The 120,038-nt window shown below is 47.6% G+C and overlaps 2 protein-coding genes across 9 annotated transcripts; both read right to left on the minus strand.

The window, feature by feature from the left end:
- Positions 1-4,780: 4,780 nt before the first annotated feature.
- On the minus strand, positions 4,781-71,462 carry si:dkey-166d12.2 (rap1 GTPase-activating protein 1). Of its 8 annotated transcripts, XM_035387956.1 has the most exons (25): positions 58,790-59,518; positions 58,583-58,695; positions 34,568-34,603; positions 28,253-28,346; positions 21,932-21,979; positions 21,422-21,460; positions 20,960-21,145; positions 20,012-20,115; positions 19,131-19,209; positions 18,101-18,154; positions 17,623-17,706; positions 16,709-16,809; positions 15,971-16,100; positions 15,327-15,482; positions 13,726-13,797; positions 13,209-13,295; positions 12,566-12,703; positions 11,446-11,577; positions 10,571-10,680; positions 9,846-9,959; positions 8,466-8,598; positions 8,132-8,222; positions 7,064-7,113; positions 6,706-6,753; positions 4,781-5,619 (listed from the first exon to the last, which is right to left on the minus strand). In XM_035387956.1, the coding sequence occupies exons 5-24, from the start codon at positions 21,968-21,970 to the stop codon at positions 6,745-6,747; spliced, it is 1,908 nt and encodes a 635-aa protein (XP_035243847.1). In that variant the 5' UTR covers positions 21,971-21,979; positions 28,253-28,346; positions 34,568-34,603; positions 58,583-58,695; positions 58,790-59,518; the 3' UTR covers positions 4,781-5,619; positions 6,706-6,744. The 8 variants fall into 8 exon arrangements, 6 of the variants coding, with proteins under 6 accessions (XP_035243847.1, XP_035243849.1, XP_035243845.1 ...); XR_004761960.1 differs by lacking the exons at positions 6,706-6,753; positions 58,583-58,695; positions 58,790-59,518 and adding exons at positions 6,797-6,858; positions 38,739-38,828; XR_004761959.1 differs by lacking the exons at positions 58,583-58,695; positions 58,790-59,518 and adding an exon at positions 38,739-38,827 and having other exon boundaries at positions 6,683-6,753.
- Positions 71,463-76,715: 5,253 nt separating this feature from the next.
- On the minus strand, positions 76,716-96,867 carry LOC118211113 (solute carrier family 2, facilitated glucose transporter member 1-like). Its single transcript, XM_035387972.1, has 10 exons — positions 96,582-96,867; positions 86,935-87,030; positions 85,002-85,162; positions 84,274-84,514; positions 82,147-82,309; positions 80,980-81,167; positions 79,957-80,061; positions 79,699-79,800; positions 79,290-79,493; positions 76,716-77,202 (listed from the first exon to the last, which is right to left on the minus strand). Exons 1-10 carry the CDS (start codon positions 96,597-96,599, stop codon positions 77,017-77,019), a joined length of 1,464 nt encoding a protein of 487 aa, XP_035243863.1. The 5' UTR covers positions 96,600-96,867; the 3' UTR covers positions 76,716-77,016.
- Positions 96,868-120,038: the final 23,171 nt, after the last annotated feature.

The raw sequence follows: 120,038 nt of genomic DNA on the forward strand, positions 1-120,038 counted from the left end.
TGACAATGTCAAAAAAAACACTTGGGGCCAATGTATATAACCGTTCTTTGACATGTACACACACTATTAATTGTCAGATATGCAGAAATGATTCCATATCTTAATTGGATTTACATTCAAACTGGGTGGCAGATCTTAGTCTTATATGTCTTTTCTCTAAGACTGATCTCTTATAGACAACAGGTTGAATAAACAGCTATAAAGGAAACTCATTCACTGTCATACCACTGGTATGTATGTCCCACAGTAAGTAAGTTATTATTCTGTGATTATTTCTGTGATTATTGCCTGCACAGAGTACTGTTTGCTTTTCTCCTGACGATTTCATTTAATGCTATTTTTAAAGATCTAAGATCTTCTGCTTCCCTATTAATACAAATAATTAGTACATTCAGCAATGATTATTTTCTTTTTTGAACACAATGATCCTATAAAAGAATTCAAATCAATGTTTTCCAAAAATATGTCTATCACAACTGTTGCATTTTCACAAATATGAGGACTTTGTTTTCAGAACATGAGGAAGAGCTGGGGCTGGCTTTGCTGTCTGGTAGAGCCCACTGCTCAGTCTGTCATCCCCTCTTTCTCTCTCCCCCTCTTCTCTCAATTCCTTTCTTTCTGTCCTCTCTGTGTGCCCCTCTTTCTCTCTCTACCCCCTCGTACTGTTCCTATCACTGTTTCTTTCTCCATCACCCTCTTGTCGGTCTATCCCTCTCTCTCCTGACTTTCTTCCCATCTTCCTCTTTCTTTCTATTCCCCTCTTTCTCACTCCCCCCTCTCTATACTCCTCTTTCTCTCCATCCCTCGCGCTTTCTCTCGCCTGCTTCTACTTCTGTCCATCTCACAAATAAAATGTCCATTGTGGATAATATGTTCATCCACAAAGAAAAAGCACACAAGGTAGTGTTCTCTTTCAGAAAGCTGAGAGGGTCCAGCACACAACACAGAGAAGTTCCCCATACAGCACAGTGAGGTTCCCCATACAGTACAGTGAGGTTCCCCATACAGCACAGTGAGGTTCCCCACACAGCACAGAGAAGTTCCCCACACAGCACAGTGAGGGTCCCCACACAGCACAGAGAAGTTCCCCACACAGCACAGTGAGGGTCCCCACACAGCACAGAGAAGTTCCCCACACAGCACAGTGAGGGTCCAGCACACAACACAGTGAGGGTCCCCACACAGCACAGAGAAGTTCCCCATACAGCACAGAGAGGTTCCCCATACAGCACAGTGAGGTTCCCCACACAGCACAGAGAAGTTCCCCACACAGCACAGAGAAGTTCCCCACACAGCACAGAGAGGTTCCCCATACAGTACAGTGAGGTTCCCCACACAGCACAGAGAGGTTCCCCACACAGCACAGAGGGGTTCCCCACACAGCACAGAGGGGTTCCCCACACAGCACAGAGGGGTTCCCCACACAGCACAGAGAGGTTCCCCACACAGCACAGAGGGGTTCCCCACACAGCACAGTGAGGTTCCCCACACAGCACAGAGGGGTTCCCCACACAGCACAGAGAGGTTCCCCACACAGCACAGAGGGGTTCCCCACACAGCACAGAGGGGTTCTGGCCATGCCGGTTCTTTAGTGTGCAGGGTTCGACCTTTGACCCACTCCCAAGCCCTGTCTTTTCAGACTCAGACTCTACCAGCCGCTAGTCAGACCCTACCAGCCGCTAGTCAGACTCTACCAGCCGCTAGTCAGACTCTACCAGCCGCTAGTCAGACTCTACCAGCCGCTAGTCAGACTCTACCAGCCGCTAGTCAGACTCTACCAGCCGCTAGTTCAGTCTCCAGAGCTCACAGAACAGCAGCTCATCTCCATATGTACATCACAAGGTTCAGTCAACAATAAGCAATAAATAGAAATGAAAAGAACACACGATACAGTACCTGCACAGTATTACTGTTTAAAGGATGCAGTGTGCAGATTCACCACAGGGGGGAGCACTGGCATCACAGTGTGTCTGCAGTACAGTTTCTCATGGGGGGGGGGGGGGGGGGGGGCGTCTGTACTAACCCTTTCACACAAAACAAAAGACCGTCATTAAAAAAGAATCTTATTTTTCATGTTTGGTGGAATAAAAAGGTCGGGTGAAACATGGTTTCAATGTTCATACAGCAGCTCTGTTTCATAAGCGTCTCTTTGCGCCCCAGCCACACATTTAGAACAGAGCGTTGCATTCTGTCATAATCCATTGCTTTCAGTGAAGAACTTCCTCGTGATATTAAAAACAATATTAATGAATTCTTGTACTAAACCTTTCTCCAAATGCCCCCAAATATCACAGACTGTACTGACTGAGGTTGAGCTTGGTAGTTTAGCTGCAGAGAACCACGTTTGGTTTAGCAAGCGTTCTGACATTGCATATCACTCAACAGTAGCTTACAAATGGTGTCTATCCACACACTACCTGCATAAACACTAACACTCCACAATGATCCATATTCAACATTAATCACTTAGAACTGAGACGTTTAACAAACACAGAGAGTCATATGACTGATGACACCGGACCTGCACAGGATGCATATAATGGTTTAGGGTCTCTAATGCCTAGCATACGCTACAGGATCTTTAGTCAAGTTTTCGCAGTTATCAAGATCCTAAGAAAACCCCCAGTATTTGCACAATCGCTGTGCACACCCGCCTCGGACGGCCCTTTAACATGACTCAATCGCAGCTCTCCCCATCCAGTCTTATGCTAGTGTGCGACTCCTGCACGAATATCAAACTGATTTAACTTCATCACAAGTCTTCAGGCATGGCTTGTGCAGTGTGTGACTCCCTGTGACCACAGGCTGTGACTATGTCTTTCCTACAATGGCAATACTAGAAATGTTTATAAATGTGAGATGCTCTCTATTATTAGGATTTTGAAAGCTTTATAGAGTACACAAGGCATAATTTAGTGAATCTGGGTTCTGTAATGTGCTAGGTTCTGTAATGTGCTGGGTTTAGCTTCTGTAATGCACTGGGTTCTGCAATGTGCTGGGTTTAGGTTCTGTGATGCACTGGGTTCTGCAATGTGCTGGGTTTAGGTTCTGTGATGCACTGGGTTCTGCAATGTGCTGGGTTTAGGTTCTGTGATGCACTGGGTTCTGAAATGTGCTGGGTTCAGGTTCTGTAATGTGCTGGGTTTGGGTTCTGTAATGTGCTAGGTTCTGTAATATGCTGGGTTAAGGTTCTGTAATGCACTGGGTTCTGAAATGTGCTGGTTTCAGGTTCTGTAATGCACTGGGTTTGGGTTCTGTAATGTGCTGGGTTCTGCAATATGCTGGGTTTGGGTTCTGTAATGTGCTGGGTTCTACAATATGCTGGCTTTGGGTTCTGTAATGTGCTGGGTTTAGGTTCTGTAATGCACTGGGTTCTGAATTGTTCTGGGTTCAGGTTCTGTAATGTGCTGGGCTTAGGTTCTGTAATGCACTGTGTTCTGTAATGTGCTGGGGTTGGGTTCTGTAATGTGCTGGGTTTAGGTTCTGTAATGCACTGGGTTCTGTAATGTGCTGGGTTTGGGTTCTGCAATGTGCTGGGTTTAGGTTCTGTAATGTGCTGGGTTTGGGTTCTGTGATGTGCTGGGTTTAGGTTCTGTAATATGCTGGGTTTGGGTTCTGTAATGTGCTGGGTTTAGCTTCTGTAATGCACTGGGTTCTGCAATGTGCTGGGTTTTGGTTCTGTGATGCACTGGGTTCTGCAATGTGCTGGGTTTAGGTTCTGTGATGCACTGGGTTCTGAAATGTGCTGGGTTCAGGTTCTGTAATGTGCTGGGTTTGGGTTCTGTAATGTGCTAGGTTCTGTAATATGCTGGGTTACGGTTCTGTAATGCACTGGGTTCTGAAATGTGCTGGTTTCAGGTTCTGTAATGCACTGGGTTTGGGTTCTGTAATATGCTGGGTTCTGCAATATGCTGGGTTTGGGTTCTGTAATGTGCTGGGTTCTACAATATGCTGGCTTTGGGTTCTGTAATGTGCTGGGTTTAGGTTCTGTAATGCACTGGGTTCTGAATTGTGCTGGGTTCAGGTTCTGTAATGTGCTGGGCTTAGGTTCTGTAATGCACTATGTTCTGTAATGTGCTGGGTTTAGGTTCTGTAATGTGCTGGGTTTAGGTTCTGTAATGTGCTGGGTTCAGGTTCTGTAATGTGCTGGGTTCAGGTTCTGTAATGTGCTGGGTTCTGAAATGTGCTGGTTTCAGGTTCTGTAATGCACTGGGTTTGGGTTCTGTAATGTGCTGGGTTCTGCAATATGCTGGGTTTTGGTTCTGTAATGTGCTGGGTTCTACAATATGCTGGCTTTGGGTTCTGTAATGTGCTGGGTTTAGGTTCTGTAATGCACTGGGTTCTGAATTGTGCTGGGTTCAGGTTCTGTAATGTGCTGGGCTTAGGTTCTGTAATGCACTATGTTCTGTAATGTGCTGGGTTTAGGTTCTGTAATGTGCTGGGTTTAGGTTCTGTAATGTGCTGGGTTCAGGTTCTGTAATGTGCTGGGTTCAGGTTCTGTAATGTGCTGGGTTTGGGTTCTGTAATGTGCTGGGTTTGGGATCTGTAATGTGCTGGGTTTAGGTTCTGTAATGTGCTGTGTTTAGGTTCTGTAATGTGCTGGGTTTGGGTTCTGTAATGTGCTGGGTTTAAGTTCTGTAATGTGCTGGGTTTGGGTTCTGTAATGTGCTGGGTTTGGGTTCTGTAATGTGCTGGGTTTAGGTTCTGTAATGTGCTGGGTTTAGGTTCTGTAATGTGCTGGGTTCAGGTTCTGTAATGTGCTGGGTTCAGGTTCTGTAATGTGCTGGGTTTGGGTTCTGTAATGTGCTGGGTTTAGGTTCTGTAATGTGCTGGGTTTGGGTACGGTAATGTGCTGGGTTCTGTTATGTGCTGCGTTTGGGTTTTGTTGTTCCCTCAGCTTGTCTCCCTTGCTCAGATCCCACTGAACACTGCACATCGCTGAACACTGCACATCGCTGAGCACTGCACATCACTGAACATCACTGAACACTGCCCATCGCTGAACACTGCACATCACTGAACACTGCCCATCGCTGAACACTGCACATCGCTGAGCACTGCACATCACTGAACACTGCCCATCGCTGAACACTGCACATCACTGAACACTGCACATCGCTGAGCACTGCACATCACTGAACACTGCCCATCGCTGAACACTGCACATCACTGAACACTGCACATCACTGAACACTGCCCATCGCTGAACACTGCACATCACTGAGCACTGCACATCGCTGAACACTGCCCAGCGTTGCTGCAGGATCTATAGTGGCGTTCTGCAGCTCCCAAAGGCCGTGCCCTGACTCCTGTGAGAACGCTGACACCTGCAGCTCGGGACGGGCCCGGGGAAAGAGGTTACCACACAAAAATGACAGGAAGAAAGGAGGAGTGTGGCGTGGTGAGGAGGAACACAGGAAGCCCCGCCCTGACGCAGGGCAGAGGTAAACGGACTGGCACAGCGAGGGTCGCAAGGGGGCCCATAGTCTCAGGGCTCACTCCTGCCTGACAAACTGCCCCTCATCCTCCTCATCTTCATCTTCATCCTCAATGGTGCCCAAAAACCCAGGAGCATCTGTTCTCTGAGAGGGAATGCTGTCGGGAATGCATATGGGAATGCTGTGGGGATAGAAGGAAAACGAGGTCACTGACAGAAGGATTGTGGGGGGGTTTACACTGGGGTAGCTGTGGATGGGGGGGGGTTATACTGGGGTGGCTGTGGGGGGGTTTATACTGGGCTGGCTGTGGGGGGGGTTTATACTGGGGTAGCTGTGGGGGGGTTTATACTGGGCTGGCTGTGGTGGGGGGTTTATACTGGGCTGGCTGGGGGGGGGTTATACCAGGGTGGCTGTGGGGGGGTTTATACCGGGGTGGCTGTGGATGGGGGGGGGGGGGGGTTATACTGGGGTGGCTGTGGGGGGGGTTTATACTGGGCTGGCTGTGGGGGGGTTTATACTGGGGTAGCTGTGGGGGGGTTTATACTGGGCTGGCTGTGGTGGGGGGTTTATACTGGGCTGGCTGTGGGGGGGTTTATACCAGGGTGGCTGTGGGGGGATTTATACTGGGGTGGCTGTGGGGGGGGGGTTATACTGGGGTGGCTGTGGGGGGGTTTATACTGGGGTAGCTGTGGGGGGGTTTATACTGGGGTAGCTGTGGGGGGGTTTATACTGGGCTGGCTGTGGTGGGGGGTTTATACTGGGCTGGCTGTGGGGGGGTTTATACCAGGGTGGCTGTGGGGGGATTTATACTGGGGTGGCTGTGGGGGGGGGGTTATACTGGGGTGGCAGTGTTATTTTATAAACCATAAGGGCTGTGCGCTACTACACAATATAGCGCATTTTTCTACAGCACATTAATTGGAGGCCGGTACAGCACACACACATGCAGGTACACAGCAACTTACATCCACCCACCGGCTTAACCCCGCCCATGACCTTAACCATACCCACCGTCTTAACCCCGCCCATGACCTTAACCATACCCACCGGCTTAACCCCGCCCATTACCTTAACCATACCCACTACCCAAAACACACCCAGCACCATAACCCTGCCCACCAACATAACCATACCCATGACCTTAATCCCACTCACCACCTGGACACCACCCTACACCCTAACCCCACCAATGACCCTAATCATAACAATACCCCCACAACAATAACCCCACCCACCACACTAACCCTGGAAACACAGGACAGCTGACCTGTTGATGGGCATCCATGAAGCAGTCTGGTGAGAGGGGCTAGCAGTTCTACATAAAACAGACAGACCGGTTAAGAAAGAGAGTACCTTACCGTACTGTACATATTCTGTGTATCATTCACCTGTAGAATGCCTTAATTACCCACTCCGCTCACTGTGTAAAGACACAAATTTGGAGCCAATTTAATCATCTTCAGTCATCTATGATACCTGCGCTTTCTGTTTTACTTAAAAATGTGAAAGAAGGAATTATCCTCAAAGAATGCACTTCCTTTCAAAAAGATGTGCACGCACACACACACAGTATAAACACAGACACACACACCCTCAGACAGACAGAAACACACACACAAACACACCAGTGGCTGGTCCGGCTTGGTGCAGGCCTCAGGTTGTGCGGTCCTCGTCACTGTGGGGGGACAGACAATATTCCAATGATGAAACCCCCTCCCACAGAGTGTGTTTTAATATCCTATCTAATGCCTACTGTACAGCACCTAAATCTGACAATTACAAATAATACAATGACTCAGGTGCACAAAGTTATTCATTTCGAATGAGAAAAAGTTCCATATCAGACACCAAAATAAAGCAATAAATTCCAAGTAATGGTGGACATGGCTGGGTCAGTGGACTGATCATTATTCACACTGAGTGTAGTCTGGGATTAGAGGGGGGAAGGTGAGAGTAGTCTGGGATTAGAGGTGGGGAAGGTGAGTGTAGTCAGGGATTAGAGGTGGGGAGGCTGAACACACAGGGATTAGAGGTGGGGAAGGTGAGTGTAGTCTGTGATTAGAGGTGGGGAAGGTGAGTGTAGTCTGGGATTAGAGGTGGGGCGGCTGAACACACAGGGATTAGAGGTGGGGAAGGTGAGTGTAGTCTGGGATTAGAGGTGGGGCGGCTGAACACACAGGGATTAGAGGTGGGGAAGGTGAGTGTAGTCTGGGATTAGAGGTGGGGAAGGTGAGTGTAGTCTGGAATTAGAGGGGGGAAGGTGAGTGTAGTCTGGGATTAGAGGTGGGGAAGATGAGTGTAGTCTGGATTAGAGGTGGGGAGGCTGAACACACAGGGATTAGAGGGGGAAAGGTGAGTAGTCTGGGATTAGAGGTGGGGAGGCTGAACACACAGGGATTGGAGGTAGGGAAGGTGAGTGTAGTCTTGGATTAGAGGTGGGGAAGGTAAGTGTAGTCTGGGATTAGAGGGGGGAAGGTGAGTGTAGTCTTGGATTAGAGGTGGGGAAGGTAAGTGTAGTCTAGGATTAGAGGTGGAAGGTGAGTGTAGTCTGGGATTAGAGGTGGGGAAGGTGAGTATAGTCTGGGATTAGAGGTGGGGAAGGTAAGTGTAGTCTGGGATTAGAGGTGGGGAAGGTGAGTATAGTCTGGGATTAGAGGGGCGGAGGCTGATCCTGGACCAGTAGCTGTTCTGACCTGCAGGGCTGCTGCTGCCACTGTGTGCCGCCCATGAGCCGTAGATAAACGCATCCTGCTTGTGTGGAGTCCCCATAGAAGAGAGACTCTCCTGTAACACACACACCAGTGAGACACACACACGCATGCACACACAAGCACACACACACACGCATGCACACACAAGCACACACACACACCAGTGAGACACACACACGCATGCACACACAAGCACACACACACACCAATGAGACACACACACACCACACACACACACACCAATGAGACACACACACACATACCAATGAGATGCGCACACACACACACACACACGCATACACACACACACACGCACCAGTGCAGTGTCGTACTCCTCCCCAGGCTCGTTCAGGTTCTCCTCCACCACGCTCCCGAAGCTGCTGCCACTGGAGGAGTGGGAGAGGTCAGCAGCCTCTGGGATAGAAGCAGCCCTGCAACAGAGAACAGTGCTGCACACCTGCGTCACCCAGGCAACCTGCATAGTGCATGTGTACCCACATATTACATCCTTTACAGAATACACACACACATATTACACCCCCTACAGACTACACCTGTACCCACATATTACACCCTCTACAGAGTACACCTGTACCCACATATTACACCCTCTACAGAGTACACCTGTACCCACATATTACACCCTCTACAGAGTACACCTGTACCCACATATTACACCCTCTACAGAGTACACCTGTACCCACATATTACACCCTCTACAGAGTACACCTGTACCCACATATTACACCCTCTACAGAGCACACCTGTACCCACATATTACACCCTCTACAGAGTACACCTGTACCCACATATTACACCCTCTACAGAGCACACCTGTACCCACATATTACATCCTTTACAGAATACACACACACATATTACACCCCCTACAGAGTACACCTGTACCCACATATTATACCCTCTACAGAGCACACCTGTACCCACATATTACATCCTTTACAGAATACACACACACATATTACACCCCCTACAGAGTACACCTGTACCCACATATTATACCCTCTACAGAGTACACCTGTACACACATATTATACCCTCTACAGAGTACACACACATATTACACCCTCTACAGAGTACACCTGTACACACATATTACACCCTCTACAGAGTACACCTGAACACACATATTACACCCTCTACAGAGTACACACACATATATTACACCCTCTACAGAGTACACAAACACATTACACCCTCTACAGAGTACACTTGTACCCACACATTATACACTCTACAGAGTACACACACATATATTACACCCTCTACAGAGTACACTTTTACCCACACATTATACACTCTACAGAGTACACACACATATATTAAACCCTCTACAGAGTACACACACACATTACACCCTCTACAGAGTACACTTGTACCCACACATTATACACTCTACAGAGTACACACACATATATTACACCCTCTACAGAGTACACTTGTACCCACACATTATACCCTCTACAGAGTACACACACATATATTACACCCTCTACAGCGTACACACACACACATAGTACACCCTCTACAGAGTACACTTGTACCCACATATTATACCCTCTACAGAGTACGCACACATTACACCCTCTACAGAGTACACCTGTACACACACATATTACACCCTCTACAGGGTACACCTGTATACACACACATATTACACCCTCTACAGAGTACTCACCTGTTCTTTGTGGTGGGCATCTCAGGCGAGCTCTGATTGGACGAGTTCTCAGACTTAGGGTCCTGCGACACGTGGCCACTGTCTGGAGTCTTCTGCATGCTGGGGGAGCACTCCCTGCGGGGAGGGGGGGGAGCAGTAGAACAGAATGTGAGGTGCAGGGCACAGATACTAATGAGACAGCCCACCAGCTAGAGCACAGCTGGCTTCTCGTCCCCAGCAAGAATCCCCACAGCCTTTACACATCCCCACAAGCAGGTCCTACATGGAACTGCAATGGATGTTCTGCCCATAAGATTGCCACTCGAATATTCATCTACTGCCCTACAGTGTAAAAACTGCCCTAACTTCCCCAAAACACAGAAACCTACCCTAATTGCCCCCACAGCACAGAAAACTGTCTTAAACTCTGCCCCAGAGAGAATAAAACTGCCCTAACGGTAGGTGCCTGCAGTAAGGAGGCACTGTGACCATTTTATTGCTGAACAATCTGTGGATTCCGCACTATCCATTTCCTGTGTTCTACCTCCTCTCTCCCTAATGGTCACCTCCTGCCCCACACCTCCTCTCACTGTCTGCAGCACTCACCTCCTCTCCTGCACCTCCTGTAGCACTCACCTCTTCTCACCGTCTGCAACACTCACCTCCTCTCCTGCACCTCCTGTAGCACTCACCTCCTCTCAAGCACCTCCTGCCCCACACCACCTCTCCCCATCAGCAGCACTCACCTCCTCTCCTGCACCTCCTGAATGTTCTCAATGCCAATAGCACTGCTCCTCCGGGAGTTATAGGCTCCAGATTTCTTCCGTGTTGGACTTTTCCCGGGGATGATTACAGACTGAAAACACACACACAGACATCAGCCTGAGGCATTATGAGAGGAACACCATCAGAAAATATCAGAAACATCATTTCAAAAGTCATTTCAAAACTCCCTGAATGTTGCTTTCAAAAACTTGACCTACTTGTCAGAAATAGGGTCTTTATCGGTTTATTTAGGTAAACTTTATAGACCGGCGGAATACTTCCCTTTAAACCGATACTGGTCTCAGCCCGTTTTAAATAATTTTTCTTCATTAACAAGTGCGCCAAAAATCTAAATAATAATTGCGGATATCGCTCTCTGCTCACAGGTAACAGTCTGATATAACTCTCTGCTCACAGGTAATAGGCTGATATCACTCTCTGCTCACAGGTAACAGGCGGATATCACTCTCTGCTCACAGGTAATAGGCTGATATCACTCTCTGCTCACAGGTAATAGGCTGATATCATCACTCTCTGCTCACAGGTAACAGGCTGATATCACTCTCTGCTCACAGGTAACAGGTTGATATCACCCTCTGCTCACAGGTAACAGGTTGATATCACTCTCTGCTCACAGGTAACAGGCTGACATCGCTCTCTGCTCACAGGTAACAGGTTGATATCACTCTCTGCTCACAGGTAACAGGTTGATATCACTCTCTGCTCACTGATATCGCTCTCTGCTCACAGGTAACAGGCTGATATCACTCTCTGCTCACAGGTAGCAGACTGATATCGCTCTCTGCTCACAGGTAACAGGTTGATATCATTGCTCTTTGCTCACAGGGTTACTTACAATGCCAGGAGTTCGGTGGGCCTCTGAAGGATTGTGGGTAAAGCTGCCACTGAGGCTGGTGGAGACCACGTTTGGCTTCCTGTTACTGAGGCCCATAGCGTCCATGGACTGGCTCCGGCTGCGAATCACACGCTGCAGAGAGAGGCCCAAACACACTGAGCTCGCACTGCTGAACTCCACCACCAGAAGGCAGTGTGCAGCAGGGACAGAGCCCAGATAGAGGGAAATAGAAGAAAAATGGAGAGAAAAAGAATGATATAAACTGGCAAAAATGAAGAAGAATGAGGAGTGTGTTAAGGCTGAATTAGAGGGTGAAATCTGAGAAAGGGTTTACGAAGGTCTTCATTCACACATATACACACACACACGCTTACACACACACACACACACACACACACACGCACACGCACATGCACACACACACGCTTACACACACACACACTTACACACACACACACACACACACACACACACACACACACACGCTTACACACACACACACACACACACGCGCACACAAACGCTTACACACACACACACACACATGCTTACACACACACACACACACACATGCTTACACACACACACACACACACACACGCTTAAACACGCACACAAACGCTTACACACACACACACACACATGCGCTTACACACACACACACACACACACACACACACGCTTACACACACACACACACACACACACACTTGTAAACTGGTACATTTTTAAATTGACTGTCAGTCTGCACCCATCAGAGCTCACAGCACTGGACCTCCTAATGGATACCTGAAAGTTTGGATCAACAATGGGATGCAATTTATATAGCACTTTTTCCAGCTATTACGGCTACACAAAGCACCACCCAGCTCATCAGGAGCCATTAAGGGTTAGGTGTCCTGCTGAAGGAAACTCCCCCAGAGGGCCGGGGATCGACCCCCCTTGCAGCTCTCTGACTGCCAGACGCCCGCCGCAGGTTAACGCTCCCGAGGGAAGGTCCTCACACGAGCGCCGTGCCAGGGTCAGCCGAATGTCATTACGCTCAGACGTCACTCAAAAGGCACACTGCACAGCTCACACTGCGAATAGTGGCAGTTGCACAGGCCCCGCCCCTGATTACCTTGAAAGACTCGAAGAAGCCGCCGCCCCCGCCGGCCCCGTTCTCCAGCCTGTCCTCGTCACCCAGGCCCATCATGGACTGGCTGTGCAGATGAAGCTCCTCATACAGAGTCTCCAGCAGGGCAGTCCGAGTGCGCTCCTAACACACACACACACACCATATACACACGCACACACCAAACACACACACGCGTGCACACACACAAACGCGCACACACACACACACCAAACACGCACACCACACACACACACCAAACAAGCACACACACACCAAAGACACGGACACACACACCAAACACGCACACACACACCATATACACATGCACACACACCAAACACGCACACGCGTGCACACACACACACCAAACACGTACACCACACACACACACACACCAAACAAGCACACGCACACAAACACACCAAAGACAAGGACACACACACACAAACGTACGCACGCACACACGCACAAACACAATAAGATAACTTAGAATACAGGCTTTTGTGCACTCAGAATAGAGATGTTTGAGCCACACACTCCTCTCACCTAACTCTAACCCTAACCCCCTAACCTAACCCTAACACTAATCCTGATCCTAACTCTAACCTTAACCCCCTAACCCTAACCCTAGCCCTAACCCTCTCACCTCCAGTTTGGCGAATTTCTCTGCTTTGTAACAGGCACACTCTGCATTGATGAGCTTCGTCAGCAAGAACTCATGGAACTCTGCTCCCTGAAAGCAGAGCAGAGAGGAGGTTCAGTGAGGGAGGTGAAGGAGCTGCAGGGGAGGGACGAAGGGAGGTTCAGGGGACCGAGGTAGGGAGGTGATGGTGGGGGATGTAGGGAGGAGCAGGGGATGGATGCAGGGAAGTATAGGGGAGGATGTAGGGAGATGTAGGGGAGGGATGTAGGGAGGTGCAGGGGAGGGAAAAATAAAGAGAAGTGAAACCAGACTTGAACTCCTTTTCTCCTGTGGACTGGAAGATAATCCAACTTTTCATTTATACACTTATCTGCTCATCCTGGCCCATTGTGAATCAAACTGGTGATGTGTGAACATCAATTGCTCTTGTGTGGTGACATTAGGGTGAAATTCTCAGTAGCAGACACTAGAGGGTCTGGTTCTTAATGAGTGCAGGTGAAAGTGAATGGCACTGGCTCACCTTTCTGAAGATGGCGGGATCTGGAAGAGCTGGCCTGAAGAAAGGCACGTCATCGCGCGCAGTCACAGACACCTGGGGGGGGGGGGGGGGGGCAGCGTCACAGTCAGCGTGTGAAGTGCAGCTATTACAGCCTGCTACACACAGCTCATACAGACAGCTACTACAGCCTGATACACACAGCTCATACAGACAGCTACTACAGCCTGATACACACAGCTCATACAGACAGCTGATGCAGCTACTACAGCCTGCTACACACAGCTCATACAGACAGCTACTACAGCCTGCTACACACAGCTCATACAGACAGCTACTACAGCCTGCTACACACAGCTCATACAGACAGCTACTACAGCCTGATACACACAGCTCATACAGACAGCTGATGCAGCTCTACAGCCTGCTACACACAGCTCATACAGACAGCTGATGCAGCTACTACAGCCTGCTACACACAGCTCATACAGACAGCTAATGCAGCTACTACAGCCTGCTACACACCGCTCATACAGACAGCTACTACAGCCTGCTACACACAGCTCATACAGACAGCTAATGCAGCTACTACAGCCTGCTACACACAGCTCATACAGACAGCTAATGCAGCTACTACAGCCTGCTACACACCGCTCATACAGACAGCTACTACAGCCTGCTACACACAGCTCACACAGACAGCTACTACAGCCTGCTACACACAGCTCACACAGACAGCTACTACAGCCTGCTACACACAGCTCATACACACAGCTAATGCAGCTACTACAGCCTGCTACACACAGCTCATGCAGACAGCTAATGCAGCTACTGCAGCCTGCTACACACAGCTCACACAGACAGCTACTACAGCCTGCTACACACAGCTCATACAGACAGCTAATGCAGCTACTACAGCCTGCTACACACCGCTCATACAGACAGCTAATGCAGCTACTACAGCCTGCTACACACAGCTCACACAGACAGCTACTACAGCCTGCTACACACAGCTCACACAGACAGCTACTACAGCCTGCTACACACCGCTCATACAGACAGCTAATGCAGCTACTACAGCCTGCTACACACAGCTGACATATAGCTAATGCAGCTACTGCAGCCTGCTACACACAGCTCATACAGACAGCTAATGCAGCTACTACAGCCTGCTACACACAGCTCATACAGACAGCTAATGCAGCTACTACAGCCTGCTACACACCACTCATACAGACAGCTACTACAGCCTGCTACACACAGCTCACAGATAGCTAATGCAGCTACTACAGCCTGCTACACTCAGCTCATACAGACAGCTAATGCAGCTACTGCAGCCTGCTACACACCGCTCATACAGAAAGCTAATGCAGGCGTTGCACTAAAGGACAGCGCGGTGGACATTTAAGAGGGGTAGAACAGTAAACGATTCTGTAGAAAGCTACAGAAGATTCTGCAGAAAGCATGGTACTGAGTATTGTGTCCAGACAGCGCTGGTTTATAGGATGTTAGATGGACAGTATGGTACAGGACGCTGTAGAGAATGGGACATTACAGGGCAGTGATAAGGGTGTATGAGCACACCGTACCGAGCCTGTGCTCCAGGCCCGGTCAGGAGGCATTACCTTATACAGCGCACTGCCAGAGCAGCCCTGCTCCACCTGCACCACCACGTACGCGTGCAGGAAGTTGGACGCGATCATGTCGGGCACGAAGGGCGTGTTCTCCTCCTGGAACACGATGGCCACGATGTCATTTCCTATATGGCGTTTCCTCTGCAGCTGCAACAGATGGCCAGACGTGTGTTACCATGGTGACAGACGAGCACGGCACCCCCCACACCTCATCGCTCTGTCCTCTGAGGACTGCGAACACAGCCCTTCACACGGTCGTCTCCCGGGAAACGGGCTGCAGATATCAGCCTCTCACGGTAAACATAACTATGACCTCACAGTCAACAGAACTATGACCTCACGGGACGCTCTGCTCTAAACCCACATGGGAAATGGCAAAGCCCTTTATCACATGTCGTAAACCCCACTGATAGAATGCACAGCACCTGCAGTTTGCACCAATTTATTAATGCTAATATTTGCCTTCAGGGCTGAACTCCCATGTCTCTTCATTATTTGCTGATTTAGGAGCTTTATAGCGCACTGCCTTGGAAAATGTTCCCCAGAATAATTAAGCAGCCGTTTAAAAGCTGGAGGGTGAAAGTACTGAATGAAGACGAGGGTGGTTCTGTAAGAGGAAGTAGGGAGGTGTGCACCTGTTGGGCGTCCCCCTCAGTGTACGGCAGCTTGGTGGACACGTGGAACATAATCTCCTTGTCGTGGAAGAGGGTGTAGACCGACTCGGTGCCTGTCTGTCCGTGAGTCACGTCCAGCCCGCCGCGGAATCTGGAGAACAGACTCATGGCGTAAGTCTATCGAGCACCACATCCCACAATCCTCCTGGGCACTGAGATTCACCCTTCACACAGCAGCCAAAGGCAGGCTTCATTTCCCCCCGCACCCCATAATGCCCGCTGCAGAGGCCCAGGCCCAGGGGTGCTGCCAGCGTTCTCAGGCCCCATGAGGAGATCCCGCCCCCCGCCCAGGCCACCCCCTCCCAGGCATTCAGATCGCTTTGAATCATCCCCTGCTCATTGGGTGTTGATATGACAACCAATCAGAAGCAAGGCCATATAACAACCATGTGATAAGAAAAAAACATGGCCAAGCCGCATGGCCAACCTGCTGATTGGCTGTCACAACACCCAACAGACACAGTAGTCTTAGATGTTTTTCAAATGGCCTCTGGAGTTTTGAGGTTCAGTATCAGTTTTTATTATTACAGGAAAAAAGACAATAATTCCAACACCCCACATGGCAGCAATGACTGCTATTGCACTCAAATATATTATATATTACACATATCATTTAGTAAATATGATGGTGGTTTATGGGCCAGCCCTACCTGTGAGCCTCAGGCTTACCACAGCCCTACCTGTGAGCCTCATGCTTACCCTTTGAAGTCATGCAACTGGATCTTCTGTCCCAGGAACTCCAGGAACTCCACAAAGGCGGGGCTCTCCTCACTGTTCCCAAACAGCTCCTCTTCGGTAGTCTGGCAACAAGCACAAACACATTCACAAACAGGAAGTTCAACAGGAAGTAAACCCTTAGAGGTTTAGAAAGACCACAAGACTGACTCATTGTGATATAATCATCATTATTACAATTAGCATGCTTTCCATAAAAAACCCAAATTATGCATTACTAGCCACAGAATCCATAAGATTATGATTGTACTCTCAGCAAATGGTAGAAGCTTGTAGCTTGACCCTAGGGATGAGTCCCAAATTGCCATAGAAACACAATGAAGAGCCTGCTCCTCCAAACATTGAATCATGTGGCTGAAACTCAGTATATAAAGCATGTAGAGGTTTAGTTGTTCAACCAAATATTAGAATGGGTGATCTAAGCATGATCTAAGTGACTTTGTGCTTGGAGTCAGACGTGGTGAAACAGCTGCCCTCCTGGGATTTTCATGCACCCCAGTCTCTAGAGTTTACAGACAGTGGTGCAATAAACAAAAAAACACCCAGTGAGCAGCTGTTCATTCTGTGAGCAAAAACACCTTGTTAACAAAGCCAACCCGAGGCAGGGATAAACATGGACAGAAATGCAGTCACACTGTCATCAGCTGCTGAAGCGTTTGGGCTAAAAAACAAAAAAATAAATCAGGCTTTTTACCCGTCACATGGCCTGGGAATATAGCAAATTTGGATATTAGCTATTAGAAACAAACGCATGTCTAGTCAAGCTCACATTAACGTTAATTGCCACACACGTGGTTAAAATTCCAGCATGCCCAATTTTGTACAGCAGGGAGTCAAATTCTTAATCCAGAAATCACTGCCATTCATGATGACCTCACCTGCCCAAACTTCTGATAGATGACCCCAAACTTGAAGTTGTTGCTGATAACGTGCTCGTCAAAGGTAACAATGAGCCTGGAGGCCTGAAATAGAGAACAGGTTACTCAGGGGGGAGGAGCAACTTATCCAGGGGGAGTGGCAACTGATCCAGGATCAGGGCTGTCAATCACCAAACCTGGGGAACCCCAGCAAAGCAGGAATAAAGGCTGCTTCCCCTTGACCAATCAGATAAGCTCATTTGACCCTACTGAAAGAACATTAAGTTATATTTATATTACATGCGCGTGTTTTATGTGTGAAGACTGCACTGCTCAGGTCATGAGGGTTCCAGTGGAGAAGGCCCCGCCCTCTGCTTGTGCATGGCCTACACCAGGGCTGATGCCACTGCTTTTCCTGTAGCCCTTACTGTAGCCACGCCCACATCACTGAGAGTGACAGCTTCATTACTACAACACATCAGGCCCAGTTCATACCTACCTTTGGGTACAGGACAGGGTAGAATCGGTCCACATTCACCTCCTCACACACCAGCTGGGGAAAAGAAAAAAGCTTTTAAACCGAAAGAATATTTGTAAATTTATTCAATAAATTGGCAATGTGGTTGTCTTTAACTTTCAGTAGGTAAGACATTAAGAAACTGTTACCATCTTCCATCTCCTAAAAATGAGCTCACTGGCTGCTGAGGACAAAGAAGCTGTGTGTGTGAGTGTGAGTGTGGGTGTGTGTGTGTGTGTGAGTGTGAGTGTGTGTACGCGTGTGCGTGTGTGCATCTGTGTGAGTGCGGGTGTGTGTGAATGTATATGTGTGTGAGAGAGTGTGTGTGTGTTTGCGTGTGACATGGAGTGAGTGAGTGACAGCAGTATGAGTGACTGGACAGGAGTGTGAGTGAGTGACAAGGAGTGAGTGAGTGAGAGGAGTGTGAGTGAGTGACAAGGAGTGAGTGAGTGACAGGAGTGTGAGTGAGTGAGAGGGAGTGAGTGAGTGAGAGGAGTGTGAGTGAGTGACAGGGAGTGTGAGTGAGTGAGTAACAAGAGTGTGAGTGACTGACAGGAGTGTGAGTGAGTGACAGGGAGTGTGAGTGAGTGAGTAACAAGAGTGTGAGTGAGTGACAAGGAGTGAGTGAGTGAGAGGAGTGTGAGTGAGTGACAGGGAGTGTGAGTGAGTAACAGGGGTGTGAGTGAGTGACAGGGAGTGTGAGTGAGTGACAGGGAGTGTGAGTGAGTGAGTAACAAGAGTGTGAGTGAGTGAGTGAGAGGAGTGTGAGTGAGTGACAGGGAGTGTGAGTGAGTGACAGGAGTGTGAGCGAGTGACAGGAGTGTGAGCGAGTGACAGGGAGTGAGTGAGTGACAGGAGTGTGAGCGAGTGACAGGGAGTGAGTGAGTGACAGGAGTGTGAGTGACTGACAGGGAGTGAGTGAGTGACAGGAGTGTGAGCGAGTGACAGCAGTATCTGGGTGCAGGTGCCCCATGAAGCCCCTCCCCATGCGGAGCAGCACAGTGGTCCCCACCTTGGCCATCTGCACCACGTTGGGGAATTCCGTCAGGCAGGATATGGGGATCACGTCCTGATAGGTTTTCAACTTCGACCTGAAAAAACAAAAACGCAAAAATGATGCTTCATATAAAAACTGGGAAAAATTACAACTAAATAATTTCTTGCTAAACTTAATCCTTCTAGCTTTCTTTTTTTCAGCTACAGATCAAATTCAGAAGAGAAATGGAGGGGCTATTCAGTTTCAGGAGAAACGTACAGCCAGTTTTACTGAAAGGACAGAATGAGGGGAGGGAGGGGCTCTCTGGAGTGATCTGCGTTTACACGGACGGACCCTGTGGGCAATGCACATCGGTCCCTGTGGGCATGGCGTTTGATAAATCAGTTCACAGAGCACCCCTTTTCCCGCTGCTGTTTGAGGGGTGACCCCACAGACCCACACCGCCACCCTCTGGGGTCCTATTAAAGGGCCTCTCTTTGGCAGTTCCCAAAAAAATCCAACGTCCAAATGCAAACGCAATATCCAATGAAATATCAGCATGAAAACATTTCACTGAAACCTGGGGGAACTCAGACACAAGGTGTCTGGGGGGAGACAGAATTACTGAAATAATCCCGTTTTATATCCACTCCTAACTGCGCTCATATAGAGTCCAATAAGGATCATATTAATCACTGTAACGGAGTACTTTACTATAGTTAAATCAGGCTATCAGAGTACTGTACTAGTGTTAAAAGCACTCTAACAAGTACTCATAGAGTTGAAACCAATAAGATTACTCCCAGTTAAAATGGCTCTAATATAGTACTAAAGCATTGCCCTGAAGGAGAAGGGGTAAAAGATGGACAGAAAAGCAAGGGATAGAGGTGAAAGAGTGGAGTGGAGGAGTGAGATACCTCAGGATCAGCCGGAGGTGCTCCTGGTCCCCAATGACATCATACCGCACGGAGAAGACCAGATGCCCCAGCACACTGTCCATGGAGTAGAAGTTAAAGTGTTCCTAAAGAGACCAGCAGACTCATCACTGAGAACCCGTCCCCTCCACACACGTCTGTTATCCCTGAGAACCCTAAAGTAGGCAGTATATTTCGTAAGAAGTAGAACTTTTTGAGCAAAACGAAGCAATGAGAACAATTGAAGAATAAATAGATGCGGTGTTGTGTGTTCGTATGGTGCAGTGTGCGACGGCCTCCAGGGAGAACTTTTGGAAAACTTCTTTCTTGTTCTCCGACCTCCCCCTCTCAGCTATTGGTCCAAATATCAAATGGTTGGTTACGTCACAGTTGAGAGTTCAGAGGGCAGACTTCACATGCTAATGTACGGAGAGTCAACGCCAATCTCTCTTCTGTAGAGATGGGGATTCTGAGTTCCCGCATGTTTGATGAATGGTGCTACTCGTTTCAGCAATGCTCTGGTGAATGAGAGGCATCAATTGTAAATGCAGTCCATTTACTATTTACCAGCAAGTCATTAAAACGCCTAGCACACATTCGGAAATAAGAGAAAGTGGCCCCCCTCGTCTAAACTCTGCATTTGCCGAATGTACAGACAAAACTCTCCATTCTCCGTCCTACTCTGATTTAGAGGGTGAACGTACCATCTCCTTCGCCTTTTTTTCAAGTTCTTCTTTCCCAAGTTCTACATGGACTAGCATCAGTAATACTCATAATTACACTGAGAGCACGCAAGTAAACAATGAAGGTGTTTCATTGCACGCTTTCTCTGAAGCAAAGAGAGATGTGGAAGGTGTCTGGGCTGGGTAAACTTGGCCATGCCTGGTGAGGAGAGGCTCACAGCTGAAGGATCAAGTAGGAGGTGTGTAAGAATATGACAGAGGTACTCACCTTGCCAAGGAAGTTCTTCCTGTAGATCATGGAAGTGGTGTTGGTTTCCAGCTGAACGCGAGATGGGGTTGAGGGCATGTGCTCAGGATTGGGGGCTTCCCCTAGCTCATGATTGGTCCCCTCAATCCAGTAGCCCCCAAACTGGGGCAGCAGGATCAGAGGGAAGGGGCTTTTACGACCCAACACCTGGTAACCACAGCAACAACAGAGGAAGTCAATAGGTTCCACCAAAACTGACACACGCACACGCACGCACGTGCACGCACGCACATGCATGCACGCTCACACACGCACACACACGTACACACGCACGCTCACACATGCGCACACTTCTCATTAGGGCATTAGAGCAGGTAGTCCCCTTGTGACAGAACACAACTATAAACAAACATGCTCTTATTCTCTCTGTAATGTGAGTGAACAGATGGATACTCATTTCAGATGCTGAAGAGGCTGCAGTACCTCATGTACACTGGGGTACGGAATGTAGTCTTCCTCAGTCTGCGGAGAAGAGAACACAGAGCTATCACTGTGTAATAATGACCCACAGAAGTCCAACATGGTTTAAGACGGTCGCTACAAGCTTTAAACGCCCAGGTGAGCGAGAGAGAGAGAAGGGGCCACTATGAGCTTTAAATACCCGGGCGAGTGAGAGAGAGAGGGTCGCTACGAGCTTTAAATACCCGGGCGAGTGAGAGAGAGAGAGAGGGTCGCTACGAGCTTTAAATACCCGGGCGAGTGAGAGAGAGAGAGAGGGTCGCTACGAGCTTTAAATACCCGGGCGAGTGAGAGAGAGAGAGAGGGTCGCTACGAGCTTTAAATACCCGGGCGAGTGAGAGAGAGAGAGAGGGTCGCTACGAGCTTTAAATACCCGGGCGAGTGAGAGAGAGAGAGGGTCGCTACGAGCTTTAAACGCCCTGACTTGGAGCCATTTGCAGACAGAGAACCAGCTGCTGGATAATAGGGACGTACTTTGAGAGGAGGTGGAAGGCTGCTTCTGTCTCCATCCATTCTGCAGCCCTGCAAATGAGGAAGCATTACATACAATTACAGTACTACATTTACATTACATATACATTACAGTACTACATTTACATTACATATACATTACAGTACTACATTTACATTACATACACATTACAGCACTACATTTACATTACATATACATTACAGTACTACATTTACATTACATATACATTACAGCAGCGTTTCCCAACCGGTGTGCCGTGGCACTCTGGTGTTACGTCAGGTGTGCCGTGTAAAAAAAATTTTTTATGTTCAAATGAATTTAAAAAACTTAAATGAACAAATCCCATTCACAAAAACCAAAATAAATGTCATTAAAATGTATAGCTTAATTAAAACCCCAAAAGAACATTTAGGCCTACGTGCGTGCGTATGTGGATGGGGGCTGCAGGGTGTTTATTTTTTATGCTTTTGAGAGTGGTGTGCCATGAGATTCTGTAAATTTGAAAAGTGTGCTGCGGAAGGAAAAAGGTTGGGAAATGCTGCATTACAGTACTACATCTATATTACAGTACTACATTCACATAAGATTTACATTACAGTACTATGTTTACATTACTTTTACATTGCATTTTCATTACAGCATCACATTTACATTACAGAACTACATTTACATTACATTAATATTACAGCATTACATCTACATTAAAATGACATTTTTAGAATATTCAAATGTGGCTATTCAAAGGGAGACCTGAGCAGTTTTTCAGGAAGTGTTGAATGAATGAACCCTGCTGTGCTCAGCATGGGCAGAGTTAAAATGGCAGTTCCCCTTTATCAGAGTAACCAGCAGCGCTGTTCCCTCCCTGATACACGAGGATACTCAGATCTGGGGGTGATCAGTGCCCCTGTGGTGATCTGGGGGTGATCAGTGGCCCTGGCTGATCTGGGGGTGATCAGTGCCCCTGTGGTGATCTGGGGGTGATCAGTGGCCCTGGCTGATCTGGGGGTGATCAGTGGCCCCGGCTGATCTGAGGGTGATCAGTGGCCCCGGCTGATCTGAGGGTGATCAGTGGCCCTTGCTGATCTAGGGGTGATCAGTGGCCCTGGCTGATCTGAGGGTGATCAGTGGCCCCAGCTAATCTGAGGGTGATCAGTGGCCCGGCTGATCTGGGGGTGATCAGTGGCCCAGGCCGATCTGGGGGTGATCAGTGGCCCTGTGCTGGGCAGCTTCAGACACAGGGTTCATCACTATGTGTGCAGATATATGACCTGAGATCTGAGTCTCTATCAGTGCAAGTTGCATTAGATTAATGCCATAAAGCAGAATTTTTGCTAAATTTCCCGGGGGGTGGGGGGTGGGGGGTAGAGAGAAGAGGAAAGAGCATTTAAACACAAGAGCATTCTCCTCCCTGCACCAGGACAGGAGACCTTCTGCATACAGACTCATAAAATCGATAGCGTGCTACCAGCCCCTGGCTATGAGAGCTTCTGTACCAGACCATACCAGAACACCTCAGTGCCCCAGAGGACCAATCTGTGGCTCTTAACTTCCACACATCACACTGCCAAAGCAAAACACAGACTTCTCTGGGAAGCCATTCTATTTAACACACTTCCCAAAAACTGCTCTCACAAAACAAACTTGCCCACATACAAAGCTCTTTTCATGGGAGAACAACAGGCAGACATAACAAGTGAATATCGCGGAGTGACCGGAATGCTTTTCAGAAATCAGTTTCGAGAAGTATCGAGGCCACTCTTTATCAAAGACTGATATTTATCTTCCTGCGCACCTGAAAGCACCTTCAAAAACATGCAGACAAAAGGACAGTGGATAAAACAAACAAAGGAGCAGAGTTTAAATGAAACAGGCTGCAGTGTTCTGTTCTGAACACGTACAAATGCAAACAAGCGAGTGGGCTGACCTGTGTGTGTGTGTGAGTGTGTGTGAGTGTGTGTGTGTGTGCGTGTGAGCGTGTGTGTGTGTGTGTGAGCGTGTGTGAGCGTGTGTGTGAGCGTGTGTGAGCGTGTGTGTGTGTGAGCGTGTGTGTGAGCGTGTGTGTGTGTGTGTGTGTGAGCGTGTGTGTGTGTGTGTCAGCGTGTGTGTGTGTGTGTGTGTGTGTGTGTGTGTGTGTCAGCGTGTGTGTGTGTGTATTTAAACAGGCTGACCTGTGTGTGTGTATGTGTGAGCGTGTGTGTGTGTCTGTGTGTAAGAGGGAGTGCATGTGATCATGCATGCATGCATAAATGCACAGCAGTTCTTACAGTACATATCTACTGCAGTAATTATACACACTGCACAGTTAACACTGTGATAAGTGCACTTATCGCTCAAGCAAACTACTTTACAGCTCTTTCAAACAGAGCGACATTTGCACAGGCAGACCCTGGTGGCCAGCTTGCCTCACAGTGCATGGGCACTAAGGGTCGCCCCGCGGTCTGAAGGGAAGGCCTGCGCTTACAGGAGCTGTGGGCACTAAGGGTCGCCCCGCGGTCTGAAGGAAGGCCTGCGCTTACAGGAGCTGTGGGCACTAAGGGTCGCCCCGCGGTCTGAAGGGAAGGCCTGCGCTTACAGGAGCTGTGGGCACTAAGGGTCGCCCCGCGGTCTGAAGGGAAGGCCTGCTCTTACAGGAGCTGTGGGCACTAAGGGTCGCCCCGCGGTCTGAAGGGAAGGCCTGCGCTTACAGGAGCTGTGGGCACTAAGGGTCGCCCCGCGGTCTGAAGGGAAGGCCTGCGCTTACAGGAGCTGTGGGCACTAAGGGTCGCCCCGCGGTCTGAAGGGAAGGCCTGCTCTTACAGGAGCTGTGGGCACTAAGGGTCGCCCCGCGGTCTGAAGGGAAGGCCCGCGGTCTGAAGGGAAGGCCTGCTCTTACAGGAGCTGTGACCGTCTCCAGCCTCCCCGCATTTCGCCTTAAACGCCCAGGCGTGCGTGAGAGGGAGAGAGAGTATCTGTGTTTTTTTATTATTATGTAATGCTTTGGCAATATTTACTGTATGTATTTCATGCCAATAAAGCAAATTGAATTGAATTGACGGAGGGAGAGAGAGAGAGGGAGAGGGAGAGGGACAGAGAGAGAGAGAGAGAGGGCGGGGGAGAGAGACAGAGAGGGAGTGGGAGAGAGGGGGAGAAAGAGAGGGAGAGGGAGAGGGAGAGAGAGAGCGAGAGAAAGAGAGAGAGGGAGAGAGGGGGAGAAAGAGAGGGAGTGGGAGAGAGAGAGAGAGAGAGGGAGAGGGAGAGGGAGAGGGCCGCTACAAGCTTTAAACGCTCTACAGCAAGCATCCAGAACATTCCACACCGGAGAGAAGGAAGCCTGTTTTCCGCCTTAAAGCAGGCAAATAAATCAACCTCTCCACACCATGCAGGGCACACAAAGGCCTTATAACATAACAAGCACAGCAAACACAGGGCACAGAACAACAAGGTCCATGTCCGCAATAAAACAAACGAAAATCAACAGTCTGGAGCAAGTTCTTGACCTACATAAATGAGCTATGTAAACCCAGACTTGCTTCAGAATGACTGAAAAATCAATTAGAAGCAGGAAAGAGGCTCAAAGCAGCTCCTAGCACACATACACACTACACTGCAGGAATATTGTCCAAAAAAAGAATCCAAAACACACCACGTGACAAAAGGTAATGGCTGTTTTTCATGGCTTGGGTTAGGTCCCTTAGTTCCAGTGAAGGAAAATCTTAATGCTACAGCATACAGTCACATTCTAGATGATTTTGTGCTTCCCCAACAGTTTGGGGAAGGCCCTTTCCTTTTTTCAGCTAGGCAGTACCCGCGGGCACACAGCGAGATCCATATAGAAATGGTTTTGTTGAGAACAGTGTGGAAGAACTTGACTGGCCAACACAGAGCCCTGACCTCAACCCCATCCAACAACTTTGGGATCAACTGGAAAGCCAACTTCGAGCCAGGCCTAATCACCCAATCAGTGCCCAACCTCACTAATGGTTGAATGGAAGCAAGTCCCTGCAGCAATGCTCCAACATCTAGTATAAAGCCTTTCCACAAGAGTGGAGGTTGTTATAGCAGGGTTGGTGGATGAGATGTTGGATGTCAGGTGTCTAAATTTTTTTGGCCATGTAGTGTATGTGTAGTATTAAATATGTTAATTTTTGCACTATTTTATCAATATTTAATTGTGTGTTCATCAAAAAAATATTATTTCAACTGTACAATTACAACAAGTCTGTTGTCCTCCATAAAGATTGATTTACAACCTAAAACTGTATATTTGTTTATAATTTTTAATAAACACAGTAAAATTAATCTTTTCATATCTAAAACCTCTGGAAACACAAATTAGCCATCCAATCGACTTTGGAGTTACCTGAAGTATATTTTCTTTACTTTAAACCACCGCAAAGCCAGAAAATGGGCATCAACACAAAAAACTTGAATCAATAATATGAAAATGAAATAAACTCAAAAACTCCAGAGTGAGCTATCTGTGTAAAATGCTCAGAAAGGAGAAGTCTGGCTTTTCTCGTAGCATAGCAGCTCACAAATATGAACAACTGCACAGGAGCAATTTAGCTTTACATTCATGTATTCTAACCCACAGCAGTGTGTAATTTACTCTGGATAATGAGAGCTTCTCGAAGGGGGAGGGGTGAGTGAATAAACGCTGCACTCAGTAAACAGCTGGGTCATGTGACCCTTTTCTCTCACTCAGCCCTCACTGCACTCAGGAACATTCAAACCTCAACTTCTCCCATTTCTGTAAGAGTCCTGTACGAAAGGGTTGGGAAAATGGGCCAGTCCTCTGGCCAAAGGCACTGCATTTCTGTACATAACATCATGTATATGTGTGCATTATGTATATGACAGTATGTATATAAGTACATTATGTATATAACAGTATGTATATGTGTGCATTATGTATATAACAGTATGTATATAAGTACATTATGTATATAACAGTATGTGTACATTATGTATATAACAGTATGTATACATGTACATTATGTATATAACAGTATGTATATGTGTGCATTATGTATATAACAGTATGTATACATGTACATTATGTATATAACAGTATGTGTATATGTGTGCATTATGTATATGACAGTATGTATACATGTACATTATGTATATAACAGTATGTATATGTGTGCATTATGTATATAACAGTATGTATATAAGTACATTATGTATATAACAGTATGTATATGTGTGCATTATGTATATAACAGTATGTATACATGTACATTATGTATATAACAGTATGTATACATGTACATTATGTATATAACAGTATGTATCCATGTACATTATGTATATAACAGTATGTGTATATGTGTGCATTATGTATATAACAGTATGTATATAAGTACATTATGTATATAACAGTATGTATATGTGTGCATTATGTATATAACAGTATGTATACATGTACATTATGTATATAACAGTATGTGTATATGTGTGCATTATGTATATGACAGTATGTATACATGTACATTATGTATATAACAGTATGTATATATGTACATTATGTATATAACAGTATGTATATATGTACATTATGTATATAACAGTATGTGTACATTATGTATATAACAGTATGTATACATGTACATTATGTATATAACAGTATGTATATATGTACATTATGTATATAACAGTATGTGTACATTATGTATATAACAGTATGTATACATGTACATTATGTATATAACAGTATGTATATAAGTACATTATGTATATAACAGTATGTGTATATGTACATTATGTATATAGCAGTATGTATACATGTACATTATGTATATAACAGTACGTGTATATGTACATTATGTATATAACAGTATGTATACATGTACATTATGTATATAACAGTATGTATACATGTACATTAGGTATATAACAGTATGTATATGTGTACATTATGTATATAACAGTATGTATACATGTACATTATGTATATAACAGTATGTATATATGTACATTATGTATATAACAGTATGTATACGGGCCCCAGGGTGTATGGGGCCTGGGGTTACAGGGCCTGGGGTGTGGTCACCCTTCACCGATCTCAGGACTGACCAATCAGGCTGCTGGACAAGTGGGATGCAGCCAATGGGAATGGAGAGATGAAGGAGAGATGCAGAGATGGAGGAGAGATGAATGAGAGACGGAGAGATGCAGGGTTGAAGGAGAGATGCAGAGATAAAGGAGAGATGGAGATATGAAGGAGAGATGGAGAGAGGGAGAGATGAATGAGAGATAGAGAAATGGAGAAACAGGTGAGACAGAGGGGTGAGTTCTCAGAGGGGAAGCCTGAACACAGGGGGAAGTGAGCGGTTTCTCACCTTCAGGAGGGGGGGGGTGGTGCAGAAGGCTGATGGCGGGAACGGTGGGGGTTCTAGCTGCTCAGACAGGCGGGGGATCCTTCCATCCTGCTTCCTACAAACAGCAAAAACAGCAGGAGCATTCAGCAGCACATCAAAGGCCTCCCTGCCATCAATCATTCTGTCCACCACCATGGTGACAGTTAGACTCAGCTCGGAGGAAGCTTGTGCAGCTCGCTGGCTGCCAGGGTGACAATGGGGCCAGAAGAGCAGGTTCATGGGTGTAACCGTAGGAACGCCTGCTGCACTGATGCCAACAAAGCCTCAGGATTCTCCCCAGATCAGCTGTTCAGCCTGATACTGATCCTTTATTGGATCTGCGACACACGACATCTCAAACTGGACTACCGGAGGGAAAGGTTGCCGAGCGCCTCCAAACAATTTTCATTGTACCTGGTGCAAGACCATGTACAGAAAGCTCCCACATTAGCCACCTCCGGCAGTGCCACCTCGGGCAGTGCCACCTCGGGCAGTGCCACCTCCGGCAGTGCCACCTCGGGCAGTGGTTCTCAGACTGGCTCCTGGGGACCCCGTGCATGCTGATTTTTGTTAGTCAGTCTGTTTAAGTTTTATAATTTCCCCCTTAAACTCATCAGCACAATGCAGGCCAGCTGGTTCTCATTTTCTCTGCTGCCCAGCTCTTCGTTATCTAGCAGACGGTGGGCTTTAGGGCTCAGGTCTGCACCTATCCACCAGTTAGGAGCCTAAAGATGCACCTCAGTCTAATGTGATCGGCAAAAAAAACGGCCCTCATTTAAACAAAAACATTTGCAGTACATCTGCAGATCACCTGCTGATCACCTGCCAATCACCTGCTGATTACCTGCCAAACACCAGCTGATCATCTGCGTTACACCTGCTGATCACCTGTATTACACATGCTGATCACCTGCCGATCACCAGCTGATCACCTGCTGATCACCTGCATTACACCTGTTGTTCACCTGCATTTAGAATGCTCCATCTCCTCTCTCACTCTCTCTCTTCACCTCCCTATCTCACTCCATTTCTCTTTCTCCTCCGAGGCACAGCCGGCCAATCTGTAGTCTGACTGTTTGATGGTGTAATTCGGTTTGCTTTCATCACCTCTCTCGGTCGATCCACTAAACCTCCAGACCATCGTGCGTGTGCTCAGACGAGCTGGTACGGCGGAGCGGAGGAAGAGGAAGGCAAAAAGGAAAGGAAGCCACCAGGCTCTACATTTCCATCAAGTTCCAAAACCCATGAACAGACAGATCTTAATGCTCACTGAAAATCACTGCTGCTCTTCAGAGTCAGCTGCCCCCACCATTAAAGCCAGAACTGTTTAAACTGCACACGTATGATGGTGTACCGCCTGTTTCTTCAAAGTCTCTACAAAAGCAGGCCATTCATTCACACCCTATTTACACAGCCCCCCCCCCCCCCAGATTAGACCATCTTCTCACATTTCAAACACTGCAGATACAGCTGGTCTGACTGAACCTGGGGACATGCTTGTCCAAGCAATAACAGGAAGGATGCAGTTTCAAATTCCAGGAAGAAGTTTGCTATTGTCCCCTTTAGGACTAACGTGTTAAAACTGAACTGCCACAGTAAATATATAAACATATAAATAGAAAACAAATTTTGAATTATATTGCAAATTATGAACTTAAGTCACCCCATATAAGGGAGTGTGCCAGGCACACGTATGTAATAAAATGTTCAGCCTGTTACTGATCCTTTATTGGATCTGCAACACACAACATCCCAAACTGGACTACCGGAGGGAAAGTCTGCATTCATAAGCAGGCGAGCACCTCCATTTGACAGTTACTGCTGGGAATTCATTTTCATTGTATCTGGTGCAAGACCAGATACAGAAAGCTCCCACATTAGCCACCTCCAGCAGTGCCACCTTGAGCAGTGCCAGGTGTAATAAGGGAGTGTGCCAGGCACAGGTGTGTAATGCTTTTAAACCATAAAATGTGGTTTCACACAGTTACCGGTTGAAATATGCAAACACACCCACTTCCCAATGGCACAACACACCCTGGACTCTTTTCCTAATCTGACAAGTCTTTCTAAACGGGTTTAAGCAGAAGAGGAAGAGCTTGATTTTAAGCCTGAAAGTTAGCTCTCAGTGCAGATCCCAGTTTGGAGATCACTGCCCACATTCCTGCATCTACATTTGCACACTTCAGCCCTTTCACAGACGCCAGCACAGAAGCAATTAACACAAATTACATTCAGCACATTTACAAACTGGACGTTTACTGCACATTTCAGGCTCTGTCCCAGCAGAGCCTCACCAGGGCACTGAACCTACAGCCCAGCACCCCAAACCACTCCTGCACTGTTCCCACACTGTCCCAGCACTGTTCCTGCACTGTTCCAGCCCTATTCCTGCACCCGTTCCAGCCCTATTCCCGCATTGTTCCCACACTGTTCCAGCCCTATTCCAGCCCTGCTCCTGCACTTTTCCACACTGTTCCAGCCCTGTTCCCGCACTGTTCCAGCCCTATTCCCGCACTGTTCCAGCCCTATTCCCGCACTGTTCCAGCCCTATTCCCACACCGTTCCAGCCCTATTCCCGCACTGTTCCAGCCCTATTCCCGCACTGTTCCAGCCCTATTCCAGCACTGTTCCCACACTGTTCCAGCACTTTTCCACACTGTTCCAGCCCTGTTCCCGCACTGTTCCAGCCCTATTCCCACACTGTTCCAGCCCTATTCCCGCACTGTTCCAGCCCTGTTCCAGCCCTATTCCCGCACTGTTCCCGCACTGTTCCAGCATGATTTCCACACTGTTCCTGCACTGGCCATTTCACACCCTGTGATCCCCATTCAGACACCTTTCCAAACCACACTCACATACCGCAGCATGTGCACTGTCCCCAGGTCGACCGCACTGTCGACACACACACCCCCGCCCCCCTTCCCCCACCCACCCCCCCCCCCGATCGGGCCTACCGCAGCGAATGCACTGTTCCCAGGATGATGTCACCCAGGCTCTTTCTTCGGGCGCTGGGCCCCGTCCCATTGCTCCCGATTCGGCTCATGAGCGCATCCCAATCTACGTCCCACTCTGCTCTGTGTCCTGCTCTGTGTTCTGCTCTGTGCTCTACTCTGTGCTCTGCTCTGTGCTCTGCTCTGTGTTCTGCTCTGTGTTCTGCTCTGTGCTCTGCTTTATGTCCTGCTCTGTGCTCTGCTCTATGTCCTGCTCTGTGCTCTGCTCTATGTCCTGCTCTGTGCTCTGCTCTATGTCCTGCTCTGTGCTCTGCTCTGTGTTCTGCGCTGTGCTCTGCTCTGTGCTCTACATCGGTGTCCTGCTCCTCCAGATGCACAGCTCAACTAGCGAGGGAAGTCCCGTCCTGTGAGCCAACTCAACAGGAGGAGGCTGCAAACAAAACGCTCCCCCCCGCCCCGCTGATTCGCAGACACTCTCTGCCCACCCACACCCAAAGCCACGCCCGGTGTAGCCTTACCTGCCAGTCAGCAAAGCCCGGCAGCTATTGTTTACAGAATGTTCTGTCTGCCACACCCTCTTTAAAGACACAAAACCAGTTCCAAACAGCTCAACCACCTGCTGCAGCAGGTCTGTTCCCTAACCTGCACAGGTGTGTGCTCTACGAGGACCCCCACAGGTAGCCTTCCTAATCTGCACAGGTGTGTGCTCTACGGGGACCCCCACAGGTAGCTTTCCTAACCTGCACAGGTGTGTGCTCTACAGGGACTTCCACAGGTAGCTTTCCTAACCTGCACAGGTGTGTGCTCTACGGGGACCCCCACAGGCAGCTTTACTAACCTGCACAGGTGTGTGTTCTACAGGGACTCCCACAGGTAGCCTTCCTAATCTGCACAGTCCCATAGCCTGTTTTTATAGGCTAGACACAGCAGGCATTCAACAGGCAGTTATATTTAATTGCTTCAGCCGGTGAGATGACAGGAAGGTTTCTGAATTTTTAAGGTGACTGTGGAAACAGGACTGATCAATGCACTACAGGGGCTGTTAGCAGCTGGGATTCCAATCAACAGTAGACGCAGATTGGATTGGCAGTAGATCTGATTCTGAGGTGAGGTCCTCCTGATGCCTTTTTTGCAAAGTAATTATGCTGAAATGGTTCTACAAACAGCTCCTGCCAAAACTATTCACACCCTTAAGAGTGCCATATGATATCAACAATACAGGTAATCAGCTACATTTAGTCAAAAAGGGATAATTCTTCATAATTCAATCGCACATAAAAATGATTTTATTTAACAATATATTTAAACTGCATATTACAATTATTTACACCCTGTGAGTCATTTATGAGTGTTTTATGAGATTTGCCAGGAGGGGGGAAGGGCTTTAAAAACTCGAGCGATGTGTCTTCATCAGGCTTAACAGCTGCATTAGCATTCACCACAGACAGTCTAACACCTAAAAGGACACAGGCAATGACACATGATTCAGTCTTAATTAAAGCAGAGCTTCAGGTCTCTTTTTTCTCTTTATTAAAATGGTCTGGCAGAAATGTCCTCTCATCTTGTCTGTCATGGTATTACAGTGATACAGCAGACTGTCCAATAGGAATAGAAACAGATGAACCTCTGAAATAGAGTTTGCCACTATGGTTGTGGCTGATTTAAATGACCAGCCCATGTGACATCACAGCCCATGTGACATCAGCTTCCTGGTTCTGTGCACCTCTTCGCTTACACGTCTCACTCCTGTACCACCAGCAAGAAGAGATGGGGCTCTGTGCTCCAGGGCACAGGTGGGGATGGGGCTCTGTGCTCCAGAGCACAGGTGGGGATGGATTCAGGGCTCTGTGCTCCAGGGCACAGGTGAAGATGGGCCTCTGTGCTCCAGGGCACAGGTGGAGATGAGCTCAGGGCTCTGTGCGCCAGGGCACAGGTGGAGATGAGCTCAGGGCTCTGTGCGCCAGGGCACAGGTGGAGATGGGGCTCTGTGCTCCAGGGCACAGGCAGAGATGAGCTCAAGGCTCTGTGCTCCAGGGTGTATGAAACAGCACACAGGTGCACAGGTAAGAAGCAGCACACAGGTATGAAACAGCACACAGGTGCACAGGTATGAAGCAGCACACAGGTGCACAGGTGTTCCTGTTCCAGCTGCCACAGAATGGGACAACCCTGTGTACCTGCTTCCAGGCACCCTCACTCACTTGCTGTTACCATGGCAATGGAACAGTCCCTAGCGCTCTCTCTCCTCCGAGATGGCTTACATAACTCTGCCCCCCCACAGCCTCCCAACAGCCATAACTGCGCTAAAGCTGTTCAGCTCAAGTACCCCATAATCAGCCACATAACAGCACTGCTGCAATCTCCACCCATAATCAGCCACATAACAGCACTGCTGCAATCTCCACCCATAATCAGCCACATAACAGCACTGCTGCAATCTCCACCCATAATCAGCCACATAACAGCACTGCTGCAATCTCCACCCATAATCAGTCACATAACAGCACTGCTGCAATCCCCTCCCATAATCAGCCACATAACAGCACTGCTGCAATCTCCACCCATAATCAGCCACATAACAGCACTGCTGCAATCTCCACCCATAATCAGCCACATAACAGCACTGCTGCAATCCCCACCCATAATCAGCCACATAACAGCACTGCTGCAATCTCCACCCATAATTAGCATGTTCACAGGACAGAAGCTCATAATTACCATTAATATACACAATATTTTCATTAAAAATTAGCTCTATTAGCTCTATTCAGCAAGCATGCTCTAACACTGGGTTCAGTTCATGACTGAAAAGTACTGTGAAAATGAACAGGCAAACATGCAGAGCAGATGCAAACTCGGATGAATAAATAAATAATATTAAGTATATTATTTATTACTTAATATTTAAATAAATATTAAGTAATACATAAATATTACACCCCTGAGGGAAGTGGTAATGTAATTATAAGCAATCGCCATGACAGCAGCATCACATTCCATTAGACATTAAGTGTTGCATTACTGCAATGTGTTAAACATGACTGAGTCGATATAAAGATGAGTTATGCATGACTGAGTCCGTATAAAGAGGAGTTAAACATGACTGAGTCGATATAATGATGAGTTAAACATGACTGAGTCGGTATAAAGAGGAGTTAAACATGACTGAGTCGATATAATGATGAGTTAAACATGACTGAGTCCGTATAAAGAGGAGTTAAACATGACTGAGTCAGGATAAAAATGAGTTAAACATGACTGAGTCGGTATAAAGATATGTTATACATGACTGAGTTGGTATAAAGATCCCCAATCGCAGGTCTTCCAGCGCAAACTGGCCACTCACCATATACTCCTGGCCAGGGAGAAGGTCTTGTCGACTCTGAAAAGACAGAAACAATGAATCTCATTAAAGACATGGCTTCCATAAACAGGACCGGACAATTAATACAGGGACACCATCACAAGCAACTATCACACACTTACACAATATTCAAACACCAGCACCACCATTTAGCACCACCCACCAGGGAGTGCTAAATACCTCTATGCTCATCCAGATTTACCACATAACAAACCCCCGATACTGATGAACAGTCTTCGCAAATGAACACATAAACTCATATTTCAGATGTGCACCACCGAGACAAGCCCATCTGAAGCACCTGGAAACACTGAATGCTTTACTAAAGAGGCTTTGAGCCAAGCAGCCAATCAGAGCAGCTCTGCAGCAGAGGGTGGGAGGAGTTTGGGAGGGCAGGGGAGGGTTTTAATGCTGCATGAGGTTACTATAAACAGCTGTCTGCTGGACACAGGGTCTCAATGTTTGTGTTCATCAGAGTTCATTATCATAATGAAACTTATCTGTGTTCAACAGTCACTCATCACTGAACTGCGTTGAGTTCATTCTCAGCAAAGTTTTCATGGGTCTCAGATCGAAGTTCACCCATGGTTCTGCGAGGTGGTCTATTAGTTAGTCCAGAATCAGCACCATCTGCCTGCAGTACGTCCACACAACATGACAATCTCACCTCCTGCAGCCTGTGTGTCTGTGCATGTGTGTTGCTATATATTTCTGCATGTGTTCATTAAAAACACTGCAGTATTTCAGGAAGAGTAACTGTGCCACTGTTAAAGAGCACAACACAAAAGGCTTTTATATGATGCGCACTGATATGATCAGCAAGTGCTACACGTTGTCTCAGCCAAACACCCTCATCTGCCCCAGTACTGCAGAAGGACCAGTGCTGTTTTCAAATGTGGAGCACAAGAAATGACTGCTAAATCAATATTTAGTAAAAGCACTAGGTGGCGCTGCTCAGTTTGTTTAAACACATTTGGCAGCCGGTTTATCAGTTCATCACTCACGAGGATGAGAAACACTCTGGCAGCGTTGTATAGATGCAAGTATGATACACTTGCAATGTTTGGAAAGCCAGTTTGGATGTTTAAAGATAAATATGCCAAATTTAGAAAACAAATCTCATGTTAACTGCGTTAGTGGAGCAAACGTGACTCAGATGCAGTTCCCTTTAATTTGGCATCGACAGCCGGCACAGAGAAATAAACACAGCAGCCAGACAGAGACAGTCGTCCATCAGAGCTGAGGGCTGGGTGTGGAGAGCAGGCTGTCACCGGCCGGAAGAGACAGAGTTTTCCATCAGTAACTCCATTTAAACAGGGGGACGGATTACACAGGGGGACAGTTTAAACAGGGGGACGGACTACACAGGGGGACGGATTACACAGGGGGACAGTTTAAACAGGGGGACGGATTAAACAGGGGGACAGTTTAAACAGGGGGACGGATTAAACAGGGGGACAGTTTAAACAGGGGGACGGATTACACAGGGGGACGGTTTAAACAGGGGGACGGATTACACAGGGGGACGGTTTAAACAGGGGGACGGATTACACAGGGGGACAGTTTAAACAGGGGGACGGATTACACAGGGGGACAGTTTAAACAGGGGGACAGTTTAAACAGGGGGACGGATTACACAGGGGGATGGTTTAAACAGGGGGACGGACTACACAGGGGGACAGTTTAAACAGGGGGACGGACTACACAGGGGGACAGTTTAAACAGGGGGACGGATTACACAGGGGGACGGTTTAAACAGGGGGACGGATTACACAGGGGGACAGTTTAAACAGGGGGACGGATTACACAGGGGGACAGTTTAAACAGGGGGACGGATTACACAAGGGGACGGTTTAAACAGGGGGACGGATTACACAGGGGGACAGTTTAAACAGGGGGACGGATTACACAGGGGGACAGTTTAAACAGGGGGACGGATTACACAGGGGGACAGTTTAAACTGGGGGACGGATTACACAGGGGGATGGTTTAAACAGGGGGACGGACTACACAGGGGGACAGTTTAAACTGGGGGACAGACTACACAGGGGGACGGATAACACAGGGGGACAGTTTAAACAGGAGGACGGATTACACAGGGGGACGGCTTAAACAGGGGGACAGTTTAAACAGTGGGATGGATTACACAGTAGAATCAGAACACTGATTCAGGAATGTGATTCAGAACGCTGCTGCCAGACTTGTTGATTCAGAACGTTGCTGCCAGACTCATCTACAACCTTCCCAAGTTCTCCCACATCACTCCTCTGCTGAGGTCACTCCACTGGCTACCGTTCCCCACCAGGATCAGGTTCAAAGTCCTGCCCCTCCCCTACACTGCAGCCAACAGGACACCTCCGCCTACTTACCGTACATGATTCACTCCTATATGCCAGCGCGACCCTGCCAGCAGGGCGACTTGCACCCCTTCCCATCCGGGTGAAGGGTTTGCACTCGTCCCTACCGTGGAGCTTCTCCGCCCTAGCTCCCCAGCGGTGGAATGAACTCCCCGTTCCTCAATGAACCACTCGGTCCCTGTCCATTTTATGCTGGACCTGTGTTTTGTAATTGTCCAATGACCTTCGGTATGCACTTACTGTACTTCGCTTTGGATAAAAGCATCTGCCAAATAAATCAAATGTAATGAAAATAAAACACCACAGTTATGACAAGTCAAGCAAATACAAAATCATAACTCACTAGATACTGTGGTTAATTATTGTTGTATCAGATTTGATTCTGACCGCCCCCCCCCCCCCCCACCCACCTACCCACCCACCCACCGCAGTCCGCGATTGGAGGGCCGGTCAACACACATGACCATGTGACAACATACACTTTTCTACACAAATACATTGTTACACAATCACTCCCTGTAGCCAGGGCGCTGGCCCATTCCTAAGCCTGTTTAGATGGTACTGTGAGTCACTATGGTGGAGACTAAGAGCAGTATTTACAGCAGGACTGCTTGTGCCTCTAATCTCCACACTGGTGATGTTTTATAAACATGACACCCCTCATCCCGCACGGTTTCCCTGTAAAAGGCACACAGTGGGAATGTGAGGAGTCAGCAGAATCCGTGTGGTGAAAAAACTGCAAAAAGGGCATAGACTCCCATAAACAACACACTGGCTAAAGGACAGATTCAATCTAATCACAGAGAGCTCTGACCTTAAATGTCAACACAGACCTAGCACACATACCCAGAACACAGACCCAGCACACTGACCCAAAACACTGTTGGGTCCCTCCACACTGAACACTGTTGGGTCCCTCCACACTGGACACTGTTGGGTCTCTCCACACTGGACACTGTTGGGTCCCTCCACAATGAACACTGTGGGGTCCCCCCACACTGGACACTGTTGCGTCCCCCCACACTGGACACTGTTGGGTCTCACCCCAGCAAGGCCATTAACATGCCCCTCCTGAGTGTGGCTACTCCCAAACTGTCCGCCAGAGCCACTCAAACCCAGATCCACGGCTTCTCCAGAGATCACACACACACACACACACACACAGAGAAAAACATACGCACATGCACACACACACACGCACACACACGCGCAAACACAAAAACACACACACACACAAAAACATGCACACACGCGCAAACACATGCACACACGTGCAAACACATGCACACACACGTGCAAACACACGCACACACAGTGTGAAAGTCACTGCAAACTAAGTGGAGTGGAGTGATAAATCGAAATTAACCCACTCAGCTGCCAATTAACCCACTCAGCTGCCAATTAAACCACTCAGCTGCCAATTAACCCTAAGCTTCAGTCTGACTGTCATATCCACCCCCACTTGGGGGGACTTTTACTCTTTTACACTTTTGCTTTGGGTTTGAAGTTGTAAATTATCCATCCAGATGAGCAGTCAATGCAGTCATTACAAAGTGCATAAACCATTCAACCAGCTCATAAACCCCCACATTCTGTCATACTGCTAGCAGATCACAGCCAGAAAGAGCAATTCAACAGGTACCATGTGATCAAGCGCTCCACTACAGATCAGCTGGCCGCGTGATCAGTGACAAGCAGGCTGACTGATCAGAGACAGAGAGAGAAGTCCACAATACTACAGGCCAACAAGGAGAAAATTACAGAGAAGATAAAAATCATAAATAATGCTTCCTTACCCCCCATATGCACCGAAAGTGAAGCTTCTCTTTCTCCGGGACATGGCCAGAGAGCCACCACAACAGCACAGAGGAAGATATTCAGACTGAAGAGCTTACTGAGCGTTAACCACCTTCCTGCTACACTCACTTCCTCTGACCCACACTTTCCCTCTCTCTCTGTCTCTCTCGCTCTCGTACATCCCCAAAGCAAGTGTGTGTGTTAGAGAGCGACCGTGTGTGTGTGTGTGTGTGTTTTTGTGTCCGTCATGCGTGTGTGTGTGTACATGCATGTGTGTTCATGACATCTTTAATGCATAATCATTGTTGAAGACTTGTTGGTTCCACACCAGTTCCTGCATCAAATGATGAAAAAAATTATATGTCAAAATGATTAAAGACTTTTGTCTAAAAATAAATACTTTTAAAAGAAGTTCAGCTAAGTGACATTCATCAGTCAGTTTCATTGCAAACCTGAAAATCTTTAACTCGTGATGAGTAAACAGTTATATTTATATGCACACATGCAGGAATTTACACTTAAAGCACCATTAATCCCCAGCAGAGGAGAGCCTCAGATAGTGTGGCCCACATGGAAAAGAGCCGCGTGTTTCCAGACAAACATCCACTGAGCAGAGTGCCTGCTACCTGCCCCACAGCTAAAACTCTCTTACCCTACCTGCCCCACAGCTAAAACTCTCTTACCCTACCTGCCCCACAGCTAAAACTCTCTTACCCTACCTGCCCCACAGATAAAACTCTCTAATCCTACCTGCCCCACAGCTAAAACTCTCTTACCCTACCTGCCCCACAGCTAAAACTCTCTTACCCTACCTGCCCCAAATGAGCATGCATGAAATTCACAGAGCCAGTTTGGTCAGGAAATTCTTGATGCAGGCAGCCAATCGTCAGCCGCAGCAATCACACACATCTACATAATAAATCAATCACATAAACACAACACATTTTCTCATACCCATCCAACCACTTGCACACATCACCAATGGCGCACTTTGTAAAAGCAGCAGTCAGATCTCTGCATGCTTCGCTAGCTTCAGCAGAACTGCGCTCTCTCCTCAGCACCACCTGTTTGGATCTGCTTCTACATACTGGGGGTGTTTCTGCTATTCCTCCTGTTTAGCAGGGGAGGTGTATCATGCTCCCTGTTAGATAGAGTTGTGCACGCTGGTACATGCACTGTAGTACCTGAACCAAATCCATTCAGCGCCAAACCAAAAAATTTACTTACATATTCATTAAAATATCTCATCTAAATACGTGAGTTGCCCTGGCTGAACAGCACTTATCCTGTGCACCATTTAGGAGTAATAAGACAGAATGGATAAAGAGAAGATATTTCAGCAACGACATCATTAATCAGCCATTACACAACGGTTTTGTCACTTAGTGAAAAAAATCCAGCTTTATTCCATCTCATTAATATTCATTAATACAGAACCAAGGACACCTATTTAAAATAACATAATTACCGTAATTGATATTCATTGTGAATTCATCCAGTAGCCAATTGTTGGTTTTTCTATATCTTTTTTAACAATGGCACTACAGATTTGAATATCAAATTACTTAAAATGCATATCCACAATACCATTACGAAACATAACATTGTTTAATTTACAGTAATTCTAATCAGGCAAACTTAGCATTTATCATCACCACAGAGTGCTTGTGCAGATAGAGGGACATGAAGCCATAGCACAGGCTAAAAGCAGCTCAGTGCTGTCTGTAGCACAGGCTAACAGAAGTTCAGTGCTGTCTGTAGCATAGGCTAACAGGAGCTCAGTGCTGTGTGTAGCACAGGCTAACAGGAGCTCAGTGCGGTCTGTAGCGCAGGCTAACAGGAGCTCAGTGCTGTGTGTAGCACAGGCTAACAAGAGCCCAGCGCACTGTGTAGCACAGGCTAACAGGAGCTCAGTGCTGTCTAACACAGGCTCACAGGAGCTGAGTGTGGTCTGTAGCACAGGCTAGCTGGAGATCAGTGCTGTGTGTAGCACAGGCTAACAGGAAGCCAGTGCTGTATGTAGCACAGGCTAGCAGGAGCTCAGTGCTGTCTGTAGCACAGACTAACAGGCACTCAGTGTTGTCTGTAGCACAGGCTAGCAGGAGCTCAGTGTTGTCTGTAGCACAGGCTAGCAGGAGCTCAGTGCTGTCTGTAGCACAGGCTAGCAGGAGCTCAGTGGTGACTGTAGCATAGGCTAACAGGAGCTCAGTGGTGTCTGTAGCACAGGCTAACAGAAGCTCAGCGGTGTCTGTAGCACAGGCCAACAGAAGCTCAGTTCTGTCTGTAGCACAGGCTCACAGGAGCTTAGTGATGTCTGTAGCACAGGCTCACAGGAGCTTAGTGATGTGTGCAGCATAGACTTAATGTGTTCGTGTGAAATCACTTTAATCAACAAGCAACTTAAACTCAAGCTGCTTAGACCACAGGTAGTCCAGCACTGTAAGCTCATAGAATGCATTCAATCAGGGGCTCATGCCTAAACTGCTGCAGATACTGCACACACAGGGCCTACATACATACACACACACACACACGCATGCGCACACACACACGCACACATGCACACACACACACGCACACACGCATGCGCACACACACACGCACACATGCACACACACACACACGCATGCGCACACACACACATGCACACAGCCTGATTGACTCTGTGGGGACACACTGAATCAGCCGGCAAACTGGAAATTTTCAACATGACATCTCTGACCACAGGCGCTTTCTATTATATATTCCAATTCTATTTCAGTCTGTAGAGTAAAGGGAGGTGTGGGCACTGCCAGTCAGACTCAATGTGAGGGAGGAAAAAAGCCCTGATAACCCACACAGAGTGAGCAAACCAGGAGGCGCAAAGTCAGGAGGAGACACAGCCAGGGGGAGGCGCACAGTCAGGAGGAGACACAGCCAGGGGGAGGCGCACAGTCAGGAGGAGACACAGCCAGGGGGAGGCGCACAGTCAGGAGGAGACACAGCCAGGGGGAGGCGCACAGTCAGGAGGAGACACAGCCAGGGGGAGGTGCACAGTCAGGAGGAGACACAGTCAGGAGGAGACACAGCCAGGGGGAGGCGCACAGTCAGGAGGAGAAGCACAGCCAGGGGGAGGCGCAATCAGGAGGAGACACAGCGAGGGGGAGGCGCAGTCAGGAGGAGAAGCACAGCCACGGGGGGGCGGGCACGGTGGCATAATGGTTAGCACCGTCGCCTCACAGCAAGAAGGACGTGGGTTCGAATCTCAGCTTGGGGCCTTTCTGTGCGGAGTTTGCATGTTCTCCCTGTGTTCGCGTGGGTTTACTCCGGGTACTCCGGTTTCCTCCCACACTCAAAGACATGCATGTTAGGTGCGCTCCTGCTGGTGCCCTTGACCAAGGCACTTGCCATCTTACAGCCAGGAGGAGAAGCACAGCCAGGAGGAGTGCATGTGTGTGTGTGTGCGTGTACGTGTGCGTGTGCGTGTGTGTGTGTGTGCATGTGGGTGTGGGTGTGCGTGTGTGGGTGTGTGTGCGTGCGTGTGCCTGCACAGTGATGAGTCACAGAAGACAGCTCTTCAGGGAGGGACTACTCCGGTCCTCCAGAGGGGGCGGAACACGTCTGTGAGTGTCGCCTTGGCAAGGGCACACGGCTAACGGCTAACGGCTAGCACAGCTCCTGTTCAGAGCATAGACACATATGGAAGCTGACAGCAAGCCCCCCCCCCCAATGCTCATTTAGGCTGCAGCATGCTAAATCAACACACACACACACACTCCACAATGACATCACACTGCTTTGCGCCCCTCTTATGACATCACAAACTCCGCTGTCCTCTATCATTCCTTCTCGCATCTTATTTACATGCTCAATTTTCCCAGAACCCCCTGTGGATCCATCAGCTTCACTACCTGAGGTGCGTTCAAATTCAGTGAACAAGGCGAACGTTTGAAAACTATTTCAAACTTTTTTCAGTTAGCTTTGTGTTCGACGCAAACGTTTGCAAACATAAGCGAACGGTCTGAAAAGGTACTTTGCGGCAAACAAAAACGGACGCTGGACTGAGGGAAATGTTCCCAGACGGGTATTTCAATTGAAGATGCCGTTAGGTGTGATCAGTTTTTTCAAAAATGTTATTGCTAACGCTAGCCAATGTTATTATTGTTCGCTAGCTAGCTTTCTTTTTTTTTTAAATCATCGATGATCACAGAAGCGGCTGTGAGTACAAACGCTCTCGTCGCCATGTCTGTTTATGTTTAATGCAAACAATTTGGAACGTTCATAAAAAGCCGTTCAAATTTAACCGTTCAAAGAAAACATGTTCAGCGCTCAGGCAAAGCAAGACCCATATTTCCCCAGCTAATGGAACCAGCATCCAGAAACACTGTTGCACAATTAATACATAATTTATGGAACTTCATTTTGCAGCCAAATAAAATGAGATGAATAAACACATTGGCAGACTCTCGCTTTTGAAATAAATGAATACCCTGTAAAAATGAATAAAGGAACCAACAGTAATAAGTTTTTTAAAATCTATTAATGACACACACATACATACACTATACATAAAACATCCTAAATCTTTCATTAGCATTACATTACTAGCCAAATTTCTGTGTAAAAGGCACATACATAAATATAATACATTAAAGACACAATAATTATTAACTATAGAGGAGGATATGACACCACACACCATTACCTGTGTGCAGGGGGGTTGTCAACAAATGACACTGAATTAAATTAAATCACATTAAGTAGCTTTTTTAATATCCCATAGTGATGGCAGGCTAATGTAAGAAAAATGTAACAAATCTTAGCAACAAATTTAATGAGATCCCCGCAGTCATATTTTAATTAGTCAGTAACAGGCAATCATCATTATGACAGGACTCGGAGCAGGCGGGACGACAGTGCAGATGCTGGGGTGAACGGGGTCCCCCATGTGGACAGCCTCGGTTCAGCCCCATTAATGCAAAAAGCGTCACTAACCCCACAGCAAATACTTTTATCGGCTTCTCAATCAGAAAACACTCTCTTCTCATCTCCATTCTCAGCACCTCCTCATTTTTCGCTGGTGCATTTTAAAGCACCTCTTTTTTGCCTCATGGAAAACCATCTCAGAATCCGTCTGACAACCTCTCTGCCTCTAATTCCAGCCCACGCCGTGCGGCTACTAAAACTGAGTTATGTGACAGGCTTGTGTGTAAAACTCAGCTTCTGTAGAAAACTCAGCTTGTGTAGAAAATTTGGCTCTCAGCTTGGAGCAAGTTTTCAGTTCATCTGAAGTTTCCCAAGGGAGAGAGTGGAAAAAAGTCAGCCTAACAGACAGCTGAGATCTACACAATATCAGAGTGGGACAGAGCTGTGATCTACACAATATCAGAGTGAGACAGAGGTGAGATCTACACAATATCAGAGTGAGACAGAGGTGAGATCTACACAATATCAGAGTGAGACAGAGGTGAGATCTACAAAAGATCAGAATGGGACAGACAGAGCTGTGACCTACACAACATCAGAGTGGGACAGACAGAGCTGTGGTCTACACAATATCAGAGTGAGACAGAGCTGTGATCTACACAAGATCAGAGACACACAGACATGGCCTCGCTGAAAGGCTCTCACTCATTGGCTCAGCAGGGACACACAGACATGGCCTTGCTGAAAGGCTTTCACTCATTGGCTCACCAGGGACACACAGACATGGCCTCACTGAAAAGCTTTCACTCATTGGCTCAGCAGGGACACACAGACATGGCCTCGCTGAAAGGCTTTCACTCATTGGCTCACCAGGGAGACACAGAACGGCTCCTAGAGGCCCAAGTCACTCAGGTCTGCGGGGCTGCCACCAAACATTAAATTAGCAAGGACTGTAGAGTGACAGAAGTGAAACGTCAGAGCCTCCTGTCCCTGAAAGTTCATTTATAGTCACATCACATCCCACGATTTACCCAATTTAACTGTCTGGAGCACAGATGCCATTGCGCTCATTTCCCATGCACAGGGCTTCACTCTCCTGTGAAGTTCAGTGACTCAAGGTCACATGACACACCTGCCAATAAGAGCTCAACTGCCGCACCGAGGCCAGTGAATAAAAAACATTCTCCTTTCACTTAATGTGGAACAACCATTTACCACATTAATAAATTTAATGGAAGTTACTATCCATGTGAATGATAAATACTGTCACTACTGAATACTTTTTAAAACTAAGCCATTCACACTGTTAAATAACCTCCACACTATGGTTTTATTCGGATTAATATCTGTAGCATGAATAATAATAATATATACAACTACCACGTTACTTGCCATGCCTTAAGGAAGATATCGTCTGCTTTAGAGAACATTACCTGGGGAATAATGTACCTGTGATGATGCAGTGTTTATTCAGTAAGTTAGCTACAGTAAAAGCTTTTCCACAACCTGAGTACTCTGAAATGACCTCCTGGCTTCCATGGTTACTGGCTGCAGTGAAGCAGCACTGATCAGCACTCAATCTCCACACACTAATCTCCACACACCAATCTCTACACATCACAGTCTCCACACACCAATCTCCACACAATCAATCTCCACCCACCAATCTCCACACATCACAGTCTCCACACATCACAGTCCGAGCCTTAACAGGACCAGCACGCATTTCAGCGCTTCCCTCAAACACCGCTTCCCCTCACCTGGTTAGCAGGGAGCACACAAACTCCACACAGGTGTGGAGGTAAGAGCTTGTATAAGGCACCTGGATACTTCAAGGCATCACTTACCTTCTGAGTCAAGAGGAGAGAGAGAAAAAGAAGGAGGGAAAGGCTTTTGATGATGCAGGATTCAGTGTCTTATTGTGGTTGACTCTCCCCCTCTCCCTCCCTGAGGACGATGTGTCTCTTTGACATTTTGCCGTTACTGTGCTGTATGAGTCAGGTGTGCGGGTAGCGCACTGAAACCTGTTCAAGCGCCTGCACTGCAGGACCTCATCAAGCTACGCTGTTATATTACGTTAAGATGTACTACGCTAAGCTATGCTACGCTGAGCCATACTAGGCTAAGCTATGCTACGCTAAGCTAGACTATGGCTAAGCTAAGCTATGCTACGCTAAGCTATACAATCGCTAAGCTAACCTACGCTAAGCTATTCTCTGTGCTATAGGGATCTTTATCGCTCATTTTCAGCAGTCTCTTCTGTCTCACAAACCTGCTTCTAGCACTGACGCAGCTGGGGCAGCAGCCACATGTGGGCCATTACCCCCAGTCTGCCGCAGTACCCCCACTCCCTCCACCCCGCCCCAAACACCAAACTGAAACGCATGATAATGGGTAGTCACATAAGATTGATTTCTGCAGTATGTAATGACAAAAGCATTGAAATGCCAGTGTGCTGATATCACAATCTAACACCTGTTATGCAGAGTGCAGTCTGAACCAATGAGACTCTGCCATGCTGGATGAACACCTCCTACAGTTCACTAGCAATGGAACAAATTCTGCAGTAATTACAGATGAAGAGAGATTATATGGGGAGAAAAGCTGATGTACATGCACATAAGTGCACCCTCCACGTGTACATACGCTCACACAGCTGTTAGCTAGAGACTGCCCACTGTTTGATTAGCAGGTTTTGGACAGCAATAATACAGCTAATGACCCAAGAGAGCCATTTGCACAGAAATGGCCATGCTCCACCACTTCACTCAATTCTGTCCATTGTAAATGGGCATTGGCTTTTCAATCTAATATTTTCTTTCATATGCAAATATGAACCAGCTATTCTGCCTGCACTTAGTAAATTAAATCTGCTTTGTCACCAGAGCAGAATAAGTGATTATATTATGCCCAGTTACCCACCACATTAAAGCACAAAGCACATTCAAAATGCACATCTTGCAATAATAAAACTTTCAAACTTCTTGAAACAGCCTAACTAAATAATTCAGCAGCAGAATTTAGACAGTGCCATTTGTGCTTGCGTCCAGTGACAGGGCACGTTTGACTTATAGTTTCATACACAGTCATGCCGCCAGAGTCCCTTCCTCAAAGACACTGGGGACAGAAGCTACCTTGGACCCAAAGATGAGCCACAGGTTTAAGGGACCACTGCTGAAAACCTGAGAGGGAACTAAACACCTTCTAGTCCTTTATCACTACAGTCCAGACCAGAGTCCAGACCAGACCCAAACACAGGGCTGTTCCTCAGGCCTCAGGCCCAAACACAGGGCTGTTCCTCAGGCCCAAACACAGGGCTGTTCCCCAGGCCTCAGGCCCAAACACAGGGCTGTTCCCCAGACCTCAAACACAAAGCTGTTCCTCAGACCTCAGACCCAAACACAGGGCTGTTCGCCAGACCTCAGGCCCAAACACAGGGCTGTTCCCCAGACCTCAGGCCCAAACACAGGGCTGTTCCTCAGACCTCAGGCCCAAACACAGGGCTGTTCCTCAAGCCCAAACACAGGGCTGTTCCCCAGACCTCAGGCCCAAACACAGGGCTGTTCCCCAGACCTCAGGCCCAAACACAGGGCTGTTCCCCAGACCTCAGGCCCAAACACAGGGCTGTTCCCCAGACCTCAGGCCCAAACACAGGGCTGTTCCCCAGACCTCAGGCCCAAACACAGAGCTGTTCCCTAGACCTCAGGCCCAAACACAGGGCTGTTCCCCAGACCTCAGGCCCAACCACAGGGCTGTTCCCCAGACCTCAGGCCCAAACACAGGGCTGTTCCTCAGACCTCAGGCCCAAACACAGGGCTGTTCCCCAGACCTCAGACCCAAACACAGGGCTGTTCCCCAGGCCTCAGACCCAAACACAGGGCTGTTCCTCAGGCCTCAGACCCAAACACAGGGCTGTTCCCCAGACCTCAGACCCAAACACAGGGCTGTTCCTCAGGCCCAAACACAGGGCGTTCCCCAGACCTCAGGCCCAAACACAGGGCTGTTCCCCAGACCTCAGGCCCAAACACAGGGCTGTTCCTCAGACCTCAGGCCCAAACACAGGGCTGTTCCTCAGACCTCAGCCCCAAACACAGGGCTGTTCCTCAGACCTCAGGCCCAAACACAGGGCTGTTCCTCAGGCCCAAACACAGGGCTGTTCCCCAGACCTCAGGCCCAAACACAGGGCTGTTCCCCAGACCTCAGGCCCAAACACAGGGCTGTTCCTCAGACCTCAGGCCCAAACACAGAGCTGTTCCCTAGACCTCAGGCCCAAACACAGGGCTGTTCCCCAGACCTCAGGCCCAACCACAGGGCTGTTCCCCAGACCTCAGGCCCAAACACAGGGCTGTTCCTCAGACCTCAGGCCCAAACACAGGGCTGTTCCCCAGACCTCAGACCCAAACACAGGGCTGTTCCCCAGGCCTCAGACCCAAACACAGGGCTGTTCCTCAGGCCTCAGACCCAAACACAGGGCTGTTCCCCAGACCTCAGACCCAAACACAGGGCTGTTCCTCAGGCCCAAACACAGGGCGTTCCCCAGACCTCAGGCCCAAACACAGGGCTGTTCCCCAGACCTCAGGCCCAAACACAGGGCTGTTCCTCAGACCTCAGGCCCAAACACAGGGCTGTTCCTCAGACCTCAGCCCCAAACACAGGGCTGTTCCTCAGACCTCAGGCCCAAACACAGGGCTGTTCCTCAGGCCCAAACACAGGGCTGTTCCCCAGACCTCAGGCCCAAACACAGGGCTGTTCCCCAGACCTCAGGCCCAAACACAGGGCTGTTCCTCAGACCTCAGGCCCAAACACAGGGCTGTTCCCCAGACCCCAGGCCCAAACACAGGGCTGTTCCTCAGATCTCAGGCCCAAACACAGGGCTGTTCCTCTCACTGTGCCTCATAGCTCTCTCACAGGGCAGTGGTGCGTATCACTGTAAAATGCAAACAATTATGTTTGGGTTGTTTAGTTAGAGACCCGAAGATTACCACTGGACTGCTGTCATCAGAACAACTGATTCAATTACAATCAATCTGAATTCATCCCTTAAAATGGAAACGGACAGAATGACTCCAGTGTTATTTTTTTCTCATCATAAATATTTTCCGTTGATTATTCTTGACGTGACAGGATCACGCATATTAGAACTTTAGGAGCCAATCAAACTTTAAGTGATTATTAGTGAGCAAGATCGCTCTCAAATTTCAACTGTGCACTTACTAGGCTCCCAGCATGCATCCCACCCCTCCTGAGGCCTTACAGTCAGCGCAACCGTCTCTAACTGTAACTTTGTTTCCACTGGCTGGTGGCAGAGTCAACAGGGCAGCAGGGAGGCTCAGGGGTACCCCATAGCAGTGGGGATGAGGGGTACCCCAGAGCAGCGGGGATGAGGGGTGCCCCAGAGCAGCGGGGATGAGGGGTACCCCAGAGCAGCGGGGATGAGGGGTACCCTAGAGCAGCGGGGATGAGGGGTACCCCAGAGCAGCGGGGATGAGGGGTACCCCAGAGCAGCGGGGATGAGGGGTACCCCAGAGCAGCGGGGATGAGGGGCACCCCAGAGCAGGAGGGATGAGGGGTACCCCAAAGCAGCGGGGATGAGAGGTACCCCAGAGCAGCGGGGATGAGGGGTACCCCAGAGCAGCGGGGATGAGGGGCCCAGAGCAGGAGGGATGAGGGGTACCCCAGAGCAGCGGGGATGAGAGGTACCCCAGAGCAGCGGGGATGAGGGGTACCTCAGCATAAGCACTTAAATCCTCTAAGATTCTACATAAAAACCCAAATCCCCGATTGATCAGGACCACTGAATCTCCTACAGCAGCCCACAGAAGAATCAGCCCACCCAGCATATTAATAATGCAGGCCAAGTCTAAAAAAAAGAAGAAAAGGCCTTAAAAAAAGAGGAATTAGAAAATATCCTCAAAGTCAAAGGGAGGCTAAACTGAACCCAGCACATTGTGTGAAGACTGTGCTAATGATAAGTCAGGCGGTTTCCAAAACGGAGATTTGGATGCAGACAACGCTGCTCTGGTTCTCTCATAATCCTTCTGTTATACATTCCACTCGCATATTTCAGGCTTGACTTCGTTCTTCAGAAACTGGCGCAACATAAAGCAGACCAGCAAGAGGGAAGTGTCCTTATTCTCAGGGCCTACTGCACAGAGGGAAGAGTATTTATGCTCAGGGACTACTGCACAGAGGGAAGAGTCTTTATGCTCAGGGCCTACTGCACAGAGGGAAGAGTCCTTATGCTCAGGGCCTACTGCACAGAGGGAAGAGTCCTTATGCTCAGGGCCTACTGCACAGAGGGAAGAGTCCTTATGCTCAGGGACTACTGCACAAAGGGAAGAGTCCTTATGCTCAGGGACTACTGCACAGAGGGAAGAGTCCTTATGCTCAGGGACTACTGCACAAAGGGAAGAGTCCTTATGCTCAGGGACTACTGCACAAAGGAAAGAGTCCTTATGCTCAGGGACTACTGCACAGAGGGAAGAGTCCTTATGCTCAGGGACTACTGCACAAAGGGAAGAGTCCTTATGCTCAGGGACTACTGCACAAAGGGAAGAGTCCTTATGCTCAGGGACTACTGCACAAAGGGAAGAGTCCTTATGCTCAGGGACTACTGCACAGAGGGAAGAGTCCTTATGCTCAGGGACTACTGCACAGAGGGAAGAGTCCTTATGCTCAGGGCCTACTGCACAAAGGGAAGAGTCCTTATGCTCAGGGACTACTGCACAAAGGGAAGAGTCCTTATGCTCAGGGACTACTGCACAGAGGGAAGAGTCCTTATGCTCAGGGACTACTGCACAAAGGGAAGAGTCCTTATGCTCAGGGACTACTGCACAAAGGGAAGAGTCCTTATGCTCAGGGACTACTGCACAAAGGGAAGAGTCCTTATGCTCAGGGACTACTGCACAGAGGGAAGAGTCCTTATGCTCAGGGACTACTGCACAGAGGGAAGAGTCCTTATGCTCAGGGCCTACTGCACAAAGGGAAGAGTCCTTATGCTCAGGGACTACTGCACAGAGGGAAGAGTCCTTATGCTCAGGGCCTGCTGCACAGAGGGAAGAGTCCTTATGCTCAGGGACTACTGCACAGAGGGAAGAGTCCTTATGCTCAGGGCCTACTGCACAGAGGGAAGAGTCCTTATGCTCTGGGACTACTGCACAGAAGGAAGAGTCCTTATGCTCAGGGCCTACTGCACAGAGGGAAGAGTCCTTATGCTCAGGGACTACTGCACAGAGGGAAGAGTCCTTATGCTCACGGTTTTGTGAAAAATTGTGAGCTGCTACTGTGGATAATTTCTGTCTTTTAATGGATTTAATATAGCATCAATGTTTCGCAGCTCATATGTGAATGCTTTTAGCAGGATACTCCAAAAGGAATATTAGTATTCAGGGGCCGAACATGACCAATTAGAATAAGCACAGTGAACCATTACAGAACCATAACTACCAGTCTGCCCAATTAATTATGTTAATTATGCCAATTATGTTATGTTAATTAAGGAAAGACACCATACATTAGCACAAGACTAAACCGTGGGGCCCACAAGACCTCACTGACAGTATCCCAGCACGACCTTCTCCTCTCTACCCGGGGCAGAAGGGCATTAAGGGAGCACCCTTCCCCTCTCTACCCGGGGCAGAAGGGCATTAAGGGAGCACCCTTCCCCTCTCTACCCGGGGCAGAAGGGCATTAAGGGAGCACCCTTCCCCTCTCTACCCGGGGCAGAAGGGCATTAAGGGAGCACCCTTCCCCTCTCTACCCGGGGCAGAAGGGCATTAAGGGAGCACCCTTCCCCTCTGCCTGGGGCAGAAGGGCATTAATAACAATTGCAGCCAGGGGGAGCCACACCAGAACTAGCAAATATATCATAAGGATCTGTCCTGGGAAGGTGGTGTTTTTTTTTTATTTGAGGAATGCATATTCTGTCTTGCCATCTCAGCAGGTGCAACAAACTGGTGACAAACCGGCATGTCCGATTTCAGCACCACCAAAAGATCCTTTTGACCAGCAGAGAACAAAGTTTTGTTTAATTGTTTGTTGTTTGTTTAATTCCCATCCTCTGTCATTATATTTGTTTATTTCAACCTGCAAAAACTCAACAACAGTGGCAGATGCACATTATGCATATTAATTCACTTCTTAATTACTGAACAAAATTAATTCACAGTTCACGTATAGGCTCATTATAAAGAGTTAGATCAAAACAGGCTTTAAGTTAAGCTTTAGAATATAAACCCAATAAGTATGAGACAGAGACACTGTGGATGAAACAAGGTTGAATGTTTTCACTAATCAAACACAGTAGTCTTATCACAAACACATTCATTCATGTTGTTTTGAAACTACTGTCATGAAGGATTAATATCCTCACACATTACTTCACGGTTTTACATCCGCTTTGTGACTGAGAAATTAATTCCCCTGACATATTTAAGTTTGTCTGCAGATTTGCAGTAAAGTACACAGGCATTTTATCAGTTGTCTTATGGACCATTTCTTGAGTAAACATTGAACACTTTCAATAGTTTTCTTATACTACAGACTGCATTTGGGGTGCAGTATAGCCAAAACCATTCTGTAGTTGGGGTGCAGTATAGCCAAATACACAGATATTTTTAATCAGCTATGGATACTTATGTATACTTATGCAAATGATCAAGCCAAGTATTCAAAACTGGCCCATTTCTAAAAATCCAAATTCTGAATATTAGCTTATTTCAAACAAGGTGTTCACATGACAATGCCCTATGGAATTAAAGAGTGTCTTTTAGGTTGGCATTGAATTAATGAATGTGAATTAATATGAGAGAAAAGTATGCAGCAATGGGATTTTAAAACAATTTTTCAAAATACACCCAGAAATACCACTTAGAAATGCACCTGTGCTTATTTTAATAAAGCAAGTGGCAGTGCACACCTCATATCTGGTTAATACGGGGAATCTGAATGTGACCTAACTGAGGGAGAGGGAGTCGAGCGAGAGATGCAGTGGAAGGCTAAGTAAGCATCGTTAGCAGCAATATTAATCCCAATGTCAACATGGCCGAGACCAACGAGGTGGAAAATCCTCTGTACTGCGCCTATGGTGGCCACAGCCGTGTCATCAGAAAACTGTTGGGCGTCCCAGAGCTCGGGAACAGTCAAGGATGAGGAGAAACCATGGGGCATGGCCAGAGATCGAGCTGTGATTAGAAGACAAACTGGTAACCTGGACTGACGTCTTGGTGAGAGACTTGTGAGAGCTACTTTACCATGACAAAGTTTTGACTACTTCACTTATAGTTGGGCTTCTAGTATGCCATTCTGGGTTAATGAAAAACAACCAGAAGAAATGTCAAGGCTATTGGCAACGTCTGTTGCATTATTTTCGAAATCATAGCTGCTGGACAAAAGTATGTGGACACCCAAAACATCACACCCATGCAAGCTGAAACAGGAAAGGGCCAATCTCCAAAACTGTCACTGTATGCGGTAGCATTAATATTTTGCTTTACTAGAGCTAAGGGGCCTAGCCCAAACCAGAAAAACATCCCCAGACCATTATTCCTCCTCCACCAAACCTTACAGTTGGCACTATCTATTTGGGCAGGTAGTGTTCTTCTGGCTTTTGCCAAGCCCAGATTTGTCCATCAGACTGCCAGACAGTGAAGCGTGATTCATCACTCCAGAGAATGCGTTTCCACTGCTCCTCAGTCCAATGGTGATGTGCTCTGCACCATTCCAGGCAAAAGTGCAAACTCCACACAGAAAGGCCTGGGACCTTTGTGCTGTCCCGCACCACCCTGTCTGTCTCTCAGAACACTCAAGTGTTTTTTCAGGAAGAGTAGGAAAAACAATTAAATGAAAATAAATTATATAAAACAGTATTAAAATGCCACTCCATTAAAAACTGTGTATTTTGACTGCAGTGCATTTCACAAATATGCAGGTTAAGTGTTTGCATAAGAACTTCTAAACTACCACTTCTTCAGAGTCCGAATGTTAGGTTATCTAGTGTTTCTGCATCTAAGAACACATTCCAGAAGGTTCCAATGGTGAGGCTGAAAGCACACGGACCCTGAGGTAGAACAAGGTCTCACACGGACCCTGTGGTAGAACAAGGTCTCACACGGACCCTGAAGTAGAACAAGGTCTCACACGGACCCTGTGGTAGAACAAGGTCTCACACGGACCCTGAAGTAGAACAAGGTCTCACAAGGACCCTGAGGTAGAACAAGGTCTAATTCTGACCATGTTAGCATTCTGACGCCACACCAAGACATTCAAACTCTACTTCCCCTCAAGCACCTAGGCCAAAAAATGCCCAAGATTCAAATCTGGCACAAATGGGTTTGTTTCTGTCTGCAAAGATTAGGGCATATCAGAGGTAATGGCCACCAAAACATGCTCTGCTGCCCCAGTTTTCAGTTGGGGGCTTCAAATGAGTAAATTTATTGGATTTACGCATGTTTGTGTGTGTGTGTCAGGCAGAAAGAGAGAGAGAGACAGAGAGTGTAAGATCGCACAGATCACGTTTCTTTAAGAACATAAGGCTGAAGTTCCATTCAGGTTATAGTTACAAATGGTTCATGCCAAGTTAATTCCCAAAAGTGATGTAATAATTTACAATGACTGCAATAAAGCACTCAGCATAAATAATTTACCGTGAGGCAAAGAAGGCTTCAGTACAAAGCGTTTCCTCAGACAGAGACTGCCAGCAGGGTCTCAGACACAGAAGAAAGGGTAGATTATCAGGTAGCTTGTCAAGGCAATGGTAAAGCCTCAAACGCAGGCTATTTTAAAGAGGAAGCCCCTGTGGTTGTTACTCTGACCCGCTTTTGTGCCTTTCAAATTATCTGACTATTTTGAGAAAATTGTGCTAGAAAGCATCTTACAACACTTTAGAAGAGATTTCTGTGGCTTTAATCTCCTTAAAGCAGGCCGCAGGAAGAAGCAATGGGGATGTTTTTTAAAGCACTGCATTTGGAATAAACCATTTTATATCTGAGAACAGAACAAAGTCCATTTGCCACTAAGCTGATGTGCATATTAAAATGCCACGGTCAACAAATGAATCATCATCTCATTTCAAACACTAGCAAGACCTGAGCTTGATTCTCAGCCAAAAGGATGAATTTGGCCGTTTGGATAATTGATTATTGAGAGATCAACAGTTTCAGATAATTGATTGAGGGATCCATAGTCAGAGCTGATTAAATAGACTGAGGAAGACTGCCAGCCCTTCACAATAATAATAATAATAATAATAATAATAATAATAATAATAATACATTTATTTTATATAGCGCTTTTCATGAACTCAAAGATGCTTAACTGTCAGTAAAGGTCTGTCTGTTAGGAGCTGCAGCTCCAGGACCAAGCGCCTCTGTGGCAGCGAATCAGAAGGACATTCCCCTGACAGACAGGCGAGCCCGGAGAGAAAGAGATGTTTGAAGGCAAAACATGACAGGAAAGTTCTGGTAAAAAAATGTTTTTTAAATAAATAAGTCAACTAAAACAGGTGTAAACAAACAGCACAGAGTAAAGCAGTGAAGCTTACTTTATTTATTTGTCATTAAAAGGAGTGCACTTCCTGCCTTTACCCATAAACCCATGGTGCAGGAGGTAAATCGGGGGGATGAATCACAGCTCAGGGTTGAATAACATAGGTAATAACCGCACCTCTTCCCATCTCCTCCACATTTATTTTACAGTTCCCCTTGTGCACTTAGCACACCACAAACCCTGAAGAGACACAAATGCTGATAAAATGCTGTTTAAGACACGTTCTATCTACAGGTGCCACTAATCGCTGACAGAGGCTACAGCTGTCCAGCCACTAATCGCTGACAGAGGCTACAGCTGTCCAGCCCACAGCACCCCCTGCTGGGCTGAGTGACACGCAGGTGAGGTCAGACATACAGCAGAGAGGCGCAAGGCTCCATCCTGGCAGGAGACCCGGAGACACCCGTCTTAACGATCCCCTCATATTCAGAGCAGGACTGGCCATCAGCAAGCACAACACTTCTGAAGTAGAGTGGCCATCAGCAAGCACAACACTCCTGAAGTAGAGTGGCCATCAGCAAGCACAACACTCCTGAAGTAGAGTGGATATCAGCAAGCACAACACTCCTGACGTAGAGTAGCCATCAGCAAGCACAACACTTCTGAAGTAGAGTGGCCATCAGCAAGCACAACACTCCTGACGTAGAGTGGCCATCAGCAAGCACAACACTCCTGACGTAGAGTGGCCATCAGCAAGCACAACACTCCTGAAGTAGAGTGGCCATCAGCAAGCACAACATTTCTGTTGTAGAGTGGCCATCAGCAAGCACAACACTCCTGATGTAGAGTGGCCATCAGCAAGCACAACACTCCTGAAGTAGAGTGGCCATCAGCAAGCACAACACTCCTGACGTAGAGTGGCCATCAGCAAGCACAACACTCCTGAAGTAGAGTGGCCATCAGCAAGCACAACACTCCTGACGTAGAGTGGCCATCAGCAAGCACAACACTCCTGAAGTAGAGTGGCCATCAGCAAGCACAACATTTCTGTTGTAGAGTGGCCATCAGCAAGCACAACGGTTCTGAAGTAGAGTGGCCATCAGCAAGCACAACACTCCTGACGTAGAGTGGCCATCAGCAAGCACAACACTCCTGAAGTAGAGTGGCCATCAGCAAGCACAACATTTCTGTTGTAGAGTGGCCATCAGCAAGCACAACGGTTCTGAAGTAGAGTGGCCATCAGCAAGCACAACACTTCTGAAGTACAGTGGCCATCAGCAAGCACAACAGTTCTGAAGTAGAGTGGCCATCAGCAAGCACAACAGTTCTGTTGTAGAGTGGCCATCAGCAAGCACAACAGTTCTGAAGTAGAGTGGCCATCAGCAAGCACAACACTCCTGAAGTAGAGTGGCCATCAGCAAGCACAACACTCCTGACGTAGAGTGGCCATCAGCAAGCACAACACTCCTGATGTAGAGTGGCCATCAGCAAGCACAACACTCCTGAAGTAGAGTGGCCAACAGCAAGCACAACACTCCTGTCGTAGAGTGGCCATCAGCAAGCACAACACTCCTGACGTAGAGTGGCCATCAGCAAGCACAACACTCCTGAAGTAGAGTGGCCAACAGCAAGCACAACACTCCTGTCGTAGAGTGGCCATCAGCAAGCACAACACTCCTGACGTAGAGTGGCCATCAGCAAGCACAACACTCCTGATGTAGAGTGGCCATCAGCAAGCACAACACTCCTGAAGTAGAGTGGCCATCAGCAAGCACAACACTCCTGACGTAGAGTGGCCATCAGCAAGCACAACACTCCTGTCGTAGAGTGGCCATCAGCAAGCACAACACTCCTGACGTAGAGTGGCCATCAGCAAGCACAACACTCCTGACGTAGAGTGGCCATCAGCAAGCACAACACTCCTGACGTAGAGTGGCCATCAGCAAGCACAACACTCCTGAAGTAGAGTGGCCAGGAGAGGGTTCTACTACCTCAAGAGCGATTAAAGGTAACAGTGAATTGCCAGTTTCGACTGAATTTAGTATCATGGGAAAGAGTGATGCCACTGGAAGCAGCCAAACAGAGTTATCCAGGGTACACTTCTGATTTCAGCCCTCTGCAGCCATACTCACACACTGGAGAGAGACCCCAATCGTTATCTGCACTTTGTGCTTCACTGAAGACCTGATACAGGTGTTATGTTAAATTATATCTTACATCATGGTTTGGGATTGACTGTTGATAAAATAACACTTCAACCAAATTTTGGACAATCAAATATTATTAGAAGCCTACATTAAGATCGGTAACCCTCCCGCCCAACGCCTAAAACTGCGTTTATTTTTTCACAGTGTCTGATGCCATTTGAGTCTAGGCTAGCTAGAGGCCGTGTTCACACTGAAAATGAGAATGCGGTAGAGATGGCACGCAGGTAGGCTATGGCTGTACAACCACATTTAGGGTAATCAAATAGTATCAGAACAACCATGTAAAAAAAAAAACGATAAAGAACTGCTGCATCCTGCTGTCGTCTGTACTACAATACAGTCGGTGTTGTGTGCTGCGAATCAGAGCGTATGGTTGCACAATATGTTGATAAATGTAAATTGAGCCTAGCTAGCTAGATGCGGTTCTACCGTATGCTCATTTTCAGTGTGAACACGGTCTTAGACCCGGCGCACAGATAGGCGATGCGTTATAGAACCGGCGAACATTGTTTGCCTGTCTCATAGATCGTGTGTATGGGTGACGGATGCCGTCATAATTTCGAAAAGGACACAGAGAAAGGAACTTCTTAAAATGTTTCAAAACTCTGTAGCAGAGGGGAGCGTTTATTAGATTGACTACAGTTATTCCGTAAACTTTACAAGCCATCAGAGCGTGTTTAAAAAAAATATTTTTTGTAGAAATCAATTGAGGAGACGAAGGAGAATACAGAGACAGATCCTGGTAAAAGCGCCAAGTCTGGTTTCAGTTTCCGTCATTCATAATGCTGCAGCATATGGTCTGGTGCGGTAATGTAAATATCAGTTAGCCTATACCATGGAGTAACCTGCTAAACTGAGGGTTGCTTAAACAGCCCCCAACGATAAATAACGTACAGCGCGCAAATGTGGAAAATACGTGCGCAAATCCAAAATTTCTACACCTTACTAGGCAATTTGCCTGGTTGTGAACCAAGTCATCAAAAAGTATGAAAAAGAAAGATGAACACAATTTACTGGATTAGATCGGCAGTGGAATAGATTTTCATTAATTTATTCCCTGATAGGAAACACCTTTGGTACGACAACTGATGAAATGGACAGAAGCATTATATAATAGTGTAAAAAGCCCAAATTTAAATACTACTAGAACGCACGTCGTTCTATCGTATTACGCGTGGATCAACAGTGCATTCAAATATTGTTCACGAAAGAAAGCGTTCGGTGTAGATGAAAAGACTGTATCTTACCTTTAATAGCAATATCAGTCTTGAATCGTTGCTTGTTTCAGAAAACTCCCGGGAAGCTTGCAGTGTGCCTAGCAACGGTACAGGTGAACTCATCGGGTGAATAACCTCGCTCGCTTCGGATAGATGAACACAAGATTGGACGTTAATAAAATGCAACCACGGATGAGTAACACTTGGTTTACAGGAATACGAAATCTTGAGACAAACCGTAATATGCAGGAGATGCAGGAGCAAAAAGGATCTCCAGTGTGCTTTCTCGGCAGCGCATCCGTTCCCTCTCCGTCTTGGGATGTACATTAAAAAAAAGCCTCGCCTTTATCACGTGACCATCAGGCAGGCACGCTTCACCGCACTCAAACGCGGTGGGCTGAAGTACTCGGTCATCCTGTTACAACATACGCTGAAGAACAAATGCGCGTTTGGCAGAAAGTGCAGATGCAATACTCCTATCTCAATTCAAACTGCAGTTCTTAATGCTGGTTACGGTTGAGTTTGAGGTTTAGAATGCAGATTTTGCGAACAGAATCCCAAATTTAGGTTGATATGGTTCGCCTAGATAACACGATATGTAATCAGTGCCATGCATATTAACAGATTGTAATATACTACCATTACTTTATTCGTGGCTGAATTAATAACGCGACAGAAATGATTACACTGCTCAGAAGCCCTAATAGCTTCTTGCTGACAGCATGGCAGTGGCAAACAGATGATAGTCCCTCTCGGCGGTTAATTCCTTACTGGTCGTGTAGCCTACAACGAAGACGCCTGTGCGAAGAGAAGTCACAAGGACGGTTTTACGAGAACTTCCCTCCCGTTAGGCGGTACAGCACGTTTAAAAATGTATGTTTATTGCAACTTATTAATGTAACGAATAGTCTCCGCTTGCATAACAAAAGGTACGATGCGGGTTGGTGCTGAAAGGGAAAGTCTGCACTACAGACCGTTATTCCGACCGTGCCGACACCTGCTCGCGACCGACCGGTTTGGAGACTGGCACAGCCATCCGTTGGTCACGCTCCTGTAAGTAATTGCTTTGAAGACTTTAAAAATGTTTTGTTCTGTTCATGGTGTGCCAGAAGCATACAAAAACAAGATTCGATTATTATTATTTTTACAAAAGCTTTTTATTTCTTCCTTCCCTATATAGCGACTGAATGCATTTATTTTGCGGATTTCACTGCGTAAGTCCCTTATTAAAAATTCCACTCTTTTGGAAAGAGGCAACTGCAGCTCAAACGGAGAAGCTATTGCTCGTCTCTCTTTAATTCCATAACATGAGAACATAAACTCATTTGCAAATGAAAATATCAAAATGTATCTTTACATCATCATGGACCTACCTCCATAAGTGTTTGGTTTTAAAATGGCATGCAATGCAAAGCCCAATGTATTTATACACACAAAAGCATTTATGTTCAAAGGGTACAAGGCCCTGTGGCAGGGTGTACGTTTGGTCATTGGTACACAACCAAATGTGCTTTTGAGCACGTAGTAATTCTGTCCTTGCCACCATGACTGCACAGGGAGGACCATTAAGGTGTTGAGTCATTAAGTTGCATCACAGCAAACCTACACTTCCAGCAGTACTGTGCTCTGTGTAAGGGGGCTTGCTCCAGACCCTGCTTTACAGGGACATACCATTTTAAGAGTAACTGAAGCTGTTTGGGGAGACAAATTCCCACTGGCTGTCATTGCAGATCCATAAAGAGGAGTGTAGAGGCCTCATATATCCCTGGTCATGTTGTACCATAAACCAGCAGGTGGTTTTATGGGCAACTTAAACGAAAGACTACAGTAGTGGCCTGTCTGCCCCCAGTACCCTGCGGTCATCAGTGCAGAGGCCTGACAGTCCGTTTGCTCCACACCGCTGTGCTAAAGCTCCAATCCCATCTGCATCACATCCACACAAACCCATCTGCGTTACATCCACACAAACCCATCTGCGTCACATCCACACAAACCCAGCTGTGTCGCATCCACACAAACCCATCTGTGTCACATCCAATGTGGTATGTCACGCTGTTCTTTGTATTTAAAATAACCCTGAAGCAGTGAACAGAAGCTTTGCAGTCTTTGTGCTTTTGAGCAGCCAGTCTGGATGTGCTCAGGATCCAGCGCTCCCCCATGCGCCCTCTCGCTCTGGAGAGCAGCCCGGACTCCTGCCCAGCATCAGTGCCTGCCAGAATGGCCAGGGGCGACTAGTGCAGTAAACAACACAAATTCAAGAGACGGCCAACAATTTAGATTTTTCATTTGTACCACCTAAATCATGATAGTCATACGCTGATGAAGTGCTTATTTCAGAACAGGTGGAGGTCAGGTACCTATAGACATAGAGCACAACCTGAGGTCAAAGGGCACAGGACTCCTGCTTTAACCTCTCTGATCTCCCGCTGCCTGCAATAATCCTCAAACCCTGCCATCAATAATTCTGCAGGGAGAAACAACAGTTTCACATTAAACCAGTTCAATAAAATAATGAAATTATTACAGGTCCAACTCTGCAGCTTTTGAAAGTGTTCATTAATATTATAAACAAAGTGTAGTGAATATTTAATACATAATTAAACACGTTGTCTTCCAACATCAGACCCATAGCAGTGCTGTGGCTGAATAGCCTCAAGACAGCCTTCTGGGCTTACAGCATCCACTCAGCCCTGGGACCTCCCCCTTTTCAAATCTATAGGTCAAACGTCACCTACCAATTCTGCCAGTCAAGAAACTTATTTTGCTGTTTGGGATGTTCAGCTGTTGACAGAAACATTACCTTACTTTTAGTTGAGTGGCCATATTTAAAGTTCCAACTGTGAAAACTTCCTGACAAATACCTTCAAGTTTTCATTCATAACATGGCAGATGGTGTTAAGTGTTTAAAAACATCAGCCCATAAAAACCTCCGGTTTTGAAGAGAAAAGAACACCAGAGGGCTGGACAAAGCAGAGTGACATTTCTCACTGTCCCACAAAGCGACGTCCAGCACAGTCCAGACCCCCAGGGCAAAAATTCATCATTAAAAATGCGCTCCTCTGTGGATTCATAAACTGGAAAGAAATTCACCCGTCTGCTGGATCATTTCTGCACCACCCTCAGCAAAATGGCATGACATCGAAATGAAGGGAATTCAAATGAATGTCCTTTAATTTATATTTCATGAGTTTTTAATGACTCTGTTCTCTAGGAAAGGGCCTGTGTTCAGGGGGCTTCTACCCATTCACATCACATACCTGAATCAGATTGATAACATCATGTATGCAATTACATTATCATAACAACACTAATCACAATAACAGCATTTATTAAGTACCAGGAGAGGAGCACCAGCAGAGGAGCACCAAGAGGAGAGTACTAGGAGAGGAGCACCAGGAGGAGAGCACCAGGAGAGGAGCACCAGGAGAGGAGCACCAGGAGGAGAGCACCAGGAGGAGAGCACCAGGAGGAGAGCACCAGGAGAGGAGCACCAGAAGGAGAGCACCAGGAGAGGAGCACCAGGAGAAGAGCACCAGAAGGAGAGCACCAGGAGAGGAGCACCAGGAGAGGAGCACCAGAAGGAGAGCACCAGGAGAGGAGCACCAGGAGAGGAGCACCAGAAGGAGAGCACCAGGAGAGGAGCACCAGGAGAGGAGCACCAGGAGGAGAGCACCAGGAGAGGAGCACCAGGAGGAGTTGTTCTGCAGAGCCGTTCCAGATTAATCTGGCCCCCTTCCCTGGCCATCTGCCGCTCACAAACCCAACTGGAACATTTCCCTCATCATCCTCACACGGAGGGCTTCATCATCCCTGAGGGGAGCTTCATTTGCAAACAAACCTCTCTAAGGAAAAAACAATCACCAACAACATAATAAATATAAATATGCAAGATGGTCACATATTTCCCAATTTTTTAAATGAAATTTTCTTTCCCCCTCCCTGACAGAAATTACAAATGTTTGTTATTGGACCGTTTCACAATAACAAATATATGAAGTATGAAGTATAATGAAGTGTAATCAGCTTCCATTCATGTGTGCATTTGAAGGCTCTGACTCCAGGGTCACTTCACAAGATGGCATCTTAATTACTGAAAAAGGACTGAGAGCTGCCATAAAAAAGCTCAATTACTTAATGATGGCTCTTATTTTTGCTGACATTATAAACGTGTCTAATGAATTTTTCAATCCCTCCAAAGAGGTGGGTGTGCACTCTAACAGCTGTGTGCTGTGTACTGTGTAACAGGTTTGCTGTGACATAATTATTAATGTCAACAGTAACTGTTCATAATGAAACAGCGTGGATATTCGGCTAAACGGGGTAACTGGATGGATGATTATGTGTCGATAAGAACAGCCTTATGTCATACAGAGAGAGAGAGAGAGCACAGTGTGTGCAGGGTGAGCCCAGGCTAAAGCAGAGGCAGAGAGAGAGAGAGAGAGAGAGAGAGAGAGAGAGAGAGAGAGAGATATTGAACATCTAAAAATGAGTCCAACAGACTCCTTACAATTCTTGGCACTCCAAACCCAAGAGCTCAGCCCAGGAAAGTATCCCCTCAGTCAGCTGGTTCTGAACCTCTCTAGACAAACATTAACACATACTAATGCAAACCAGCTTCAGACCAGCACTGCTTCACAACAGCCCATTAGAGTCAACCAAATTATAAAACACAATCCCAAAATAAACTGAATTGTTATCGGGCCCGAAATAGAAAATACACACAGGCAGAGTCTCTCTTCTCTGTCAGAGATACAAAGCAGAGACGGATCCTGACCAAGTACAGGCTCAGTGACCACACGCTTGCAATTGAAATAGGCAGATACAAAAACTCATGGGTACCAAAAGAAGAGCGAATATGTGGTCACTGCAAGGCAGGGGAGGTGGAAACAGAGATGCACTTCCTCCTTACTTGCACAAAATATTTACAAATTAGAAAAAAATATTTCTAAAAATTATCCCAAATTATAAATAATTTTAATTACAAATCAAAAGAAGAAAAATGTGCAATTCTTTTAGGGGAAGGATCAACAGCCCCAATTGCGGCACAGTTCATTTCAGCCTGCCATAACCTGAGGGACAGTGAGTGACCACCCACCCCATATAAACATTGTACATATTTATTATTGATTTACTTATGTTGCTGTTGTTGTATATGCTGTTATTTGTATATATTGTTACATTTACCATTATTATTTTTATATTATTATTATTTTACATATTATATATGTATGCTTTGGCAATAAGTACGTTTGTATTTCATGCCAATAAAGCAACTTAAATTGAAATTGAATTGAGAGAGAGAGAGAGAGAGAGCACAGTGTGTGCAGGGTGAGCCCAGTCTAAAGCAGAGAGAGAGAGAGAGCAGTGTGTGCAGGGTGAGCCCAGTCTAAAGCAGAGAGAGAGAGAGAGCAGTGTGTGCAGGGTGAGCCCAGTCTAAAGCAGAGAGAGAGAGAGAGCAGTGTGTGCAGGGTGAGCCCAGTCTAAAGCAGAGAGAGAGAGAGAGCACAGTGTGTGCAGGGTGAGCCCAGGCTAAAGCAGAGAGAGAGAGAGAGAGAGCAGTGTGTGCAGGGTGAGCCCAGTCTAAAGCAGAGAGAGAGAGAGAGAGAGAGAGAGCAGTGTGTGCAGGGTGAGCCCAGTCTAAAGCAGAGAGAGCGAGAGAGAGAGAGCAGTGTGTGCAGGGTGAGCCCAGGCTAAAGCAGAGAGAGAGAGAGAGCACAGTGTGTGCAGGGTGAGCCCAGTCTAAAGCAGAGAGAGAGAGAGAGAGAGCAGTGTGTGCAGGGTGAGCCCAGGCTAAAGCAGAGAGAGAGAGAGAGAGAGCAGTGTGTGCAGGGTGAGCCCAGTCTAAAGCAGAGAGAGCGAGAGAGAGAGCACAGTGTGTGCAGGGTGAGCCCAGGCTAAAGCAGAGAGAGAGAGAGAGAGAGCAGTGTGTGCAGGGTGAGCCCAGGCTAAAGCAGAGAGAGAGAGAGAGAGAGCAGTGTGTGCAGGGTGAGCCCAGGCTAAAGCAGAGAGAGAGAGAGAGAGAGCAGTGTGTGCAGGGTGAGCCCAGGCTAAAGCAGAGAGAGAGAGAGAGCAGTGTGTGCAGGGTGAGCCCAGTCTAAAGCAGAGAGAGAGAGAGAGAGAGAGAGAGAGAGCACAGTGTGTGCAGGGTGAGCCCAGGCTAAAGCAGAGAGAGAGAGAGAGAGAGAGCAGTGTGTGCAGGGTGAGCCCAGGCTAAAGCAGAGAGAGAGAGAGAGAGAGCAGTGTGTGCAGGGTGAGCCCAGGCTAAAGCAGAGAGAGAGAGAGAGCACAGTGTGTGCAGGGTGAGCCCAGTCTAAAGGAGAGAGAGAGAGAGAGCAGTGTGTGCAGGGTGAGCCCAGTCTAAAGCAGAGAGAGAGAGAGAGCAGTGTGTGCAGGGTGAGCCCAGTCTAAAGCAGAGAGAGCGAGAGAGAGCACAGTGTGTGCAGGGTGAGCCCAGGCTAAAGCAGAGAGAGCGAGAGAGAGAGCAGTGTGTGCAGGGTGAGCCCAGTCTAAAGCAGAGAGAGAGAGAGAGCACAGTGTGTGCAGGGTGAGCCCAGGCTAAAGCAGAGAGAGCGAGAGAGAGAGCAGTGTGTGCAGGGTGAGCCCAGTCTAAAGCAGAGAGAGCGAGAGAGAGAGAGCACAGTGTGTGCAGGGTGAGCCCAGTCTAAAGCAGAGAGAGAGAGAGAGAGAGAGCACACTGTGTGCAGGGTGAGCCCAGTCTAAAGCAGAGAGAGAGAGAGAGAGAGAGCACACTGTGTGCAGGGTGAGCCCAGTCTAAAGCAGAGAGAGAGAGAGCACACTGTGTGCAGGGTGAGCCCAGTCTAAAGCAGAGAGAGAGAGAGAGAGAGAGAGAGAGAGAGAGAGCACACTGTGTGCAGGGTGAGCCCAGTCTAAAGCAGAGAGAGAGAGAGAGAGAGCACAGTGTGTGCAGGGTGAGCCCAGTCTAAAGCAGAGAGAGAGAGAGAGCACAGTGTGTGCAGGGTGAGCCCAGTCTAAAGCAGAGAGAGAGAGAGAGAGAGAGAGAGAGAGAGCACACTGTGTGCAGGGTGAGCCCAGTCTAAAGCAGAGAGAGAGAGAGCACACTGTGTGCAGGGTGAGCCCAGGCTAAAGCAGAGAGAGAGAGAGACAGAGCACAGTGTGTGCAGGGTGAGCCCAGTCTAAAGCAGAGAGAGAGAGAGAGCACAGTGTGTGCAGGGTGAGCCCAGTCTAAAGCAGAGAGAGAGAGAGAGAGAGAGCACACTGTGTGCAGGGTGAGCCCAGTCTAAAGCAGAGAGAGAGAGAGAGAGAGAGCACACTGTGTGCAGGGTGAGCCCAGTCTAAAGCAGAGAGAGAGAGAGCACACTGTGTGCAGGGTGAGCCCAGTCTAAAGCAGAGAGAGAGAGAGAGAGAGAGAGAGAGAGAGAGAGAGCACAGTGTGTGCAGGCTCTGAGCGTGACTCACACACAGCTCCTCAGCACAGTAAGCCCAGTCACACGTACACTGCAAAATTAATGCAGCCTCCCCTGCTAGAGCAGTTCTGCAGTGAGTCAGGGGCCGGGAGGGAATTAAAAAAATTGTTAATAACTCTGAGCCGTGTGGCCGAATGATTGCCCCTCAGGAGTCCGTCCGGCAGACCCCGCCCTCTAAATCCATACATGGGACGTGCACAGGTTTAGGGTAAGGGGTGGAGCTGGAATTAGACAAGTTGGGGAAGATGAGCAGGAAGTGGAGCTTAAACTTTGATAAAAGCATCTTTTTTTCATGTGTATAGATTTACAACAGACAGTAAATTCACATTGATCTGTTAAACAAATGCAATCTGATTGAGCAGAGAGCCACAGTGGACCCTTCAGAACGGGGGCTGTGACATGGGAATAGAAACAGTCACACACCCCTGCAGACGCTCTTCACTTAACAAACGCCAGGAGGTTCTGCTGTCTGAGCCCATGAATACCAGACTGTGGGGCCCATCCACACACTGGAACAGAGCCTTAACAGATACCAGACCGTGGGACCCATCCACACACTGGAACAGGGCCTTAGCAGATACCAGACCATGGGGCCCATCCACACACTGGAACAGTGCCTTAACAGATACCAGACCGTGGGACCCATCCACACACTGGAACAGAGCCTTAACAGATACCAGACCGTGGGACCCATCCACACACTGGAACAGAGCCTTAACAGATACCAGACCGTGGGACCCATCCACACACTGGAACAGGGCCTTAGCAGATACCAGACCAGGGGGCCCATCCACACACTGGAACAGAGCCTTTACATTACATTATATTACATTACAGGCATTTGGCGGACGATCTTATCCAGAGCGACGTACAACAAAGTGTATAACCATAACCAGGAACAAGTATGACGAAACCCCTAGAGAGAAGTACCGGTCCAAGTGCAGGGAACAACCGCATAGTTCAACTTGGACCCTGAAAGTTAAACTGATTAACAGTAACAACGAGAACGGCAACAACGCAGTCTATGGAAAAAATACAAGCAGTAGTTAAGACAGTTAATGCACCTAAGTCACCTACGAAACAGCTGCCTAGTTACAACCCTAAGCTTACAGTCATTTACAGGGGGGTAGGGAGGGATGGGGAGAGGTGCAGCCTGAAGAGGTGAGTCTTCAGTCGTCGTTTGAAATGGGTCAGTGTCTCAGCTGTTCTGACCTCCACAGGGAGGTCATTCCACCACTGTGGGGCCAGAACAGACAGGAGACGTGTTCTGGAAGTGCAGGTTCGAAGAGGGGGAGGTGCTAGGCGTCCTGATGTATCAGAACGAAGTGATCTGGCTGGCATGTAGGGTTTGAATATCTTGTGGAGGTATGCTGGGGCAGATCCCTTGACTGCCTGGTATGCTAGGACCAATGTTTTAAATTTGATGCGAGCTATAACAGGCAGCCAGTGGAGGGTAGTGAGCAGGGGAGTGACGTGGGAGTGTCTGGGGAGGTTGAAGACCAGACGAGCCGCAGCATTCTGAATGAGCTGCAGGGGTCTGGTGGCAGATGCCAGTAGTCCAGCCAGAAGAGAGTTGCAGTAGTCCAGGCGGGATAGAACCATTGCTTGGACCAGGAGCTGGGTTGAGTAGGTGGTGAGAAAGGGGCGGATTCTCCGGATGTTATACAGGAAAAATCTGCATGCCCGGCTTACTGCTGCAATGTTCTTGGAGAGGGACAGCCTGTTGTCCATCACCACTCCGAGATTCTTGCCACAGGGTGATGATGTCACTAAGGTGTCCCCTAGGGAAATGGAAAAGTCGAGGAGGGGAGAGGATAGAGCAGGAATAAAGATTATCTCCGTCTTTCCCGGGTTGAGCTTCAGGTGGTGATTGTCCATCCAGCTCTGTATGTCCCTCAGGCAAGCGGAGATGCGGGCAGGGACCTGTGTGTCCGATGGGGAGAAGGAGAGAAAGAGTTGCGTGTCGTCGGCATAGGAGTGATAGGACAAGCCATGGGCAGATATTACAGCTCAGGAGGTAAGACCGATTGTCTGGCAGTCGGAGGGTTGCCGGTTCAAACCCCGCCCTGGGCGTGTCAAAGTGTCCTTGAGCAAGACACCTAACCCCTAACTGCTCTGGCGAATGAGAGGCATCAATTGTAAAGCGCTTTGGATAAAAGCGCTATATAAATGCAGTCCATTTACCATTTACAGGGCCAAGGGATCTGGTGCACAAGGAGAAGAGAAGGGGACCGAGGACTGAGCCCTGGGGAACTCCGGTGGCGAGGGGACGGGGTGGTAATAACCTTACCCGCCCAGGCAACCTGGAAGGAACGGTCAGAGAGGTAAGACTCAATCCAGTCAAGGACTGTATCGCAGATCCCTGTTGCTGCCAGGGAGGACAGGAGGATAGAGTGCTCCACAGAAGATACCAGACCATGGAGCCCATCCACACACTGGAACAGACCCTTAACAGATACCAGACCACTGGGGGCCCATCCACACACTGGAACAGACACCAGATCATGGGGCCCATCCACACACTGGAACAGATACCAGACCATGGGGCCCAGCCACATAACCTGCTTTAACAGGATGGCTCTGTATTTACATATACCGCCCCGCCCCCAGGGTTAGCAGGGGTTAGCCCGTGTTAGCCGGGGTTAGCGGGGGTTAGCCGAGGTTAGCAGGGGTTAGCCCGTGTTAGCGGGGGTTAGCCAGGGTTAGCCGGGGTTAGCCGGGGTTAGCGGGGGTTAGCCAAGGTTAGCCGAGGTTAGCCGGGGTTAGCCCGTGTTAGCGGGGGTTAGCCAGGGTTAGTTGGGGTTAGCAGGAGTTAGCGGGGGTTAGCTGGGGTTAGCGGGGTTTAGCGGGGGCGCTCGATTCTGGGTGCAGAACATGCACAAGGTCAACACTCCCATCAGAATAATGAACACCAGCGCCTGAGAAAATAAAACCAAATGGCCAGTGAGCTCCGCACACACCTTCACAGCTTCATTAATAATGACTTTGCGGCATCTAGGAAACTAGGATTTGAGGTACCCTGCAGTATTTGAGGTACCCTGCAGGTTTTTTACCCTGCAAGATCCGGCTTTAAAACACAGCAGCTGCAGATTTCTGCCTCATGTAACCCAAACATGCAAGTACTCAGAGAACTCTGGAAAAATGCCAGATAAACACAGTTTCATTCTTTCATTCAGAACAGAGGGAGTTGGAGTTAGTATGCATCCCCACAGAGCTCTGTCACACCACCCTGCTTGCTACTGCAGGCATGAATATTAAAGTACACCATCATTACACTGTAGTCATGGGAATAAAAAGTGACTGTGACTGCTAAAGCATGTCTGAACATGAGCGCCCCTGTCGGGGAAACTGAGGTACTGCTGTTAGTCTGCCAGATGCTCACTCAGTGACCGGGATTCAACCGATTCAGAATTAAAGATTCTTCTGTAGTAAACACATTGGCAGAAGCTCCTTTTACTCGTCATGGATAGCTCATGATCGTAGTATGGTAGAAAACATCCAAACTTCAGAGACTATGTGCAATGCTTCTGTGAAAAAGCAACACTACTCTCATCTGTTGAGAGCCGATAAGACATCCACTCGGTAGCAAGGCCGTGCAGCTTCCACGCGATTGACAAAAACGCATCACATGATCACAGAGACGAAAGATAATTGTTATTATGCTTTAAAAAAATGTGAAAGTGCAGCCAGAGGCAGCAGAGACCAGGAGATTTCACTGCTGGTGTCACAACTCGTTTCCACAAACTTCGCCACATGTTTATGTCACGTCACATACTTTTTATTAAAATGGTGCGAGTTTCAAACAAGACAATTCATCTTAAGTTTATGCCACAGATTATTTTTCATGCTGTTGCAAAGTGCGCATTTGAAATATTCATTGGATCAGAAACAATAACATACTGTTGATAACGGTATTGCAGAAACGCACATCTGCGTGAGTTCACACCCATGCTGTGAGAAACACGGCAGGCTAATGCCACCCGGCCACAGCATCTTCAGAGCAATCCCCCATTGCAGGCTCCACAGTACACAATGGCAGAGTGGTGTTTGGATGAATGGATGAATGGATGAATAGATGGATGAATGTCTGTCAGTCAGTCAGTCAGTCAGTCAGTCAGTCAGTCTCTCTCCCTCATATTACAGTACACACATTGTGATGCAGTTTGGTTGCTGGGTGACAGTCAGCATGTCCCTACGAGGATTCTGGGAAGGAAAAGGAATTCTGTGCGATGGTGGCACATTTCCCTCCTGAGGAACGTTTACACCGCACACGAGGGGGGGGGTCAGGGCCACGGTGTCCCAGAAACACAGGTTCACAGCAGGTCCATAAATAAAGGATGTGTGTGTGCATGTGTGTGTGTGAGTGTGTGTGTGCGCACGTGTGTGGATGCGCTGTGTACACACCTTCCCTCACTGTGTGATCTTCAAAGCTGGCCTTTAGTGAAACTAATATTAGAGTGCAACCACATCAGTCTACAAAGACACACACACACACACACACTTCTCTGGCATTGTCAGTCAGGCTCACCCTGCCCATCCATGCTGTCAGTATCAAACACACAGAAACATCTTAGTGCATTTCCATGGCAACGCAGGGGTGATCCATCAAAGGCTGAAAGAGCAGGTGTGGGAAGCAGGTAAGGGTTGGGCAGGGAAGACTTGCAGGTTTGAATCCTAATGGAGTGTACTATTGATGTAGAGTTCCAATGACCATCCAGCTTTGAAAATGAGTAATGCTGAATGTGTCAGTCTTCACTGAAGCATCAGAATAAACAAACATACATGATACTGTCACAAATAGACATAACCAGCATCCATATGGCTCTGAGGAGCTCCACTCACTCTGTCCATGTTCAGATGGACTGGATAAATTCCAGGACTGACAGAGAGCTGTGTCTGTACAGTCTCCCCATCAGTGCATTACATTACACTACATTACATTACATTACAGGCATTGAGCAGACACTCTTATCCAGAGCAACTTATACAACGTTTTACACAGCATTTACCTTGCATCCATTTATACAGCTGGATATACCTGAAGAAATGCAGATCAAGTGCTTCGCACAAGGGTACAACGGCAGCGTCCTACCTGGAACACTCCTCACCCATTATACTCCACTGCCGCCCACATTCACCATTCATTATAAGCTGTTCAACCGCGGTCCGATAGATTCCCCCTTACATTGTATGTGTGTGAGAGAGAGTGTATGTATTATGTACAATAAAAAGGAAACTCAAACCAAGGCGGGGCAACCATAATCCAAAACGAGAAACAGGGGGACTCACCACCGCAGTCGGCGGCCATGCTCTGGCCAACGCCAGGTCAGTCTTCAGCCGTTTTCCTTGCTGGTATGGGCGCAAACATATAATCCAAAATACGCTCGGTTCTTGACACGTCCAAACAGAGTGAAGACAAAAGCGGATAAATCACTCAAACAAACGAAGACGAGCCGGAACAAAACTCCTCTGCTTGTACACGACCGCCAGGTTTGCGTTACACTCCAGTCTCCACCAGAAAAATGGGTGCATTTAAAAACTAGTGGATAACGCTTAGTCCCCGTTGCATTTATATTCATTAAAATACTGCTCGTGGCTTCAGCTAAAATCATGTTTCTGTGATGTTAAAACCGGCCCCGCACATAAACACGATAACGCCTGTATTCAAAACTGCCGCCATCAATCCAGGTACTCCACTTTTCAGGGTGCAGTCACTGCCCTCGTCCTGTACGGAATCACAGCGCCTATGTTGCGTCATAACGTTCGCGCGTGGCCCTTTTGTTTGCGCGAGAGTTGAGATAGAAAGGTAGAACGCTCACCAGCAAGCACACCTGATTTTATTATGCTGGGTGCCAGATTAATTTTTTTAAATAAATAAAAAGACCAACATTATTTTCCTGCTTTCCCACTGCACCCAGTCCCATTTGAGATTTGATTCTGCCAGAAAGGTAATTCACTTTCTTCCAGGAGACGTATTTCAGCCCAGATGCAGCCGAGGGAACAGGATTCATTTGAGGAGACTGGGCAGGTGAAAGTTTTTGCGTAATGTAGACAGTGCACTATGAATGACTGTCCAATCACATGGTCACAGCATTGTATCCACAGTGGGGTTGTCCTTTATGCTTCATCAAAAAGCAGGTTTGGACCTCACAAGCTCCTGGTGTTCAAGAGAGAAGAGAGCACAACTTATTGGTGCTGTATGTTTGAGCTGCTGTAGGATCTTCAACTCAACGCAAACATACTGCTGCCTGCAAAACAAATTAATGATAAAAGCAAAAATGAAAACAAAAATACCTTAAAACCCAATTATGAAAACAGGGATTCAACCACAAAGGGTGTTGTAACATTGAGTCAGAGAGCCCTCACAGAGAGCTGCACGGATCAGCAGAGTGTCTGTGAGTGTGACAGGACCTCCCTCACAGAGAGCTGCACAGATCAGCAGAGTGTCTGTGAGTGTGACAGGGCCTCCCTCACAGAGAGCTGCACAGATCAGCAGAGTGTCTGTGAGTCTGAAGGGCCTCCCTCACAGAGAGCTGCACAGGTCAGCAGAGTGTCCGTGAGTGTGACAGGGCCTCCCTCACAGAGAGCTGCACAGATCAGCAGAGTGTCTGTGAGTCTGAAGGGCCTCCCTCACAGAGAGCTGCACAGGTCTGTGAGTTAAACCTGAAGCTGAGTGGTGTGTCTGCAGTTTGACGGGTGCGGCACCAGCCAACTGGAGTACAAAAGTTTCAACCCCATAATTCTGCCCACACTCTGCTCTGATTGGCTGTAGGGGGAGCTCTGGTTGGTGGTATGGGAGCTCTGCTCTGGTTGTCGGTATGGGAGCTCTGCTCTGGTTGGCAGTATGGGAGCTCTGGTTGGCTGTAGGGGGAGCTTTGGTTGGCGGTGTGGGAGCTCTGCTCTGGTTGGTGGTATGGGAGCTCTGGTTGGCGGTGTGGGAGCTCTGCTCTGGTTGGTGGTATGGGAGCTCTGGTTGGCGGTATGGGAGCTCTGGTTGGCGGTGTGGGAGCTCTGCTCTGGTTGGCGGTATGGGAGCTCTGCTCTGGTTGGCGGTATGGGAGCTCTGGTTGGCAGTATGGGAGCTCTGCTCTGGTTGGCGGTGTGGGAGCTCTGGTTGGTGGTATGGGAGCTCTGCTCTGGTTGGCGGTATGGGAGCTCTGCTCTGGTTGGCAGTATGGGAGCTCTGGTTGGCTGTAGGGGGAGCTCTGGTTGGCGGTGTGGGAGCTCTGCTTTGGTTGGCTGTAGGGGGAGCTCTGTTTAGTGGTATGGGAGCTCTGGTTGGCGGTATGGGAGCTCTGCTCTGGTTGGCTGTAGGGGGAGCTCTGGTTGGCGGTGTGGGAGCTCTGGTTGGCTGTAGGGGGAGCTCTGGTTGGCGGTATGGGCGCTCTGCTCTGGTTGGCTGTAGGGGGAGCTCTGGTTGGCGGTTTGGGAGCTCTGGTTGGTGGCGTGGGGAGAAACTGCTTAATGAATGAGCTTCAGTTACTTTGTGAAGATGCTCATATCTTCAGAGAAACATGCAGCTTTGTTTCTGGAAGTCTTCATGGCTGTGACTGTGCAGTCCTTTATGCAAAAAAATCAGAATATCACAAATACACTACCAGCAATATATAACGTATTTGTCTATGTAGTAAGCAGTGGCATAAGTTCACTTTCTTTCTCTGTTATGAATATGAATCTATTCAATAATATGAATTGCCCAAAGGCTTTATGGGGTAAAACTAATGACAACCTGTGCCAGCTATCCTATCAAAAATAGTTTTCACTATGTAAATATGAATGCTTCAAAAACTCTTTCAAATGATGAAACTATAATTACACCAAAAATCTAACATCTAACAATGATGTACTGTGATAGTGCCACCAAATTATTTTCATGAAAATTATTGTGTTGGAGTAATTAATTTGCTAGACTGAAAGGTGTCACAGCAAAGACTGCCCTCCTGTGGCCAGGGGATGCAGTTGCAGCTGTAGGTGAGGTGGGCTTCTGCATTCACACTTATCTTTTGAGAAGTAAAACCAAAAGGGAGATTCTGTATTTAAGACTTTAAAGGCTGAGGTAAAAAATAAAAACCCACACAAGCAAATACGCATACATTTCTTGTTTTAAATTTTTTTTTATTGATTCAGATATAACCCAACCAGCATATTTTAAGTTACAAAAGTAAGAAAACTAAGTCTGGACTAAGTCTTGGCACATTTTCAAAAATCCTTCCTACAATCACTTTCTTTCCAATCCATATATAGATGTTTTAATTCTGAAATGTTTTCAATATTTTACACATGATACTTAGAATGTTTAAAAATAAACTAAATAAATTAGACAAGTCATAAATAGAATGTGTCTGTCAGTGGTACCAGAACAAGCAAGTTTCTAAAATCAGGTTATTAGGTAAAAGAGGAGATGTAAGGTACTGTGTAACTGTGTGGAAAGCTGTGCTGTACAAAAGTCTTCTCATATTTATCAATCATTTATTTCTCTTATAATACAATTATGAATTCCCTAATATTTACAGAAGTCAGTTTATTTCATATTCAGGATAAAGCACTTAAGGGGAGACTGCTCCTGCTTAATAATTGTGTGCCCATGTTGCTTTTTTCTTGTTTATAAACTTTACAAACTTCTAGAAATGCGTTATACGAAATGGCTCTTTTTCAAGGCAGTCTGGTTCAGTCTGTGTCACCATGGCAACATTTGTACCAGACCTCACTGAATCTTTGGTGCAGCTGAATTTGTATGGCTTTTTGATTGGCCAGATTGCTTTCTGAGATACAGTACATTTCTTTTCAATGTGTCAGGGAAGGAGGGAAGGGCCACTGAAGAAAGCCGCCCAAACAGTGCAGATAAACAACATTCATCCCTAACCAGCGCCCTCTGCTGGGCAAGCAACAGACACACATTCATCCCTAATCACCTAACCAGCACCCTCCGCAGGTTCAAGGGTTAAACGCTTATCATCTGAAATAAGGAAAATACCCTGAAGAGAATTTTTAAATGGATAGTTAAGGTACACCATTTCAGTAACACAAAAAAATAATATCAAGTAATCCAACAGCAGTTATTCAGTCATATTTGGAAAACAAATTATAAAAATCTGTGTACAATTCATCGTCAAATTAAAGTTGATTTAATTTTCACAAGTTAAAAAACCAGTAAATAGTTGGACTGACTGGGTACAATGGAGCAGTGGGTACGAAAGTGCAGTTAAATTTTATGCAGTGGCAGAGCAGTTGCAAAGGATTTATTCTGATGTTTAACCTGGTATTTGCAATGAAACATTATGGAAACTACAGAACACAAAGCCAAACAGCTTTGATGGATGGCGAGAGGATGCGTTCCAAACCTTCCCATGAGCACCATGTTCCCTTCTACAGCACTGATCCCAGAACAGTACCCAGCCATTAGAATTCAGCATGGAGAGTTCTGATCAGGGATGAGCCTTAAGGAGCTTTTGAACACTGCAGGAATGAGGCCTGCACTTTGTTTTAATAAGCATCATAACTGTGTAGCTGGGAAGCTGGAAGCCATGTTCAGTTTGGGCCCTTTTCAGAATGATGACAGCGGAACAGATGCCCCTTACACACTGGGGATTATCTCACCGTCCGCAGTCATCCACACAGACTGCAGGGTTAGGAGTGCTTCTGGAGAGAGGCTGGTGAGGGACGGGCTGAGAATGCCCTCATTCATACATTCAGTTTTCTCTGTGCTACAGTAATATTGTGGTTTGTTACATCGGGGTAACAGGTGTCAATTGATCAAGTGTAGAATCCAACTTTCCCTTTCTCTATTTGCGCTGGCCTGAAGGCGCCCCCTTCAGTGTGCCAGTGACACTGCAGTTAACGCATGCGCAACGCACACATTCCCTAACCGTTTGTCAGTTTCAGTAACAGTCCCTGCATACCTTAATACAGCATTAAACAGTCATAATCACTGTAATACAGTAATGTGCTAACAAAAAACAGTCTTCAGCAACATGCATCACAAGTATCATTGAACAGATTCACAAACATCACAAGGATGTGTACAATGTCTGTGCGATAAAACAGGTAAAACAGGTAAAAGGCCTCCCCTCTGCACAGGGAGAACTGAAAGTCATTAAAGGCATAGGTTTCCTCAGTACTGCTATTGGAACGGCGCCCCCTAGTGGGACGGCAGTACAATAGCTCTATATTATTGCCTCTGTACACATCATGTCTGTACAATCTCTGACTCGGCAGATGGAGAGATGATCTGCTCTCTGGTCAGGAATAAAATCCCTGCACAGGCACAGAGGAGGCACAGGCACAGGCACAGACAGAGGAGACCTCTTGTCTGGTTACAGCACAAGGACTTTAAGTACAGAGCTCCTCTCAGCTCTGTAAACGTAACAAACAGAAGAAATTAAAAAAAAAATAGAAAAAATATATATTTAGATGTTTACATATGTATAAAACAGATTGCTTGTGAACCCACCCACAATTTCCTTTGACCAAATATTCCCTTTTACCATTCTGCCCCTCCCTCCGTAAACCCCTCCCCCCTAATTCCCTGCTCTCTAAACCCCCCCCCCCCCCCACTCGGTCCCAGTTCCTGGTTTGTCTCTTATTTTACCACACAGAAAGAGCTGAAAATTAATAGACAGGCTCCTGCCCCCTATTATCTGCCCCCGACCCCCACCCTCTTCCCCAGGCCCCTACCCCCACCCTCTCCCCAGGCCCCATACCCCCACCCTCTCCCCCTGGCCCCCCTCTTCTGCCCCCCTGCCCCCAGTGTCAATCAGTAGTGTGAACATGCATGTTCTGATTCAGCTCCATCAGCGCTTTCTGTCGTTAGAGAAGGCCCTGTCTGCGGCCCCCCTCTCCCCAGCTCTGGAGCAGTGTGGCATGTGGGTGGGGTTAGGCTGTGATGGGCGGAGCATAGGGACAGGGTTAGGCTATGATGGGAGGAGCAGTTTGGCCTGTGGGCGAGGTTAGGCTGTGACAGGCGGAGCCGGTGAGTGGGCGGGGCCTATGATTGGGCGAGGCCAGTGAGTGGGCAGGGCTTCACAGCGGGGAGTCTTCTCGCAGGTTCTCCGCCTCCGGCAGTTTCGCCACGGGTGACTGGCGGAACCCGGCGGAGATCTCGTCAAATGTTCGGCCCTTCGTCTCTGGCACTTTGAAGAAGGTGAAGATGAAGAAGCAGAGGAGGAGAACGATGAAGATGATGAAGACGTAGGCGTCACATAATTTCTGAGGAAGAATGAGAGAAAGGAGGATGAAGAGCGTGGGAACACACGACCCCGCCGTCTGTTTTACAGCCTTTTATCTTCACTTCCTGCTGGACAGAAAACTCCAAAAAACTGAACACACATCTTACTGTAACTTTAACACCTCTGCACTCTCAAACTTGTTCCTGTATTAAAATTAAATAAACAAATAAATAAAAGCAACACCAATAACACATCTCATGTACAAGGACACATTCTGCACATTTAACTAAAACGTGTTTTTGCATGGCAAAGAAAAGAAGGCTGGCTATCCAGCCATCTCTTATAAGATACAGATTACATGTCAATGTACATCACTTACTTTATTTAATTTGCGTAAGTTCTGAATTGAAGTTAGTGTTATTTTGCCGTTGAAACATGAAAGCCAGCTGTAGAGTGGTTTCCTAAATCATGAGCTTCTCTCATTTCACATCCTGTTCGGTTCGAAGTGTTTTCCAGTAAGCCTGCTCATCCACCAGCACCCCCTCCCAGCTATATAACCCCCTCCCAGCTATATAACCCCCTCCCAGCTGTTCACACATGCACTATAAGCATGTTCATACCAGCACTATAAGCATGCTCACACATGCACTATTAGCATGTTCATACCAGCACTATAAGCATGCTCATACATGCACTATAAGCATGCTCACACATGCACTATTAGCATGTTCATACCAGCACTATAAGCATGCTCACACATGCACTATACGCATGCTCACACATGCACTATTAGCATGTTCATACCAGCACTATAAGCATGCTCACACATGCACTATTAGCATGTTCATACCAGCACTATAAGCATGTTCATACATGCACTATAAGCATGCTCACACATGCACTATAAGCATGTTCATACCAGCACTATAAGCATGCTCACACATGCACTATTAGCATGTTCATACCAGCACTATAAGCATGCTCACACATGCACTATTAGCATGTTCATACCAGCACTATAAGCATGCTCACACATGCACTATTAGCATGTTCATACCAGCACTATAAGCATGCTCACACATGCACTATTAGCATGTTCATACCAGCACTATAAGCATGCTCACACATGCACTATTAGCATGTTCATACCAGCACTATAAGCATGCTCATACATGCACTATAAGCATGTTCATACCAGCACTATAAGCATGCTCACACATGCACTATTAGCATGTTCATACCAGCACTATAAGCATGCTCACACATGCACTATTAGCATGTTCATACCAGCACTATAAGCATGCTCATACATGCACTATAAGCATGTTCATACATGCACTATAAGCATGCTCACACATGCACTATAAGCATGTTCATACCAGCACTATAAGCATGCTCATACATGCACTATTAGCATGTTCATACCAGCACTATAAGCATGCTCATACATGCACTATTAGCATGTTCATACCAGCACTATAAGCATGCTCATACATGCACTATTAGCATGTTCATACCAGCACTATAAGCATGCTCACACATGCACTATAAGCATGCTCATACATGCACTATTAGCATGTTCATACCAGCACTATAAGCATGCTCACACATGCACTATAAGCATGTTCATACATGCACTATTAGCATGTTCATACATGCACTATTAGCATGTTCATACCAGCACTATAAGCATGTTCATACCAGCACTATAAGCATGCTCACACATGCACTATTAGCAAGTTCATACCAGCACTATAAGCATGCTCACACATGCACTATTAGCAAGTTCATACCAGCACTATAAGCATGCTCACACATGCACTATTAGCAAGTTCATACCAGCACTATAAGCATGCTCACACATGCACTATTAGCAAGTTCATACCAGAACTATAAGCATGTTCATACATGCACTATTAGCATGTTCATACCAGCACTATAAGCATGCTCACACATGCACTATTAGCATGTTCATACCAGCACTATTAGCATGTTCATACCAGCACTATAAGCATGTTCATACATGCACTATTAGCATATTCATACATGCGCTATGTGCATGCTGTGGAGTTTCCCTGGGTATTAATGTGTACTCTGAGATGGGGCTGCAGCTGCGCTCACACTCACCTCCACAAGCGGGAAGCACATGCCCACGATGAAGTTGGCGGTCCAGTTGGAGAAGCCAGCCACGGCCATGGCGGAGGGCCGCGGGCCCTGGCTGAACAGCTCGGCCACAATGAACCAGGGGATGGGGCCCGGCCCGATCTCGAAGAAGGCCACGAAGCTGAAGATGGCCACGATGCTGACGTAGGACATCCATTTCACCTGCTCCTGTGGACCAGAAGAGCACAGTTTTACCCACAGTTTCCTTCTCCTCATCCTCCCATAATCCTTTGCTCTGCCACTAAGGCCCACTGAGACCCTCTTGCCACCACGAAAACTGAAAAGAATTAAATGGTAAATAAATAAAAGGGTCATATTTGGAATGAGTTCCCCCGGCTTCCTGGCTGAGCAGCCAGGGCAGGAGAGGACGTACCAGCAGGGCGAGAGCAATGGTCATCATCACCGCCGAACCCGCCATTCCCAGCAAGCCAATGAGGTGGAGGGACCTGCGGCCAGCACGCTCTACGATGAAGAGCTGCAAGGAGAGAGAGAGAGAGAGAGAGAGAGAGAAGTTAACAGCACACTCTACGATGAAGAGCTGCAAGGAGAGAGAGAGAGAGAGAGAGAGAGAGAGAGAGGTTAACTGCACGCTCTACAGTAAGTTTAACCTGACAGGCCCACTTATACTCACAGACACCACGGTGAAGGCCGTGTTGACCACACCAGTTCCAATGGTGGCATAGACTGGCTGGGCCACTCCTGCTTTCGTAAAGATTCTGGTGGAGTAGTAGAAGACCTGCAGAACGGGGACATCGAGGACTATTAGAGTCTGTACACAGTATACAGGAGTATAGTATGTGTACAGTGTGTGTGTGTGTGTGTGTGTGTGTATAGTGTGTGAGTGTGTGTGTATGGTCAGTATGTATAGTGTGTGTGAGGGTGTGTGTGTGGTTAGCATGTATGGTGAGTGTATGGTGAGTATGTATAACGTGTGTGTACGGTTAGTGTAGTAGGGGGCGACATAGCTCAGGAGGTAAGACCGGTTGTCTGGCAGTTGGAGGGTTGCCGGTTCGATCCCCCACCCTGGGTGTGTCGAAGTGTCCCTGAGCAAGATACTTAACCCCTAATTGCTCTCAGTGAGCTGATTGGTACCTTGCATGGCAGCCTTTCACCGTTGGTGTGTGAGTGTGTGTGTAAATGGGTGAATGAGAGGCATCAATTGTTAAGCGCTATATAAAAGCAGTCCATTTACCATTTAGTGTGTATGGTGAGTATGTATAGTGTGTGTGTAGGGTGCGTGAGTGTGTGTGTGTGTGTGTGTGTACGGTTAGCGTGTGTGGTTAGCGTGTATGGTGAGTATGTATAGTGAGTGTGCATGGTTAGCGTGTGCAGTTAGCGTGTATGGTGAGTATGTATAGTGTGTGTGCACGGTTAGCGTGTGCGGTTAGCGTGCATGGTGTGTGTATACTGAGTGTGTATGATGTGTATAGTGTGCATACGGTTAGCATGTATGGTGAGTATGATGTGTGTGTGTGTGTGTGCGTTTAGCATATGCGGTTAGCGTGTATGGTGTGTGTACGGTTAGCGTGTATGGTGAGTATGTATAGTGAGTGTGTACGGTTAGCATGTGCAGTTAGGGTGTATGGTGTGTGTATATTGAGTGTGTATGGTGAGTATGATGTGTGTGTGTGTGTGCGGTTAGCAGCACACTCACGGCGTTGATGCCGGACAGCTGCTGGGACAGCTGCAGCATGACGGCGATGAGGAGCGGTTGGCGGTACAGCGGCGAGCGGAAGAGCTCCGGAATGGTGACCTTCTTCTCACGCATCATCTGCCTGCTCTCCTCCTTCATCTCCTGCATGTCCGCGCTCACGTCCGCCACCCCACGCAGCTTCTTCAGCACTGAGGGAACATGGCCACTGTTAGCGTCCACAGCTAGTGTTCACAGCCACTGTTAGCAACCATAGCTAGTGTCCACAGCCACTGTTAGCGTCCATAGCTAGTGTCCACAGCCACTGTTAGCGTCCATAGCTAGTGTCATAGTCACTGTTAGCGTCCACAGCTAGTGTCATAGTCACTGTTAGCGTCCACAGCTAGTGTCATAGTCACTGTTAGCGTCCACAGCTAGTGTCCACAGCCACTGTTAGCAACCATAGCTAGTGTCCACAGCCACTGTTAGCGTCCACAGCTAGTGTCCATAGTCACTGTTAGCATCCACAGCTAATGTCATAGTCACTGTTAGCGTCCACAGCCACTGTTAGCGTCCATAGCTAGTGTCCACAGCCCATGTTAGCATCCACAGGTAGTGTCCACAGTCAGAGTGCATCCACCGCTAGTGTCTACAGCCACAGTGTGTCCACAGCTAGTGTCTACAGCCACAGTTAGCGTTCACAGTTAGTGTTCACAGTCACAGTTACCATTCACAGTTAGTGTCCACAGCTAGTCCCCACAGTTGGGGTGGGGTGCTGCATGTTGGGGTAGGGTGTTGGGGCGAAGCGCTGCGTGTTGGGGTGGGGTGTTGGGGAGCTGCGTGTTGGGGTAGGGTGTTGGAGCAGGGTGTTGGGGCGGGGTGCAGTGTGTTGGGGCGGGGCGCTGCGTGTTGTGGTGGGGTGTTGGGGCACTGCGAGTTGGGGTGGGGTGTTGGAGCAGGGTGTTGGGGCGGGGTGCAGTGTGTTGGGGCGGGGCGCTGCATGTTGGGGTGGTGTGTTGGGGCAAGGTGTTGGGGCATGGTGTTGGAGCGGGGTGCTGTGTGTTGGGGTGGGGTGTTGGGGCGGGGCGCTGAGTGTTGGGGTGTGGCGCCGTGTGTAGTGGTGGGGTGTTTGGCGCTATGTGTTGGGGCAGGGCACAGCGTGTTGGGGTGCGGTGTTGGGGCGGGGCTCACCGCTCTTGGCCTGGCTCTCCTGGTTGCGGATGATGAGCAGGAAGCGGGGGCTCTCGGGGCAGAAGGGCAGGAGAGCGCACTGCACCAAGGCCGGGACAAAGGTGAACCCCAGGAGCAGCGGCCAGAGGGTGGGGCTCCCCATGATGGACTCCATGCCCAATATCTGCAGGGGCACAGAGAGGAGCATCAGCACCTCCCCAAAGCATCACCTCCCCTTACAAGGACCGCCACACACAGCACCACCACACACAACCCCCACACACAGCACCCCCACACACAACCCTCACACACAGCACCCCACACACAGCATCCCACACACAACCCCCACACACAGCACCCCCACACACAACCCTCACACACAGCACCCCACACACAGCATCCCACACACAACCCCCACACACAGCACCCCCACACACAACCCCCACACACAGCATCCCACACACAACCCCCACACACAGCACCCCCACACACAACCCTCACACAGCATCCCACACACAACCCCCACACACAGCATCCCACACACAACCCCCACACACAGCACTCCCACACACAACCCCCACACACAACCCCCACACACAGCATCCCACACACAACCCCCACACACATCATCCCACACACAACCACCACACACAGCATCCCACACACACAACTCTCACACACATCACCCCACACACAACCCCCGCTTACATGGTGCTACTGCAGCTCCTATGTGCTACACATATAATATTTATGTAGACAAATTTAAAACAACCGGCGGCACTCTCAGTGAGAACTGCACTAAGACGCTGTGAGGTCCTTTCAAGGGGAATTGCACTTTATAACACTTCTGCTTCTCATGACTGATATTGTCCTTCTAATGAATGCGTTGCCCTTCATTTTTCGATTAGTTATTTCATTTTAAATGTCTAACGTTAGAAACAAAAACCTATTTTTTTTACCGCAAGTCCACATAGTAGTACGGTTTCCGGTTTTTGGTTTCCAGTTTTTTCTTCTTCTTCGATTTTGTTCCGCGGCAAAATCGAGAAGAAGCAAAGCAAAACATTCCGTTAACTTAGCGTTGAAATCGAACAAACTAATGTCTGCAAGCTTTTGTTTGATGCGATATCGGTGTAATAATGAGGTGCATTGTACCCGGTTGTTATAAACTTGCCCTGGTTAAACTTGCCTTGAAAGCACATTTTCAGTTTTCCACGCGATGCAACCTTGTGCCAGACATGGCTGGATGTGATCAGACACCCCAACATATCAGCCAAAGAAGTTCGTAAACGGGGACTAATGCAGCGACCAATTTGAAGCCACCGACTACCAAGGCGACCGTCTGAAGCCTGGAGCTGTACCCACCGTTTTCCCATCATTGGTCGAACCGCTCGAGGTAGGTACTAAGCGGGCTGGCTAACACTATCGTGTCTGTGATACATAGGATGTCTACGGTAACAGTTAGACAGCTTGCTGACTGTTATTATAGGGTTGCCACCATCCATTTATTTTGCCCTCAGACATTTTCTGTTTCGCTAGCTAGTAGTAATACAACACTATTTCTACAACCAACCTGTCTGTGATACATAGGATGTCTACCACCAGTTGCCGTTTGTCCTGGGGATAGCCTGTGGTTTCTCAATCTCAGCCCGCTCCTGACTCGCTCTCGCACTCGCACGATCAGCCTGCAAATTAGCCAGCTCTTCTTCTGTGTATTCCGGCTCGAACCGATAGGGCACAACAATCTCATGTTCATAAACAAAATCTCCTTCGTCCACAGACATTTTCGGTTTCGCTAGCTAGTAGTCATACAACACTACGACCAACCTAACGTTATTGTCTGCAGGTACGCCCACATCAGAAGTCGCGCAATGATATGCATCCTCGAGTTCGACACTAAATTGGCCGGGTCTACTTCCTGCATTTGTAAAGGAAAACAACAAAACAGTGTAAAATATTATCATAATGAAATAACTAATTGAAAAATGAAGGGCGACACATTCATTAGAAGGACAATATCAGTCATGAGAAGCAGAAGTGTTATAAAGTGTAATTCCCCTTTACGCAAAGCAAACAGTGTACCAGTGTAACTATGGAGACCCCAGGAAACCCTGGTAAAAAACCAGTCCCTGTTCGACCCCCCCCCGGTACCTGAGCAAATAAGATCCCGAGAACGACGCCCAGCTGGTGAAGGGTGCCCATAGCTCCTCTAAGGGCGGTGGGCGAGATCTCGCCCACATACATGGGCACAAAGCCGGTGGACAGGCCGGAGTAGAGTCCAACGATGAAGCGGCCGATGATCAGCATCTCCCAAGACGCGGCCATTTTGGAGAAGCCCATGAGAGCAGCAGCAACGAAGGCCAGCACGTTGGCCATGAGCATGGAGTACTTCCTGTAGGGGGAGAGCACGTTAGCCATGAGCATGGAGTACTTCCTGTAGGGGGAGAGCACGTTAGCCATGAGCATGGAGTACTTCCTGCGGGGGGAGAGCACGTTAGCCATGAGCATGGAGTACTTCCTGCGGGGGGAGAGCACGTTAGCCATGAGCATGGAGTACTTCCTGCGGGGGGAGAGCGCGTTAGCCATGAGCATGGAGTACTTCCTGCGGGGGGAGAGCGCGTTAGCCATGAGCATGGAGTACTTCCTGTAGGGGGAGGGAGAAAGAGACCGTGTGCACACACACGCACTCTGAAATGCACATAAATACGCACACACACGTACTCTCAAATGCACGTACACACACACGCATGCATGCACTTTCAAATTCACATATACACACATCCACACGTGCACACATGCATACACACTCAAACTATCAAAAGCACATACATGCACACACATGCATGCACACATGTACCAGTCCACAGTTAAATTCTGACCTTCCAAAGCGATTGACAAAGAGCCCGACGGAGAAAGACCCGAAGATGCCTCCGATGGAGAAGATGGCGACGGACAGGGACCACAGGGTGGTGAGGGAGTTTTCGGAGATCTTTTCATTGTAGCGGTCGAACCAGGTCTCATTCATGAATTCTTCAATAATCTACCGAGGGGAACAGAGAGAGTAAATACTCACTCAGGAGACTCAGGAGTCTCAACACATCTCTCGCTTTATTACACTTCTCAGATTATTCCAGCAGGGGGAAACATCCACCATGTCTCTGAAGCAGGAAGTGGTAAATTGGAAGCATCTCTTGCTTGGCCACCAGATGGCAGCAGAGGTCACTTAGGAGTTTTGGAGAGGAGGAAGCAGGCATTGGAGGAGGCCCCGCCCCCATGACTCAGCAGTGTCAACAAATGCTCATCGCTGCTATGGACACAAATTAGCCCTGCCCCCCAACGCTCACTGAGGAATGTGCTATCTCTACCCTTGTCTCAAGCCAGGGTTATGTCTCTTATCTCTCTGCCCAGGCAGGTGACAGAGCCAATCCCTTCCAGTCATCCAGGGAAACAGCAGCGATGGCTGCAGCCAGACACCTGCCGGACCCTCTCAGTGGTACCTCACCCTGCAGCTCATTTACCAGCTCCAAACAGCCTGGGTGGCACTTGGGGTAATCACCCCCGTCTATTTCTGAAGGATGTTTATACTGCATACAACACTGCACTCAATACAAAGACCCAACTTCTGCACAACCACAAAGAATGAAAGTGTTCCTGTGCATTAACATCCAAACATCAAGCAACAAATAAGCTTGTGAAACGCTAATGAACAGAGCCAAGGGACTGTGTGTGAAATGAAGCTGAGAGACTGTGTGTGGAATGAAGCTGAGGGACTGTGTGTGGAATGAAGCTGAGGGACTGTGTGTGGAATGGAGCTGAGGGACTGTGTGTGGAATGGAGCTGAGGGACTGTGTGTGGAATGGAGCTGAGGGACTGTGTGTGGAATGGAGCTGAGGGACTGTGTGTGGAATGGAGCTGAGGGACTGTGTGTGGAATGAAGCTGAGGGACTGTGTGTGGAATGAAGCTGAGGGACTGTGTGTGGAATGAAGCTGAGGGACTGTGTGTGGAATGAAGCTGAGGCCGTGTGATAATGCTGGACCTTGGTGCTGGCAGGCGGGCCCCTGCTGGGTACAGAGTATCCAGTCTCGGGCCGTTCCAGGTGCAGATGGAGCGCTGGTGTTTCCGAGCCCATGAGAGAGCACTAATCTAATCAGCGTGTTGCTGTATACAGCAGGGTCTCCCTCACTCTTATCAACCCCCTGGACCCTGCATCAGGGTGTGAGAGAGGATCAGTGTGTGTGACTGATCAGGGTGTGAGAGAGGGTCAGTGTGTGTGACTGATCAGGGTGTGAGACTGATCAGGGTGTGAGAGAGAATCAGTGTGACTGATCAGGGTGTAAGAGAGGATCAGTGTGTGTGACTGATCAGGGTGTGAGACTGATCAGGGTGTGAGAGAGAATCAGTGTGTGACTGATCAGGGTGTAAGAGAGGATCAGTGTGTGAGAGAGGATCAGTGTGTGTGACTGATCAGGGTGTGAGACTGATCAGGGTGTGAGAGAGGGTCAGTGTGTGTGACTGATCAGGGTGTGAGACTGATCAGGGTGTGAGAGAGAATCAGTGTGTGACTGATCAGGGTATAAGAGAGGATCAGTGTGTGAGAGAGGATCAGTGTGTGTGACTGATCAGGGTGTGAGACTGATCAGGGTGTGAGTGAGAATCAGTGTGTGACTGATCAGGGTGTGAGAGAGGATCAGTGTGTGTGATTGATCAGTGTTTGAGAGAGGATCAGTGTGTGTGACTGATCAGGGTGTGAGAGAGGATCAGTGTGTGACTGATCGGGGTGTGAGAGACCCCTCAAATCTTTACTTGCTCACCGATTGGGGTGCGTTGATAACTCCTGTGTTGTATCCAAACTGCAGGGACCCAATCACAGCCACACCCACCGCCATCACCAGGGGACCCGTCACTTTCTGAAAAGGGAAAGAGAAACATTTTCAGGGACTGTCAGTGGTGTTACCAAAAGCACATCCAGTATTACAAAACTCGCCATTACACACAAACTGCGATTTTATCATGGATGCGCTGGGCATTTTATCTCTCCTTTGGACATTATCATCTTTTATACAGCCATAAACATATGCTCAGACTGATACTTCCTTATTCATCCTCACTGGTCTGGAGCAGCTTCATATTGCACAGGTCCCCAGGACTGGCTGATTTCCCAGAGTTCCCCCTGTTAACTCCAATCCAGATTGATCTGCTTTCCACTTCAGTGCCCCACACACGGAGTATCGTACAGAATACACTAAAGGTGGACTCATCGCTGCCATAAAAACAATTCCACAACTTGATTCTAAGTTTAAGTGCATCTCTTTGTACTCGTCTTATCCGATGCTGTTCTGCTGTGTCTCAGCGGCATTGCAAATGAGGGTCTCTTCCTCAGTGCGTCGCGGTTTAAAGGAAGGTTTAAACCTGGCAGGTTACTCCCTGACCTCAGGTCACCCTTTCTGTTCTGATCTGATCTCTGGAGCAGACTCCTCCCCCTTCTGCACAAACAGGCTGGTTTAGCACCATTTGTGAGGGTGGAGAAGACACCTTTGACAACAGAGAGAAAAACTAGGGCAGGAAAGTTCTCCGCTTAACAAAATCCCGGTTCCAAACGAGGGGTTTAGCATGTTTATCTCCAAACCTTGAGCAGTGCAGCAGTTCTAGAATAAAGGATTATCACTGAAGAGCAGGATGGATTTACGTAAAGGAAACATTTTCTTTGTATTGCCATACTGTATGAAGCAGACAGACAGGACACTACACACAGAGACCAGGACATTACACGCAGAGACAGGAGACGACACACAGAGACAGGAGACAACACACAGAGACAGGACATTACACACAGAGACCAGGACACTACACGCAGAAACCAGGACACTACACGCAGAGACCAGGACACTACACACAGAGACAGGACACTACACACAGAGACCAGGACATTACACACAGAGACCAGGACATTACACACAGAGACCAGGACACTACACACAGAGACAGGACACTACACACAGAGACCAGGACACTACATGCAGAGACAGGACACTACACTCAGAGACCAGGACACTACACACAGAGACAGGACACTACACACAGAGACCAGGACACTACATGCAGAGACAGGACACTACATGCAGAGACCAGGGGCTGAAGCCATAAAGCACACACACGGACGAGGGAATGAGGGGTTTGTGCGTGTGTGTGAGAGAGAGTGTATGTTTATGTGTCTGTGTGTGTGTGTGTGTGTGTGTGAGAGAGAGAGAGTGTGTGTGTCTGTGCGTGTGTGAGTGTGTGTGAGAGAGAGAGAGAGTGTGTGTGTGTGTGAGACTATATCTGGAACTCAAACTGAGTTTACCTAGAAATGCGTTTCACATTCCAAAATCTCTTCTTGAGAACATTTGTATAAAAGCGGCTCTCCTTAAAAAAGAGATCAGCAGTGATTCACTCTGTTCCCTCCCGCCTGTGTGGGGGGGGGGGCACGTGCTGACGTATCTGGGTCTCTCAGGAAATGTGGCTTCAAGAATTTCTACAACAAACTGTTGATGGATTACTTGCAAGCATACACATGCACACACGCACGCAAGCACACACATATACACACACACACACACGCAAGCACACACACCTTACTATACAGTAAACTCACATCTGCCTTTTAATCTCAGTTGTAGTAGAATTACCCAAGATGAGGTAAAAACAGAACACACATGTGCAGTGAGCTAACTGCACAAGATTGAGATGTAGTGATATCATCATCAATGGTTTGTGTCTTCGGTTTGATGTTTATTTAGGACCAAACCTGAAAAACATTTCCTGTGCAACATTCCTGACCTCTAATCAAAATCCTTTTAAAAGCCACCGTATAAAGTCAGGGCATGTTGTACTAGTGAGGACAATAACGTAAATCCTGGTGTGACATGCTGTGCTGCTCAGGGATATGTTCCATGAGGAGGGCGTGGGATTCTAACAGCCCCGTGGGTGTAAGGGGGAGTCTGGAGTGTTTCGGGAAGAAGTCCATTTCGGCGCACAAATATGGCTGTTCAAGATCTCCATCTGGGTGGTACTGCGAGGTTCATGAAAGCTCACTGAAAGCTCCACCCCTGTTCTCTTCCATGCCACAGAGCAGCCAATCAGGGTCAGGCAATGTGAGGTCGTTGGGTTCACACTGGGCTGTTTAACCAGATCCATAACAGGATGTGAGTGCTGTGGGTGGTGCTCTTAAAGGCACCTCACGCCCCTACAGTCTGCACTATAAAAACTCAATAACCCGACAATCTGCACTATAAACCTACACAGCCCGACAGTCTACACTATACATACATGGAAACAAAAAACGTGTATATGCCAATTATACTTTCATCAGGATAAACCTATTCCTCTAAAAATGGTCAAATTGATGATGACAAAATTATTACAATTTCAGGAAAAAATGACAACCCATCCTATTAACTGTAACATGCTAAAAACTGAAAAGCAGAGTGAGACAGAACAGTGTTTAAAATGTATCATGTAAAGCCTGCCTTGTCGGAGAAGCGCAGGGTGAACTGTAAACACAAACTGTGTGCTCTGGGGGGTAGATCACACGAGCCAAGAGGCCACACGCCTGAGGAATGACTGCAACATGTGTACAGCACTGAAAGACTGCTCTGTGACACCTTTACCTTTAACCTAAATACACACACAGATACACACACGCACACATGCACACACACACGCACGCACACACACACACACACACACACACACACACACACACACACACACAGACGCAAACGTACACACACACACGCACGCACACACACACACGCACGCACACAGACGCAAACGTACACACACACACACACACGCACACACACACGCAAGCACACAGACACACACACACGCACGCACGCACGCACACACACATACACACACACACGCACACACACACGCAAGCACACAGACACACACACACGCACGCACGCACACACACATACACACACACACACAGACGCAAACGTGCGCACGCACACACACACGTACACACACACGCACGCACACACACACGCAAGCACACAGACACACACACACACACACGGACACAATGTGCACGCACACACACACACAGACGCAAACGTACACACACACACGCACGCACACAGACACACACACACACGCGCGTACACGGACACACACACACATACACACACACACGCACGCACACACACACACACAGACGCAAACGTACACACACACACACGCAAGCACACAGACACACACACACACACATACACGGACACACACGCACACACACACACACACACACACACACACACACAGACGCAAACGTACACACACACACGCGCACACACACACACACACACGCGCGTACACGGACGCACACGCACACATACACACACACACACAGACGCAAACGTACACACACACACGCACACAGACACACACACACACACGCACACAGACGCAAACGTACACACACACATGCACACACACACACACACGCACACAGACACACACACACACGTACACGGACACACACGCACACACACACAGACGCAAACGTACACACACACAGATACACACACGCACGCATGCACACACACACGCACGCACACACACACACGCGCGCACACACACACACACAGACGCAAATGTACACACACACGCACGCACACAGACACACACACGTACACGGACACACACGCACACACACACACACAGACGCAAACGTACACACACACATGCACACACGTACACGGACACACACGCACACACAGACACACACACACACACAGACGCAAACAGATACACACACGCACACACAGACGCAAACGTACACACACACACACGCACGCACACAGACAGACACACACACACGTACACGGACACACACGCGCACACACACACACAGACGCAAACGTACACACACACGCACGCACACAAACGCAAACGTACACACACACACGCACACACGGACACGCACGCACACACGGACACGCACACGGACACACTCGGACACGGACACGCACACGGACACACACGGACACGCACACGGACACACTCGGACACGGACACGCACACGGACACGGACACACTCTATTTAACACGCTTTTATGTTTTGGCTGAAAGCAGCTAGTAAATGACTGTGCTGTAAATCGTCAGTGACCTGCTGCACATCATTCAGGATCAGGACACAGTCCTGAGTGCTCATCTCCTTCTGAGACAGCAGGAAGCAGGAAGTGAGGACGGCAGGAAGCCGGAAGTGAGGACCGCAGGAAGTGGGAAGTGAGGACAGCAGGAAGTAAGGACAGTGGGAAGTGAGGACAGGGTTTGATGCGCTCATGATGCAGACCAGTGGAATGGATCATGGGGAATGAGAAAGCACTTTCACACACTGCAGCGCACCGCTGCAAGTCATAATGACTGTGCAGTATTAGAGGGAATAAAGCCAACTCTGCGCACTGGGGATGACACCGATAAATTAAACCTCCTAACTACTTTAAATGATTCATTAGTCACAATCAATTCACAGGGCCCATAAGAAGAGCCTACTTTGGGCAGATGCCTGGGAATCAGTGATGAACACACTTCCACTGAAAGAGGCCTGAGGATGTGATGTCATCGGCCACAAACGCTCACTGAAGCAGTTCAGGCAGAATGAGACGCATGATGCAATCTGACCCCTCAAATGGCTCCCATAGACCTCCTATCAAACCTTTCTACACATTACATCTACACAAGTTTCCCTACATTACATCTACACAAGTTTCCCTACATTACATTTACACAAGTTTCCCTACATTACATTTACACAAGTTTCCCTACATTACATTTACACAAGTTTCCCTACATTACATTTACAGGACATTTACACATTCAGCAGATTCCGGACGTCCACAGAGAGACTTACACTCTTTAGATTTATGCCCTTTCTGCAGCTGGGTGTTTATGGAAGCAGTTCAGGTGAAGCACCTTGCTCTAGAGTATAACTGCAGTGCCTTGCTCTAGAGTATAACTGCAGCGCCTTGCTCTAGAGTATAACCGCAGCGCCTTGGTCTAGAGTATAACTGCAGAGCCTTGGTCTAGAGTATAACTGCACCGCCTTGCTCTAGAGTATAACTGCAGCGCCTTGCTCAAGAGTATAACTATAGAGTATAAGCCGGGCGTGCAGATTCTTCCTGTACAACATCCGGAGAATCCGCCCCTTTCTCACCACCTACTCAACCCAACTCCTGGTCCAAGCAATGGTACTATCCCACCTGGACTACTGCAACTCTCTTCTGGCTGGTCTACCGGCATCTGCCATCAGACCCCTGCAACTCATCCAGAATGTTGCAGCTCGTCTGGTCTTCAACCTTCCCAGACACTCCCACGTCACTCCCCTGTTCACTACCCTCCACTGGCTGCCTGTTATGGCTTGCATCAAATTCAAAACATTGGTCCTAGCATACCAGGCAGTCAAGGGTTCAGCCCCAGCATACCTCCACAAGATTTTCAAACCCTACACGCCAGCTAGACCCCTCCGTTCCGCTACCTCAGGGCGCCTGGCACCTCCCCCCTCTCCACACTTGCGCTTCCCGGTCACGTCTCCTGTCTGTTCTGGCTCCACGATGGTGGAATGACCTTCCCGTGGAGGTCAGAACAGCTGAGACCCTGACCACCTTCAAACGACGACTGAAGACTCACCTCTTCAGGCTGCACCTCTTCCCATCCCTCCCTACTTCCCTGTAGTCTATAATTGTCTGTTAGCTTAGGGTTGTAGCTAGGTAAGCTGTTTATCTTAGGTTGCTTAGTTGCTTGTATTATTGATTGTATTATTTGCTTAGACTTAGTAGCTTGTATTATTTGCTTAGACTGCTTTGTTGCTGCTTTTATTTGTGTTAATCAGACTAACCTGCAGGGTTCAAGCTAAACTACGCGGTCGTTTGCTGCACTTGGAACTGTACTTCCCTCTAGGGTTTCCAGCGCACTTGTTCCTGGTTACGGTTATACACTTTGTTGTACGTCACTCTGGATAAGAGCGTCTGCCAAAAGCCTGTAATGTAATGTAATTGTAATGTAACTGCAGCGCCTTGCTCTAGAGTATAACTGCAGCGCCTTGCTCTGGAGTATAACTGCAGCACCTTGCTCTGGAGTATAACTGCAGCGCCTTGCTCTGGAGTATAACTGCAGCGCCTTGCTCTAGAGTATAACTGCAGTGCCTTGCTCTGGAGTATAACTGCAGCGCCTTGCTCTGGAGTATAACTGCAGCGCCTTGCTCTGGAGTATAACTGCAGCTGCAGTTTCAAGCCCTGTTCCCCAACCATCACACTCATGTTCTAACAGAACTACAAATTTATTTGGCTAAGACTAATTTATGGTATTGAAATATGAATATAATAAAATGTATAGATGTATAAATGTTGCTTTATTTAACTAATTCATTATTTAAAAACAGATTTCAGGAAAGAGTAAAGCGAGTAGGGAACAGTTATTCTGGGGCACAGCTATAACTGAATTAAAAGTGGTCTGGAGCGGATCCCTTCTGCATGTATAATAACTACTACCTGCCAACCTCACCTGGAGCAATTATAGTTGTTTCCAGGCAACTATGGCCACCCAGGCTGTCCGCTCATTGCACGAAATACAAGTACACAGAATCTCAAAGGGAAACAAAGTTAGAACCATGCACACACACACACACACACAAACATACACACGCACACAAACATACACATCTCAGAGCAGGACCTGAGGCCCCCTCACCCTGCTGGCCGGTTAAGCATACGGCAGGTTTGGGCCAATGGCGCTGGAGAAGGAAGGGTGCATTTGAGCAGAGGAGGGGAGACGATGGGGCAGGGCATTCAGCCAATACAGTTAAAGCAGTGGCATAAGACAAGAACACAAACTGCTGCTTAGTTTGAGCTTTAAATCACATGAGCAAATTTACATAAGGAAGTGTCTTCCTTCTTTTTTAAAGAAATGAAAAGCTCATGACACATATTCAGCCAGTACCCAACAATCAATATGTACCGCAATGACTATCAGTGCTCTTGCCTCACCCACATAATCACACACCATCACACACCTACTAAACACACACACGCACACACACACACACACAGACATGCACCCACATACACACACACGCACGCACACACATGCACACACACAGACACATTCACTCAGACATACAAACACACTGAAACTGGAACAATCCATTAATTTGCAAACATAAGAAGCAGCTAACCCGCTGTCCAAGCCATATTTCTTTTTATTGAACTACTATGCAAACTCTAACCTGGCTGCTAAGTTATTGAGTCTTACCAAAGGTTTGCATCTTGCAGTGAACCCTCTAAGCTAATGCTGGTGTAGTCCTATCTTTATTTTAATCTTTGACTCACCACTACTACATCTTGGATTATTCATGATCTGTTCAATAGTTGAAAAGGTGTTTTCTTTGCAACTAAAAGTATTCTTCAGTAATCTACTACTACTACTTCCAAGGTCTACCAGGACATTCGCTACTGGTGAGCTCACCAGTGCATTATTTTTTTTTATAATCAAACAGTCGATTTTGACAGACCCAAGGTTTTGACTGTGTCTCTGATCAACGTATTCAGATTTTTAAGCTTCATGATGGCCTGCTTTACTGGCAGTGATACTTGGTTGGTCCTCATGTTGAGAGACAACAACGGGTTCCAAATGCAAATGGCACATAGAATCAACTCCACTCTTTTGACATAGACACATGCAGCTGGCCAAGACATAGCTGAACAGGCAACTGTCCAAATACGTTTGGTCCCCTAAAATGAGGAAACTATGTAAAACGGGCTGTAATTCCTACATGGTTCACTTGATATGGATGTAAATGCCCAAATTAAAGCTGACAGTCTGCACTTTAAGCTCATATTCATTGTTTCATACCGGCCAGGGGGCTTTGCTGGGCAACGGTGTTGGATGCTGGAGGGAGGGAGCATGTAAGAGGCTAGCTCGATAGCACGAGGATAACGTGAGTCACAATTCAGAGGAAGGAGCCGTGTGTAATGAGAGAATCAGTGGAAACGCCAGCCATGCTAAACAGCAACAAAGTCACGTCTGCAAGGGCCTCCACAGCATCTCTCTCTCTCTCTCTCTCTCTCTCTCTCTCTCTCTGTATATATATGTATATATATATATATATATATATATATATATATATATATATATATATATATATATATATATATATATATATATATATATATATATATATATATAGGACATTTTGGGAATTTCTGAGACAGACTTTTCTGAAGTACGCAGACCGGTTCTTCGGATACTATGGAAACCAGTTTGAGAACCTGATACAAACTGGCAGACACAGAAAAATGAGCCAGACAAACCAGGAAACCAAAAGCTTTCACCTGCATACCGTCAGAAATATCATACCGACACATTATACCAACAGTGATTTCCCTTGAGGCTTATATTTAAGACTTAATTTGACTGGTCTTCAAGTTAGAATCTCTCAGTTCTTTGTGTTATACCTGCAGCAGTCTTATCATCTTACTGAAGAAAGCCATTGCCATACACCACAGCTACTTCTGTAGTACTTTTTCTACAGGTTATAGAACTTTTTATCACACCCAGCACAACAACCAAAACCATTCAAACAGTAATATTAATAGCTATAGACGGAACCTTAAATATTTATTTTGTTATTAAGGTTTTAACTTTCGCATTTAACAATGATCCAGTACAGAGGGAGGCGGTCATGAAACCTAAATCCCAAGACACTAACATTGTAAACTGGATTGTGTGCGTGCGTGTGTACACATATATAGGCTACTGCACGTGTATACGTGTGTGTATGGATCTTTTTATGTTTTTTAAATCAATTTGTGTAAGTCCGGAATGTTTGCTAAATAGCAGTCAGCTACTGTAAACACGTAAACACTTTAAAACATAGGTACATGTATAATAAAACATAGCCTAATTCAATTAATATTTTCCAAGAAAATAATGTTAGTATAGTCCTGTCAAGTCACTGTATGTACTAGAGCGTTAGTATTCTCTCATTGTACTATTCTTAACCTTTTTTAATTATTATTATTTTTACTTTTAGGCTAATCGGCTGCCTAAGTCACGCCATCGGAAGCACGTACACCAGGATTCATGAGGCTCTGACTCGACTGGAGTGCGTACAGCATATTTATTCTTAGCAGACAGCGGAAATCCCAGAGCGAGTCCGGTCAGTACCGAAGATGACGAAAACGATCAATAGTAGGCTACTGCAAAATGGCTGTTTTAAGTTTTCATCTGGCGTCAATGTTGAAACAGTTATGGTTACCGGGTAGTTGGCCAGTTTCCATAACTGAATAGCCCACTTCAGTTGTTGTTATTAAACCAGTCTAACCACATTTCAAGAACTAGCCGTGGGTCTGACACCATGCGTCACAATAGTCACATACGCAAATCATTGACCTGCTTCGCAAAAAATATGTAATGTTACCTTGCTGTCTGAATCCATATTGGCCAGGGTTTGGCCTCAGCGTGTGTAAAACGAAAAGAAGGACCCCCTTTTTCTTCTTCACCGAAGCAATACGTTTAGATTATAGGTGGCTACGATGTCTTTAAAAGTAAAGTCCACAGTTCGCCGCGTATTTCATAACTTTGCTCTCGTTACTGTAGAATCCTCGCCGGTTGTCAGTCGAAAGTAGAATTTACTTTTTCCGTTTCAACTATTTCTGTTCACTGTTACATCTGGATTCTCAAAGATTGTTCTAGGGGGAAATAAACCGGCGCATATATATTTTGTTCGATCAGTCAGCTGTGATTGGCTGGAAGAAACTTTGGCGCCACCTACGCGGAGGTGTGTGGGGGGGTCTGCTTCCATCCAAGCGCAATGATTGGTTCCGGCACTTCACCCTCGCTCCACAGCAGAATGACGCAACAATTACCTTTGTAAATTATTACTGAAATGGACGTGAATTACAAACAGAAAAATACATCATCCAGAACACCCCATCCATAGTAGCAGTTTACACTCAGTATTTAGGGTGGTTAGAATTTTCTGCGAGACAAGACAAAATTGCGCAAAAATGAACTGACATTAAAGGACAAGCATCTTGCCACCACTCGAGTGCTGCTGCTGCTGCTGCAAACGATGGGTTCAGCAAGGAGGCGCCGAGACACTGCACCTAACTACTGACATTAAAATTCCCCCAAATGCGACTGATACATCTGTTATAACGAGCAGAGTGAGAAGCACGTGGAATTACATTAAATAAGGGTAGTGTGGATCCTTTCAACCTTTCAGAAATTGCTATATTGATTTATTTTTTATTTTGAGGTGTTCAGAAATTGGATTATACTACTGCTGTTGCTGCTACTACTACTACAACTACTACTACTACTATGACTACTGCTACTACTACTGCTGCTGCTGCTGCTGCTGTTACCTCTACTACCACTACTACCACTACTACTACTACTACTACTAATCATAATAATAATAATAAAACTTTGTTTAACTTAAATTTCAGACTCATTCTGAAATGTAATAGCCAAGTGTCTTAGGCAGTGCATTCCACAGGATCTTCATCAGTAGAACTGCAGTTATTGACTGGATCAGAGATCAGGTCACCTGTTGTTCCAGGTGTTTTCTGGGACCTGTGGCCCCTTCTACAGTACATTTTCCAATGTGCATTTCATAAGAAATACTAGGAAAGACTACAAGAGAATGTTTTATATTTCAGTCTACTGAACACAGTACTTTTCAGAGAGCGTATCATTCAACAGCAATTAACTGCTTCAGGAAGTAAACTCTGGCATTTTCTGTTATTCACCTTGGGGTTTTATTACAGGAGGTAATTTAATGAAGTCCACTCAGGAAAGCAGCGGATTCCACAAGTAAGGCGTGCAAGACACTCTGAATAAAAGCATCAGCTCAATACAGCAATGTAAATCCCCACTTCCCAGTTTCAGCTTGCTTGTGAAAAGGACCAATGAGGAAATCCAGTGCGTCATTAATATAACATTAATATAGCTGTGACTGTTAAGAACAGCACAAACCCATAACTGAGAAAATGAACCTATAAAACTGAGGTGTCAGAAATGAGCTGCAGAAGTACTGTGATCAGGAATCTCCTTTGATAAGACCATGTCGTGTCAACATAAAGATTCCATTTTCACATGAATTATGTTCCTTGGCCTTCCAGATTTCCTAATAACTGTAAATACTGAGTAAAAGTTTTATTTGAATTATATTTTGAATCAAATTTGCTATATTTAAGAATTTAAGGCAATAGAAGTGTTAAAATGTTATATTGGAATGGCAGACCATTGTATAAATATGTGCCCTTCATTGAAAAGTCGTGTAAAGTTGTGAACATTTATTGTGCTAAGGCTGTAAAAATAAATATTTTTGAGCTTAGACAAACACTGTTGTGTTCATGGCTTTTGTTGGAGTTGGTGAGGAAGCATCCAGCAATTCTGTACAAATAATCACCAGTAAGGAATGGGAAGGCCTTCCATCTGTACGATACGTTCCAAAAAGAACCGGCAGATATGCTGGAATTCCGTTCCTTTGTGATATTTTGTTTTTGATGAAATCCCTTTGAAAGCCAAAGAAAACAATAACAGAGAATCAAAGCAACAAAGAGCAGGAGAGGGTGTACCACATGACCACAAAGGAAGGTGAGCGAGCGGATCTCCAGCCACGCTATGCATTCTGGGAGAACACCCCAGCGCAAGGCAATAGAAAGGCTTAGAGGCCCTGAAGGCCATTTAAAACGTAATAAACACACACATCAGAATGCGGGTTTCAGGAACAAATGCAGATGTCCTGCTGTCCTTTACGACTTGGTACTCTTCCCTACAGGGGGGTGCTGGAGTGAATAAGGGGTCCAGCTCCGGTCCCGCCTCCTGGCCTTTTGTTTCTCATGGCGGGGAAACGTCCGGTCAGAGACGACGCAGAAAAGAAAGGTAAATAACGGATGGCGTGGACGCCGAAGCTGAGCACGGGGACAAAGGGAACAAACCGGATGGGGGAGCAGGACAGCCGGACAGACGGGAGATCAGGGCGGACAGACAGACAGGAGGGCAGGACAGACTGACAGGCTGTAGAACACGGTTCCTCTTCATGAAATCCCTTTGAAAAGCAATAAAAACAATAACAGACAAACGCAAGACAAAGAGCGGGCCTTTGAGAGCGCCAGCATTGTGTGGCGTATCAAACGCCTGTATGCCCGTCTGTGGGTGTTCGGCCCGCACCACTGACGTTCAGGAAACCTTTGGCCTTTGGGACAGCGAGGACTTCCCCTTATTTGGGCCCCTAACCCAATTCAAGCAGAACGCCGCCATAGTGCTGCGATTGATCTGGTGAAAAAGGACCAGCCATTTCAAGGGCTCAGCTCCGACTGCAAGCTCCTTGCAATTCTTATCACTGGATTGCGAAAGAAAGTATAAGTTTGTTGCAAGAAACAGGTGCAGCTATTATGAATGGCAAGCAAGTGAAGATAACGGAGTCGTGCATTTAGTGTTTACAGTAGAGCAGGGACATTGGCATTCTTAATCATATCATACACGTGAAGCTGCCTTCCTCTGCTTGCACTGAAGAATGGTCCTTGCCCACAAATAGGCAGCCAAAAATCAATCCATTTAGTGACATAAGAGTGTCGCAACCCTCTTGGGTCTTTTCTTTTCAGGGAACTTGACAAATATCAGAGCTGTAAATCACACAGTTGCTCTCGCCCTTACAAATTTACAAACTCAAATATCAGAACTGTAAATCACACAGTCGCTCTCGCCCTTATAAATTTACAAACTGAGCAAACTGAATTGATGAGTACTGTGATGCATACCAGTACCCAGTATCAAACCCTGACCTCACCACCAAACCCCTCCCTCAGTGTCAAACCCTGACCTCACCATCAAACCCCTCCCTCAGTGTCAAACCCTGACCTCACCATCAAACCCCTCACTCAGTATCAAACGCTGACCTCACCACCAAACCCCTCCCTCAGTGTCAAACCCTGACCTCACCATCAAACCCCTCCCTCAGTATCAAACGCTGACCTCACCACCAAACCCCTCCCTCAGTGTCAAACCCTGACCTCACCATCAAACTCCTCTCTCAGTATCAAACCCTGACCTGGTAAATGGTAAATGGACTGCATTTATATAGCGCTTTTATCCAAAGCGCTTTACAATTGATGCCTCTCACTCACCAGAGCAGTTAGGGGTGAGGTGTCTTGCTCAGGGACACTTCGACACGCCCAGGGCGGGGATCGAACCGGCAACCCTCCGACTGCCAGATAACCGTTCTTACGTCCTGAGCCATGTCGCCCCCACCACCATACCCTTCTCTCAGTGTCAAACCCTGACCTCACCACCATACCCTTCTCTCAGTGTCAAACCCTGACCTCACCATCAAACACCTCCCTCAGTATCAAACCCTGACATCACCATCAAACCCCTCTCTCAGTATCAAACCCTGACCTCACCACCATACCCTTCTCTCAGTATCAAACCCTGACCTCACCACCAAACCTCTCCATCAGTATCAAACCCTGACCTCACCATCAAACTCCTCTCTCAGTATCAAATTATGACCTCACCATCAAACCTCTCCCTCAGTATCAAACCTTGACCTCACCATCAAACCCCTCTCTCAGTATCAAACCCTGACCTCAGTATTGTGACTGTACTGCAGCTAATTACACAAAGGGAGGTTCCTTTGAGTCAGGTGTGTATATTCCATGCAAAGGTACATGGATTGTCCTGAAGATCTGAAATATCCACAATTAAAATGTTTCCCACCTGTAGCTGCATGACATTTAGAAAGAGCCGATAATGAAAATAATTAATTTGTGAAACAGCCTTGGTCACATTAGTAATTATCATCATTTTGCGGGGCTTTTTCATTCTGATGGTGCCCAGAAAAAATGTGTTCTGAATATGAGATAATAATGCAAATGTATTATGGAATCACTACCATAACATATTAAGCCTGGATAGTCTTGCCACTTCAGACCATGTGGAACCAATGGTGCGCACACACACACGCACGCACACGCACGCACACACACGCACACACACGCACACACAGAATCACTGACACGCACATGCACACACACAAGCACACGCACACATTGTCTAGACCGTGATTGTATGTTGTAGCATTAAGATGGTTTCACTGGAACTAAGGGGCCTGGTTCAAAATCATGAAAAGCAACCCCAAACCAAAGGGTGTCCAGATACTTTTGGTCATATAGTGTATCACATGTAAGTTCACTCATAGTATGTAAACATCTGCTTGTGCATTACAGGTTGTTCTTTAACTTACACTTCAATGTGTAATAAAACTGGATAGAACTGGATATGTGTTTGCCCAGTAATGTTCTTACAATGTGCTTCATTTGTCTGACTGTTCAAACTGTTCAAAGATGTGGCCGCAGACAAGCTCCCTTGTTTAAAGGCCCAGCATTCTTAAAGTCTCGTCAAAAGAACAGGTCATCTTTTCTTTTCTGTTCAGGCAAGTCTTCATATTTCTATTGAAAGGTTTACGGTCCTCTGAGATTAATGCTGAATAGATTCATTGTGAAATTGTGCCTCTGTGTAATGATAAGTAGTATCATTTCTGTGTTTTACAAAGGAACCACAAAATGTGAGTGGAATTTGTGGCAGTTTTCACAGAAAATCTATCCACAGTAAGCATGAACACCAAGCTGCAGCGGGAAACTGATGCTTCTTCTGTACCAGTTTTGCTCTTCACTGATCTTCTGATCACAGCAAGCAGGTGGTTTCAGGGGCTAGAGCTGCTCGCTCAGCTTCAGGGGCTAGTGCTGCTCGCTCAACCTCAGGGGCTAGTGCTGCTCGCTCAGCCTCAGGGACTAGTGCTGCTCGCTCAGCCTCAGGGACTAGAGCTGCTCGCTCAGCCTCAGGGACTAGAGCTGCTCGCTCAGCCTCAGGGGCTAGAGCTGCTCGCTCAGCCTCAGGGACTAGAGCTGCTCGCTCAGCCTCAGGAGCTAGTGCTGCTCGCTCAACCTCAGGGGCTAGTGCTGCTCGCTCAGCCTCAGGGACTAGTGCTGCTCGCTCAGCCTCAGGGGCTAGTGCTGCTCGGTCAACCTCAGGGGCTAGTGCTGCTCGCTCAGCCTCAGGGACTAGAGCTGCTCGCTCAGCCTCAGGGACTAGAGCTGCTCGCTCAGCCTCAGGGGCTAGTGCTGCTCGCTCAGCCTCAGGGGCTAGTGCTGCTCGCTCAGCCTCAGGGGCTAAAGCTGCTCGCTCAGCCTCAGGGACTAAAGCTGCTCGCTCAGCCTCAGGGGCTAGAGCTGCTCGCTCAGCCTCAGGGACTAGTGCTGCTCGCTCAGCCTCAGGGGCTAGTGCTGCTCGGTCAACCTCAGGGGCTAGAGCTGCTCGCTCAGCCTCAGGGGCTAGAGCTGCTCGCTCAGCCTCAGGGACTAGAGCTGCTCGCTCAGCCTCAGGGGCTAGAGCTGCTCGCTCAGCCTCAGGGACTAGAGCTGCTCGCTCAGCCTCAGGGACTAGAGCTGCTCGCTCAGCCTCAGAGGCTAGTGCTGCTCGCTCAGCCTCAGGGACTAGAGCTGCTCGCTCAACCTCAGGGACTAGAGCTGCTCGCTCAGCCTCAGGGACTAGTGCTGCTCGCTCAGCCTCAGGGACTAAAGCTGCTCGCTCAGCCTCAGGGGCTAGAGCTGCTCGCTCAGCCTCAGGGACTAAAGCTGCTCGCTCAGCCTCAGGGACTAAAGCTGCTCGCTCAGCCTCAGGGGCTAGAGCTGCTCGCTCAGCCTCAGGGGCTAGAGCTGCTCGCTCAGCCTCAGGGACTAAAGCTGCTCGCTCAGCCTCAGGGGCTAGAGCTGCTCGCTCAGCCTCAGGGACTAAAGCTGCTCGCTCAGCCTCAGGGACTAGAGCTGCTCGCTCAGCCTCAGGGACTAGAGCTGCTCGCTCAGCCTCAGGGACTAAAGCTGCTCGCTCAGCCTCAGGGACTAGAGCTGCTCGCTCAGCCTCAGGGACTAGAGCTGCTCGCTCAGTGACCTAAACTTTCTTCATTGACCTCCATGAAATGACTTGAGGGAATTGTAAAGACGGAAATCGAACAATGGTTAGGTGTCCCCCTTACGCCACATTACGAAAGATGGACGAGTCATCGCTCAGATGTCCTGCTGGGAGTCTTCCTCATACTGGGGCGGGGGAGGGTGACCTCCCCAGGTATTCCCAACTGCACTTCAAACACTTCAAAAGGGTTCTTACTTGTTGAAAGAGCCAGAATGATGACATCACTGGCCTTTCTGGTCATGAACATCAAATCCACACATTCTCATCATTGTGGGCTGCATTTCAAATAAAACAAACAAGCCCAAACAAAAGGCCAGTCATCCCTGGATAGCAGTTCTTCATCCAGGGGATGGAGCTGATTGCACCCATGGCAGGCATTTGACTGGAATTGGCTGATCCTCATCTGACTTCTCAGCCATGGTGGCCTCACTGAGAGAATGAAGGGGTGAAAGAAGGAGAGAAAGAAGAGAAAATGATGAGCAGAGGTCCAGGGGAGTTTCAGGGGAGATTTAGGAATGCTGAAATTCCTTGAGAACTGATCAGGCTTTGAATTGATTTAAAACAGACTCATGATCATTCCCCTCACTTTTAAATCAGTTGTACAGTATATAGCAGACATTCACCAAAGCAAAGGCCCCTTTCACAAGACTAATTTTACACGCTTGAGAGCTATTCCTGTACAGAAAAATAGTGTCATTTAAAGTTCCACCCATTTCTGCTCTTTCTAAAGCCTATTCTCTGCTGTCAGCAGACTGGAGGGCAACACCTGGTACAGTGGAAAATGCTATTAACCTTTACAGAACCATGGGTGGGGGGCCTGTTCATTTTGGGGGGGGGGGGGGGTCCAAGTTCACGTATCTGAGGAATGCCGTTAAGATGGAGAGAATGCTTCTGTAGCTGCACAGGCCCGGGGGCAGGAGCCCTAATGTGGCTGTGAGTGCCCCAGTGTGACCTGCTTCCGTTCGGCAGCACTGGGCCACCTGGCCTTTCTGTCCCACCCCCTCCCCAGCCCTACCTCTGCTACACCCCCCCATCACGCTGCAGGCATTTGGGCTGGTCACCAGCCAGCTCACTCCCCTCTACCCAGCAGGAGTAATCCCATAATGCCAGTGGCAACACACAGAGAAGCAGGTCTAGTGCATCACAGCCTGGGTGAAGGGAGACTGACATGACTCATCTCTGCAGAACTGATCTGGAAACAGTGGAGAAAAACATATGAAAGCATAAAACAGGGATTCTCAAACTCCGGACCGAACTGAAAATCAATCCGGACCGGACCCTGTGTCACATTAGATGTAAATTAATGTAGGAATATATTTCCTTGTGTCCGACGCGTTGTGTGATTGAACGTGCATATATATTTACTTGTGTCCAATGCATTGTGTGATTGAACGTGCATATATATTTACTTGTGTCCAATGCATTGTGTGATTGAACGTGCATATATATTTACTTGTGTCCAATGCATTGTGTGATTGAACGTGCATATATATTTACTTGTGCGCGCGTGACTCGCATTGCAGACCGCAGTTTAACCATCCTTGACTTTCACTTCCACAGAGCCGCTTGTGTATATGTGTGTGTGCCATGCGCCCGTCATCAGTTTCTGTGATACGTTCACTCTGGTCCAATTTCAAAAGTTAAAAATGTGCCCAGTGCGTTCTCTGATTTCCGTGCACTGGTGTGATCAACTCGGCAGTGATTCTGATGAGCTGTCACTGTGTGAGTCAGTCGGTACCCCACCACCATCCGACATCGCTGAAAGATTCTATCAAAACGAAACATGTATGAACTTGTTTATGAACACTTAATATTTCATTATATGATATATGTACTTATATAAGCAGATAATCTTAAGTGGATTGCATTCAAAAGTTTAATTTTTAAATGGAAATGGAAATCTTGTAAGCTCATTGGGGGGGTGCATTGTTTTGTTATCTAAATATCTTGTTACGTACTGGTGTTCATGATGACATCTATCGTAACAGGTGCTCCAGGACCTGTAGAATTTTTCATATTTAAAAAAAATAAAGACCACCCGCCATATTTCAAAATGCATGGGGTATATTCCTACATCATTTTCACCACATGCAGTGCCATATATTTCCAGTGAAGGGTAGAAGGGTGATACAGATGTAGGAATATACCCCATGCATTTTGAAATATGGCGGGTGGTCTTTATTTTTTTTTAATATGAAAAATTAAGATAGATGTCATCATGAACACCAGTACGTAACAAGATATTTAGATAACAAAACAATGCACCCCCCCAATGAGCTTACAAGATTTCCATTTCCATTTAAAAATTAAACTTTTGAATGCAATTCACTTATGGTTATCTGCTTATATAAGTATAGATACCATATAATTAAATATTAAGTGTTTATAGACAAGTTTATACAGCTTAAAGCATTTTTAATCATGAAAAAACTGGTTTAAGCAGGTGTGTCCAAACTTTTGATTGTATGTATATATACATATATATATATGTGCGTGTGTGTGCGTGTATGCGCACGTGTGTATGTGTGTGTGCGTGTGTGCATGTGTGTTTGCGTGTGAGTGCATATGTGTGTGCGTGCGTGCGTGTCTGTGTGTGCGTGCGCGTATGTGTGTGCGTGGACATGTAATACTATCTTTGTGAGAACCAAATGTCCTCACAAGGATAGAAAGAAGAGGAAAATTACCCTTTGTGAGGACCTTTTTCTGGTCCTCACAATTTCAAGAGGTTTTAGGGTTAGGACTTAGGGTTAGGGTTAGAATTAGGTTAAGGTTAGGGTTAAGGTTAGGCATGTAGTGGTTAGGGTTAGCGGTTACGGAATGAATGTAGTCAATGGAAATCAGTCGGAAGTCCACACAAGTATAGCAGTACCTAACGTGTGAGTGAGTGAGTGAGTGAGTGAGCGAGCGAGCGAGCGAGCGCGTGCGTGCGTGCGTGCGCATGTGTGCGTGTGCGTGCATGCGTGCATGTGTGCGTGCGTGCGTGTGTGCGCGTTCATGTGTGCGTGTGCGCGCGTGCATGTGTGCGTGTGCATGAGTGTGTGTGTGTGTGTGCGTGCGTGTGCGCGCGTGCATGTGTGCGTGTGCATGAGTGTGTGTGTGTGTGTGTGTGCGTGCGGGTGTGCGTGCGTGCGTGTGTGCGCGTGCATGTGTGCGTGTGCGCGCGTGCATGTGTGCGTGTGCATGAGTGTGTGTGTGTGTGTGTGTGCGTGCGGGTGTGCGTGCGTGCGTGCGGGTGTATGAGTGCATATATTTACTCAGTGACTGCTGCAGCTGCCTGGCACATTTTGCGCTCATTAAGCAGACCGTACCACATTCCCCATCTGGATCAGAGACCATGGCTGCAGTATTTACTGGTGGCTGACTTTAAGGCACTGTGTGAACACTGAGGAGAACTCAGGCATTTTCACAAGACCTGCCATTATCTCACCGTTGTGACCAGGTGAAAGCACACCTCATTCTACCATATGACTGCGCAACATTTATCACTGGATTTCAGGAAGAGTTTCTGCATAACCAGTGTACAACCTTAAACTAGTAACTTGCACTTCTGTAGCTATAAACTTGTATATTTTTAAAGAATGTCATTTCCTTAAAAGTTGAATGTGCCACAACCGGTTTCACCTGCAGACACTGCGGCACTTCCTGAAATGGGACTGACTGAGTTCATGGGAACATGAGAAGGGATTTCTGGGTCAGGTGTGAATGAGGTGTGAAGGCTGTACAGCGGGAACATTAATCTGAACAGATTCCAGTTCATATCTGGAGGGATTAAAGTCCTTAAAGCCACTCAACCCTCACTGTGGAATTCCAATGATAAAGAATGTGAGGCATAAAGCTTCTTTATTTTACAAGACACAGTAATTTATCAGGTGGCTTTGAAATATTAATTTTTCTACCAACACTTGTACTATCGCAGTACAAATCACACACACAAAATTTTCACAGTTCTTCTTTTTCTAAAAATTTGAAATACCAAACTGTAGTATCAGACTCATCAGTCTCATCACTACTAAGCAATTAATTCTCTAAACCAGGGCTGCCCAACCCTAATTTGGCACACCTCTACTAATTAGCCACTCAATGAGATCTCTAGCTATTGAATGAGGAGTACTCTGTTAGGGTGGGAGTGAAACTCTACAGGATGGTAGATTTCCAGGAACAGGGTTTGGCAGCCCTGTTCTAAAGAATGCATTTCATTTAAATTGCAGGTAGATCTGTACTACAGGTGGACTGCCATCACCTGCTCACTCAGGAGCTACTCTTTTGGGATAAATAGAGCAGAGTCCAAATCGCTCGAACTCCCTCCCTGCCTGACGCTGTGCTGGGTTACCTGTGATCCTCAGGGCAGCTGGCCCAGCTCAAGCTGTGTGTCTAAGAGCTGTGGGGCCTAAGGGCTGTGGGGTCTAAGGGCTTTGGGGCCTAGGGACTGTGGGGCCTAAGGGCTGTGGGGCCTAAGAGCGGTGGGGTCTAAGGGCTGTGAGGCCTAAGAGCGGTGGGGTCTAAGGGCTTTGGGGCCTAGGGGCTGTGGGTCTAAGGGCTGTGGGGCCTAAAGTGGGGCCTAAGGGCCGTGGGGCCTAAGGGCCATGGGGACTAGGGGCTGTTGGGCCTAGAGGCTGTGGGGTCTAAGAGCTGTGGGGCCTAAGAGCTGTGGGGCCTAGGGGCTGTGGGGCCTAAGAGCTGTGGGGCCTAGGGGCTGTGTGTCTAAGAGCTGTGAGGCCTAAGAGCTGTGGGGCCTAGGGGCTGTGAGGCCTAAGGGTTGTGGGGCCTAGGGGCTGTGGGGTCTAAGGGCTTTTGTTTGGGTGCAGAAGCGTGAGGTCTGTCAGCCAGACTACCGCTTTGTCTTTACACAGCGCACTGTGTATGAGGTCATCAATGTGCACCCAGGCCAGTGCCGAGCTTCATGCTGTTACTGGCTGTGGGAGACAGCCTCCCTGATAGGCTCACCTCAGCAGCAGCCAGTGTGAGGAAACAGTGAAGCCTCTGTTTCAAATGCAAATAATCTTCCACTGAAAGCAGCCCTCTGTCTCACTTAGGTTTGTTTATGGTCAAAAGTGAACCCTGCTCTTTTATTTCTTTTTATGCATAATTGGAGCTTGAAGTTTTCAGAGACTGCATGTGAAAACCCTTTTAGTCAATTAAAGCACTAAAGTATAATAAATGAATGAACATTATTGTTTTCATACAAAGTTGTGGGATTACAATTTAGTCTTCAGATATTATTTTACCTGTTGTAATGCTGCCACGTTCAATCTTTGTTTTTTCCTGGCAAGTCAAGAAGACATTTATTTCCTTATTAGGGTTACTATATGTTTGTGAGAACAGGTGCTGTAATCCAGTTAGTCATGTGACCTTATAAACAAAAGCTGAATCACCTCCTCCTGAGTGTGACTCATGCTTGGCTGGAGATAAGCTGCTGTCATGGCAACTGTGGCACCTGCAGGGAAAGGTGTGTCAGAGAACAAGGTGTGAGGTTCAGGAAGTACAGAGAAACAGGGATTTTATAATGGCTCTGATCAAGAATGCAAAATATGCCCATTTCAGGCTCAAAAGCCTGAATTGGTTTACCCAACAACAACACGATGAGGACACATAAATCCTGATGGCAGGAATGTTAATATTAACAAAAGCATGAAACTGGAAATGTAACTGGAAGAGCGAGAGTTATGTATTTAATGTTACACACAAACCAGACCACTTGTTATAAGTCCAAAGAACTGCGGTATTTTACAACTGCTGTAATTCTGAGACAAAGCATTGCACCTATTACCTGTTTTTATTAACTAGAAAAGAACCTGACCATGCAGCAACTAAAGGCTCGTACATACTTTCCGCGTTCCGCGTACAGCTGCGGACTTGTACAGGTCGCGCGGACGCGGTTGCATTCATACTACAACTGAGGGTCCACGTCGGTCTGGTGTACCACGCATGCGCATTTCTCGAGCCACACTCCATTCCAGTTCCATTACCACAGAGTGAATGCGTAAGTGAATGCAATGATGACCTATAAAACGCTATTCCAAAAGCAAAATTAGACATGCTATACATCGTTAGAAAGCTTATACTCTCACCTACTGAATAAATGAATTGTCAATCAAGACAGACTGTACTAAAAAGGGTGACAATGCCGTAAACAACAGGTGTACTACGCACACCTATTTTGGAAGGTACCCAGTCATCACAAATGCGCGTGTATGTCACAACCGGATTGTCCAAGACAATATATGACCACTCAGTCTCAAAAGGGACATCTCTACGCGTAAAACCAATGGGAAGGTTGTATATTTATTCAATATTTAGTCCCAGATATTGACTGTAGAATGACATAGTATCATTTTAAAAAACTTTGTCTCGTTCATTTTGTTTTTCAGTGAGCAGCGTTTTCACTGCCGTATTGGCATATCTTAGGGCTATTGACGGGTTTATCTTGTTGCTATGAAGGAATACGATTTTTGAGTGGTGAAAAAATATTTTTATGAATACCCATATAGACAATATAAATGTGGGTAACGGCGGATCTCCTCGCACAACCTCTCTTCAATACAAGCATCCGTTTTGTTATCTGGAGCATGCGCAGTCGGCGCGCCTGCTATGCGTACAGTCTGCGCGGTTACAAATTTTGGGCTGCGCGCGAACCCTCGCGGACATGGGCGGATGACGACATTTACGTCACGCGGACCAAAGCGGACCCTCGCGGACACACGGACGCGGAAAGTATGAAGACAGAGAGAGAGAGAGAGAGAGATCACTGTAAGTGATACAACTGGCTCTAAATTAAGAGCATTCAGAATGCTGCGGCTCGTCTGGTCTTCAACCTCCCCAGACACTCCCACGTCACTCCCCTGCTCACTACCCTCCACTGGCTGCCTGTTATAGCTCGCATCAAATTTAAAACATTGGTCCTAGCATACCAGGCAGTCAAGGGATCAGCCCCAGCATACCTCCACAAGATATTCAAACCCTACATGCCAGCCAGATCCCTCCATCCGCTACCTCAGGACGCCTAGCACCTCCCCCTCTTCGCACCTGCACTTCCAGAACACGTCACTTGTCTGTTCTGGTCCCACAGTGGTGGAATGACCTCCCTGTGGAGGTCAGAACAGCTGAGACACTGACCCATTTCAAACGACGACTGAAGACTCACCTCTTCAGGCTGCACCTCTCCCCATCCCTCCCTACCCCCCTGTAAATGACTGTAAGCCGTTCTCGTTGTTAGTGTTAATCAGTTTAACCTTCAGGGTCCAAGTTGAACTATGCGGTTGTTCCCTGCACTTGGACCGTTACTTCTCTCTAGGGGTTTCATCATACTTGTTCCTGGTTATGGTTATACACTTTGTTGTACGTCGCTCTGGATAAGAGCGTCTGCCAAATGCCTGTAATATAATGTAATGTAAGCATCTGCAAAGCATATAACATAGACTGTTCACCTGTATTACACCTGCAGACTGTTCAGCTGTATTACACCAGCAGGCTGTTCACCTGTATCACACCTGCAGGCTGTTCACCTGTATTGCACCAGCAGGCTGTTCACCTGTATCACACCTGCAGGCTGTTCACCTGTATTACACCTGCTGGCTGTTCACCTGTATCACACCTGCAAGCTGTTCACCTGAATTACACCTGCAGACTGTTCACCTGTATTACACCTGCAGACTGGTTCACCTGAATTACACCAGCAAGTTGTTCACCTGTATCACACCTGCAGGCTGTTCACCTGTAATGCACCAGCAGGCTGTTCACCTGCATCACACCAGCAGGTTGTTCACTTGTATTACACTTACAGGCTGTTCACCTGTATCACACCTGCAGGCTGTTCACCTGTATCACACCAGCAGGCTGTTCACCTGCATCACACCAGCAGGTTGTTCACTTGTATTACACTTACAGGCTGTTCACCTGTATCACACCAGCAGGCTGTTCACCTGCATCACACCAGCAGGTTGTTCACTTGTATTACACTTACAGGCTGTTCACCTGTATCACACCTGCAGGCTGTTCACCTGTATCACACCAGCAGGCTGTTCACCTGTATCACACCTGCAGGCTGTTCACCAGTATTACACCAGCAGGCTGTTCACCTGTATTATACCAGCAAATACACAAGGCATGGGGGTGTCTGTGAAATGCTGGATGTAGGCGTCCAGTGTGGATTGTGCAGCAGGAAACCAGAGAAGGCCAGTTGAAACTGGATCCCTGCAGCGAGTTCTACTGAATACTCAGTTCAGGTCCAGTCGCATGTCAATCCCCCTCTAATTGGACAGCAAACCTATGCCAGCTACACTCAATGACCCTGTGAAGCTCCCATTCAGAGCTGGAGAAAGAGACTCAACATAGCAGCACCAGAGCTGGACCGAAAAAGGGCTCAGCAATGACTCTCATTCACGCTTCTGGGTCAGCAGGTTCTGACAGAACTCTCCAGAATCCCCCCAGGATGGTGGAGCACCTTTACACTGAGGCAGCTGAACCCTCAGGCCTGTTTCTGCTTCCAGTAAGACTTTCAGACTTTGACACAGAGCAAACAGATTCAGCAGAGACCTGATAGTTATCATACCTTTTGACTGCTTTGGCTTCTCTGTTGTGGTGCACAGCCAGGACTAAATTAGTTACAGTACAATTTCAGTCAATCTGAGTTATCCAAGTTTACCACACAACAGCACACGATTTTGGCCCTTGCCATGATTCCACTACCCTCACGCCAGGTGCATTGTGGGGAGGTTTTTTTATTTATAGCGGGAGCCATGTTCACAGGACCTGACAATGTTGGAGCTCCATTCAGGCCAGCTGCGTGACTCAGATGGGAGGGGGTCGGGGGGGGGGGGGACACAGGCAAAGCCAGAGTCTTACAGGGAAACTACGTGCAGAGCAATGTTGGCATGGAAACAAAGACAGCTAGCCTGCGTCTTCGGCCCAAAGCTCAGCAGCTCATGTGAGGTTGCAGTGAAGAAAGCAGGTCATGAATGAGGACGCCAACATCCTGCTCTGACATTCTAATGCCCTTTTAAAGAAAAGCCTGATGGTCTGTTTAGGGGCACAGGGATATTCTCATGTGCTGTTTTAGGGGCACAGAGTATGAACACAAGCTGGGCTGAAACAGCACAGGATATGAACACAGGCTCCTCTGAAACAGCACAGGGTATGAACACAGGCCAGTCTGACATAACACAGGGTATGAACACAAGCTGGTCTGAAACAGCACAGGGTATGAACACAGGCTCCTCTGAAGCAGCACAGGGTATGAACACAGGCCAGTCTGAAACAGCACAGGGTATGAACACAGGACCCCCCATGGCCAGAGTTCTCTCAGTCAGGGAGGCCTGGAGTATTTATTCAGAGACTAATAATGAGATGAGAAAGCATGAGAACTACCAAAGTACACTACTCATCTGAGCCCAGTCACAGAGGTCAGTTCCAGCTCTGAGCTATTTTTAGCATTCTAATAAATGTGACTTAAACATTCTGAATGGAATTCAGTTTAATCACCCACTGTCATCAGAAGCTATTTTCCTGTTAAGTGTGTGTCTAAATTCACAGTCAGTCAGGATCTGTAAATTATGCATCGGACATGCTCAGGCAGAACACACCCTTCCTTCTGCAGATACAGGGCAGGTGGCAGGCAAAACAGCAGAGGTGGGGCCAGGGGGTGGGGCGGGGGGGGGGGGGAGGCATTCTTAATGTGGGTGTGGTCTGGTCTGGTGTGACACTGGCACATTCAGGCTGCAACTGGTTTGGTGACACACACATCTCACACACATAGACAGACACGCACACACTCACACACACAGACACACACGTCACACACACACACAGACAAGCACACACTCACACACAGACACAATCACACACACACACAGACACACACACACACGTCACACACTCACACACAAAGACACACACACAGACACACTCACACACACACACACACACACACACTCACACACACAGACACACACTCATACACACACACATAATTGGTGCCATATGTGCTCCCACTCTCTGCTACTTTTTTAAAGGAACTAAAGTCATACCTTTTACGGAACATTATTAAACTAATTACATAACTATCAAACGCACAAACAATTAGCCCGTATTCCGTACTGCTTCATTTCCTCACAAGTTAGCGCTAGCTAACCTGCGAGCACTATGAGCGTAGATCAGTCAGACAGGGGGAAGTCAGAACAGCATTCTCTCAGCTATTTCCTCTCAGCTCGCTTCCCGCACACCAAACACTAACTCAAATGCTACACATCACCAGCTATACTAAAGGGAAAATGCCATAGAGCCTTTTACAGAAAAGCAGCAGGTAATATCATCGCAGGAAGAAATGCAAAAAAGCACAGAAGCCGAAATTATCTGGCCGATTCTGGTTCGTCAGCGAGATGGAAAAAGTGACACTTTTTTTTTTGTGGCGAAGAGCTTGTGAACCATCACGGAGGCGGGGCCTGAGGGTGTCATGTGACGAGCCTGTGGCTTTGTTTGCAGATGTGCCAAACCCTCACACCAGCGCTGCTCCCTCCGGGTCGTTTGGGTTTGCTCACCGCACATGACCTCCTTACAGACGCAGCCATGCACCGGCGTGCCACAGCCTCCCCTTCTCGCTCCCTGTTTTAAACGCTCATGTTGTTGTTACACGTGACGTTCCACAGGCGACATGAGTACTGCTTGCACCCCCCCCCTTTCCCCGGCAGAGCAGTTTGTGGGATGTAGGGGATCTACCCTGTGCTGCGGTTCCGCATGCTTACGAATAAAGCCAAGTTTACCAGCAACAGCTTACTGATAATAATCTAGACTGCAATTTGAGAATCAGACCGAGCATCTTCAGTGCAGTCTGAGGACTAGACCAACAACGGGCAGGAAAGATTTGAACTTAGCAGGCCAGGCCTGAATCTCAGCAAAGATTGACTTCTCAAATAAAAAAGGCACATACATAATTCAGCAACATAGATTTCATAGGTTACATAGATTCTACTTCTACCCAAATAAAGCCAGAAACCACTACAGACACCAAGCACGGGCCTGCTAAATGACTAAGTCAACCATTTTAACCATGGAAGGGTCTGCACAGACAGAGCCGCCATTTTATCCTGAAGGGGCACATTTTGCCTGTAAGAAAGAAAACCGTAAATCCATGAGACGAGGAGGTTTAGTCCTCATATTCAGAAACATGCTGTGTACTGGTAGTCATGTTTAGTTCAGCCCTGCCTGCAGTAACTCAGACTTTCGGCCGAACAGCCCAGTCCTACACGGCCAAAGTGGCATCACCGCTGGGCTGACACTACGGTGTGTCAGAGCTGATACTGTCCCACCCTTCCTCAATAAAGCAGCGTCTGCCACAGTGTACCACCCTTCCTCAATAAAGCAGCGTCTGCCACAGTGTACTGCCGAGCCACATTCTGCCACAAGTCTCCACCCTGGCAGACAGCGATAAGGAAAGGTGGAAGAACAGCTCCATCATTAAACAAAGTAGCATTCCAGATCCCATCTTACACCTGATGGTTAACATAGCCTGTGCTGTACAGGTGCAATTCTAATGAACATGACCACTCATTGGCATAGTGTACATTTGATCCTTACAGAATTAACTTTTACCCACGGGCTATACCAGCTACTGGGGTCCAATCATTGCATCAGTCTTTTGCCTTCCACCAATCACAGTGGACCAATCACAGAGTCAGCTGCATGTCTCCTGCCAATGGCAGCATGTTATGATTTTTATCCTCCTTTTCTCAGAGCGGTCCAAGATGAACAATAATCACCTTCCACCAGGAAGGCCAAACCAGTCCGGGGCTTAAGGTGCTTAGTTTGCTGGACAGGTATTTACCTGAAGGCAGCGTAGGAAAGGCTAAGCTGTCACTCACTGGACTGCAGAACAGGGCAGCTGCTCAGACTCTCCTGCCTCTCACAATAAAATCCATTTCCAACAACTCTTATTCAGCAAAAGCGGATTATGACACGGAACTTACCCAGAAAACAAACTCTTATTCAGCAAAAGGGTGATTATGACATGAAACTAAAATTTAGATATAAAATAAATGAGAAAGATCTACTTTTATTCTGCCTCCAATATAAGACATGGCAGTAAACACACACAGTGTGTGAAGTAGAGTGGTCTTGGATACTGGGGTCTGGTATACTGTAATCCATTCTCTTCTTGGTCAGACGATTGTGCACTTGTGTAATCCATTCTCTTCTGGATCAAAAAAGCTGTGTGCTTGTGTAATGCATTTTCTTCTGTGCTGTGTGTGATGCTGTGCTGCAATGCTGTGCTGTGATGTGCTGTGTTGCAATGCTGTGCTATGATGCTGTGCTGTGCTGCTGTTGCATATGGATGGACAGTGTTGGCTCTTTCCAAGCAGGCCCCAAGGCTAACCGTCCAGCAGGCCACAAGGTTAACCGTCCAGCAGGCCACAAGGATAACTGTCCAGCAACCCACAAGGATAACCGTCCAGCAGGCCACAAGGCAAATCATCCAGCGGGCCACAAGGCTAACCCTCCCGCAGGCCCCAAGGCTAACCGTCCAGCATTACATTACATTACATTACATTACAGGCATTTGGCAGACGCTCTTATCCAGAGCGACGTACAACAAAGTGTATAACCATAACCAGGAACAAGTATGACGAAACCCCTAGAGAGAAGTACCGGTCCAAGTACAGGGAACAACCGCATAGTTCAACTTGGACCCTGGTGGTTAAACTGATTAACACTAACAACGAGAACGGCAACAACGCAATCTATGGAAAAATAAAAATAAATAAAAATACAAGTAGTCGTTAAGACTGGCGCATCAACTAAGTCACCTATTAAACAGCTGCCTAGTTACACCCCTAAGTTTACTCATTTACAGGGGGGGAAGGGAGGGATGGGGAGAGGTGCAGCCTGAAGAGGTGGGTCTTCAGTCGTCGTTTGAAATTGTTCACAGTCTCAGCTGTTCTGACCTCCACAGGGAGGTCATTCCACCATCGTGGGGCCAGAACAGACAGGAGACGTGTTCTGGAAGTGCAGGTGCGAAGAGGGGGAGGTGCTAGGCGTCCTGAGGTAGCAGAACGGAGGGATCTGGCTGGCATGTAGGGTTTGAAAATCTTGTGAAGGTATGCTGGGGCTGATCCCTTGACTGCCTGGTATGCTAGAACCAATGTTTTGAATTTGATGCGAGCTATAACAGGCAGCCAGTGGAGGGTAGTGAGCAGGGGAGTTACGTGGGAGTGTCTGGGGAGGTTGAAGACCAGACGAGCCGCAGCATTCTGGATGAGCTGCAGGGGTCTGGTGGCAGATGCCGGTAGTCCAGCCAGAAGAGAGTTGCAGTAGTCCAGGCGGGATAGAACCATTGCTTGGACCAGGAGCTGGGTTGAGTAGGTGGTGAGAAAGGGGCGGATTCTGCGGATGTTATATAGGAAAAATCTGCATGCCCGGGTTACTGCTGCAATGTTGTTGGAGAGGGACAGCCTGTTGTCCATCATCACTCCGAGATTCTTGGCGCAGGGTGATGATGTCACTACGGTGTCCCCTAAGGAAATGGAAAAGTCGAGGAGGGGAGAGGATAGAGCAGGAATAAAGATTAGCTCCGTCTTTCCCGGGTTGAGCTTCAGGTGGTGATTGTCCATCCAGCTCTGTATGTCCCTCAGGCAAGCGGAGATGCGGGCAGGGACCTGTGTGTCCGATGGGGAGAAGGAGAGAAAGAGTTGCGTGTCGTCGGCATAGGAATGATAGGACAGGCCATGGGCAGATATTACAGGGCCAAGGGATCTGGTGTACATGGAGAAGAGAAGGGGACCAAGGACTGAGCCCTGGGGAACTCCGGTAGTGAGGGGACGGGGTGGTGATACCTTACCCGCCCAGGCAACCTGGAAGGAGCGGTCAGAGAGGTAGGACTCAATCCAGTCAAGGACTGTGCCGCGGATCCCTGATGCTGCCAGGGAGGACAGGAGGGTAGAGTGGTCCACAGTGTCAAATGCAGCGGAGAGGTCTAGGAGAATCAGGACAGAGGAGAGGGAGGCTGCTCGTGCGGCATGGAGTGACTCACTGACCGAGAGGAGTGCAGTCTCAGTCGAGTGGCCAGGCCTGAAGCCAGACTGGTGGGGATCAAGCAGGTTGTTCTCAGAATTAACTTTTACCCACGGGCTATACCAGCTACTGGGGTCCAATCATTGCATCAGTCTTTTGCCTTCCACCAATCACAGTGGACCAATCACAGAGTCAGCTGCATGTCTCCTGCCAATGGCAGCATGTTATGATTTTTATCCTCCTTTTCTCAGAGCGGTCCAAGATGAACAATAATCACCTTCCACCAGGAAGGCCAAACCAGTCCGGGGCTTAAGGTGCTTAGTTTGCTGGACAGGTATTTACCTGAAGGCAGCGTAGGAAAGGCTAAGCTGTCACTCACTGGACTGCAGAACAGGGCAGCTGCTCAGACTCTCCTGCCTCTCACAATAAAATCCATTTCCAACAACTCTTATTCAGCAAAAGCGGATTATGACACGGAACTTACCCAGAAAACAAACTCTTATTCAGCAAAAGGGTGATTATGACATGAAACTAAAATTTAGATATAAAATAAATGAGAAAGATCTACTTTTATTCTGCCTCCAATATAAGACATGGCAGTAAACACACACAGTGTGTGAAGTAGAGTGGTCTTGGATACTGGGGTCTGGTATACTGTAATCCATTCTCTTCTTGGTCAGACGATTGTGCACTTGTGTAATCCATTCTCTTCTGGATCAAAAAAGCTGTGTGCTTGTGTAATGCATTTTCTTCTGTGCTGTGTGTGATGCTGTGCTGCAATGCTGTGCTGTGATGTGCTGTGTTGCAATGCTGTGCTATGATGCTGTGCTGTGCTGCTGTTGCATATGGATGGACAGTGTTGGCTCTTTCCAAGCAGGCCCCAAGGCTAACCGTCCAGCAGGCCACAAGGTTAACCGTCCAGCAGGCCACAAGGATAACTGTCCAGCAACCCACAAGGATAACCGTCCAGCAGGCCACAAGGCAAATCATCCAGCGGGCCACAAGGCTAACCCTCCCGCAGGCCCCAAGGCTAACCGTCCAGCAGGCCATAAGGATAACCGTCCAGCAGGCCCCAAGGCTAACCGCCCTGCAGGCCCCAAGGCTAACTGTCCAGCAGGCCCCGACACTAACCCTCCAGCAGGCCACAAGGCTAACCATCCAGCAGGCCCCAAGGCTAACCGCCCTGCAGGCCCCAAGGCTAACTGTCCAGCAGGCCCCGACACTAACCCTCCAGCAGGCCACAAGGCTAACCATCCAGCAGGCCACAAGGCTAACCCTCCAACAGGCCACAAGGCTAACCCTCCAGCAGGCCCCAAGGTTAACCGTCCAGCAGGCCCCAAGGCTAACCGTCCAGCAGGCCCCAAGGCTAACCGCCCTGCAGGCCCCAAGGCTAACTGTCCAGCAGGCCCTGACACTAACCCTCCAGCAGGCCACAAGGCTAACCATCCAGCAGGCCACAAGGCTAACCCTCCAACAGGCCACAAGGCTAACCCTCCAGCAGGCCCCAAGGTTAACCGTCCAGCAGGCCCCAAGGCTAACTGTCCAGCAGGCCACAAGGCTAACCATCCAGCAGGCCACAAGGCTAACCCTCCAACAGGCCACAAGGCTAACCATCCAGCAGGCCACAAGGCTAACCGTTCAGCAGGCCACAAGGATAACAGTCCAGCAGGCCTCAAGGGTAACTGTCCAGCAGGCCCCGACACTAACCCTCCAGCAGGCCACAAGGCTAACCATCCAACAGGCCACAAGGCTAACCGCCCTGCAGGCCACAAGGCTAACCCTCCAGCAGGCCCCAAGGTTAACCGTCCAGCAGGCCCCAAGGCTAACTGTCCAGCAGGCCACAAGGCTAACCATCCAGCAGGCCACAAGGCTAACCCTCCAACAGGCCACAAGGCTAACCATCCAGCAGGCCACAAGGCTAACCGTTCAGCAGGCCACAAGGATAACAGTCCAGCAGGCCACAAGTTTAACCGTCCTGCAGGCCCCAGAACCACTCCATCAGCTTCTGTTTTTTTGATAAATTTAGATTCAGTAATTTCAGTAATGAAATGGTGTGTGGCTCCTGCTCCTTTAACAGAGCGCAAATGGTTACCTGTTCAGGTGGAGAATCTGAGTTGAGGACATTTGCAGATATTTATTGGATTGTGTACATTTCTCCAGTGTACAGAATGGGAAGTTCGCAGGCTTCTTCTAAAAGTAAATGGCTTCTATATTCTTCATAGGAGGGGAGACCATGTCCACTATAGACTAAATATCCTGGTGAACCATCGTACAGCACTGGAATCTCTCTGAGCAAACAAACAGCCACAGTAAAGCTGAACTTAAACATAAACACACACCCCAAATTTCTAACTGTTTCATAGAGAAACACAACAAAGCATTAAAAAATGCTTTTGAAGCACGAGAATAACACTTGTGAACAAACCAGGAAGTAACGTCTGAACAGGAAGTAAGGAGGAGCGTATGACTTCAGTCATCCGCATTGTTTTAAAGAAACGGCTCTCTGTAAGACACCCTGAGCGGGGGCGTCTTCCCAGCGCATAAACAAATAAAAAGCGCAGTGATTATAAAGCCCTATTCTCCTCCGGGCCCCGGGGAAAAGGCTCTCTGCGTCAGAGAGAGCACAGGAAGCCCTGTCACCCCCGCCTGGTTCCTCTCAGATTTGGGTCCCCTCAGATCTGACAGCAGGGGCACCCTGAGCCTGGGCAGGAAAACAAGCCAGCCCAGCACGGGACAGGCTCCATGGAGCCACAGGCCTTTCTCTTTAGGGACATGTTTGTATGTATTAATAGTTTACTAAGAGTTCAACACAAGACTTTACTGTATTTGATTTGGATTTCCACATGAAAAAGTTCAATTCCAGCTGAAAAAACTTGTTTATTCTTCTTTTCAAACGTAT

This window comes from Anguilla anguilla, chromosome 13 (assembly GCF_013347855.1).
Source record: "Anguilla anguilla isolate fAngAng1 chromosome 13, fAngAng1.pri, whole genome shotgun sequence".
Taxonomy (NCBI): Eukaryota; Metazoa; Chordata; class Actinopteri; order Anguilliformes; family Anguillidae; genus Anguilla; species Anguilla anguilla.

Coding starts and splice junctions, on each gene's coding strand:
- si:dkey-166d12.2 (XM_035387953.1), bottom strand. CDS start 38,782: ATGTCCCGGAGAAAGAGAAGCTTCACTTTCGGTGCATATGGGGG. Junction 20,116..20,959: donor GGAAGAACTTCCTTGGCAAG/GTGAGTACCTCT, acceptor TGGTCTCTTTAG/GAACACTTTAACTTCTACTC. Junction 13,798..15,326: donor CTGGCAGTGCGCTGTATAAG/GTAATGCCTCCT, acceptor CCCCCCCCCCAG/GTGTCTGTGACTGCGCGCGA.
- LOC118211113 (XM_035387972.1), bottom strand. Junction 81,168..82,146: donor GGAGAGCCAGGCCAAGAGCG/GTGAGCCCCGCC, acceptor ATGTTCCCTCAG/TGCTGAAGAAGCTGCGTGGG. Junction 77,203..79,289: donor TGTGCTTCCCGCTTGTGGAG/GTGAGTGTGAGC, acceptor ATTCTTCCTCAG/AAATTATGTGACGCCTACGT.